The 144,179-nt window shown below is 42.9% G+C and overlaps 3 protein-coding genes across 7 annotated transcripts; 2 read left to right on the forward strand and 1 right to left on the reverse strand.

Annotated features, from left to right (window-relative positions):
* Positions 1-3,137: 3,137 nt before the first annotated feature.
* Positions 3,138-45,418, forward strand: MYOZ2 (myozenin 2). 2 transcript variants are annotated; one of them, XM_007672950.4, is made up of 6 exons: positions 3,138-3,285; positions 3,921-4,009; positions 23,421-23,590; positions 34,794-34,923; positions 36,841-37,024; positions 45,006-45,418. In XM_007672950.4, the coding sequence occupies exons 2-6, from the start codon at positions 3,934-3,936 to the stop codon at positions 45,238-45,240; spliced, it is 795 nt and encodes a 264-aa protein (XP_007671140.2). In that variant the 5' UTR covers positions 3,138-3,285; positions 3,921-3,933; the 3' UTR covers positions 45,241-45,418. The 2 variants fall into 2 exon arrangements, with proteins under 2 accessions (XP_007671140.2, XP_007671146.2); XM_007672956.3 differs by lacking the exon at positions 3,138-3,285 and adding an exon at positions 3,373-3,394.
* Positions 45,419-64,464: 19,046 nt separating this feature from the next.
* USP53 (ubiquitin specific peptidase 53) lies at positions 64,465-115,357 on the forward strand. Of its 4 annotated transcripts, none has more exons than XM_029076768.2 (16): positions 64,465-64,568; positions 71,893-72,617; positions 78,274-78,366; positions 82,536-82,670; positions 83,808-83,921; positions 84,019-84,101; positions 84,519-84,624; positions 85,842-85,988; positions 88,003-88,152; positions 89,596-89,758; positions 92,297-92,449; positions 93,586-93,732; positions 97,011-97,743; positions 100,015-100,091; positions 111,181-111,277; positions 112,098-115,357. In XM_029076768.2, exons 2-16 carry the CDS (start codon positions 72,474-72,476, stop codon positions 113,089-113,091), a joined length of 3,336 nt encoding a protein of 1,111 aa, XP_028932601.1. In that variant the 5' UTR covers positions 64,465-64,568; positions 71,893-72,473; the 3' UTR covers positions 113,092-115,357. The 4 variants fall into 4 exon arrangements, with proteins under 4 accessions (XP_028932601.1, XP_028932603.1, XP_028932604.1 ...); XM_029076770.2 differs by having other exon boundaries at positions 92,300-92,449; XM_029076769.2 differs by lacking the exon at positions 64,465-64,568 and adding an exon at positions 66,147-66,224.
* Positions 115,358-131,084: 15,727 nt separating this feature from the next.
* FABP2 (fatty acid binding protein 2) lies at positions 131,085-136,122 on the reverse strand. The gene is made up of 4 exons (XM_001512477.3): positions 136,033-136,122; positions 133,383-133,555; positions 131,906-132,013; positions 131,085-131,406 (listed from the first exon to the last, which is right to left on the reverse strand). Exons 1-4 carry the CDS (start codon positions 136,097-136,099, stop codon positions 131,356-131,358), a joined length of 399 nt encoding a protein of 132 aa, XP_001512527.1. The 5' UTR covers positions 136,100-136,122; the 3' UTR covers positions 131,085-131,355.
* Between the last annotated feature and the right edge of the window lie 8,057 nt (positions 136,123-144,179).

The following is a 144,179-nucleotide window of genomic DNA, read 5'->3' on the forward strand; positions in this document are numbered from 1 at the left end:
ATTATTATTATTACTACCACTACTATTAAGTGGCAGAGCCAAGATTAGAACCCAGGTCCTTCTGACTCCTAGGCCCGCGCTCTACCCATTAGGCCATGCTGCTTCTCCAGTTGTTAGCTTCCTTGTTTTTAGCTCACCTCCCCTACTGGGTGACAGAGCTAAGAATGTTTCCTGTCCAGAAGAGCACAGGTGGAAGCAGGGACATGCTCAGGTAGAAGGGTCCCAAAGTCTAGGGAATTGGCCACTGGCTAATGGCAACTGTGGTAATTGTTAAGTGCCACGTACTGTATTGAACAGTCAGTTACTTGGATTTATGGAGTGCTGCAAGTGCCAGAGCAGGAACAGAATCCAAGGCCTCTGAGTTCCAAGCCCGGGTCTAAGTGGAAGCACCATGACCTAGTGGGAAAGAAAATGGGGTTTGGAGTCAGAGGACCCGGAATCTAAACCTGACTCTGCCACTTGTCAGCTGTGTGACCTTAAGGAAGTCACTTCAATTCTCTGCACTTCGGTTACTTCATCTACAAAAATAGGAATTAAGACTGTGAGCCCCAGGTGGGTCATGGACTGTGGTCCAACCCGATAGGGACTGTGTCCAATCTGATTTGCTCTTATCCACCCCAGTATTTAGCACAGTGCATGGTGCATAGTAAGTGCTTAACAAATATTATTAAAAAAGAAAAGAGTGTGGTTTGGCTCACTTAACCCTGTAGCAGTGCATTTGGTATGAATCAACACAGAGACCAGCACAACTGAGAAGCAGCATGGCTTAGTGGAAAGAGCCCGGGCTTGGTAGTCGGAGGTTGTGGTTTCTAATTCCAGCTCCGCCACTTATCACTTCACTTCTCTGTGCCTCAGTTACGTCATCTGTAAAATGTGGATTAAGACTGTGAGCCCCAATGTGGGACAACTGGATTACCTCGTATCTACCCCAGCACTTAGAACAGTCCTTGGCACATAGTAAGAACTAGTCTCTAGTCTCTTCATCCCCTCTCAGGGTGGCACCTGGAGAGTTTCCAGTCCTCCACCAGTCTTGGATATAGGAGGGAGAGTTAATCAGAGGCCTGTCCATTCCGTACCTGGCTTAGGCAGTGGCTAGCAAGTGGAAAGCAATCTGCTACAAGTTAAAACTCACCAGTGCTGGGCAGCAGTGGCATGGGAGAGAGTTGAGGATGAAGTCGCAAGTTTACTGTGAGGAAAGAGGCGATGGTAAACCACTTCCGGATTTTGACCAAGAAAACTCTCTGGATCCTCTACCAGAACGACTGCAGATGGAGGTGCGGCGTTCTGGGAGAGATGTGTTCATGCAGTTACATTGCGTCGGAGACGACTCGACGGCATAAGACAAGTGCGCTGTGGCAGCAAAATGACTATCTCCTTATTTAATCTCTACTGTCATTAAGTAGAGCATGATAGAGCTGCCTCTCAGCACTTAGGTACCTATCTATACATTGGATATTATAAATTATTGATTTATATTTTTGTCTGTCTCCCCTTCTAGACTGTAGGCTCCCTGTGGGCAGGGAATGTGTCTACTATCCTCTCCCAAGTGCTTAGTGCCGTGGTCGGCACACATTAAGGGCTCAATAAATGCTACTGATGAGGATGATGATGACAAAGAGTTGAATGTGCATTTTAAGTGTCATCATAAACCTGACTTTGTCTTATACAGAAAGAATTGTGTTGGCCCCTTAAAAGACTGATATAATTGCTTCAATGTTCATTATTTGTGTCGGGAAGTTTGCAGATGAGAGTTGTGCTTACCATGTTTCTGACTCTCCTAGCAATCCTCTGGTTATCTTACTTTCTTCTTCAGCTTAAATAGTATCTGAAACCCAGAGATAGGAGCAGGGTCACCTGATAAAATATGGAAAGAATAATAAAGGCAACATGAATGCAAAGCCATTATAAGAGGAACAGCTTCGAACTGGGTTGTTAAAAACAGAAAGCATCCTCTTCATTTTAACTCCTCTTGATTTTGGAATCAAAGATGGCAAAAATATGATCAAATCAAGAGCAGTACACCGTAAGCTCCTTGTGGGCAAGGATCATGCCTACCAAAATTCTGTTGTATTGTGCTTTCCCAAGTGCTTAGAATAGAACTCTGCAACCAATAAATGCTCATTAAATGCCACTGATTGATTGACATGAATTAGGTAATTTTAAATACTGTGATGTGGAGGTCAAGAATGTATACCATTTTGAAGTGGGCATATGAGTCAATTTCAGGTGACTTTAAACCCGTCTAGCCTTAAGTTGTATGATATGGATAGTAATGTGTTGGAGGGTGAATAATAAAAACTTCAGTGCTACACTTTGTTTCTCAAGCCACTGGGAACAAAAATATCAATTGTGATCACTTGGAAGAATCAACTGATCAATCAGTGGTATTTTGGGGGCACCTCCTGGCAGTAAAGTGCTGTAGAGAGCTCTTGCGTGAGTTCAGCAGAAAGGAGCTTACAATTGAATGGGGGAGTCGGACCCAAATTACTTATCCGAAACAGGAGCAAGAGGACAAACAAGAATCTAGAAGGTAGTAGTATTCATTCATTCATTCAGCAGTATTTTTTGAGCACTTACTGTGTGCAAAGCACTGTACTAAGCACTTGGGAGGAGTACAATATACCAATAGACACAGTCCCTGCCCATGAGTAGAATAATATGTGATGATGAAATAGCTGAATCAATACTTTAATATAACCAAGCCATATGTATATGTTCATAAGTACTGAGGAAAGGAAAAACTCACTCCCGAGTTGACTGAGAGTTAACTCATCAGGATTCAAAGGTTGCTCTGAGATAAACTTAGTGGGCTAAATTAGTCTTGCCATTCACCACTTCAGTGGCAACTGAATCCTGAGCACCAAACTGGGACAAAATGATAAAGTCCAGTCCAGTCCATTTGACATAACCTCCCATTCCTGGGGTTCTTCCCTACACATCCACTGAACCCCGATTCACAAAGCGAAGCCAGGATGGTCCGACAGGACAGCGTTCCATTCGGTCACACACCGGGAGGCGAAAAGGAGACGGAGGCTGCAGCTGAATACCCCTTCTCCAGGAAGATATGAGTGGTTGAAGTGTGAGCTTCTATATATAGCTGGTTGATGTCAGCTGGATGCCAGGCTCTTCAGAAAGCCTCAGCCCTCAGTTTGTGTCGGTACTAGGTACCATGCAGACTCAGAAACAAGGATAGATAACTCATCACCCTCGCCCATAGCCCAGACTCCAGAACCTTCACCCCCAATAGGGATTCCTTTCCTACTGCACAATAGGGCTGAAAGCACGGTGAGTAATTTGTTTCCTAAAATGCTTTGTTGGTCTCGGTCCTGTGCGGAATTTCCCTCCTGGAGTCACTGAAATGGGCATTCTTTTCTCTGGACTGATTGTCCCCAAGGTACCACGGGGAGCAGCCTGATGGAAACGGGCGCCTTCCTAGTCCTGCACTGGGGTGGATTACTTGAACTGGCCCATTCTGGAATGCTGTTTTTTTCTCCCTTTCACTTTTGTGTTTCAATGAAGTACTGGAAAATCTGGGCAAGGGAGGACCAGCGGAAATGAACTGTGGGTTTATTGGTTTTATAAGAAGATCCAGAGAGTGGGTGGAAGAGGGTGACTACCCTGGAGTTGAGAGTGCCGGTCGGTGTGCAGTGAAGAACAGGATCGGAATTACCGAACGTCAATTGTTTTGTCAATGAGGCATCATATCCCTCTGTGTGTATGCATGTGTGGATGGTGGGGGGAGTGGGGGGATGCAGGGCATTTTATCAATTCCCAAATTAGCAATGATATAAAATAGAAAGTGTCTCTGATAGGGACTCTTGATGCTCTGGTATAATTGTTTTAAAGATGATGCTTAGGAAATAGCACTCTGCTTGGTTTTTTTCTCATGAGTTTGATATCTTTCTTCTTCTTATTAACAGCAAAGCAGTAACCATGTTATCACACAATGCCCTGGTGAAACAGAGAAAGCAGCAAGCATCTGCCATTATGAAGGAAATCCATGGAAATGGTACTGAATTAAAACTTTCTTATTGTCTAGCTCCCAACTTTTTAACTTTGGTTTGCTTTCCTTCTATTATCTTTCCTGGGTTGTTTCAGCATAAATAATCTACTGCTGGAGGGGGGAGGGGTGAATGGCTGCCTATGGTAACTAATCCTTTTGTAGTTGTCCTTTTTCATTCTAAAGCTATTTTCAGATGAACAACTGCTCTAAAGGAATGAAGCAATCGAACAGCTGATGTACATTCTGACTGGATTGCCTTTCAGAGTTCAATTTAGAGTTAATATACCCTCTGGACTCTATTTTGTGGGGCAAGTTTGAATGTTACCATCTCAGCCTCACTGAATGGTCTTTTGGCCCATCTTTTCTTTCTCTTATGTAAACCATTGAGAAAATACTCATATTTTCCTTTTGTTTCCCTTTCCACACATGCTGCTCACCGGGCAGGGCTCCTACTTGTCCTATTTCTCCTTGTCTCCTTCCATTTCTATTATTCTCCTATTCACTGACTTTGTACAATTTTCAATTTTCACATGTTGTTTGGCAAAATGGTATGAGCTCGATACTTGTTTCATCTCTGTGGCATTTAAAGAGCAACAGACAAGAAGGAGATCTGTCCCCAGAATTAGGTGAAATGTTCTTCAGAATTCTGCTCTCGTATTCTTTCTTTATGAAGCCCCCCAGCCCACATCTAACCCATACAGCTCAGCGGCCTAATAGAGCCTGACATTAGTTCTAAAAAAAATCAACCACTAAGTATACACCCAGCGGAATCATCAATATTACAAATTTCAGCCTCATAGAGTGTGCTTGCTCTTGGAGGGCAGGTGTGAGCTTTTCCAGATATCCAGTGGGAATGTTCGGGTAACTTCATAAGGAGCACAGACCTGAGTGTCACTCTTTGACTTTGGTGGCTCCAGAAGAATTATAGGCAATGAGGAGCTCTTTTCCGTCTCTGCATCTCCATATCTAAAAAGCAAGCTGACTGGAAGCCAATTGGAGATTTCTCAGATGTTCCTCATATGATGTAGCTGTGCCTGAAGTGTCCTAGTATTAGGGATTTGTTTCCTCTTCATTGGAATACAACTCAATAGAACATGTGCATCTGCTAATCGGATGGATCACCAATGTTCTGGTGAAGGAGTCCAGTTTTACCAAAGAACTTTAGAAAAAGACCATCCATTCTGGATAAAATAGGAATTGACCAGAACTTGTTCCTGAGCAACCTGTATCTAGAATGATAGTTGGATAAATAAGGAATGTGTCTCCCAACTCTGTATATTGTACTTTCCGAAGGGCTTAGTACAGTGCTCTGCACCTAGTAAGCACTCAATGAATTCTGTTGATTGACTGATTTCCCCCTTTTATTTACAATCTCCTCAGCATTCCCTGTTTCTGTTTATAAGGAAAATAGTCCTCGTTTGTTTTTTGTTTTTTCTTTCTCTGATGAGCAAGGCCAAAGGCAAGCGAATTCATTCATTCATTCATTCAATCATATTTATTGAGCATTTACTGTGTGCAAAACACTGTACTAAGCACTTGGGAGAGTACAATACAGTGATAAACAGGCACATTCTCTGCCCATAATGATTTTACAGACTAGGGGGAGCTTATAGTCTAGAGCTAACATCTTGAGACTTCCACCCATGGCTCCAGATTACAGAGAGCTGTAAAATTTTGTGCCCACAAAGACATCAATCAATCAACGGTACTTAGTGAGTGCTTAGTGTGTGCAGAACATTGTATGGAGAGTTTGGGAGACAATTCCAAAACATCATTCAGAATAATAACAATAATTATGGTATTTGTACTAAGTGCTGGGGTGGATACAAGCACTGTGCTGCATAGGGCTCACATCTCAATCCCCATTTTACAGAAAAGGTAACTGAGGCACAGAGAAGTGAAGTGACTTGCCCAAGGTGACACAGCAGACAAGTGGAGGGACTAGAATTAGAACCCAGGTTCTTCTGACACTCCCAAGACGATGCTTTTTCCACTTGGCTACACAGCTTTGCTATATCCTTGCTAATGCTCATATTCAAGCAAGAGGCATATGAAAAACATGGAGGGCAGAATAAATATTACAAGTAAGGCTAGGAGGCATAAAAATGCTTCTAATAGCCCACACCCTGGGTTCTGGCCATTTAAAGTTTGATTCACAGCTCCCAAACTCTTGGAGGGTTTCCAGTTATCTTAAGCAGAGTCACATGTTATGCTTTTGTTTTGGGTGTAAACTATTCCAGATAACAGCTTCAACAATCACAGACCTTTCTCCACTCCAGTAGATAAAATAGCTGTTGAAGCTTTGAAGGGGTTCAGAGTCCCTTTCTTTCTTTTTATTTTTTAATTTCCTCTTACACTTTATGAGCTCTTACATATGCCTGCTTGAGAAAAAGACTTCAGTATTTAAAAATCTAGGAGAAGTTGCATGGCCTAGCAGATAGAACATGGGCCTGGGAGTCAGAAGAAGCTGGGTTCTAATACCGGCTCTGCCATTTGTCTGCTGGGTGACCTTTGGCAAGTCACTTCACTTCTCTGTGCCTCAGTTACCTCATCTGTGAAATTGGGTTTAAGCACTTAGAACAGTGCCTGGCACATAATTTTGTTCAGAACCCTTCCTTGAGCAGATATAGATTTGCAGTCTGAAATAAGGTTGTGGTTTTAGGCCAATTCTTATGGGGTAGGATTTTTACCGCACAGAAGCTATACTACAGTTAGCAGGGTTTTTGTAGTCCAATAATCTAAGCAGTTAAGAATGCAGAAGCAAAGTTACAATTTCTTCCAAAGGGAGACCCTGATTCCTCCTTAACAGGAAGGTAGTTTCTCTGATAGGACTCGCACCAGAGTATTTGTTGGGAATGAGGAAAAAGGCTATGTAATGACCTGAAAACCTAAGATGCTGGTGTCTGCTTATCTCTCTGCCCCATTGCAGCTAATGGAACCACCAAAATTTGGTAGTAAAGGACCATGTGATAATAGACCATGTGACCTATGTGATAATTCCCCAAATGGTGGTCCCTGTTCCTGCGAGGACCCAAGTACGCAGCCAAGCCTAGGGTTGATGGGGGAGTGAGGAAAATAAGGGGAAAGTTTTGTTACCATCTCAACTTCAGTTACTGAAGCATCAAGGGGTAAGGAAGGTGGGGGGGATTCGTCACTGCAGGAATTCCACTCAAGGGGAACATCCCCTCTCTCTCTGTACCTGTTATTGAGCTTTGCTGAGCAGATGGAAAGAGCTAGAAACAGAGGTAGCAGGGAGTAGTAGTAATTATTTTTATTAATAATCAAAATTATGGTTTTATTAAGCACCTGCTATGTGCCAACTAAATGCTCAGATGAATGCAAGACAATCAGGTTGGCCAGAGTCTCTGTCCCAAAGAGGCCTCAAAGTCTGAGGAGGGAAAACAGGAAATCCTCATTTAACAGATGAGAAAACTGAGGCACAGAGAAGTTAAGTAACTTGCACAAGGTCACAAGACAGGTGAGAGGCAGAGCTGGGATTAGAACCCATGTTCTCCAACTCTCAGGCTCACACTCTTTCCCCTAGGTCACACTGCTTCTCTACTATTGATCACCTCTACTGAATGCAATGCACTGTACTAAACTCTTTGGAAATACAAGAGAAGCCCAAGATATTTTCCCTGTCACAAGAGGCTTATATTCTAATGAGAGAGGAGCCCCAGAGAGCACCAAGAATGGGCAAAATAGGCACTGATTATCCTGCTTTAAGGTGGAGCCATCTCTGGGTCACCAACTCCGGATTTTATTATCAAAAATTAGTGGCAAGAAGTTTTACAACCACTGCTTTTGAAACTTGGGAAATTAACTGAATGGTGAAAATACCCTCAGTTCAGAACCCTTCCTTGCTCTTTAAAGTGCAGACTATTAATAAATACAATTAAAAAAAACAGCATATAGCATCACCATTCATATTCTTCAAAAACAACATGATGTGGTACATCCCTTTTACTGTTTTAAACAAATAGTTCAAATAAATATTTTATTCTGTAATGAAAGGTAAATTTTATAGGAAAATTAAAAAGGGAAACAAAATTAGAGATCTCCGAAAATTGTAGGCCATTCTGCTGGCCACCCCACCATCTGATCCTGGTCAGGATTTAGTTGGGATATTATGTAAACTTGACTTAAATTCCTTCAGGGCAGGGATTGTATCTTCTAAATTTGCTGTCCTCTCCCTCCGGGCTTAGAATAGTCTGAAAGCAGACTATTCAGATGCTCTTTAAAAATAAAAATTTGATTTCTTTTTAATAAACTACTGCCTCCTGGAAAGCAAAGTCTAATGTCTATAATAAACCTAAGCAGATGATAGGTGGTTAAATTATTCAACATCTGTAAAGAAATCATTATCTTGTGATTAGGAGAGCTGTGACCCTGAGTTCTAATCCCAGCTCTGCCACTTGTCTGCTGTGTGACGCTGGGTGAGTCACTTTATTTTTCTGTGCCTCAGTTTCCTCATCTGCAAAATTCAGATTAAGACCCTGATCCCCATGTGGGACGTGGACTGTGTCCAACCTGATTAACTAGTATCTACCCCAGTGCTTAGTACAGTGTGTGGCATAGAGTATGCACTTAACAGATACTATTATTTTTTAAAAAGTGACAGTGGAATCTGAGAACTGTTCTAAATCAGTGTGAGTTCCAACCCGTACTGGCCCCAGGAATAAACTTCTACTTCAAACTCCCCTGTTTCTCAGTTTACCTATAGAATGAGAAGGATAATGTTGATTTAAATAATGGCACAGGTATTGTGAAAAATAATTGGGAAGCATTTGGAGATGAAAGATACTCCAGAGCCAGAGACTCTTATTCATTGCATGATAATCATATTATTAACTGTGATTAAGTGTGTAATCAGGATTAAGATGAACAGATAGCAAGATGCAGGGCAGGCTGGCTTGAATAAAGAAAGTCCGGTATTAAAGTTTAAGGGGGCAGCCCCAGGACTGTTTGGTTTCCATTAACCCTGTGTCTAAAAAAAGGGAACAAGGGCAGACTCACTATACATTAATGTGATCACATTTTAAATTACTGCCTCAGTGAATGGGCCTTCAAAGCACCCTAATTATTACCTTGGAGTGAAAATAGAACACAGCCCACCTTTATATTTGTATACATGGATCTGATGATTCATAAGTATCAAACACAAAAAGCTGTTTTATCATTAATGATCTGAATTGTCTTTCTTAACAGCATAACTGCTCATCCCCTACTTCCTGTGGTGTTTAGGAGGCCTAGCCTCAGTTCCTGAACAAAGAGAAGCAGCATGGAGTAGTGGATAGAGCACAGGCCTGGGAGTCAGAAAGTCATGGGTTCTAATCCTGGCTCTCCTGCTTGTCTGCTGCTTGACCTTGGGCAACTCACTTAACTTCTCTGTGCCTCCGTTCCCTCATCTCTAAAATGGGGATTAACACTGTGAACCCCAAGTGGGACAGGGGCTATGAGCAACTGATTTGGTTGTATCCACCCCAGCATTTAATACAGTGCCTGGCACATCCCCAAAAATAAAATTAAACAGCCATCACAGTTAGCATTTTCTTTCATTTCATTAATCCAGGGGTGCCAAAGGAATAGCAGGGAGCCAAAAGAGTAAAGAAAAGGATGGAGAGATAAAAGATGATGATGCAAAAATATGAGGACTAGACTGTAAGCTCACTGTGAGCAGGGACTATGTCTGTTTATTGTTATACTGTACTCTCCCAAGCATTTAGAGCAGTGCTTTGCACACAGTGAGCATTCAATAAATATGATTGATTGACTGACCAAAAAGATAGCAGAGGCAAAGAAATTAATCAGTAGAATTTATTGGGCACCAGCTGTGTGCAGAGCACTGTTCTAAACCCGGAGGGAGAGGAACAGCAAATTTAGAAGATACAATCCCTGCCCTGAAGGAACTTAAGTCAAGTTTACATAATATCCCAACTAAATCCTGACCAGGATCAGATGGTGGGGTGGCCAGCAGAATGGCCTACAATTTTCGGAGATCTCTAATTTTGTTTCCCTTTTTAATTTTCCTATAAAATTTACCTTTCATTACAGAATAAAATATTTATTTGAACTATTTGTTTAAAACAGTAAAAGGGATGTACCGCATCATGTTGTTTTTGAAGAATATGAATGGTGATGCTATATGCTGTTTTTTTTAATTGTATTTATTAAGTGCTTACTATGTGCCAAGAACTGTTCTAAGCCCCGAGGAAGTTGGACATAGTCCTGATCCCACATGGGGCTCACAGTCTATGCAGGAGGGAGAACAAGTATTTAATCCCCATTTTACAGCAGAGAAAACTGAGGCACAGAGAAGTTAAAGTGACTTACCTAAAATCACCTGGCAAGTAATTGACAGAACTGGAATTAAAACAGACAGGTATTATGAATCTCTAATCCATTTATTTATATTCATGTCTGGTGCTTTTTTTGATGCCTGTTTCCCCTCCTCTAGACTATAAGTCCATTGTGGGCAGGGATTGTCTCTCTTTATTGCTGAATTGTATTTTCCAAGAGCTTAGTACAGTGCTCTGCACACAGTAAGTGCTCATTAAATACGATTGAATGAATGACAATGAATGAATGAATGAACATATCCTCTGACTCCCAGGCCTGTGCTCTTTCCATTAGACCATGCTGCTTCTCTTTATAATGTCAGAAGACTGTCCTATTGTACTTTCCCAAGCTTCATACAGTTCTCGATTCCACTGACTGATTGATTGATTAATCAGAAGTAAGGGTAGGGCCCTCTGGCGACAAACTCTAAGTGCTCTGGATTTCTATATGAAATTCATCAAAGTCATCCCATTAGGATGCACACAAAAGATATTTCTGTTGCTTCCTGGTCATCCAATGGGCATCTGGTATTTGTGGCCACCCTTGCAGTCTTAATCCTCAATTGTCTCTTTAAACTTCTTAATTCCCAGTTTTTGATTAGCACCAGGCACCACTACCATCTTCTATCTGTGGCACACTGAAATCCTGATTACACACTGAGACAATTTATGATACGCTTGTCATGTCATGAGTAGAGTTCCTAGCTCAATGGCGACTTTCATCTCTAGGGCCCAGGACTGCACAAGCGTTCATTAATTTTCAAATGCCCTCGTAATTAAGGACTATTCATTCATTCATTCAATAGTATTTATTGAGCGATTACTATGTTCATTCAATAGTATTTATTGAGCGTTTACTATGTGCAGAGCACTACTAAGCGCTTGGAATGTACAATTCAGCAACAGATCATTTAGGGCTTTGTTCTTGCAGTGTATTAAAAAGAACCCCAGAGAGCCCCAATGAGTTAAATGTTCTTCCTTCAGTCAATCATTTATTGAGCACTTACTGTGTGCATGGAACTGTACTAAATGCTTGGGAAAGAACCATAGAGTTGGTAGCCCACAAGGAGCTTACAGTCTACAGGGAGAGACACATTAAATCAGGTAGGGACGGGGAAACAGAGTACTAGAATATTACCATAAGTATTATGAGGCTGGACTATCGAATAATAATTATTATGGTACTTGTTAAGCACTTAATGTGCTCCGAGCACTGTTCTAAGATAATCAGGTTGAACACAGTCTCTGTCCCACATGGCATTCACGGTCTAAGTAGGAGGGAGTAGGATTTAACCCCCATTTTACAGATGAGGAAACTGAGGCCCAGAGAAGTTAATTGATTTGCCCAAGGTCACACAGCAGATAAATGACAGAGCTGAGATTAGAACCCAGGCCCTCTGACTTCCAGGCCCAAGCTCTTCCCAGTACACCATGCTGCTTCCCAGGGGAAGTATTCGAGGGTGCTTAAGGGGTACACAGCCAAGTTAAATGTTGAGAGTCATAGAGACATACATGGTAGATCTGGGATTAGAAAAAGATTCCCTGATTCCCCAGTCTTTGCTCTTTTCACTAGGCAACCTAGTTTCAGAAGCTCTAATTATGACTACAAAATATAACTTAACCTTCCAGAAACCACACTTTCATTCATTCGATCAATCAACCATCAATCAAATGTATTATACTCTCCTAAATGCTTAGTACAGTGCTCTGCGTACACAGTTTACACTCAATAAGTACCACTGACTGATTTATTGAGCACTTACTGTGTGCAGAACACCTTACTAAGCACTAGGTAGAGTATTATCATTATTATTATTCTTATTGTATTTGTTAAGCACTTACTATGTGTCAGGCACTGCTCTAAATGCTGGGGTAGATTAAAAAATCAGATTGCACCCAGTCCCTGTCCCACATGGGGCTCACAGTCTAAGTAGGAGGGAGAACAGGTATTTAATCCTCATTTTTCAATTGAGGAAACTGAGGCACAGACCCATATGGTCCACTCACATGTCATCTCTGGTTTTGGTGGTTGCAGCAGGGCTGTCCCATGGGGCGATGAGGCCAAGTGAAATGAAGGGGAAGCAGAAGCACCTTGATGACTGTCAGTCTTTAGTTCTGCTTAGACATAGCAAATGTGTAAAATGGTCTGGGTCCTCTGATGTGTCAGACAAGCACTCCCTCTAATTATAATAATAATTATGGCATTTGTTAAGCACTTATTATGTGCCAGGCACTGTACTAAGTGCCGGGGTGGATACAAGCAAATCAGGTTGTACACAGTACGGTCGCACACGGGCTCACTGATCTCAATCCCCATTTCACAGTCTCAATCCCTCTGAGGCCCAGAGAAGTGAAATGACTTGCTGAAGGTCACACAGCAGGCAAGTGGCGGAACCAGGATTAGAACTCATGACCTTCTGACTCCCAGGCCTGTACTCTGTCCACTATGCCGTGTTGCTTCTCCGCTTCTCTGTTGCTTCTGTGGCCTCTGCCTCCCCTCCTCCCCGCCAACCACCAACCCTGGGCTGGAAAGGAAGAGGCATTCACACTTCTTCTATGGCTCTCGTGCCATTTTAGGAACTTGTCCCATGCCAGAAGCCAGAGCCCCTGGGCCTGAGGAACTTCACTTCACAGTCTTCCAAACGATCCTTTTGAAGACACAGCAGAACACTTCCCAGTTACATGCCAAGCACTGTCTGATTGGCTGACTGGGAGATGAGGCGGGCTGGTGTTTGGCCAGGTGAGGCTCTACTCATCCCTCTTAATTCCATCCAGGGACTTATACTTCTCCACCTCAAACACTCCATAATGTATGTGTCCACATAGTATGTACTCCATGGGTATACACATACTTGTCCCCCCTGTTTTCTCAAGTTAAAAAGTTTAGTGATTTGCTCTAATGAGTGCGGAGTCTCTCTCATCCCACTTTGACATTATAAAGAACATTCAGTTTCCCACAAAGCAGTGAGAAACTGAGGCCTCCTTCAATGAGCCATGCCCCACTGGCCATCTGAAAACCTCAGATGGATCCTGAATATCACAAGTTGGCAGGGGAAATAATTCATTTTGTTCAAGTTTTGGTCTCCATATATTTAGCTATAAAACTTTCATGGAGGACTGGAGGTTTAAAATTATATTTCTGAAGACTTTGAAATATGGAGTTCCTTTGAGCTCACATTCAGTAACAGATGACCGGTTTTGGTTTAAAGTGAGTTTCAGAGTTTAGTGGAACTAATTCAGCTGACTGTGAGTTACATACCTAAATCTGAGCACATGATGTTCACCAATGGCTTTTCCTAGGGGCACGTATTCTTCGAGTGGTCAGAAAGTATTAATTAATGATTAATTGATCACCCACGTAATTAATTTTCCTTGAAGTGAAATGGGACTTGTAGATTCCAAAAGCTATGCAGTGAACCCTTGTAAGAAAAAAGTTATGCAAATATTATTCCAAATAGAGGTTACTATTAAAGCCAAATTGATCAAAAGCCATGGCGGGGGGGTGGGGAGCAGTGTTCTGGGTCTTAAAAGCAAGTTTCATATGTAGGAATTTTTCAGTCATGGGAGGTATGTTAAAATTAAATTTAAATTCACTGGGGTTTAGAGTAGCAGCGTGGCCTAGCAGAAAGGGCACCTGCTTGGGAGTCAGAGGACCTGGGTTCTAATTCTACCTCTGCCACTTGCCTCTGCATGAACTTAGACAAGTCACTTCACTTCTCTGTGTCTCAGTTTCCTCTTCTGTAAAATGAGGATTAAATACCCATTCTCCTTCTTATTTAGTCTCTGAACCTCTGACTCTGAACCTCAACTGAAACAGGGACTCTGTCCAAACTGATTATCTTATATCTATCCCAGTGCCTAGAACAGTGCTTGGCATATAGAAAGTGCTTAACAAATACCATAATAATAATGGCTCTCATTATTATTACTATTGATAAAAGATTGGTGCATTATAAGATAGTGTGTGAGTAATAGTTAGCATGAACTTCCTAGCTGTAACTGAGTCACCAATTAGCACTGACGAACAAGTAATAATAATAATAATAATGGTATTTGTTAAGCCCTTACTATGTGCCAAGCACTGTTCTAAGCACTGGGATAGATATAAGGTTATTAGGTTGTCCCACATGAGGCTCACAGTCTTAACCCCGATTATACAGATAAGGTAACGGAAGCACAGAGAAGTGAAATGACTTGCCCAAAGTCACATAGCTGACAAGTGGCAGAGCTGGGATTAGAACCCACGACCTCTGACTCCCAAGCCCGTGCTCTTTCCACTAAGCCATGCTGCTGAAAATCAAGGAATACTTTTTTTCTGATCCGTTTAAAAAGAATATCATCTATGACCAGGAAAAAAAAATCCAGGAAATTTAATATGCTGATAAATCTACATTTCCCAAAGTCTAGGAGTAAGCATTCTATTCAAATCTGTAACCACTCATGCCATTCTCCTGGCAAATCGTCAAGTCCCATCAACATCACATAAGTCATGTAACTACTTCAATATGCAAGTGAAAAATTAAATAAAATCTGAAATCTATGAGATCTGAGCTATTTTCGTGTTCTTTATTATTTTAGTACTGTACATGTACTGAACTCAATATAGAGGTAGGTATATTCCAGATTTATTTCATTTCAGTGGGACTTTGGAAGAACCTTTCATTCTTTCAGGCATTGCAAAGCCTTCGGGTACATTACTGCTGCAGTATTCTCGTGCCCTGAAAAACTTCATGCTCCTCCTAATTTACCTTCTAATTTACTTTTCAGGAGTGACTCAGACTCAATCAATCAATCAATGGTACTTATTGAGGGCTTACTGTCAATAATATGTATTGAGCGCTTACTGGGTGCAGAGCACTGTGCTAAGCACTAGGAAGAGAACAATATAGAAAGTTGATAGATTTTCCCTGCTTTCAGGAGCATATAGTGTAGAGAGGCCAGGACCTAAGAATAGGGCAGGCGTACATATGGAGAGACAAAAGACAATTTCTCCAGAAGGTCATTTTATGGTTCTGGAGAAAGCCACAACAGATCCCCTAGGACTGGACTGAGGACATCATTTTCTCTTCCCCTCTCTCTTCTGGAAATAGACTTCTAGGTAGTGAGCCTCAGGGACCCATAGTGACTGTTGGGCATTGATGCAGAATGGTTCTGGGGCTGTATTAGCTACACCCTCCAACAACATTGTCAGGTTAAGCACCAGTATTTTTTTCCAGTTTGACTAAGTGCTTTCTCTGTGCCAAACACTGCTAACTGCCCTGTTAGGTACAAGATGAACATTTTTACCTACTGGTGCCTGCAGTCTAAGAAGGAAACAGAACTGGGGTCTTATACTCATTTTTCAAATGAGGAAACTGAGGCCCAGGGCAGTGACGCGACTTGACTAACGCTACGCAGCAGACCAGTGGCAGAGCTGGTAGTAGAATCTAGGTCTCCTGATTCTCCGTTCCAAGCTCTTTCCGCTAGGCTACTTGTGGTGGAACATAAAGCTGACTCATACAACTTGACATCCAAAGGTTGGGATGAGAAGCCTTTCTCCACTTAGGAAGCATCAAGCTCAACTAGTACTAACCAAAACATCATCATCTAGTGAGCACCCATAACCTCTGACTCGAAAGTCAAAAAGAAAAGGTTTATTGGTGTTCTGAGCAGTTGCACAATGGAGGGAGATATGCCCTTTGATTAGTTACCAGCTTGTTAGGAGCCACAGAAATCAATATCTGCTTGCATCTCTAAGTTAAAATTTTTCATAGTATTTGTTAAGTGCTTACTCTGTGCCATGGACTGTACTAAGTGCTGGGGTAGATATAAGGTAATCAGGTTGGACACAGTCCATGTCCCACATGGAGCTCACAGTCTTAATCCCCATTTTACAGATGAGGGAAGTGAGGCACAGAGAAGTTAGGTGACTTGCCCACGGTCACCAGCAGACAAGTGGCAGAGCTGGGATTAGAACCCAGATCCTTCTGACTCACAGGCCCATGCTCAACTCCTTAGGTCACGCTGCTTTTCACGCGGCCTGACAGTGTTATTTTCAAAGGGTGATCTAATCCAGCAAAGTCAACTGATACTAAATTGAATAGAAATAATGAGGCTACTTCCCTCACTTGTCCCAAAGGTTAGATTTACAGGGTTGTTGGAGCAAAAGTGTCACAGCGATAGGCGGGTTCTCCAAAACATTTATCCCAGGTAATGCCACAAAACCAAACTCAGAAGTCCTTCAAAATGCAGGAGACTCTAGCCCACTCACCAGTGACCTTGAACCAATGACGGCAAGTTATTCAAGAGTCTGTCTGAGAATTTTTATGGAGCGCTAACTCCATAAACACCCCAAAGAGTTTAATTTCACAATTAAATTTATGGCTCTAATTCACTAGAAATGACACTAGTAGGAAAGTATGCCTGATGATATTATTTTCAAAGGGTGACCTAATCCAGCAAAGCTACGAGTCGAAGAAAATGGAAAATGAATGGGGCATATCGCTTACCAAGCGTCAAGATCATACACGATGTTAAGGTCTACACCAGGGCCCTGATAACTGGCAGCGGACAGCTGAACCTGGCTTCAGTGTGGTCAGTTGCCAGCCTTCCACACTCCAGAAGTTTCAGTGATGAGAGGTTCATACAATGCAGTCCTAGCCCTGGCTGTTCCCATCATGCTCCATGAACTAGCCCAGACATTCCGGAATCCCGTGAGCCATGTCATCCCTGTCTTTTCCCCCACTGCCATCATCGCAGCTTAAGTTGCAGTGGCTCCAACGGACAAGAGGGCATTTCTATCCTAGTCTGATTTCTCAGCCTGAAACCTTTCTTGACCAGGATAGGGATGCCACAAGTATGAGAACAGGTGGTTTTTTGTTATTCAGGGTTGATGACCTAGGTTAAAAATGCCAGGCCCATTTTGAGGCTTCCCCTGAAGTTTCTCACACACTCAGACCTAACCTCCCTTCAGGCTGTGAGTCTACTCTATGGTCACTTCCACAGTTCCATGAGCCTTTCCACTAGGCAGAGTAAGGTAAAAGAGATGAAACTCCATCAAATCCAATTTTCTCCTTGTAAAAAGGTGTGGAGGGGTGACAGGAGGCTCACATGAGCTTCCAGGGCATCGTGCATTTTGATGTCTCAATTATCCTGGATACTTGAAAATAGACTGAGAACAGTGAGATTAACAGAGGTCACCGAGTAAAGTAGCTTCCCCAACTCCTACCCACCTCAGGAACTCTCTAGGTGTTATTTAGTAATCAGGGTACTTGTTGAGAGCCTATTGATGGATCAATCAACCAATCAATGGTATTTATTGAGCTCTTACTGTGTGCAGAGCACTGTACTAAGTGCTTGGGGAGTACAACACAACAGAACTGGAACACGTTCCCTGTTCACAAGGAGCTTGCAGTCTACTGGGGGAGGCAGACATTAAAATCAGTTATGGATATAATTGTAAGTGCTGTGGGACTGAACCAGGGGTGAATATTAGGTGCTTAAAGGTTACAGCTCCAAATGAATAGGTAATGCAGAAGGAAGAGGGAAAAGGGGAAATGAGGACTTGGTTGGGGAAGGTCTCTTGGAGGTGATGTGATTTTAACAAGGTGTTGAAGGTGGGGAGAGTGGTGGTCTGTCAGATATGAAATTGGAGGGAGTTCTGCATCAGAGGGAGGAAGACGGGGCAAGGGGTGGGCAGTGAGATAGATGGGAATGAAGTACAGTGTTGGCTTTACAGAAGCAACACATGCAGACCAGGTTGTAGGAGGAAATCATCATGGTACCGTGGAGGGGGTGAGCTGATTGAGTGCTTTAAAATCAACAGTATAGAGTTTCTGTTTGCTGGGGAGGTGGATGGGTAACCACTGGAGATTTTTGAGGAGTCAAGAGATGTGAACAGAGCTTTTCTGAGAAAACGATCTGGGCAGTAGAGTGAAGAATGGTCTTAAGTGGCAGGGAGGTCAAGGAAGAGGCTGATGTAGTACTTTCAACAGGATATAAGGGCTTGGATCAGCATTGTAGCAGTTTGCAAAGAAGCAGTGTGGCTTAGTGGATAGAGCATAGACTTGGGAGTCAGAGGATCTGGTTTCTAATGACACACATCTGCTCTGTGACCTTGGGCAAGGCACTCAACTTCTTTGCCTCAATTATCTCATCTATAAAATGGGGGCTAAAGCCATGAGCCCCGTGTGGGACATTGACTGTGTCCAACCGGACTAGCTTGTATCTACCCCAGCACTTAGTACAGTGCCTGGCACATGGTCAGTGCTTAACACATAACGTAAACAGCAAACTAGCACTAAAGTTTGGATGGAGGGGAGAGGGTGGATTTTAGTGATGTTGTGTGACACTCAGTGTACTGAACCCTTGAGAGAAAGTTCAACAGAAGCCAGCCCATGTTCCCTGCCTACAAGGAGTTTACTTTCCCTTAACGTTTGGAAGTTGGGCTAGATGTACGAGTCCCAAGTCCTCAGGACCAGGTGGGCCAGGCCAAAGCCAAACGTAATCCAGCTTGAACCAGGTTTCGAACATGTTTTAAGCAACCCCTAACTACCTGACAGGCCTTGTATTTCCCCCATCTATAATTTAGCTTAATGCATGCCTCCCCCTGCAGACTGTAAGCGCCTTATGGGTAGGGCTTGTGTCTACCAACTCTTGTTATACTATACTCTCCCAGGTCCTCAGTAAAGTGCTCTGCAAGGACTCTACCATACAGAATCACCCAGTTTCTGCTACTGCCTGTAAGTGGGCTTTCGCTGTGCAGCATCTGAGAGAGAGATTAGGGAGCCAAGGTAGTGAGTGCAGAGGGCTACTTCATTCTTCCCTTGCCCACATCCTATTGGCTTTCCCATAAGTGTCCGACTCGGCCAGACTGCTGCTGGCAATAACAGGAGTGAGAAGGGGTTAGGAATGAGACCTCCCTAGTTCAGAACCGGTTGGAGAATGGACAGGAGGAAGTTAAAACATTCAGTGAATTCTTCAGTTTGGTATTTACTGAGGAAAAATGTTAGAGAGGTTTACACCCCCGAGTTGTCTTAGTTCAGAGGAATTAGATCAGGTGTGGAAAACACACAGGGCCTTTTAGATTGGGTTTATAAATCAGGTGTAAACAAGACACCAAGACAGGGTGGCATCCACCCAAGAGGGCTGAAGGAACTCAGTAAGTAAGCTGCATAAGTTCTAGAAAGAATGGGTAACTTCTTATTACCAGAGGCCACTCTCCTGGACTAGTGAATTATACTTCTCCTGGCAAGAATGAATACTGGGAAAATAATCCCAAATCCCACTATGTGATGACAGGCTCTTGAGGTCTCAGTCATGATTTGTGAAAGAAAACTTGACATCATTGATGATCATTCCCTCAAAACATCATTGGTTCATTTTGTGGCAGCACCTAGAAATGTCAACAAAATCCTACACATTCACCAGAAGGGTAGAGAGACTAAGCAAAAAGCATAGTTTTGCCACTAAATAAAATCATGGTTATACCAGCAACTGGATTAGTATATCCAGTCCCAGCCTTCAAAACCCATCAACAACCACTCAGCTAAAACCAGGCACTTAGAACAACAGTTCAGCTCCGTTAATCACTTAATGTCCTCTTTGGTCAGGAAGTCTCTCATCCCGACCTGAGTCATAGAAACAAGTCCTGAAAGAACCCCAAGAAATAGCCACACAGTTTAAGAGAAAGAGCCCCACATATTAGAAAAGGAGATGAGAGAGAAGGAGGAAGCAGAGAGAAGGGTAGCCAAAATCATCAGTATAGGCCAGCTCACCAAAAGGGATAGACTGAAAAGATTAATTAATCAATCAATCAATCACATTTATTGAGCACTTACTATGTGCACAGCATGTACTAGGGCTTGGAAGAGTACAATATAACAGTAAACAAACATATTCCCTGCCTACAACGAGTTTATAATACAGAGGAGGAGACAGACATTAATATAAATAAATAAATTATGGATACATACACAGTGCTGTGGAGCTGGGAGGGGGGAATGACCAAATGTAGCAAGTCGGGGTAACACAGAAAGGAGTGGGATAAGAGGAAAGGAGGGCTTAGTCAGGGAAGACTTCTTGGAGGAGATGTAATAATAACAATAATAGTAATAATAATAATGTTGGTATTCGTTAAGCGCTTACTATGTAGTGCACTGTTCTAAGCTCTGGGGTGGATACAGGGTAATCAGATTGTCCCACATGAGGCTCACAGTGTTCATCCCCATTTTACAGATGAGGTAACTGAGGCATAGAGAAGTTAAGTGACTTGCCCACAGTCACACAGTTGACAAGTGGCAGAGTCGGGATTCGAACCCATGACCTCTGACTCCCAAGCCTGTGCTCGTTCCACTGAGCCACGCTGCTTCCCCTGATGTGCCTTCAATAAGGCTTTGAAGGGGGGAGAGTTATTGTCTGTCAAATAAGCTCTTGGAAGACTAAAATATAACAGTTGGTAGACATGTTCCTTGCCCACACTGACCTTACAGTCTAGAAGGGGAGACAGACATTAATATAAATAAATAAATAAATCATGGATATGTACATAAGTGTTATGGGAGGGGTGAAATAAAGGGTGCAAATCCAAATGTGAGGGTGAGGCAGAAGAGAGTGGGAGGAGAGGAAATGAGGGCATAGTCAGGGAAGGCCTCTTGGAGGAGATGTGCCTTCAGAAAGGGTTTTGAAGGTGGAAAGAGTGATCATCTGTCAAATATGAAGGTATTAGGACTAACAAAGGTGGAGCGAGAACTGATGTGTGGTTTACAAAATCATGAAGGATGTTAACAGGACAAATACTAGGGCACCTTCTAAAGCTTGAAAGTGTTAGGTTTCGTTTTGTTTTTTAATGGTATTTGTTCAGTGCTTACTATGTGCCAAGCACTGTCCTAAGTGCTGGGGTAGATACAAGATAATCAGGTTGGACACAATCCCTATCGCACGTAGGGCTCACGGTCTTAATCCCCATTTTAGAGATGAGGTAACTGAGGCACAGAAAAGTTAAATTACTTTGCCAAGGTCACACAGAAGACAACTGATGGAACAAGGATTAGAACCCAGGTCCTTCTGACTTCCAGGCCTGTGCTCTCTCCATTATGCCATGTTGCTTCTCAGCACAAACCTTAGAAACACCTTTTTCACACAGCACATGGTAAGCATTGTTCAATCCAAAAAAAACCAAAAACCCATCAGTTTCAAGACAGATGTGGGTAATGGTCTATTAGTGGGAAAGTTAGGAATGCTAGATGGTCTTTCCAAAGCCATTATGATGATTGTCAAGAAGCGCTTATGACTCCTCCATTGTCCTTTACTGCTATCCAAAGCAGACTACTAGATTGATCTGGCCAATATGGCATTGGTTATGGTGTGGTTTAAGAAAATAGCCTAAAGGAAATAAGCTGAAGTAAGGGGAGTCCATGGAAGCAGGAAAGTTGGATGGAACAGGGTTCAAGCAGCAGAGAGGGAAAGGAGCGATGGGAAGATGGGAGAGGGTGGAAGATTAATGTATGGCTGGGAATAAGAGAAGGAAGAGAAGAGAAGGAAGAAGAGAAGACAAGAGTGGAAAAGTCACAAGGAGATAAATCAAGACAATCTGATGAATTTTTCATATTATTGCTAGTCTCCATATTGTTCTTTTCAGATTTATAATTTGCCAAACTTTTTTTACACTCTTGCTTAATTACTATTTTTGACATGTAAGTCTGCAGCATGCAGAGATCTACTTTTAAATCCTAGTGGAACACAGGTATAGATCTCTGTTTTCACAAAAGGAATCTGAAAGTAGTCACTAAAATCTTTCAAAATGCATATGAGTTACTTGAGTAAGATCTTAAGCCAGTCATAGTGAGAGCAAGTGTGAGTTATTAATTATTAAAGATTCTCAGTTTCCTTAAACACAAATAGATTCATTTTGGGATTCTTATTTCAGCATGAATTTCAACTGGTGTTTTTAACATTCAGTGTTACATATACTCCTAATGATTTAGTATTTTCAAATGCTGATCTAATTGCCAAATAAATAATCTCCCAGGGTATAAATCACTAATCACAAAGCAGAAATGAAGACTCTAGAAGGAAATTAAATCAAACCAGATTTTACAAGCAAAAACACACTGCTGGTAAGCTGAGGAAACCTCATATTTCTAGGGCAAATTGTACATTATCACAAAAACTCATTTCGTCGGTATGATTTAGATATTGTGCTCTGAGAACATGTTTCTTACAATAAAAAAAGATTTACTTTGCTGTTGCTCTAAAATATGTTGCAATTGAATGAAGGCTCTTGAGAACTGATTTGTTGTGGTGTTGTGGTAACTGTGGCATTTGAGCACTTGCTATGTGCTAAGAACTGCACTAAATTCTAAGATAGATTCAAAATAATCAGCTTGGACACCATCCTTGTCCCATATGGGACTCACAGTCAAAGTGGGAGGGAGACAAGGAGTCATTTATCTCTCCGCTGACTCCTCACCCATGTCCTGTCTCTGGCCTGGAATGCCACCCCCCACCTAAAATTCAACAGACTCCACCCTCCACCCTCCTTCGAGATCTTATTGAAGGCACGCCTCCTCCAAGAGGCCTTCCCTGACTAAGCCCCCCTTTCCTCTTCTCCCACTCCCTTCTGCTTCACCCTGACTTGCTCCCTTTGTTTCCCCCCACCACCAGCCTCATAGCACTTATGTACATATCTCTCATTTATTTATGTTAATGTCTGTCTCCCCACTCTCTAGACTGTAAGCTTGTTGTGGGGAGGGAATGTGTCTGTTTATTGTTATATTGCACTCTCCCAAGGTTTTAGTAAAGTGCACTGCACACAGTAAACTCTCAATAAATACAATTGAATGAATTAAATGCCTGAAAGAACAGGTATGGAATCCCTATTTGACAGATGAGAAATCTGAAGCACAGATTTAATGACAGTTAAATGACTTTCCCAGGATCACACAGCAAGAAGGGAGTGGAGCTAGGATTAGAACCCACATTATCTGACTCTCTGGCCCGTGCTCTTTTCACTAGGCCACAATGCAATTAGCTCAGTAGCAAACTGTACCCTACATTTTGGAGTACAGGTAGATGTGATGTCATCTGTTCTGTGTTTACAGATGTAGATGGCCATTTTTTGGGCAAAAAGGTCAGCACACCGAGAGACATCATGCCTGAAGAACTATCACTCCTCTCAAATCGTGGCTCCAGGCTATTTAAGATGCGTCAAAGGAGATCAGACAAGTATACGTTTGAAAATTTCCAGTACGAAGCTAAAGCACAAATGAACGTGAGTACAGTAATCTGGCCCGTGGGCTTTTCTCAGCAGGTGTCACACTACTTCGAAGATACTTCTAGGTCAGCTTTCATTCTTTGGAAGTTCCAGAATCAGGAACTCTGGAAGTTTTGGAGAGGTTTATAGCTCATGCACTTAGAAGGAAGGTCACTGTGAGATAATAGGATGTGGAACGTGACTGTACTTTCTCGTTTCCTGCTTCTGCCCTTCTGTTTCTCCCTGCCTGTTCCACAGTCTTCTCCCACGTCGGTTGCCAAATTTCCCGATCGGGTTTCCCTCTCTATTTATGGCAATATTCTGAGTTTACTGTCTGAACCTTTGCCAACTTGTTGCTGTAAACTTACTTTTCTCTCTTGTTTGCCCCTCTTTAGGAGAATAAAGGCAGTTGGAATCCAGGGCATTTTCTTTTTTTGGTCCATACTATCTTTCAGCTGCTGGCTGCTCAGAGAGCTTTTTCAAATGAGTCTTTGGTCTCAGTCTCCTTTTCCAGGAAACAGTTAGTTCACCCAGAGCACAAGGTTACACTTGATTAGTCTTGAGCACTATTGGGAAATTAGGGATCATTCTTCTGACACTCGTCTGTCTGAAGAGATTGTGATGTAATTTTGGAAGATATGATTTTGTGCACATATGCGGCATCAATCAAGGTTTATACTACTACTAATAATAATGTTGGTATTTGTTAAGTGCTTACGATGTGCAGAGCACTGTTCTAAGCGCTGGGTTAGATACAGGGTAATCAGGTTGTCCCATGTGAAGCTCACAGGCTTCATCTCCATTTTACAGATGAGGTAACTGAGGCACAGAGAAGTTAAGTGACTTGCCCACAATCACACAACTGACAAGTAGCAGAGCTGGGATACGCACCCATGACCTCTGACTCCCAAGCCCATGCTCTTTCCACTGAGCCACGCTGCTTCTCTAATGTGACTTTTCCTTAACACTCTGTACTTTAAGAATGCAACCCTGTTTTATAAGAAAACTAAATGTATTTGAGACATTTCCCGAAACCTTAAAGTTATCAGGCTAGACAGTCTTACCAGACCTCTAACCCAGTGACATAACAAATACCCTAATTTCCATATTCAGAGCTCAGGGCATGAGTATTAGGAGCCCAAGTATCTCCTACTGTACACCAAACAATTAACTGTATTTATTGAGAACCTACTGTGTGAAGAACACAAAGTGCTTGGAAGAATAGAATAGAATTAGTAGACATGATCCCTGCCCTGCAGGAATTTACAATCTAGTGGAGCAAATATTAAAAAAAAAACACATAATAGGAAGCAATATAGTATCAAGGCATGTACATAAGTGTTATGGCAGAGTAGAGGGGAGTGTTTTGGGCAGTGAGTACCCAAGTGCTTAGGTAAAGCAGAATGCTGAAGTGGCAGTTGAGAGAGGGAGAATATAGAGTGGGGTGATGTATGGTTAATCAGGGAAGACGTCCTGAAGGAGATGGGATTTCAGAAAGACTTTGAAGATGGGGAGAGCGGTGGTCTACCAGGTGTGAAAAGGAAGGTTGACCAGGCAGAATATGAATAAGACACTGATAGGGGAAAGGCAAGAATGAGGCAGAGCAAGTAGATTGGTTTGAGAGTAATGCAGCATTCAAGCTAAAGTATAGTGAGAAAAGAGTGAGAAGCAGTGGCCTAGTGGAAAGAATTTGGGTCTGGAAGTCAAGGAATCTGGGTTTTAATCCCTGCTCCATCACTTGTCTGCTGTGTAACAAGTCTCCACAGTTACCTCAGTTACCTGATCTGTAAAATGGGGATTAAGACCGTGAGTCCCATGTGGGACAGGGATTGTGTTCAACCCAATTACCTTCTATCTACTGAGTGCTTAGTACAGTGGCTGGAATATAGTAAACACTGAACAAATACCACAATTCTTCTTATCATTATTATTACTATAAAGGATAAGTAGTGTGGAAAGATAGAAATGAATCAATGGTTCTGAGTGCTTACTATGTGCAAAGAGCTCCACTAAGAGCTTGGGAGAGTACAATATAACTGAGTGGGAAGATACATTCCCTGCCCAAAATGAGTGAGACGATTGCCTTCCTTCAAGCCAAGTGTTAGGAGTTTTCTGTTTGATTTGGAGAGGGGAAAATTAAAAATTGGAGGTTTCTAAGGAGGCTGGAAAAGAGTTTAAAATGACATATTCAAAAAATGATTCCGGTAGCAGGGTAAAGCTTGACCTGCAGAGGGGTGAGACTGGAGGAAAGGAGCTCAGCAAGGAGGTTGGTAGAGTAGTCAGTTTGAGATATGACAATTCCCTGGACCAGTGTGGTGGCAGTTGGGAGGGAGAGGAAAGGGCAGATGTTGGACCCTGGGTTCTTACCTCCTCTTTTCCCCACAGTCATGACACTGAGGCACAGTGGCCCGCTCAGTTCAAACTCTGATCCAGGGACCCGAGTCATTAGTCCACCACTGGCAGGTGCAGAGATACCCGCTGAGAGGTCAAATAATTCAGTCAAGCAACATACTTGCATGTGATTTCACCGGTGGCCTTGTGTCTTATTGATGAACACATACTTCAGGAAATCTAAATCCATGCCTGACTTGCTGTACTTCTGTAGAGGCCCAAGGAAAGCCGTCATTAAGCTGGTTGGGTCAACCAAGGACTTCTAGTGTGTGATTTCAATATCTGACCATCTGAAGCGAGAATTAGATGGCAGAGTCAGATAGGCTGTTTGGAGCCCCATCGCTAGCTGCCCAGGGGCACTATGGGAAGACAAGTAAGCTCATTATGCCTGAGTGATCAAGTCTGAGAAATACAGGTAATCATATTTACCATCTATCTCACACTAGAAAGATCCCACTTATGAAAAGCTTTCAAGTCCTCGAAATGAAGGTCCCGGGTTGAATCTTTCACCTTAAAAACTCAAATGACCTTCGTGTAATGTTTTCCATGCCAGTTTTCAGAGCACGCTGGCATATGTCATATATGCCAATGTACGACTTTTCAACATTTCTCTCTCTAAACTGAAAAGGAAATTTTTGTCATCTATTTCAATTCAACTTTCTGTGATGAGATGAGGGACGGTAATCGGTATGGTTAGTTTTGAAAAAGGGATTCTTATTTACGGAAGAGGGAGATTGTCCTGAGTTTAAGAGTATTTGCTGATTCTTTAGGCAGTTGTGCCCATGAAGCCTGAAACAGAGCCTATTTGGATAATTCAGAAGAATAAAAAGAATACTCTTTAATTCACCTGAATAACTCATTAAAATAAATGTGACTCCACAAATGCTGAAATTTATAACCAGGGAAGGAGTTAGCTGTGGAGAGACTGGATCCCTATAAAAGATCATATTTTTGAAACTGGAAATTTCTAGCTGTTCAGAACATGGCCCTAATTTAGAAAGAGCAGGGAAATGACTTCAGCAGCCAAAATGTTCAAAGAAATCTTAAGCTAGACCTTCCTGAGGAAAGTGTAGCCAAGGGTACTTTATTATTTGGCCAAAATAGACTTTCCCTGCTCCATCAGTTGTTTACAATGGTGCACTATAAAATGGACATCTAGAGACAGGGAGCAGAGAGCTGGTTGCTTTAGTGTGGTTATCTTGCCACCCAAATGGTTCCTTCATGTACACCCATCCTAGAATCTGGAATGTCACCAGGATCTGACAACTGCTGCCCTCTCGAGCAAGCTGGGAAATTTTTCAGTATACCTGAACCCGCAGGGAGGAGAACTTCCAGGGAATGAGACTTCAGTGGCTTTTATTCCCCAATATAAGATTACTGCAGTCTCTCTATCTCCCTCTTCTCGGTTCTCCTGCTTGACCTACTTCTGTCTCTCCTTGATCTTTTCATTCTCTCCTCTTCATGTCTCCTTCCTTCTCTCTCCCTGTGCCTCCCCTTCTCACTGTCCTCTCACTCTTCTTACACTGCTCACACATCTATTTGTCCTTCTCTTTCTATCATGTTTGCCTGTTCTTTTCTTCCTTGCTCTTTCTCTGCCCGCTGTTCTCTCCCCACCAAAGCTTGATCCCTCCTCTCCTCACCTACTAGGTGCTATGGTTCCATCCCTACCAGGTCATATTGGATTCTGCCACTTCCAGGCCTTGGAGACCATGCCCCCTCTAGCTCACATCAGCTTCTATGCCCTCCACCCAGCCAGAAACTCTGTCAGTTTGAAAGCGAAGGCCCTGGGGTTAGTCTTCCTTCCCACCAGCAAACAAATAACCAAACTTCTGCTGGGATAGTCCAACCCTGACATTACTAGGCATAACCTCTGACCAAATAGATCACAGGGCCTTCTGTGTTGGACTGGCAGTAGTCTCTACTGGTAAGCTTTAGTGAAACAGCAGCCGAAAAGACCAGCTTTGGCCCCCCTGCTCCAACAGTCAGGACTTGAGTCCTGCAGCAGGTTAATAGTTTTAAAATCCAAAGTGAGGAGTTCTTTCTCCCCCTCCTTCCTGGGCAATTCCTTCCACTGCCAATCCTATCCCAAGCATTTTTCTTCTAACCCTACAAAGGTATAACTGTAAAAATAGAGGTCAAAAACATATTTTCAATTAAAGGGGTTTCTTAGGGTTAATGAATGACTACCAGTTTCAGTGGGTTAAACCCACTCGTGATTTAACCCATGGAACCTAGTCATGGCTACAAAGTCGGTCAGTCATCCTGCAACAGCTAACTACTTATGAGAGATGATTTTTTACTTGAAGCTATGGATAAATATGAGATTTCATTACCCCATAATGATGGCCAGCATCCTCTCCCAGAATATGCCTGCTGCTAATACAGGAGCCTAAAATAATCCTTAAATCATCTGACTGAGCCTGATTATCTAATCAGACTATCTTTCAGCCACAACAGAAAAAAGGAAACTGGTAGACGTATAGGAGTAATATAAGGTGATGAGATGAATGTCTTTGAAGAGTCATAAGTAGCCTAGACTTCTGAAATAAATGAATAATGCTAGTAATGGACAGCCTGTGAACTATCTGGCCAGGTAGTTTTGCCTGATAATGTCAGGGTTGAAAGGAATTCTATTATTACACCTTTAAAGGGACATAAATTGGGCAGGACAGAGTGTCTGTGGAAACCTAAATGTATTTATGTTATCAGCACTAAACTCATTCAGCTTGGATGTCTCTCTAGCCATATCTTAATGATATAATAAAAGGTCTAGCTGCTCCACAAAGTATGGGCTTCAATTAATTAGACTCTCAAGGTCAAAAAAAGAGACCAAATAAAAGTCAACTAAAGGAAATATTTGAAAATGACTCAAAAGAATCAATGAAAATTTAGCCCTTCTTTGACTATAGGCAAAAATTACTTGTGCTTTATGGATAATTTCATGGATGAGACCACACAGCATTTTATAAACTGTCATGTCTCATTAATCTCCATAATATCTCCAGGGACTCTGCTGATAAGCCCTGCGCTCTCTGTTTTAAACAGGAGGGAACTGAGACTCAGAAAGCTTCAGTGATTGCCTTAAACCATACATCCCATGAGCTGGAAAGTCAGGGACCAAACCCAGAGGTTTGAATACAACCTAGTACCAAGCACCATGGCATCCTTCTTTCAGGCCTTACTTCCAAAAATACCCTGCCTATTCCAATCTTTAAAGAATCAGGGTGTCCATATTACTTAGAGTGCTGCCACACAGTAAATAAGATATTTGGAGAGGCACTAGCCAAATCGGATGAGGAGAAAGCCTTTCAGAAGTCAGTCAGTCAGTCAGTGAGATAAAACCAACTGTGCCCCTATGGACAATAGAGCACAGTATTAGTTTATGTGGATCTCTGGTCCAGGAGACAGAGAACTGGTCTGGGAATCAGACAATTACCCTTCCCATATTCAAAACCTTTTTGAAGGCATATCTCCTCCAAGGGGCCTTCCCTAAGTCCTCATTTCCTCTTCTCTTATGCCCTTGTGCATCGCCCTGATTTTCTTCCTTTATTGACCGCCCCCCACACACACACACACACACTCAGCCCCTCAGTACTTGGGTACATTTCCGTAATTTATTTATATTCATGTCTGTCTCCCTCTCTGGAATGTAAGCTCAGTCCTCTAGTCTCAAGCCTGAGGCTTATTCACTGGTCCTGACCCGAGACTCCATCACCACTGCAACAAATTCTAATTAAAGAATCCTGATTCTTCAAGACTTCTATTTGACCTGCACCCTCAGACAATCAACCTTCAACAATAACTGTTGGTTTATTTCTTTAGCGTTTAGATTTTTAATAGAGCTCTCTAATTGATTCACATGGTGATATGGTTTGGAAGATCAATATTATCCAGCTGGTGATTTTTGTCTCTTGTGGTCCAAAATAAGACATCTTGTTGAAGTCATGAAATATAACGTCCATTACTACACATACTAGATGTTATTACGATATATAATTACTGAATATTCAACATGTGCAAGACAAGACAAAGAGAAGCAGCGTGGCCTAGTAGATAAAGTATGGGTGAGGGAATCAGAAGGACCTGGGTCCTAATCCCACCTCTGCCACTTGTCTTCTGTGTGACCTAGGACAAGTCACTTAACTTCTCCTTACCTCCGTTATCTCATCTGTAAAATGGGAATTAAGATTGTGAGCACCATGTAGGACAGGGATTGTGACAACCTGATTAGCTTATATCTACCCCAGTGCTTAGTACAGTGCCTGGCACAGATTAAGCACTTAAGAAATACCATAAACATAAAAAATAAAATAAACAGTTTACAGGTCTGGAAAGCCCTCCCTTTTCAAATCTGACAGTTGCTCTCCCTCAAGTCAAAGCCTTATTTGAAGGCACATCTCCTCCTAGATGCCCTCTCTGACTTAGGTCCCCCTTTCCACCTCTCCCACTCCCTTCTGCATCGCCCTGACTTGCTCCTTTGGTTCTTCCCCGCTCCCAGCCCCACAGCATTTAAGTACATATCTGTAATTCATTTATTTAACGTCTGTCTTCCCCCCTCTAGACTGTTAGCTCATTGTGGACAGGGAATGTGTCTGTTTATTGTTGTATTGTACTCTCCCAAATGCTTAGTACAGTGCTCCACATATAGTAAGTCTTTGATAAACATGATTGAATAACTGAATGAATGAATTAGACCTGGTCCCTGATCTTCAGTCAGTTCACAATCTCAAAGCTAAGTGAGAGGGACTTGAAAGTGGATAAATAAATGATAAAAATGGTAAAGCAACATAAGACAACAAGGACAAGATTGAAATATTAAGAACAGAAGCTCCTCGGGTCTTGGTAGGCCAGCTTCTTTGTTTTTTGTTTTTTTAACAGCATTTGTTGAGCACTTACTATATGCCAGTCCCTGTGTGCAGTCCTCTAGACTGTGATCTCGTTGTGATGAGGGAATGTGTCTGTTTGCTGTTGTATTGTACTCTCCCAAGCACTTGGTACAGACCTTTGCACACAGTAAGTGCTCAATAAATATGAACTGAATGAACTGTACTAAGTGCTCGGCTAGATACCAGTTAATCAGGTTGGACACCGTCTGTGTCCTGCATGGGGTTAACACTCTTAAACTCCATTTTACAGATGAAGGAACTCAGGCAAGGAGAAGTGATGTGACTTGCCCAAAGGCACACAGCCTACAAGTGGAAAGACTGGAATTAGAACCCAACTTGTTTTGGCTTCTAGGCCCTTGCGTTAGCCACTAGGCCAAGCTGTTTTCAGCATGGATATGCTTCTTTTCCCAAAATACATTTTAAACAAGGAAATAAACAAAGCCAAATGACAAAACTTACACTTGGTTACAAGATTGGGTTTTTGTGAAGCCATTCCAAAGTTCCAAGAATAGTGCTGTGGCAAATAATCTTTTTTTAAAGAACTTAGTAAAATTCCAGTAAAATTAGATTCTCCTTTTCATTTTTTTCTATTTTACCTTTCTGCAGGGAATCTTATTGGAAATAAGGCTATAATTTTGGTTGTTTGCTTTAACTCAAATATATCACCACGTTTCCTTTTACTAGGCTTTGGTTCTATATTTAAACAACAACAATCAAGGCACTGGGCGTTTTCTGAAGATTAATGACTAACTAAAAGAGCTCAATGCCTCAGTCCGTCATTACTCCCCAGAAATGGTCTATGCCGAAGTCATTATTACTATTTTGAAACAAGAATGTAGGCAGCTGGATTTTACTTTAAGTGATGCAGATTCAACTGGCATACAAAAATTTCAAAAGAAAGAATTCCCCGTACATTGGCCAATGAGACTGTCTGAGTCATCTCTCACCAGTTTGCTTGGCCTATAATTAAAGTGGACGGGGAATGTATTTCCTGAATGAGAATGACTGGCTGTTGGAGTTTTAGGGTGAGAGGTGAAGTGGAGAGTCCTACACCAGCCAGCTATTAAGTTCTATGAAACACTGGACCTTGAGGTCATATAATTGCTGCATGACTAACTGCGGAAATAAAATATGGAAAAAGGTCAAATAAAATTATATTTTTTGTGTTCAGTTTGAGGCTCTTTTGGAGAAAGCAGTATTTTTCTTTCCAAATACACAGAAGACTTGCATTTTAACGATCGAATGTTTGTCAGGACCGACCCTAAAGACTGCTGTCTGTGTGTATTTGTTGAATATCCCAGACAAATGTTGTCTCCTCACTAAGTGGCATTCCCTGTACGTTCCTGGAACAGCCGACAATAAACAAACAATTCAGTTTGAATTTTCATTCGGCAATGTTCACTATTTTTAGATTTTACATTTCCTTGGGTGGCTCCAGGTTGAAATATCATTTTTAAACTTTTATAATTAAGAAATATCTGGAGCAAAGGGCCTGCTTTTATCCTAAGTGATTTTATAGCTTTCTCATCTAAAATGAGAACAGGGAACTTTATTATATCGGTAATGTGATGCACTGATACGTCTCTCTGCAGTTATAGCTATCCATTGCAGGATATCTACTCCAGGATTTGCCAGAGGGCAGATTGTCGTTTTATGAAAAACTGGCAGGCAAGCGTTTACTCTGGATTAAGAGAGCTGAAGAGGAAGGGAGGGGAAGGAAGTAGTTGCACTAGTGAAGAGTAGAGCTCCATATTTCTGGGGTACAAACACTTATGAGACCAAGTTGAAGGGTGACAGTAGCCTGCACACTTTCTCTGAGCCCTAAGTGGTTCAATAATAAATATGATAATGATGACAATATGAAGAACAACAATATTAATTAAATTCTTACTCTGTGCAGATACGATCTGATCCAATTCCCACAGGAGACTAACAATGTATGAAGAAGGGAGAACAGGGCTTTTTATCCCCACTTTACATGTGAGGGAACTGAGGGACAGAAAAGTCAAGTAACATTCCTAAGGTGACACAGCAAGCCTGTTGTATTGAAGGGACTAGAATCCAGATCTCCTAACTTCTAAGATGCCTTTTCCACTAGACCCCACTTCCTCCCACTATTTTCATATGATGAAAGGGCTTTATTTCAACACCTCCCCCTTCCCTGTCTCTCATCTTTCTTTCATCAGCTCTCCAAGTCTTTTGTCCTGCATAATCTTGGCAGTACTGATCTCTCTCTCTCTCTCTCTCTCTCTCTCTCTCTCTCTCCCTCCCTGTCTCTCTTTCACACACAAACACACACAGAAACTCATCCACAGATTCTCAGACAGACTCAAAGACTCTACAAGCAGAAACCCACATTCACAAACTCTCCGAGACTGGGCAACTTTGGTTCGTGGCAGAAAAAGGGACACTTACCCTTCTCAGTAACAGATTTCCAAGGATCTAGCATAGTGCTAGACACTCTGTGGAGGCTAAATATATGTGTGTGCTCTAAATGATTGAGAATAACAAGATTTTTGAATTTTCTTAAATAATCTTAGACCAATTACTGTTCCAATGTGGACTTTTAAAAGTTATACCACCTATCTTCAAAGCTCTCCTAATAGAAACCTCATCCAGGAAAACTTCCCTGATTAATTCCCAAACACTCAAGTCATATCATTCCAACAGCCGTCATTAGCACTTACTCATTTATGCCTATCGTCAGCAACTACATATATATAATATTTCAATTGTATATTCACTTACTCATATGATACACATAATTCTGTGCTTTCCCTGGGGTTTCAGCTAGAATGTTGTTAAGGATTTAGGGGGTCTTTGTTTGATAATGAGAACCTGTTTGGATACAGCACACTATGCAGTCAGAAGAAAACTGCGAATATTACAAACAAATCAATGGCATCTATTCATTCATTCAATCATATTTACTGAGCATTTACTGTGCAAAGCACTGTACTAAGCTCTTGAGAGAGTACATTATAACAATGAAAAGACACATTTCCTGCCCACAACGAGCTTTCACTGAGTGCTTATTGTGTGCAGAGTGCTGTACTAAGCACTTGGGAGAATACAAGAGAGTGGTAGACAGGTGCCTTGCCCACAAGGAGTCTAGAGCTACAATGTAAGTTTTCTTTAATGCAGGGTTCAGCAAGAATGCAACCCTCAATTTACTGGAGAACTGAGTGAATTCCATTCTGGTATATTTGCTCTGATACCTATTTTATCATTCTCCTGCCACCATCATTTGTAAATAATTCCTGTCTGCCCCCTTTAGATTGAAAAATCTCTGAGGGCACGGAATGTGTGTTTTCCTTCCACTGAAATCTCCCAAGCCCTTAGCACAAGTGCTCTGCACTAAGTAAAAACCAATGAATAAATGAAATATCAGCTCTATAACAGGATAGATGACCATCGAGACATGGTAAGTCAGATTCCAGTTGGCATATCAGGAAAGATTTAACATAACATCTGTGCCGATTTCACATTTACTCTACTAAATGCTGAAGTAATGTCACTAGTCAGCACCCACCAGCAAAACCAAGACCATGTTCGGTTCTGTAAAAGGGATTTCGGTTCTGTAGAAGCAGCGTGGCTCAGTGGAAAGAGCACGGGCTTTGGAGTCAGGGCTCATGAGTTCGAATCCCAGCTCTGCCACTTGTTGGCTGTGTGACTGTGGGCAAGTCACTTAACTTCTCTGTGCCTCAGTTCCCTCATCTGTAAAATGGGGATTAAGACTGTGAGCCCCACGTGGGACAACCTGATTCCTCTATGTCTACCCCAGCGCTTAGAACAGTGCTCGGCACATAGTAAGCGCTTAACAAATACCAACATTTATTTATTTTTTTATTCTGTAAAAGGGATTCACCGAATGTCGCATCACCTAAAGGAGCGGTGAATGATGGTGATGGATTTTCAGTGAGTTTGCTTTTGTTCCAATGCAGCACAGTGGGGCCCTGCTGAACGGGAAGTTGGAAAGTAGCAACTTGGAAGCTGGATCTCAGCATGCCCCTCTGACACCTCCTAATTCGCCTGACCCACGGAACCCTGCAAACCCAGACAGCATTGCGCCAGGTAAAATGAAAAAAATACTTGAGAATGGAACCACAGAGCTACTTAGACCGATACCCTAGTCTAATCCACCGACGCAGCCTCTCTCATCTGAGATGTTAGGCCGAGAAACAAAGATTCCTGCCTGGAACCGGGCCCAGGAGTTGCATATAAAGCATCTGATATTCATCGTGATGTTTCCTATATTTTTTCATTGTTAGTCTGTTCTTTCTAATTTTCTATACTTTTAAAACTCAGTTTCCCCTCTCCTCAAAAAATCTCCCAAAGTTATGACTAAAACAGCAAGAATAGATCATGGGAGTTGGAAGGATAAAACCTTAAAAATTAAAACTCCTCAGAGTTAGACTTTGCAAAATGAAGTCGCCTAAAACTAGTATCTAGGTCTATTCAGGAAGTTGACTGAGGGCATTCCAATATGCATATTTACTTAATCAATCAATTGATGGTATTTATTAAGCACTTTACAATGTGCATAGCACTATGTTAAATGCTTGGGAGAGCACAATCCAATATAAACACATTCCCTGCTCATAAGTGGGTGCCTGCACAGAATTGAGCTGATGCTTAAGAGTCATACTTTTAATTTAAATTTTACATTCACATCTGTGTGTTTATGTTTATAAGCAGTTAAAATGATATAGCAAAAATTGATTTACTAATGATATGCATTCTTTATGAGAATACTATCCTCAGTATTTGTATAATTTTAAATTCTCTCTTTAAAAGCTAAAGGAACATATATGCGAAAAATTCTGATGCTTTTTACTTCCTTCCAATGACAGAGATATTCTTGCAGTATCTAAGAGAGGAAATGTACTGGAGTGTCCAGGATTATTTGCTGTGAGAGGACAGTTGTGGAAAATTCAGTCTTTAATAGGGTTTGGCCCATTTTACATTGAGTATTCTGACAAATTTGGGAAATAGCAAATGCCATGGAACAGAGACAACTTTTTGAAAGGCATTCTTGAATGATGATGATGATGATGATGGTATTTGTTAAGCACTTACTATATGCGAAGCCTCAAACTTGACACCTGGACTTCAATTCCTTTGGAATCATTTTACCAACTTTTCTTTTCTGGTTTGTTTGTTTGTTTGGTAAGGAGAGGGAAAGTGTAGGGGAATTTGTCCAGTTGCAATTTACTAACTTTGTCCCTGAATGGACCATCGCAGTGTTCAAGCTGTTAATATTGTTTTTGCATCCAAATGTCCTCCTTAGTACCATCAAAGATCAAAGCTGTTTATAACAACAATAATAATAATAAGGGTATTTGTTAAGCACTTACTATATGTCAAGCACTGTATTAGATGCTGGGGTAAATACAAGGTCATCAGGTCCCGCATAGGGCTCACAGTCTAAATAGAAGGGAGAACAGGTACTAAACCCCCATTATGCAGATGAGGGAACTGAGGCATGGAGGAGGTAAGTGACTTGCCCCCCAACTTCAGAGACAAGAGGCAAATTCAGGATAAGAACGAAGGTCCTCTGACTCTCAGGCTCATGCTTTTCCCATTAGGCCATGCTGTTCTATATGGTTCCCAATTTTTGATGCCCAGGCTAACGAGGTACAATTACTTTAGGTGCAATTAACTCCACAAGCTGAAACAGGACAACCGATTTGTGATTCCTCTGTCTGTGATCTGGAGAAGGTCTTGTAGAAGCTTTCTTTAAACTAAAATATTTCTATTTTGTTTTCATTTTTAAGAGAATTCCTTCATGTTTGAAGAAACAGCTACTTCATCTTTTGCAATGATTTCTAATACTTCAAAAGAGTGGATTTCCCAGGGAACCATAAACAGAATGGATATCTCCCAAGTCTATTCTTGCATGAAAAATTGCCAGCACATAACAATTCTAGTTAAAGCTTAGCAACCCTCAGCCATTTCTGTGTTCCTTTCTCCTTGTTTTATTTTCCAAAGGCTATTCTGGACCGCTGAAGGAAATTCCTCCAGAGAGATTCAATACCACATCCGTACCTAAATACTATCAGTCTCCCTGGGAACAGGCCATTAGCGATGATCCAGAACTCTTGGAGGCTTTGTACCCTAAACTTTTTAAGCCTGAAGGCAAGGCAGACCTGCCAGACTACAGGAGCTTCAACAGGTAATTCCGCTTTCCTGGATGAAATGTTGGCTTGCAATGCAAATTCTTTTCATGACACTGGAGAGAATGGAATCCTTAACTGGAAAACACTTCTAAGGCTGAAATGACCTTAAGAGGCAACACAGTACCAAACTTTAGACAAAAAGGTATGAAGAGAGGGAATGATGTACTAAAAAGGGCATGAAAGGAGTTTACCTGGAGCTCTTCTATAAAATAGTGAGGGAAAGATTACAGTAGATATCATTCAGTACCACATTCCCCAGAATTTCACTCATGCACTAGATAATAATAATAATAATTATATTTATTAAATGCTTACTAGGTGCCAGGCACTGTACTAAGCACTGGGGAGATACAAGATAATCGGGTCCCACTTAGGGCTCACAGTCTAAGAAGGAGGGAGAACAGGTTTGAATCGCCATTTTGCAGACAAGGGAACCAAGGCACAAAGAAGGTAAGTGACTTGCCTAAGGTCACACAGCAGGTAAGCGGTGGCGCCGTGATTAGAACCCAGATCCTCTGACTCCCAGGCCTGTACTCTTTCTACTAGGTCATGCTTCTTCAGTCTATTAAGGAAAAGTAGTTACTGACCATCTATTGTGTGCAAAGCACTGTTCCAAGCACTTGGGAGAATACAATTGACTTAGAAGGCATGATCCCTGCTCTTGAAGAGCTGACATTCTAGCAGAGTGCCTTAAACAGACCTTCAAAGCCATTGGCTGAAATGGAAAAACTGGCATAAATGGTGCCATTACTCACCACTGACCTAGACCTAATACCATTCAAGGCAGCTGCTATTTGAAAGCTAATTTGGATGGAGTGTTCAAAAGAGTAATCCCAACTCACATCTAAACAGGCTATGGGCCAAACCCAACGTAACTTTCTGGAAAAGGGACACACCATCCAATGTTCCAGCACACGTAGGCACACAGAAAAAAATAAGTCTTCTAAAGGTACGGCCAAATTGACTTTACATAAGCAGTGCATACAATGGGCATGGATTTCCTCTAATTCTCCCTTTTAATTTCCTTGAGCGTTGATGCACATTTTCATTCTTTCCAAACTTCCCCATGATTTCCATCTACAATAACTCACTCCTTAATAGCTTGTGGAAATAAATAAGGCTCAACCCAGTCTTCCTACTTAAAAAAGTCTTCCCCATATGCAGTCTAGTGGAAACACGAACATACAACACAGTACTAGGAAAATTAGAAGAGAATCTTCTGGGTAGAAGAGTAGCTTCTTGTCAAAGGCGAGAGAACACTTTTTATGCTATTTGTTAAGCACTTATGATGTGATATGTCTAGAGGATGCATGCCCCACACGCCAGCCCCTGTCCCCAGTCTTTTATATCCTTGAAATGGCGGGGATATTCTGTGGAGATCTTTGACTCCTCTAGCTACACTCCAACACTGGCATCTAACAGGTGAGCAAATAAAAGATAGGCCTGGGTAGGGGTGCACATCTGCTTTCCTTTTTCTGTGCCAGGGCAAGGACAGGAGGCATGTGCAACTTTCCAGAGCCACACTGAGAAGCAGCATGGCCTAGTGGATAGGTCACTAGCAGCAGGCTTGGGAGCCAGAAGAACCTGGGTTCTAATCCCAGCTCCACCACTTTTCCGCTGTGTGACTTTAGGCAAGTCACTTCTCTGAGCCTCAGTTACCTCTTTGTAAAGTGGGGATTAAGACTTTGAGCCCTATGTGGGACAGGGACTGTGTCCAACCTGATTACCTTGTATCTACCCCACCACTTAGAATGGTGCTTGACACATAGTAAGTACCAGGTATGCTGGGTAAGAGAGCCAGACCTTTGACCTGGGACAACCACAGACAACTAGAGATTCCCAGCAGACTCGATGGACCCTCTAGAATGCAAGTTCATTATGGGCAGGGAACATGTCTGCTAATTCTGTTGCACTGTACTCTCCCCAGAGCTTAGTACAGTGCTCTGCATATAGTAAGTGCTCAATAAATACACTTAATTGATGGGCTGAATAAAGATTCAGTTTCCATAGCCCAATTTTCATAAATCCAGATCATTCCCAACACTGAACAATTTGAATATATTAGGCTCTTCTCCATATGAATTAGACTTTCATTGCACATAATAATAACAACAATTGTGGTATTTGTTAAGAGCTTCCTATGTGCCAGGCACCGTACTAAGTGCTGAGGTGAATAGAAGTAAATCAGGTTGCGCACAGTCCCTGTCCTATGTGGGGTTCGCAGACTTTAACCCCATTTTACAGATGAGGCAACCAAGGCCCAGAGAAGTTGAGTGACTTGTCCAAGGTCACACAGCAGACAAGTGGCAGAGCAGGGATTAGAAACCTGGACCTTCTGACCCCCAGGCCCATGCTTTACCCACTAGACTATGCTGCTCTAAAGGCCTCTTTAAAAGAAAATCCTCAAAATGTCTGTTAGGTAGGATGATTTATTTTCCCCATTTAGGAGAAGTATGTAATATAGCACAGAGAAGTTGAGAACTATCTCCAAGTCACCCAGCAATCGAGAGGTTCAGTTTACAAATACCACTCATGCAACCAGCCTAGCCCCTCATTAGCCTAATGCAGATTTATGTTTCTACTTTTTTCATTAGTCTAATAACTCATTACCAAATAATCTTCAAGTGGTTATTAAGGATTTAATTCAATAATATGCTTTGTATTTATTTATGCTTCTCTACTCAGCAACATAAAGATCTTTTCAATCACACTAACTTTTCAAGGATGGTTATCCCCAGTCGGTATGAGAAAAACATCTTGATTTTCAAAAGGTCAGATCACTTGTTTCAGTAGTCTGAAACTGCCCTTCAAATCAAAGCAGAAGAAAAATGACTTCAGTTCTCAAGAATAATAAATGTGTGGGAGGTGGAGAAGTATAAAGCTTTTGGCACATGGGCTAACATCCTGAAACTTTCACTGGAATTTCTTGCTCCATTAATTTGGGCTGAAACTTGGAACTACTTTGAAAAACTTTTGCAGTCAATCAAGGAGGGTCCCTCACTTGTATGTGTCTGTAACATTTCTGTTTGTTAAAGGTTTCATCGAGTCAGGCCACCAAACACTCCAAACAAACAAGTAAACAAGAAGCAATCTTCCTGGCAGGGGAAAAAGCAGCCAACTGGGCAATGGTAACTCCCACTGGTTTAAGGAAGGGAAAATGTGTCCACAGCCAAGGGAAATCACTGGCGTCAGTAAGGGAAAAGAGTAGCACTGGTGAAATGGGGGAAGACACTGACTCCAAACCAATGCAAACATGAAATTCAGGGTCAGGTGACAATCCTTCCACTGAATCCCAAAATAATTGTCAGGCTCTGTTCTGGGAATAATAAATCTCCAATATTCAATTCCTTCAAGGGTCTACTGGTTGTTGTTATTACTATTACACTTGTTAAACACTTACTCTGATGTGCCCAGCACTGTCCTGAGCACTGGGGTAGATACAATTTATTATTATTAAGGTATTTGTTAAGCGCGTACTATGTGGCAGGTGCCATTCGAAGCACTGGAGTAGATAGAAGGTAATGGGGTTGGACACAGTCCCTGTCCTACATGGGGATCACAGTCTAAATTCTCATTTTCCAGATGAGGGAACTGGGCCCAGAGAAGTGAAGTGACTTACCCAAAGTCACAGAGCAGATCTGTGGCAGAGTCGGAATTAGAACCCGTTTCCTTCTGACTCCCAAGCTAGTGCTCTATCCACAAAGCCATGCTGAGCCATTTTAAAAATAATAATAATAATAATGTTGGTATTTGTTAAGCGCTTACTATGTGCAGAGCACTGTTCTAAGCGCTGGGGTAAATACAGGGTAATCAGGTTGTCCCACGTGAGGCTCACAGTTAATCCCCATTTTACAGATGAGGGAACTGAGGCACAGAGAAGTGAAGTGACTTGCCCACAGTCACATAGCTGACAAGTGGCAGAGCAGGGAGTCAAACTCATGACCTCTGACTCTGAAGCCCAGGCTCTTTTCCAATCTTGCTCACCCCCTACTATCCAGCTAATTCTCTTAGCTCGTCCGGAGCCAAACTTCTATCTGTGCCTCCCAATTGACTGTCCTGCCTCTGCCCCTCACTTGCACTCTTCCATCAGCCTGGAACTCCCTCCCCTTACTTATCATGCAGACCGCAGCTCTTCACAGTGTTAAAGTGTTTCAAAAAATCCCATCACCTCAGTGTTCCATCCCCGATTAACTTTCAAAACCATGTTATATTAATACATTGGCCCCCTTAGCACTTACATATCTATTAATTCCATTAATTCATTCATTCAATCATATTTATTGAGCGCTTACTGTGTGCAGAGCACTGTACGAAGGTCTTGGGAGAGTACAATATAACAATTGACAGGTACACTCCCTACCCACAACTAGCTTACAGTCTACCCTTCCTTAGCTCTTGTATATATGATTAACCGTAGGTCTTGGGAGAGTAAAATATAACAATAAACCGACATACTCCCTGCCCAAAACGAGTTTACAGCCTACCCTTCTTAAGCTCTTGTGTATATATGGGTATGATTAACCATAAGGGCAATGTATTTGTCCTGATTAAATGAATATGTCTGCCTCCCCCCATAGATTACAATCTAATAAATCTCATGCATCTGTTGTACTCTCTCGAGCACTGTGAACAGTGTATTGCTCTGTGGGAGCTCAGCATCATCAGTCAGCATCAGTAGTATTAATGAGCACTTACTTTGTGCAGAGCACTGTACTAAATAACCCCTTGGGGGAGTACAATACAGTTGTCAGCAGGCACGTTCCTTGCCCAAAATGAGTTTACAGTTTAGAGTCTACAATCCAGCTCAATAAACATATTTACTATTAGTATTTCAACGACAACGACCGACTACCATTACTATTGTGATTCAGAAGCCAAACGCTGTCATCAGCTGAACACCTAAATGTTAATTGTTTGGAGTGGTATTTATGCCAGTGGGAATCAAATCCACAAGAATGGCATATTTCTAGGTTACCATATGGTACACTAAGGCAAAGAGAATTACACAAGCCATCAAGTTTTGAGCTATGAATTTAAAATTTGGGTCTTCTGGCAGCTCAGTAGAGAGAATAAAACAGTCACCATTAGTGTTCAACAACACTACCAGCCCACAAAAGTATTTTATCACCTGCAAAGTTTTCATTGTTCACGGGACATGTGATAACACTGAGCATCAGGGCCTTAAAGAAGCAGAGTAGCAACAAAGTTTTGAATCATATAATGAGCTTTGTCATACATTTGAAATTGAATTTCATTTAGTCCTAGTCTAATTTCTTCCAGGCCAGAGACCCATAAGTCTGTCCTAAATTAATTTGACTGTTCCCAACACCAGCCTGGAGGTGAATAAATATATAGTGATGAGCTGACCTGTTACATCATGCCAAAGATCATTTCTGGGCTTCCTCCGTCATTCTAGTAAGTCATCTCCTCAGCCGTCAATCATTCTGGAGCAATGAACTGTAAAAGATGAGACACAATGTTCTCTGAAATTCAGTGAGTGACCGGAAGAGTGGGTGGGAAATTCTAAGGAAAAAGTCCCATGGAGTTGAACCAGGAGTAAATCTCACCCTTTAGCCTCTTCATTATGCTTTTCAATTACAGGGTTTGTTGTTCTACATTCATTCAACCCAATCATTCATTCATGCATTCAGTGGTATTTTATTAAGCACTTAGTGTATGCAGGTGATAGCCATTAGAGAATATGTCCCATTTGTCAGGACAAATTTAAATAATATCCATGACCCAGGCTTTACCAGACCCTTAACTATCCTTTGCTTTTAAGTTAGGCACCTTTGGAAGCTGCATTAATTCTTTTAAACCACTAGACTTAAACCACCAGTGGTAAAGTTAATATTTCATTCTATTGAAGCTTCAAGAGTTAATGGAACTTTCAGAGGTGCTAAACTTGATTCAAGATTGAATTTAACTTCTAGAATCAGCTTTCTAAGATCTACTATGTCGATTACATTTTGGTGAACGAGAGTGAAGAATCAGAATTTGTTTGCCGTTCCTCATTGCACAACCAGTTGTTCAAGCACTCGTCATATCAGCATTGGGTGTATGACATTCAGAAGTTACTGAATAAATGCCATTACTATTAATACTGCTGCTAAAAAGTGACAGAATTGCTTTGGAAGTGTCTTCAAAGTATGATGGGACTGTGTTTAATAAGTTTGAGATTTCCTGGGACCGAATTTGAAGTAGTTTCCCCTTTCTTCCCAGATTGAAGAGTCCAGATCTTTGCACTCTTATCTTCACACAGACTCGGCTCACTGATCCTATGTTTTGATAATATATCTTACCAATTTTTCAGACATGCAGTGATTTTCAGGTTTCTATATCAATCACTCAGTGAACCAACAGTAGCAGTGTGGCCTAATGGAAACAGCGCAGGCCTGGAGGTCAGAGGGCTTGGGTTCTAATCCTGGTTCCCTTATTTGCCTGCTGTGTGACCTTGAGCAAGACACTTAACTTCTCTGTATCTCATTTTCCTCAACTGTAAAATGGAAATTCAATATTTATTCTCCCTCCTTCTCAGACTGTCAGTCTCATGTGGGGCAGGGACTGTGTCCAACCTAATTAATTCGTATTTACTCCAGTGCTTAACAATTACCAAAATAATACTGATAACACTGAGTCCTTACTCTGCAGAGATGCAGTGAGGCATACAGTGGAATTGAGTGCTTAGGACAGTACAGCAGAGGTAGCACAAGTGAACCCTGCCTAGAAGAATCTTACAAACACTAAAATATATTACAGATGGGGGGAAGCAACAGAGTTAAAAATAAGTATATAAGCACGAAGGGGAGTAGGAGAGAGAGGGTAGGGTAAGTATCCAAGTGTTTGGGGCAGGGGGGATTCTAGTGCATAGGTGTTGGGAGTTCCTAAGTTATCTCCTTTTAATTCCTTGAGTGGGTCACTTACATTAAATTCATTGAATGATCCCACTGATTCCCTAACTGGATTCCTCTTTTAGGGATCCCTCAGTGCTACAACCCCTAGTTTATTAATACAACCATTAGCACCCTTCTCTTGGCCCTGTATTCCTTTCAGCCCCCAAAATGACTCATTTTGGCACACTAGCATATCAGACTGACAAAATGGATCAGGGCTCAGATTGTATATCTACAACCATGACACACTTTGTCATGAGAGAGGAATGATTACTACTGTTGACATCATTAAGGATATTTCACAATTTATGAGCCGTCTCTGAAGTGATTGGTTTAGGTGTATTTGAAAGGTACGTTTATTTCAGATTTTAGGGAAAGACCGAATAAATACACCCAAGTAAATAGCAACAAAGAGTTAATGCCACTTCCAATTAATGTCGTTTCATTAACAACTGAGAACTAGGCACAAATGTCCAGGTAGCTGCCGTATAGCTAAGGATTATGGGTAGAAGGGGTTGAGGAAGGTTGGAGAACTTCAATCTTCCAAATCTTCTTCAAAATGTGAAAGTAGTACTGGCTGTTCAGCTACAACCCAGATGTCAACATGCAGATCATTCAGAAAAGGTGATTCTCAATGGAACAATCTCAGTAAAAATAAGACAGACCTAGAAAAGGGTGCTGACTTTTGCTGCAAGCAAATATCCTGCAAAAAGGGCAGTGCAATCTGAATCTGTGAAAAATGAATCTGATTTACTTATAAAAGGAGTGGGATGCTAGGCTTTGGAACAAACCCCTCCATTTGCCCAAGACATGTAAATGTGAATTTGGTGACAAAGATGTGCAAAATATGAGTAATCCTCAGCACCAGTAAAACACCATCCAACTCCTATTTTACCGTGGATTTTGGCCCTTTAAATGCAAGACTCTGGAGTTTCAGGCCGGAGGACATCAGCAAGTGAATAATATCAATGAGTTGAGAGAGGACAGAAACCTAAACCATAACAGATCTTTCTTTTTTCATTTCCTGAGACACAAATGATCAGTATTCATTTAACCCTTCTGTTTCTCTTCCCTATTTCTGCAGAGTGGCCACCCCATTTGGAGGTTTTGAGAAAGCATCTAAGCTGGTTAAATTCAAAGTTCCTGATTTTGATCTACTCCTGCTAACAGATCCCAGGTTCCTGGCCTTTGCTAACCCTCTTTCTTCCAGGCGTTCCTTTAATAGGACTCCTAAGGGATGGACATCTGAAAATATTCCCATAGTCATAACCACTGGGCCCGTGGAGGAAAAAGCCGCCCCAGAAACGGATGATCTGTAAAAAGAAAGTGGTGCAAACTCCTGAATGGAGCAATCATGATTTTAACATTCTATTTGTCAAGAGATGCTACTTTCACTGTCCTTCTCTAGTTGTTGGAATCTGATTCGTTAACTACCCAAGATGCAGTATTGAATTTCAATGACAGATTTACTAGAAATAAAATAATTTGGAAACCATTCATGGGAAATACTTTGATTTGTTTTTATTCTCTAAACTTTTCCCCTGGATTTGATATACAGTCAACTGTCTCATCTTTGCCATTTTTTTCTTAATGGAATTTTTTAAGTGCTTACTATGTGCCAGGCTACATATAGTATGGGGTAGATACAAGATAATCAGGTTGGACACAGTCCATGTCCCTCACAGGGCTCACAGCCTTAATCCCCATTTTACAGATGAGGCAGCTGAGACCCAGAGAAGTTGAGTGAATTGCCCAATGTCACACAGAAGACACATGGCAAAAATCAAGATTGCAACCCAGGTCCCTTGACTCCCAGACCCATGATCTTTCCACTAGGACAAACTGCTTCTCCAATTCCTCACATCAACTCTATCAAATTTCCTTCAAGTTCTGAGATAGACTAAGGAACATAAATTATCATCTGACTGAGGTGAGGCATATGCTACAAAATATTTTCTGTTTATAAATTTAAAAATACCATGTCTGCCTGTCAGGACTCCAGGTTTAGCTTAGTTACCAAGATGTGGGGTTTTTGCCTCTTACATCCTTCTTCGGGACAGGTCTGATGGCAATCAGTCAAACAGTGGTAATTATTAGGCACATAGTGGGAAAGGCACTTCTAATCAGTGACAAATTTAAGGGCCAAGGAGGGAATCTCCCTAGACCAATGTCACTTTGAGCTTGTAGGAATTTTAACCTTGCAATGCAGAAGGTCCTGCTAGCACAAAAATAGTCATTAAAGATTCCTTCCCAACAGACAGGTCCTGTACAGATCTATCATGCAAAACAAAGCAAAAGGAAACTAACTTTAAAGAGTTGCATATTATAAATTTGTATTATTGTAGGTCATCTAAAACTTTAGGAAAAAGCCCTGCGTATGTCAACCTTGATAACTTCACTGTGGAAACTGGCAAATTTGGCTCTCACTTGAAAATTCCAAGATTTGAATCTTTTCTAAACCCCTCGTTGTGGGCAGGGAATGTTTCTGTTATATTGTTATGTTGTACTCTTCCAGTGTAAGTACGGTGCTCTGCACAATCTAAGCGCTCAATAAATTCTGTTGATTGATTGGCTGATCAAATACATCCTTTTATTAAAATGTGAATTATTACAGGTTGATGTTAACCCAGGAAGAAAAATCCATATTGAAATCATCTGCTCTAACTTGTTAGAATCTGGAACAGGTTATTTCCTTGGGCAGACCTCTTTGTTCTGGAATTTTCTCCCTTTACTGAACTCAGACAATCCGAGTCTGAGATTTCCAAAATATACCAACATTCCTATCAACTCATCCTGACATAAGCAAGAGAAGGAGGCTGAAATGGATGAGTTAAGTCATGATTGTGGCTAATTCTTTAAGTCTGGTGACCTTGCTAATAAGGCATGCCTGAATCAAAATCTCTTCATTTGTAATTCTTCACATTTCTGAAGAGCTCTGTTCTGTTCAAGGAGTGCTACAATCATTACTTAGCTATCCTGCACAACATGCTTTGGATGTATATCAGGGCATTATTTAGTGGTCAAGGAAACTGAGAAAGAGAGAAAGAGTAAAAGACAGGCCTCAGGTCACATTGTGAGTCAGTGTCAAGGACAGAGAGCCACCATGAGAATCTTGGGACAACTGACTTCCTGGGCTGGGCTCAGAGCTCGGGGTTGCCGGCAACGAGGGACTACCTGGCAAGACTGTGGTGTGGCTTTAGAAGTGGAAAAACAAACTGGAAACAAAAAAAAATCATTCAAATGACAGATTAGCTAAATAATTCCAAAGTAGCATGGCCTAGTGGAAAGAGCACAGGACTGGATTCTAATCCTAGCTCTACCATTTGCCTGCTGAATGACCTTGGGCAAGTCCCTTAATTTCTCTGGGCCTATTTCCTAATCTGTACAATGGGGATTAAATCCTGGTTCTCCTTTCCCCTTAATAATAATAATAACTATGTGCCAAACATTGTTCTCAACTCTGGGGGAGGGGTGATTTAAGGTAATCAGGTTGTCCCACATGGAGCTCACAGTCTTAATCCCCATTTTCCAGATGTGGTAACTGAGGCCCAGAGAAGTTAAGTGACTTGCCCAAGGTCACATATCTAATAAGTGGCAGACCCAGGATTAGAACCCATGACCTTTGACTTCCAAGCCCATGTTCTTTCCACTGAGCCACGCTGCTTCTCAGGAGATTGTGAGTCCCAGATAGGACAGGAATTGTGTCTGATCTGATCGTGATGTAGCTAACCCACTTCTTAGCAAAGTACCTGGCACATAGTAAATGCTTAACCAATACCACAATTATCATAATGATGACGAGGAGGGTGCTGATTGGCAAAGAAATAGTTTTGTGTGGGTACCAAGAGAAGACACATACACAGTTCCAAAAAATACAACTAAATGAGAGGATCTGAAAATAACATAGTATGATTTAACCACAAGGCTAACAGATTCAATATAAGGGATATGGATTTCAATTCAGCCATGATGGAAAGGGTGCTTCATAAATAAGATTCCCAGCCTCCTCCCAGTTCCACCATTGAATTCAATGTGAGTTCTGTGAATGGAAGTAAAATAAAGGAAACAGGGGAAATGAATGTCTTGACTACAGGCAATGATTTACTACCAAAGGTTATTAAGCACATCATAAATAAGATAAGAAGACAGAAGAGTGAGGTTTAGTTGGTAAGAACAATGGAAATGCATGGGAGTAGCATTTAAGGTCTTTAAAAAGGAAACTGCCTGAGTGAAATTAGGGGGGGTAAAAAGGGGAGGGAAGAGGAGCCAAAGGACAGATGGCTCTTTCCGGCTCAAGCTAAAGAAGTGCAAAGTACATTGAGGAGAATTTGCAATTAGAAAGTAGAATTGTCTCCAGGAATTTGCTGCATTAACGAAATTAGGTTCTCATATTAGAATCTTTGTGAGAATTTCCTTATTGGCACATAGTTACTCTTTAAATATCCCGATAACATGATTGACTCTGTTTCTATTTAGTTATTAATACTTCTAGCAACTGTGGAAATAAGCCCAGGATATTCTGCCTGTAACTATGTTTTTTTCACTCATTTAAAAAAATTATATTCTAAGAAAATCTAAAGGGTAGATACTATTAAATTAGAAAACACTGCAAAAATAATTTGAGATATTGCAAAAATAATTTGAATCCCATACTGCAGAAAATAAAACATTTTTGGATATTTTGCCACTGAAGTGTGACTCCCTCTTTTATCAGTAATATTCAAGCCCCAGGAAAAATATATCAACCAGTTAACAACATTTACTACAACTCTGAATTAAATGCTGTAGAAAGTTATAAAAGATCTTGATCTCTGAATTCAAGGCATTTACGGTCAAAAACCAAGAGTATACATACCTACAAACATAGGAAATAAACTTGAAATGAATGAACAAATGATAGGAATACAGGTGTGTGTCGATTATGTTTATGCCTGCCTGTGAATACTCATATATACAGCATATAAAAAAGAACACTCATTTCTGTCAGAACACGTGTTTTCATTACACATTTTAGGTAGACGGCATGGCAGATTTGGGAATATTTTTCACACCGCACCTGTCTGGATAGAGCACAACATAATGTCTGAAGAAACGGTTTGTGCATGTGTTTGGAGTCAATTACATGGTGAGTACTATGAAGCGTGATTCCCTTAATGTGAGGCTCTTCTTGAGCACTTACTGTGTGCAGAGCACTAGCATGTGGAACAGAGGACAGAATAACAGAGTTGGTAAACACTATCTTTGTCCACAAGGATCTTACTGTATACAGGGGGAGGGAGATACTAAAATAAATTGTGGATACGTATGTAAGTGCTGTGCGGATGAGGTGAGTAAATGGTACACAAGGGGAAGTAGGTATATACACACACACATAATAATAATTGTGGTATTTAAAAGCTTATTATGTGTTAAGCACTCAGCGTGGCTCAGTGGAAAAAGCCGGGGCTTAGGAGTCAGAGGTCATGGGTTCTAATCCCGGCTCTGCCGCTTGTCAGCTGTGTGACTTTGGGTGAGTCACTTAACTTCTCTGTGCCTCAGTTACCTCATCTATAAAATGGGGATTAAGACTGTGAGCCCCACGTGGGACAATCTGATTACCTTGTAGCAACCCCAGCGCTTAGAACAGTGCTTGGCATATAGTACGCACTCAACAAATGCCATCATCATTATTATTATTATTACAAATTGGGTTGGACACAGGCACTGTCCCACATCGAGCACACAGTCTTAAATCTCAGTTTTACAAATGAGATAACTGAGGCACAGAGAAGTTAAGTGACTTGCCCAAGCTCTCACAACAGAGAAGTAGTAAAGCCGGAATTAGAACCCAGTTCCTTCTGACTCCCAAGCCCATGCTCTGACCGCTAGACTAATAGCACACCCATAATACAAGTGAAGGAGACATTAAGCCTCTGTAACCAATTACAGCTGTTTAGAAGATTTTCATTCAGCTAAGTGCTAAAGTTAGTCGATCAATCGGTTTTATTTACTAAGCACTTTCTGTGCAGGACAAGGTACTAATCACTTGGGAAAGTACAGTATAACAGCTGATAGACATGTTCCCTGTCTACAATGATCTTACAGTCTAGAGGGGGGAGAGAGACATTAATATAAATAAAATAATTATGGGTAGGTACATAAGTACTGTGGAGCTGAGGGAGGGGTGATGAGAGTTGAATCAGAATTGATTTGGAGAAGTGGGGATATATCAATCAGAGAACCGGTACCAGAGTGATTGGAGTGTTTGGCAATTGGTGGGGTTACTCTGGAAATGCTTCCTGGAAATAGTAAATTGAGCCCAGTTTTGAAAAGTGGGTGGGCCAAGGTTTCTTGAGAAAGGCATTAAAAGTAAGGAGAAGGGCACATGGCTCAGCCTGAAAGGGGAAGAGAGACAAAATGGAGGTTGATAGTTGCATATAAATTTCTCTGGTTGGAGCCACGAGAGCAAGCTGGGGTGAAGCAGATGACAGCGGGGAGGTGGGAAAAGAGAAAAGTGGAGGGCTTTCACTACCTTCAATAGAAATTTAAATTTAATAACCAAGCAATTACACCCCCTTCTTCCATACCACTTTTTTTTTACTATACCTTTTGAGTAGAACACTGTTAGGAAAACAGGGTCTGTTCTTCTGGGATCGCTGCCAGTCAGTTAGAATGCTAGGTGATGTGGAAAGAAATGATGTGTGGATACTCAGAGCATCAATCAATCAATCATATTTATTGAGTGCTTACTGTGTGCAGAGCACTGTACTAAGTGTTTGGGAGAATAAGACACAACAATATAAGAGACACGTTCCCAGTCTATCAAAGTGCACACACTATGAGAAGCAACTAGTGAATAAATGGTTGGAGCACAGGCCTGGGAATCAGAAGGACCAGTTTCTAATCCTGGCTCTGCCACTTGTCTATTGTGGACCTTGAGCAGGTTCTTCACTTCTCTGTGCCTCAGTTACCTCATCTCTAAAATGGAGATTAAGACCATGAGCTCCATGTGAGACAGGGACTGTGTCCAACCTGATTAACTTCTAACTACCTCAGTGCTTAGTACAGTGTCTGGCATACAGTGAGAGCTTAATAAATACCATTAAAAACTAAACCAAACCAAAGCAAAACACTATAACTTGAGTTTTCCCTATAGCAGGATCCATCAGGAGAACTGAGTGAATCTATACTATGAATGAAAGATGTTTCCCTCCCTGTTTTTATGTCCCTGTCTCTTAGGGCCAATTTTTCTCTTCCTAATACTGTCTGTGATTCTGTCTCTGGGTCTGTGAGTACACAGCCTTCTATGCACCTACATGCTTGTGGGTTTGGCTGGGTGTGGTTCTGTGAGTTTCCACGTGGGTGTCCCTATGGGATTTCCTATGTGTCACTGTACGTGGTGTTTCATATAGATGTCTATGTCACTACATTTCCGCAAGTCTGCATGTCAGAGTGTGTTTCTGTCAGCAGGGGTGGATTTGTCATTTTGCTGCCCTTGGGCATTAAGCTTATTACCACCCCTTGTTTTCCATCAGTGTTTGTTGTGTGTATATGTTGAACTAGGTGTTGCTGTGTTTGTGTATCCATATGGATGTGCATTTTCTGGGCCATGAAAGTCTGGGGGTTCTGAAGGGTGGAGGATAGGCTTGTGGCAGCTGGTGGGTTTGGAGTTTTTTTCTGATGTGAGCAGTGATGAGGTCTATGACTTTGCCTATTCCCTCCTTCCCTTCACTCTCAGGGGGCCTCAGGTTTCCCAGATCCTTGATGGGTCTATTTAACCTCTTGTGCAAACCCATCAGTTATGAGACGTTCTTCCCCTTGACTCTATTTATTGCCATTGTTCTTGTCTGTCTCCCCTGATTAGACTGTAAACCCGTCAAACAGCAGGGACTGTCTCTATCTGTTGCCGACTTGTTCATTCCAAGCGCTTAGTACAGTGCTCTGCACATAGTAAGCGTTCAAGAAATACTATTGAATGAATGAATTCTGGCTCTACCAGGTGTGGCTTTGCAGAAGTCCAGAGCTTATCCGGGTTAGGGTTTCATCTAAGAACTGGGAGGGTATGTGTGTGTTTGTGTGTATATATGAAAGGTGTGTGTGTGTGTGTGTTTGTCTGTGCTTCTCTTTGCAGACATCCACTTTCAGGAGGCTTAGCTGGATTGAGGTTGTTGTGGGAATGATGAGTGATCCTAGGATTCAGCTAGCCTCAGGATTTATCTAGTGTCTGGGTTTAGCCAGGACTGGGATTGCCATGGCCAGAATTTGGGATCTGGTTTTCACTGGTGTGGCCTTGTGGAAACCACATAGGATTGAGAATCAGGAGATCCGGGTCCTAACCCTGGCTCTGCCACTTGCCTGCTGGGTGACCTCGGTCAAGTCATCTTCCTGAAGCGTCACTTGACCCACATCTCTCTTCTCCTCAAACCCTCAAGTGGCTTCCTGTGTCTCTCCACATCAAACAAAACCTCCTCACAATTGGCTTCATGGCTCTCCACCATCTAGCCCCACCTTACCTATTAGCTTTCATCAGTTAACTTCTCTATACCTCAGCTTCCTCATCTGTAAAATGGGATACCTGTTCTCCTTCCTACTTAAACTATGAGCCCCATATGGTACAGGGAAGGTATCCAACCTGATTATCTTGTATCTAGCCCAGTGCTTAGCATAATCTCTGGCACATAGTAAGCACTTAATAGAGCAATTATTTATTAGTCCTTATATCCCCCAACTTCCTGTCTTCAGTCCTCCAAAACTAACCTTCTAGCTGCACTTTGCTCTCAACTCTTCCAGCTCCACTCCTCATACATTCTGTTCCCCCAATTTGGAATTTCCTTCCTCCCAACAATGGGCAAACCATAGCTCTCCCCATATTCAAAGCCTTCCTAAAATCCCAACACCTCCAAAAAGTTTTACACAATTGATTTCCCAGGACCCTGAGCCAGGTCAATCAGTCAGTGCTATTTACTGAGTGCTAACTGGGTACAGAGAGCTCTACTGAGCTCTTGGTAGTGATTGATTGTATTTACTGAATGCAGAGCACCGTACTAATCGTTTGGGAGAGTAAAATATAATAGACACTCCCTGTCCCAAAATGAGCTAAAGTCTAGAGGGGGAGACAGACATTAATATAAATAAGTAAATTATGGATTTGTACATAAATGATGTGGGGTTGCGAGGGGGGAATGAAGAAAGGGAGCAAGTCAGGGCGATGCAGAAGAGAGTGGAAAAAGAGAAAAAGAGGGCTTAGGGAAGACCTCTTGCAGAGGATTTGCTTTCAAAAAGGCTTTGAAATGGAGGAAAGTAATTGTCTGTTGCATATGAAGAGAGAGGGCATTACAGGCCAGATGCAGGACGTAGGCAAGAGGTCAGCAGCAGGATAGATGAGATTGAGGTACGGTGATTAGGTTGGCATTAGACAAGTGAAGTGTGCGGGTTGGGTTGTAGTAGGAATGCAGCAAGGTGAAGTAGGAGGGGCAAGGGGATTAAGTGTTTTAAAGTGTTTTAAACATGGACTGAATGTTTTTGTAGAAATATGATCTGGACTGCAGAGTGAAGTATGGACTGGAGTGGGGAGAGACAGGAGGCAGAGAGATCAGCAAGGAGGTTGATACAGGAATCAAGGCAGGGTAGGATAAGTGCTTGGATTAACATGGCAGCATTTTGGATGGAGAGGAATAGGCAGATTTTACCAATGTTGTAAAGGTTGAACTGACAGGATTTAGTGATAGATTTAATATGAGGGTTGAATGAGAGAGAGTACAAGGGTAATGCCAAGGTTATGGGCTTGTGAAACAGGAAGAAAGGTGGTGCTGTTTACAGTGATGAGAAAGTCAGGGGAAGGATAGGACTTGGGCAAGAAGATAGGAGTTCTCTTTATGATATGTTAAGTTTGAAGTTAAGGAAGAACATCCAAGTAGCAATGTCTTGAAAGCAGGGGGAGTTGTGAAACTCTAGAATGGGAGAGAAAGATCAAGGCTGGGGATGTAAATTTGGAAATCATCTGCGTAGAGGTGGTAGTTGAAGCCATAGTACAATACTGAACAGTATTGAAATACAATAGAGTTGACACACATATCCCTTCCCTCAAGGGACTTCAGCCAACTCTAGTAACTTTAAATTTGTTTACACCCTCCTGAGTACTCATGTAGGTATTACACCCATACACATGTAAAAATGTCTATATGCGTGCTTGTGTGTACTCAACGACTTATCTTGGCCACTCTCATTGTAAATATATTTGTCTCCCCCACCATCTTCCCACAAAAACCCTCATCTCCACTGACTTTCCCATCACTTTAGACAGCACCGCCACCTTTCCTATCTCACGAGCCTGTAACACTGGCATTATCTTTGATTCATTTCTCTCATTGAACTCATGTATTCAATCTATCACTAAATCCTGTTTGTTCAAACTTTACAACATCGCTAAAATCTGCCCTGTCCTCTCCATTTCCTCTCTGCTGCCACATTAATTCAAGCACTTACCCTAGTCTATCTTGATTGCTGTATCAGCCTCCATGCTGACCTCTCTGTCTCCTTTCTCTTCCAACTCCAGACCATTCATAAATATGATTGATTATTCAATTGACTGTGTAAACCCCATGTCGGCAAGTAACTTGTTACTTTTTCCCAAGTAAAATGAGCCACACCAAAGTGGCATTCAATCAATTCTACTATTTCTGTACCTCCTCTTTCTCAACTGCAGGAGAGTAAAATACCAGTGCTCCCTTCTTCTTAAATTGTGACTTCATATGGGATAGGGACTGAGTTCAATCTGGCTCTCTTGAATCTATTCCAGTGCTTAGCACAGTTTCTGGCACACAGCAAAAGCTTAATAAATACCAACATTATTATTATTTCTGTCTGAGTTTTCAGCAGGATCAGGTTTTTGGCAGATTTAGGATGGAGTTTAGGTCAGGCCTCGTCAAATTTTGGGGTTTGGCAGGGAATGCGGCTTAGCCATTCTGAGTCTGTTGATGTCTGGGCCCTCAGTCAGGGTTAGGGCGGTGGCTGGGAGGTTCTCCCAGTTGCTTACAAACATAAAGCCTCTTTGGGCCATTATAAAATGGATCAAAGAGAAGAAACCAACCCTCCTTCCTTGAGGTTAGGCTGGTGGGCTGGAGTGGCCACTTCAGGGTGCGGCCCTAGAGATTCCTTGCTGCCTGGGCTGGACTCATCCCCTTCTCTGAGCTCTTCTCAAGTAGTCTGGTCTCTTGAGACATATCCAAATTCCCCATTCTGTGGGTTCCCAAACAACAAATTCCAAGGAAAATCTGGGTTTGAATCAGACAGTATCCCACGTATCTGGAGAACATAAAAGGAACTGAGAAACCAACTGACATTTGTAGTTACACGTGCTTTACTCATCAAGGGGAAGCATAAGCTACTGTTCAAGCATGGTATCAGAAAGGCAACTGTGTATGAGGAAAAAACACTATTGACTTATTGGTTCTAATGCCTTACAAAAACATTTTATATCTCTAGCTGAAAATAATGCCAGTAGGGACACATTCACGTCTGATATCTCATGGTCCTATAGACTTGATAAACCAGGACCTAATTAACAATGCCCAAATGCCACAGAAAACACTAATTTGGTTTCATGATTTTGAAACCAAAATTAGACAGTGGAGCAGCATAGAGCATGGTCCAATTATCCAGATATTTCACAAGGAATAAAACAAAGACCTTATTTGCCTGTATTATAATCCCAATCCTGCCAATCCCCTGCTATGCGACCTTCGACAATTTACTTACCTCATCTGTAAAATGGGAATTTAATGCCTGTTCTCTTTTCCCCTTAGACTGTGAGACAAGGACTATGTCCTACCTACTTATCTTGTATTTACCTCGGCCCTTAGTTACAATGTAAATATAACCAAAATATCCATTTCATTTACATTATCTAATATTCCCCACCTTTACTTCGCAATTCCTACTTATAGAAAATGATGATATTTAGATTGAGTCATGAAATGGGAACCGATTTGAGTTTTAGAGTGATACTATCCTAGTATTTGTCCAAGACATAAAGTGGACTAAATTAATCTGCTAGCCACTGTAATAAACCTTTTTGAGAATACTCATGTGGTCTGGCAGTTTGGTTTTTTAGGAGGAATTTACGTAACCTGGAGTCAATGCTTTGGAGCAATCCCCACTCAGATATAGAGCAGATTAAACTCAATTGTAAATCAGATTAGCTCAAGGGTTTAAAAAATACCCTTGTAGCCTAGGGTCCCTTGCCTTACTTCATTTGCATATCAAGCCTCAAACATATCACCAATTTTGGAAGCTTGTTTGGTTCTCTCCTCAGTGTTTTTCCTTGTGCCTTTTTTCATAATCAATCAACATGTGCAGAGCACTGTACTAAGCACCTGGGAGAGTACACTTCAGCTATAACACTTCCTTGCCAAACTATATCTCCTAAGGTGGCCAGAGATCATTTGTTTGGAAATAGGATGGCTTTTTCAGGTCATCTGGATTAACAGTTTTCTTACCTAAATACCTGGCAGCTGTGGAGGAGAGGAGGGAGAAGTGCAAGACATGCAGAAAACTTGAAGCAACCAATGCACTACAGGCAAGCATTTTGGGGTTTGAGAGCTCCATTTGATATGGATCACGTTACTAATGGATGGTTCTTCAGTGCTTCCTGAAACACAGTGAAGGGAATCAACTAACTATCCCATTGGTGTCCCTCCCTCTTCCCGCTTAATAAGGATGATTACTGCATTTATCAAGTACTTTCTGACTACTAAACACTGGAGTAAATAGAAGGTTGTCTGATTGAACTGCCCTATCCAGGCTCACAGTCTTCTACTCCACTGAGGGAACTGAGGGTTGGAATGGAGAATATCTGCTGGGGTCATGTATACAATCAGGAAGGAAGGTTTCTGACCAAAAAAACACCTAGAGAGCTTCCTGAGGTGGGTAGATTCGGGAACAAATCTTGACAAAAAACTGGTTTAATAATAATAATGTTGGTATTTGTTAAGGGCTTACTATATGCAGAGCACTGTTCTAAGCGCTGGGGTAAATACAGGGTAATCAGGTTGTTCCATGTGAGGCTCACAGTTAATCCCCAATTTACAGATGAGGTAACTGAGGCCCAGAGAAGTGAAGTGACTTACCCACAGTCACACAGCTGACAAGTGGCAGAGGCAGGATTCGAACCCAGGACTGCTGACTCCCAAGCCCGGATTCTTTCCACTGAGCCATGCTGCTTGGGTGGTAGAGGTAGTGGCAGCTAGTGGGATCTATGGCACACTATCGACACCCTGCAAAGGTCAACTGGTTTGGTCCAAGCAGGAACCCAAATGGTGAGATGAGAGGGTGTGTCTGATGCTGACAAACCACTAGCTAATTGCTTCGCAGCTCAAGGCTCGATCCAGGGTGCTGATGAAAATCTCCACCCCTCCCTATCTGGATCCTTGGTTTCCTTTTGCTCCCACAGTTTGTAAATATTTTCTATGCTTGCCCCCCCATTAGATGGCATTCTCTCTGTGGTCAACGGGTGTTTCTTTTGTTTCCAAGCACTTAGTAATTTCCTTGGACTGAGCCGGTGCTCAATAAATCCCGTACTACTAAAACATATTCCCACACTGTTACAGATATGCTTTACTCAATCTCATTTCAGCTACTTTTAGGAGTGTTGTGGATCCAGTAAATGCTCTGCAAACATGACTGACTTAATGAATGAAATCCTAATTTTATGGCTCCAAATCCTATGACACCACCAACCCGATGCTGAGTAAGAAGCATGTGATTCATGTTCATGCACTAATGTCTGAGGGTACTCTATGTGTAATCTATTTACAAGATCAGAACTAAGAAAACCCTTCAGATTGAAACTTTCTCCTAGCTTCTGTCATACCAAGGGTCATCACCTTGATGCATTGGACCCCAGGGAGCCCCTGAAGGCTAATGAAACGTGAGTCTGGGTCCAAAGTTAGACTGAGGAATGACTTAGGTAATTGATAAACTTTCTTGTTTTGGGCCTGGGAGGAGATGCTGGAGACAAATACCCATTGTATCTGCTGTTCTCCCATTCTGACATCTTCTAGCTTCACAACACCGTCCCTGGAGCACTCTAGGACACACACGCTTCTCCATCTCTCCCCTCTCCTCTCATCCCTGGTGGAGAGGGACACCAGAGAGTGATGCTAAAATGAACCTTAATTGGAAAGAGCAGTTGACAAGAGAAGCAGCCTCAAAAGATTAGATTAGGTTAAAAGGTTAAGTGGACAAACTAGAAGCAGCATGAGCTTGGGGGTAAAGCCCGGGCCTGGAGTCAGAAGGCCCTGGGATCTAATCCCAGCTCCACTTTGTCTGCTTTGTGACCTCGGGCAAATCACTTCACTTTTCTGGGCCTCAGTTACCACATCTGCAAAATGGGGATTAAGACTGTGAGCCCCTTGTGGGCCATGGAGTGAGTTCAGTTGGATTACCTTGTACCTTGTGAGAAGCAGTGTGGCTCAGTGGAAAGAGACTGGGCTTGGGAGTCATAGGTCGTGGGTTCGAATCCTGGCTCTGCCACTTGTCAGCTGTGTGAATGTGGGCAAGTCACTTCACTTCTCTGGGCCTCAGTTACCTCATCTGTAAAATGGGGATTAAGAATGTGAGCCTCACGTGGAACAGCCTGATTACCTTGTATCTACCCCAGCACTTAGAACAGTGCTCTACACATAGTAAGCGCTTAACAAATACCAACGTTATTATTATTACCTATCCCAGGGCACAGTAGAGTGCCTGGCACAAAGTGCTTAACAAATACCATTAAAAAAAAACCCCAAACCAAAACAAAAAACCTTTGAACCAGTGCTAGAGTAGGAGATTTCAATTAAATTTTCACCTATCTGGGTTTTCAATTCAAAATTAATTATAGTACTTGTTAAACACTTACTCTGTGCTAAGCACTGGACTAAACACTGGGATAGATTACAAGATAATCAGATTGGACAGTCCCTGCCTCACAAAGGACTCCCAATCTCACTTTTTTCTTTTAAACCCATTTATTTTAGGCACCACTGAATTACAAGCAACAGTCCCTATGTCTTCACTCTCTCCACTTTACCTGATGGGCAGATTTAAGCAGCCAAAATCAAATGCCATAGCTCTAGAAATTAGTGAATTAGTGAAATTGGAGAAGCAGCATGGCTCAGTGGAAAGAGCACGGGCTTTGGAGTCAGGGCTCATGAGTTCGAATCCCAGCTCTGCCACTTGTCGGCTGTGTGACTGTGGGCAAGTCACTTAACTTCTCTGTGCCTCAGTTCCCTCATCTGTAAAATGGGGATTAAGACTGTGAGCCCCACGTGGGACAACCTGATTCCCCTATGTCTACCCCAGCGCTTAGAACAGTGCTCGGCACATAGTAAGCGCTTAACAAATACCAACATTATTATTATTAGTGTTGGGTTTTATAACTTCAACTCTTCTGACTATATTTTAAACAATGGGCCACTAGTCTTGATCAAATACCTACTGTTTAAATAAATGAATAAAAATCTCAATATTGTTTTTGTAAACTGTGTTTTCCCTCAGCCCTTTTTCTTTAATTTTCTTTTGACATATATTTAAATTTCTTTTGAAATTCAGCAGTGAATTTCAACAAGGAAGTTCAACTCAAAAGTACTGCTGACCTGAATATTTTTGTCATCGCTACAAAGAAATGTTCTCTCCAGGACAACTTCCTTTTGGTTCAGCTAGGCTGGCCAATATCCTATGAGAAAAAAACAAGACTGTGTTATTTTACTATTGTATTTCTGAAGAACCAATTTTACAAACAAGTCAAGCCAAGATAGGAAAGCTCTTTATTTGTGTTTGTTGCAAGATCTTGGGTGGGTTGGGGAGAAATATTCTTGCTAACTTCCAGGCTACATTTTCCTACAAAATCAGAGTACTGGCTTGGAAACCACTTCTCAGGAAGTAAAGCTTTCACTTGCAAAGTCCCCCTGACCTTACCGCCACACCACCCTTTCCCTTGTTTTGAAGAAGCACGGATAGCTAACGCACACAAAGACCTCATTGCAGAGTCATTATCACCATTAGGCAGTAAGTGAAGGAAAAACTAACTTTACCTCTCCAGGTGGTTCACAGTGCCTCTTTCCGTTCTTAAATTTTGACTGCTGGAAAGGAAGAAACTTGGCAGCTTTGAGGACTCAAAGTATGTTACAGGTAGCAATGTGGCTTAGTCGACAGACCACGGACCTGGGAGTCAGAAGAACCTGGATTCTAATCCCAGCTGCACTTGTCTGCTGTGTGACCTGGGGCAAATCATTTAGTTACACATCTGTGCCTCATTAACCTCAACTGTGAAGTGGGGATTAAGACTGTGAGCCCCACGTGGGACAAGCGACTATGCCCAACCTGGTTAGCTTGTATTCATTCAGTCAATCATTCAATCATATTTATTTAGTGTTTACTGTGTGCAGAGCACTGTACTAACTAGCAGACACATTCCCTGCCCATAATGAGCTTAGAGTCTAGAAGGGGAGACAGGCATGAATATAAATACATCATTTATAATATACAATTTAAAGATATATACATAAGGGCTATGGGGCTGGGGTGGGCAAATATCCAAAGGTCACAGACAGAAGTGCCCAGATGTTTCAGAAGGGAGAGCGAGCCTGGTAAAAGAAGGTTTGATGAGGGAAAACCTCTTGGAGAAGATGTCACCTCCAATTTTGATGGTGGAGAAAGTGGCAGTCTGGTGTATATGGAGGGGGAAGGCATTCCAGGCTAGGGAGAGGATGTGAGGAAGGAGTCAACAGTGAGATAGATGGGATTGGGGCATAGTATGCTGGCGCTAGAAGAGCAGAGTGGGTGGACTCTCTTGTGTGTCTTTGCTATATCCCTTTTCTTAATTCTCTCGTGTGCATCTCATTCAATCTTTCAACCAATAAATGGTATTTATTCAGCACTTGCTGTGCGCAGAGCACTGTACTAAGCGCTAGGGAGAGTACAGTATAACAGAACTGGTAGACCCCTTCCCACCTTTCATGAGTTGGAAAATTCCCACAGTGTCCACTCAGCCTTCATCTCTCCAGATTAGAATACACAGGCTAACCTCACACTGAGGCTGTTCCTTCTGCACGTTACTTTGCTTACCCCTTCTGTACTTTTCCAGCTCTATTATATCTTCCCTAAAACATGTCAGCCAACACTCCAAGTAGTAGTCTAGGAGTGGGAGAGCCACGGTTTTATAAAGTGGCACACTGTTTATTTGATTTTCCATGCCCTTCCTGATGATGTTTCTCTTTCTCATCTCTTTTATGGGAGTGTGTCTCACTTCCTGATAGGCTACCTTCCTGATGATAAATCTCTATTTTCACCTCTCCCGTGTTTCTCTGTGGATTCATCGTTTCAGGCCTTCCACCCACCTTCAAACATTCTCAGACTGTTGGCTCCATGCCCTGTAAGCAAAACCCCGTGGCCTAAGGGAATATTTGGCCAGAGGCTGGTTCTCTTCCTACCCCTCTGGCTGCTCCTTTTCAGTCTCTTTCACCAGTTCATCCTCTGCTTTCCACCCCCTACTTGGGGATCATTCAAGTCTTGCTTCTGGGTCCTGTTCTATTCTGCTACACCCCCTCCCTCGGGGAGTTCATTCATTCAATCGTATTTATTGAGCACTTACTGTATGCAAAGCACCATACTAAGCGCTTGGGAGAGTACAATATAACAAGAAACAGACATATTCCCTGCCCATAATGAGCTCACAGTCTAGTTTATCCACTTCCATGGCTTCAACTATCATCTCTATACTGATGATTCCCAAATCTACAGCTCCAGCCCTGATCTCTCCCCCTCTCTGCAATCTCCCATTTCTTCCTGACTGTAGGACATCTATACCTGAATGTTCCCATTGTTCAGCTCAAACTCGAAAAGTCCAGAACCGAACTTCTCAAATTCCCTCCCACACTCTGTCGTCCCACTGTCTTGTCCAAGCTGGCAAAACTGATATTATCCTTGACTCATTTCTCTCCTTCAACCCTCATATTCAGTCAATCGCTAAATCTTGTTGATTCTATCTCCACAACACCTCCAGAATTCCCTCCATCCTCTCCATCCAACCTGATACCAGGCTGATTCAACTATCTCCCATATTCCATCTCGATCTCTGCTTCAGGCTCTTCATTGATCTCCCTGCTTCCAGTCTCTCCCTTCTCCAGTCCAAACTTGAATCTGATGCCCTTTCTAAAAAAATCATTTTGCACCCACCTCCCCATTCCTCAGTGCCTCCAATGGCTGGTGGGACATTAATCAGAAACTCCTCACCATTGGATTCTAGCACTCAATCAGCTTTCTTCCCCTTACCTATCCTCGCTCTTATCCCAATATAAACCCAACCCTCACACTTTGCTCCTCTAACACCAACCTACCTACTGCACCTCGATCTCCAAACTCTCACTGTTGACCCCTTTTTTATGCTTCCCCCACTGCTTAGAATTCCCTCCCTCTTTTTCAACCAATCAGTGGTATTTATTGCGTGCTTACTGTGTGCAGGGCACTGTACTAAGTGCTTGGGAGAATACAACGGAATTGGTGGATACATTTCCTGCCCACAACAAGCTTACAATCTAGAGGGGGAAACAGACATTAATATAAATAATTTATAATTAACTTGCTGTGGGGTCAAGGATGAGGCAAATACCAAGGGTCTAAAGAGAAGAGACATATGTGTATAGATGATGCCGAAGGAAGACAGAGTTGGGGAAAAGAGAACTTAATTGGGGAAAGCCTCTTGGAGAAAATGTGACCTTAATAAAGGCCTTGAAGGTAGGGAAAGTGTGGTTTAGCATACAAGGAGGGGGAGGGAGTTCCAGGCTAGAGGGAGAATGTGGGAAAAGGACAGCAACAAGATAGATGATATCTATCAGATATAATAATAATAATGGTATTTGTTAAGTGCTTACTGTGTGCCAAGCACTGCTCTAAGCGCTGGGGTAGGTACAAGATAATCAGGTTGTCCCACATAGGGCTCACAGGCTTCATCCCCATTTTACAGATGAGGGAACTGAGGCACAGAGAAGTGAAGTGACTTGCCCAAAGTCACACAGCTGACAAGTGGCAGAGGCTGGATTAGAACCCACGACTTCTGACTCCCAAGCTCGTGTTCTTTCTACTAAGCAACACTGCTTCTCTATACATATATATATGGACCGAGAGACAGAGAGATATCAACATGTACAAATAGAGAACATAGCAGTGAGCCCCACATGGGACGACCTGTTTACCTCTTATCTACTTCAGCACTTAGAACAGTACTTGGCACCTAGTAAGCACTTAACAAATACCATAATTATTATTGTCATAGGTGAATAGCTGCTTCCCTGCTGGAACCTCACTGTGGTTGGTAGTAACAGTGAAGAGATTTCTATGATGTGAAGAGAATCATGGCAGGGGGGAGGTGCCTTTTTCCATGGGGTCTACCTGGGGAATCAAGCCAGCTTGGGGGGCCGCTTTTGGGGTTCTGAGCAGGAAATAGCGCAACTGTAAAGTGGAAACCCACAACACAGAGAAGCAGCATGACCCAGTGGATAGAGCTCACATCTGGGAGTCAGAAGGTCATAGGTTCTAATCCTGACTCTACCACTTGTCTGCTGTGTGACCTTGAGCAAGTCACTTGACTTTTCTGGCCTCAGTTTTCCCATCTGTAAAATGGGAATTGAGACCGTGAGCCCCACGTGGGACAGGGACTGCGTCCAACCTTATTACCTTGCATCTAACCAGCGCCTGGCACACAGCAAGCACTTGACAAATACCATAATTATTATTACTTTTATGGAATGTGTCTGTGTGTTACACTGTATGCGCCCAAGCGCAGTACAGTGCTTTGCTCACGGTAAGTGCTCAATACATACGATCGAACACGAGCCCATACAAAATGTGGTTTTGTAAGAAAGCAGATTTGGGGAATAGGTTAGGGCCAGGGTTTATAGAGAAGCAGAGGAAAAAGCCCCAGCTAGGGAGTCAGAGGTAGCGGGTTCTAATTCCACCTCTGCCACTTGTCAACTTTGGCGTGGCCTGTCCTGGACTGGGGCGTGGCCTGTTCTGAAAGGGGCGTGGTCTGTGTCGACGGGGGTGTGTGTTTTATGATGGAGGGGCGTGGTTTGGCGGTAGGGCGTGGTTTATGATGGAGGGGCGTGGCCTGTGCTGGATGGGCATGATCTGTCCTGGGCGGGGGGGGGGTGGTCTGTGCTGATGGGGGCGTGGTCTGTGTTGATGGGGGCGTGGTCGGCGCTGGAGGGGCGTGGCCTGTGTCGATGGGGGCGTGGCGTGTTCTTGATGAGGCGTGGCCTGTTCTGGAGGGGCGTGGCATGTGATGGAGGGGGCGTGGCCTGTGCTGGATGGGACGTGGTCTGTCCTGGCGGAGGCGTGGTCAGTTCTGGAGGGGCGTGGCCTGCCCTGGTCGGGGGCGTGGCCTGTGCTGGAGGGGGTGTGGTCTGTGTCGGTGGGGGCACGGTCTGTGCTGGAGGGGCGTGGTTTGTGCTGGAAAGGGGGTGGCCTGTGCCGGTGGGGGCGTGTCCTGGCAGAGCCGGCCTGCTCGGCGCCGCGCCGCCCCGGAAGGGAGGAAAGGACCCGTCTGTCCGTCCGTCCGTCCGTCGGCCAGTCGGTCTGTCCGTCTGTCGTCGGAGAGAAGCGGCAGGAGCGACGGCTTCCCGTCCAAAAGGTAAGTTCACCGTGGCCGGACCAGCCGGGAACCCTCCTCCAGAGGGACAGAGACCCCTCCTTGCCCTCCCCTTCCTTCTCGGCCAGTCCCTTGCCGGCTCCGGCCCCTCGGTTAACGTTTAGCTGGTGCGGGGCTATTTAGGGGACGCCTCCCCAGCTCATCCAAACGTTTGCTGGAGAGCAGGAAGTGCCGGTGCAGGTGCAGCCCCCGGGGGGAGGGTCTCGGGAACCCAGGAGACCCTGGCTCCAGCCGCCCCCGGCGGGCGACGTCCAGAGCCAGAGCCCTGGCAGGTGTTATGCTGGCCAAATCTGGAGAGAAAAACTGCCCTAAAGCCCCCGATGGTACTGGACAAATCTGGCGAGAAAAACTGCACTATAGCCCCCGATGGTGCTGGCTAAATCTGGCGAGAAAAACTGCCCTAAAGCCCCCGATGGTGCTGGACAAATCTGGCGAGAAAAACTGCACTACAGCCCCCAAAGGTGCTGGCCAAATCTAGCGAGAAAAACTCCCCTAAAGTCCCCGAAGTTGCTGGACAAATCTGGCAAGAAAAACCACACAAAAGACCCCAAAGGTGCTGGCCAAATCTGGCAAGATAAACTGCACGAAAGCTCCCAAAGGTGCTGGCCAAATCTGGCGAGAAAAATTGCCCTAAAGCCCCCGAAGTTGCTGGGCAAATCTGGCGAGAAAAACTGCACTATAACCTCCAAAGATACTGGCCAAATCTAGCGAGGAAAAACTGCCCCCAATCCCCAAAACACCTGGCCAAATCTGGCAAGATAAACTGCACGAAAGCTCCCAAAGGTGCTTGGCCAAATCTGGCGAGAAAAACTGCACAAAAGCCCCCAAAGTTGCTGGTCAGAAAAACTGCATAAAAGCCCCCAAATAATTTGGCCAAATCTAGCAAGAAAAACTTCCCTAAAGCCCCCAAAGTTTCTGGACAAATCTGGCGAGAAAAACTGCACAAAAGGCCCCAAAGATGCTGGCCAAATCTAGCGAGAAAAACTGCACTATAGCTTCCGAAGATGCTGGCCAAATATAGCGAGAAAAACTGCCCCCAAATCCCCAAAAGTCCTGGCCAAATCTGGCAAGATAAACTTGACGAAAGCTCCCAAAGGTGCTGGCCAAATTTGGCGAGAAAAATTTCACAAAATCCCCCAAAGATGCTGGCCAGATCTGTTAAGAAAAATTGCCCCCAAAGCCCCAAATAATTTGGCCAAATCTAGCGAGAAAAACTGCACAAAAGCCCCCAGAAGTCCTGCCCAAATCTGGCAAGAAAAACCGCACTAAAGCCCCCCAAAGTGCTGGCCAAATCTGGCAAGAAAAAACTGCACTAAAGCACCTGAAGGTGCTGGCCAAATCTGGCAAGAAAAATCGCACCGAAGCCCCCAAAGGTGCAGGCCATATCTGACAAGAAAAACTGCACAAAAGCCCCAAAGATCCCAGATTGCGCTGTTATCCTAATTGTCACCCCAGTTCTTCCCATCTCCTCCCAAATTCTGACTTCAAAATAATTAAGAAGGTGGAAAGCACTAGGGAAATTTAGGTTCCGTGTGGTTTAAAAACAAAAAATTGTTTTCCAGGCTAGTTAACTGGCAGATCAACTCACAGTTCTGATGGATGTGAACTGAAACACAGAAAGAGTTACTTTGATCAACAGTAAGTCACCTAAACCTTTTCACCAAAAGGACATTTTTTTAAAAGCTGTGGAAACTAAAGATACTATGTATCTTAAGATGCAAAACTTGGATACAGTTTTAAATAAGCAAGCGTTTTCTGGAAATGATTTAGGTGGCTCTTATTGTCCAAAGTAACTTTTTCTGAGTTTCCCTCCCCATCAGTCAGAATTGTGAGTTTTTGTGCTGTAACCCAACTGCTTAGTTCAATGCTGTGCACGACAGTAAGGGCTCAATAAATTCCACTGATTGATTGATTAAAGTACTCAGTATCAGTATTGTAATGGTAATACTGTATTAATATCTGCGGTATGTACCAAGACATTCCAAGGTACTGCTTGGAATTATTTATTGGGAAGAAGGTCATGTTTTAGGCCTATTACCTTCTTCCCTTGGAAAGTTCCTTTTGTTTTTCATTTTGATGTTTAAGCCTGAATAATAGCTAAAATAGCTAAAAATAGTATATTCAGAGTATATTTCAGTTTTCCTACAAGCCATTCTAAAGCCTACCAGCCTAATGTTTTCAGACAGTATTTTTGCACTGTAGAACAAAAAGTCCATTTTAAAGTCAAACAAATTACATTTTTATTTAGGCAAAAGAAAATGTTCCCAATTACTGGGATTCAACATGCTACTCAAGTTTTAGATAATTGAAGAGCTTTATTTGACTATTCAGGACCTTAAAGTAATTTTAGTCTGAAAAGCTTTTTATTGTACTTTTATTGCACTTGGGTCAAAATGCTATATGTGTATATGTATTTTTTAACCCATCACTGAGGTTTTAATTGTTCTTGAATAATAGTATTTAAGCACTTACTATGTGCCAAGCACTGTTCTAAGCACTGGGATAGATATGAGGTAATCGCGTTATTTAGAGGTCAAATTAGAAGTTTTTCTCTAATCTTCTAAATGAGGTGAAATCCACATTATCACTTAATTTTAAATAAGTGTTCAATCTAGAGAGTTATGTTACTCAGATAAGAAATTGCACTCAGCTAAGATCTTACCTGAGTATCTAAAAGACAGCCACCTTAGAATAGTAAGTTTTTTCAATAACTTGTCACTTCAGTAACCACTAATGACTTTTTTTAATGTAGACTACTATGCCAACCTTTATAAACTTTGCAGATTTTAGATTAGGGAAAAATAGAGCATCTGTTTGATTATAGATTATCAAATGGAAATATGCAGTATACAACTGTGTATCAGTTTCATAAAGACAAGCTATTGGAAGGGCATGGAATATAAAAATGAAGAATTCATTTGTAGGACTTTTAAAGCTATTTTAGACTAAAATGGTCTATGGTAAATTATGAGTTCTATGGTAAATGATGAGTTCTGTGACTGTACACACACACTACCTTAAAGCACTAGATAAAATAGCTCACATCAGATGGCCTATATTTTGATGTTTACAGTCCAGGTTTCTTTTGAAGCTGTGGGTTTCTAGAATTCAGGTTAAAAGCCACAGATTAAGCCTAATCACTGGTGATTTTTGAGTTACTGGTCTAAAAGTAGGCCCTAGGGTTTGGGAAGGAAACTAACCCGGTACCTGGACTGAAGCATAACAGAGCCGATGCTGGGGATTTGTCTCAATTACCGTATTAGACTTCTATTGTTAAATTTGCTTCAGGGTGACCACAGACTTGTTATTCACCAAAACCCACAATTCCAGGCCTGGGGGTACCAATCAAATTCTAAGGTGGCAGGTTCTCCCAAAATAAAAGGAATAAAACTTTTTCAAGCAAGTGGTAAGCAGCAAGATTCACCACAGAAAATTATGTAGGGACAAATATCGATAGATTCGAGGACAATTTAGGATAAATATGAAAGCTTGTGAGCAGGGAATGTGTCTGTCAGCTCAGTTGTGTTGTACTCTCCTAAGTGCTTAGTACACAGTAAGCACTTAATAAATACCATTGATTGAGTGATTGGCCAGTATGGACAAAGAGACCAAGAGTTAAGGGAGGTTAGAGGGAAATGCCTTGCTTTGAAGAAGCATATGAAGAAGGAATACCGGGCTGGTGGGCCATTGTTGCAATCCAGTTGGACACTTAATGTTCTAATGAACGTGATAGAAAAGGCTGCCTCTACCGTGCAAGCTCCTTGTGGGCAGAGATAGATGGTGAGTGCCAACTCTACCATATTGTACAGTACAATTCAGTGCTCTGAACACAGTGCACAGTAAATTCCATTGGTGGCCATTGCCTCTCATTGGGTGCAAGTCACTTTTGAAATCTTGAGACAAATCAGATCTATTTGTACTGGCCACCAAATGTTTTCCTGTAGCACACGCTCCAACACTTTGATCATTTTACATTACAGAATCTGCCTTGGGAGATTCCTATTTAGAGTTACATTTCCCAGACTTTCCCATATATATTCCTTATCTTTTAATGAGGCAGATTTCAACCTCTCTGGGAGCCCTGCCTTTTTCAGAAAGTTTAGACCTTTCTTTGTTTACAAGAGATCTCTTTAGTATTAATTGCAACTAAAGCTCGCTTGATTAGGTCCAGAGTTACTGGGTAGGTTTTTTTTACCCTCTCACTTTTCCTATGGATTTAGAAAATTAGACACTGATGAGGTGTCCAAACTGATCTACAACAGACTTTGGCACGTGTGCTAGCAGGTGGCTATGGCAGGCTGTTTAATCTGGCATCTTATCCTCTGATGTGAGTGCCAGGAATTTCTGTTTTTTCTCAGATTCTGAGTTCCCTGCAGCTTCTACTACTGCTACGTTTCGGTGCAGGAGACGTAGGGCCTAGGACCAGTGGGAGTGTGGGTAGGAGGTGGGCATTAGCCTAAAAGTTTTGGAGCCACAGGAGACGTGACAGCTTAATGGCAGCAAAAGCTGTTACTTTGGAAGAAACAAGCACTCCCGTGTGGTTTGAAATTGGTTTCTTTTTATTATTTGCCCTTGAAGTTTGTCCAGGCAGAATCTACAAACTGACAATAGTATAAGATCTCTGTTGCATTGAAAGTTTTATCCATTTTCAAATATTATGGAGAAACTTGGTCATTTGTGTATATTTTATAATGTCAGAGTGGTTGGTGATCAGTAGTGAAACAGTATTCCTGCGATGTGGAATTGATCAAGTACTTTGAACAAATAAAATGTAAAAATTGGTCTTTATAGTGAATAAGACTAACAAGAGGATGTCAGATCAGATCAATGTAGGATGTCAGATCAGTCTGCAGAGCACTGTACTCAACATTTGGGAGAGGGAAATACAACAGAATTAATGGACATGTTCTCTGTCCACAAAGATCTTACAGTCTAGCATGTAAAATAATCCTATTAATAATTAAGGTTTTACTCTCTATCCCAAACCATTGCTCATATTTTTTAATTTAAATCTCATAGTGTAAATTCCAGTTATCATTATGACTTTACTTCCGCTAAAGGAAAAAAAATCCCATTATTGTTACCTTAACCTTATCTTTGTCTCTCCTTTCAAGCATCTATCCTTCACTGTCTTCCTTTTAGATCTCTCCCACTCTTTGGTTTGTGTTGGTGACAGTGGTGTGCAGCAACCTGTATCTCTTGCTGCTATAAATTGTCCAGCTACCTATGTTGTATATGATAGCTGAAAAAATTAGTATCAATATAAGAATGTTCCCTATAAGTTACTCCAATGCAATGTGTGTGTATAAAGGTCATAAAGCAAAAGTTGTCATTCAGAATCTAAATATAGAATGAAACATTAAAGATTTTTCCGTAGCAAAATGCTGAAAGGCTGTGTTGTCATAAAATGTCTTCCATGTTCAATGAAAGAAACCCAGTGATTTGAAGATAAACAGGAAGGGAGAGAGAAATACATCCAATGTTAAAATAAAGTCTTAATTTTGACAGATCAGTCCTGGATAACCTTGGGCTCACCTTTACTGAACTAGAAAAGAGAATATTTTCACAGTATAACCTGTTGTACAAGAAGATTGGGTATACCAGTGAATAGAATGTCAAGTTTCTTGAAATGCTTTTGATGCATTTTATTAACAATTCATGACATGAATGGATAATTGAAATACCTTTTCCCTGAATTCTAATTAAGTGTAGAATACAATTAGTAAATATCCTCACCCCAGACTTTAAGGAAATTATTTTTAATACAAAAAAAGCTTCTGGGCATTTCAGTCTAGATTCACCCCCTAAAGGGGGACATTAGTTTCTCATAGTTCCAACTCCTATTTTAAGCAGCCAACTATTCAGTGGTAAAGGCCTCAAATTTTTTCTGAACTGTGAAATGGTGCACAAATGCCAGAATCTTAAGCACTTGGAATTGCAAGTTATCTCTAGTCATACCCAAATGGGGAAATATTTCAAATCCAAATTAATAATGTATTTTTCAAGTCACACAGTTCATCAACAGTGGTGGAAAAATTAGTCCCTATTAACTGAGCTATTCTTTAAAAACTTTAATGCTGTTAGTTCCCAGAGTTGGAAAACTGAAAACTCATACTCTAATTCCGTTCCCAACTTTTCAAAAGTTTTTACCGTACAGTCTTAGATACAAGCTCCATGAGAGCAAGGATCATGTCTTCTCAGTATTGTACTCTTCCAAACATTTAGTACAGTGCTCTGACTACAGAAAGTGCTCAATAAATACCATTGATTAATTGATATACTATATGCCTAGGTAATTTCTGGAGGCGAGGGCATGTGGTTTACCACAAAATGTGATTTTTGAAACTAGTAAAATAGGGTTGACTTGCTGTATAAACCTAACAAAAACTCCTCACTCTAGGCTTCAAGGCTCTTCATCACCTTGCCCCTTCCTACCTCTCTTCCCTTCTCTCTTTCTACTGCCCGCTCCGCTCCTCTGCCGCCCACCTCCTCACCATCCCTCGATCTCGCCTATCCCGCCGTCGACTCCTGGGCCACGTCCTCCCATGGTCCTGGAATGCCCTCTCTCCTCACCTCCGACAATTTAATTCTCTTCCCCTCTTCAAATCCCTACTTATAGCTCACCTCCTCCAAGAGGCCTTCCCAGACTGAGCTCCCCCCTTTTTCCCTCTGCTCCCTCTACCCCCCCTCACCTCTCCGCAGTTAAACCCTCTTCTCCCCCCTTTCCCTCTCCTTCTCCCCCTCTCCCGTCCCACCCCCTCAGCACTGTACTCATCTGCTCAACTGTATATGTGTCCTCATCACCCTATTTATTTTGTTTAATGAGATGTACATCACCCTGATTCTATTTATTTGCCATTGTTTTTATGAGATGTTCTTCCCTTTGACTGTATTTACTGCCATTGTTCTTGTCTGCCTGTCCCCCCCCCCATTAGACTGTAAACCTGCCAAAGGGCAGGGACTGTCTCTATCTGTTGCCGATTTGTACATTCCAAGCACTTAGTACAGTGCTCTGCACATAGTAAGCACTCAATAAATACTATTGAATGAATGAATGAATGTTGGTGTTGACAGATGTAGGCCAGCACCCTGAAATCTAATCTTGTTTGGGCTTCCTATTAGGCTGTATTTCCTTGGGAAACTGTGATTGGACTTATAAACTAGATAGTGATATGTTTCCTGTTAACTTTCATTTGCATTTCCAGATTTCCTTCCAACATCCAGTCTCTTCTCTGCATTATAATAGCAATTGCCTCCAGGTTAGCTTTCATTTAGTTTAATTTTTTTTTCTTCTTTGCTCTTTTAGGTAAACTTGGAACTATACCGATATGAAGGATGGAGTCTTCCCAGATGAATTTATCCGAGAAAGTGAAAACCTTTACAATTAAAAGAATACAAAGAAAATAGATGACCAAACAGATAATGCCTGATGAGAATGCACTATCTTTTTCTAACCTGTAAAGACAGAGGGCAGTCGTTAATGAAACATGCATTTCAGGAATGCTTTTCCGGACACTTCCCGTCTTAATCTACCTATCATTTTTTTTTATAGAATTGAGGTTTTTTTTTAAGCGTTTCAGTATGCAGAACTTTTTTTTAAGAGGACGTGTCTGTTCCTTTGACTTTCCACAGCTCCAAAGTGATGTAGGCTGTCCTTCTACTTGATATGCTGGTCTTAGTAGCCACCGTCTTTGAGAGAAGGCTCGACCATGAAAGCTTCTTTAACTCCTGAGGAGACTGTTGCTGTGCTGGGTCTGGACAGATTTCAGTGAATTTCAGTCGGCACTGGAATCTTCTTTTTCTGCCTAACGTCTCTTTTATTTTTCCTGCCAAATACTCCACGATTGCCAACCAGTCTGTTTTTGTGCTTCTGGATTGCTTGAAAAAATGGCCTGGGTCAAGTTTCTGCGAAAACCTGGTGGTAACCTCGGCAAAGTGTATCAGCCTGGAAGTATGTTGTCCCTCGCCCCTACTAAAGGTTTATTAAATGAACCGGGACAAAACAGTTGCTTTCTCAACAGTGCCGTACAGGTGAGTTCAGACTTGTTGGTTGCTTCTTTTTAAATGGATGCTTTCTCACTTTAAGGCAGTATTACGAAGTAAAAGGGCTTCCATTCCAAACTGACCTTCTGAAAAACAAATAGGGCTGACAACACTGAGGTTTTCTTAATGTGCACAGCTTCTGACTAATTCTTGATATTGGATTTGCCAGTTTTATAACTCTAATCCACCAAAGATAACGGTACCGTGTTAATGGGTAGTAAGAAATGGCAGTTATATGTTAAGTTTTTATGTCTTAAGTAAAGAGTTTAGTGTTCAGAATTGAAAGTCATTCTCTCATGTTAGTTTTCTGGCCTGAAAGCTTTTCAATTAAAATGTAGAATCGAGAATGATCAGAATTGCTTTATAAGCAATAAATGTTATGGGTGACAGCCTAAATTTTAGAGTGGTGTCCTTTTTGATAATACAGTAATTGCTTGGTTTTATCTAGTGCCTTCTGAGAATTTCAGAGCTCTTCAAACACTTTGTGACTTATCTTTGCAAATCCATTAAGATGGTTAAAGGTCATTGTACTCATTTTATAAATAAGGAAACCAAAATGGTCTCCCAGGCCAACACATCTATAAAATAGGAAGACTTTGATAAAGAACAAGGTTTCTGACATCTGGTCATCTTGGCCTCACTACTACTACTATTCCATGGATGTCTACAAATTTGGATAGAGCACAAGCCTGGGAGTTAGAAGGACCCGGGTTCTAATTTGTCTCTGCCACTTCTCTGCTATATGACCTTGGGCAAGCCACTTCGCTTCTCTGTGCCTCAATTATGTGATCTGTAAAATGAGAATTAAGAGTGTGAGCCCCGTATGGGACAGGGACTGAATCTAACCAGGTTTGCTGTATCTACCCCAGTATTTGGCACATAGTAAGCACTTAACAAATACTATGATTATTATCATTTTGTTGTGCAATCATATGTCCAAGCACATGGCTTGAAGATCTGGGTTTAAGATCCCAACCAAGCCTCCATTAGCCTTAGCCCTCGACTGGAAAATAAGCACGGGCTGTTTTTTAGCCCAGTTCCTCATGGAGAGTAAGGAAGGAGTAATTCTGGAGTAATTTGCTACCAACTTGTGATGAAAATACTGATGAAACTTTCCATTTCTTTTTTCTGTTGCCCTCCCAATTTATATCAAGGTATTATGTAAGCAATAAGGTAGCAGATATTGCATTTAAAAATTGGGGCTTGTTCAGATTCCTTTCCTGACAGGTTTTAGGATGAAGATGGGAATTTTCAAGTCACATCCCTGAATGTTAGACTTGCACTGTTGAGTTACTCAAAAACAAATTAAAGGCTAGGAAGGGGAAATGTTCACTTACTGCCAGTTAGAACTAAATTGGGTTAAAATGTTAAAAAGCAGTGAAAATGCAAGAAAAACGTAAAAAATTATGAAAGAATTAGGAAACTTTCAGGCTTAATAAATGGGCACGCGGTTAGAAACCAACCATATTTCTTACTTGACACCTCCTAAAGATGATGTAGAATAGAAAAACTACCAACATGCTGTAAGGTAAATCACTTATTTCATGCAGGCACTACAGCAGCGCCTTGAAATGGCATAACCGTCCACATCTGACCAAAGCTTGTCCTCAGACATTTGGAACAATGGTATCGATCAATTAGCGCTTAACAAATGTCATTTAAAAAAAAGAAAGAGGGGGGAGAAACTGACCTGCTGCAGCGGCTGTACCTGCGGTAGAGAACCGCCCAACTGCCACCCCCTCGTTCTGCTCCTCAAAACCTAGCTGCAGGTTTCCACACCAGGGTTATGCTCCTGGCTGGCTGAAAGATGGAGGAAGAAGGGGAAAGGGAAAGCTTTTATTGTCCCCTACCTTATCTCTCATCTCTCCCCTTTTCTTTCTCCCCATTCAGTCATATTTATTGAGCGCTTACTCTGTGCAGAGCACAGTATTGAGCATTTGGGAGAATACAATATAATAGACACATTCCCTGCCCACAACGAGCTTACAGTCTTCTCTTTATATCTCCCTTCCTTCTTTTCTTTTCGTCCTCTCTTCCCCTGTCGCTTTCTGCCAGCTCTTCTTTCTTGTTCCTCCTGTCTACTCCTTCCGGCTCCCTTCCTTCCTCTTTCTTCTCCTCTTCTGCCACCACTGGTCAGTTTGCCTGAAGGAGCCATCCCCTGGTCTGCCGGAGCTTGGCATCCCCTAGCTGTGGGTCAGCAGATGAAATCATTGCCAGAAGTTGGCCACCCGACGGCTGGGCTAAAGCAGTGGTGTGTACTAGATCGTTCTGCACAGTTATGCTCAGGGACTCTCTGCCGCCACTCTGGAGGATCCACAAAGGAAACTGGTCGCAAGCATTAGACACTGTTTTCATTCCTATGTGAAACTCTTCCCAACTCAACAGATGAGGAACATCCTCCAAAATCCTAGGGATCCCTTGTTAGTTGCTTACCATGCGCCAAGCCCTGGGATAGATAGAAGATAATCTGGTTGGACAAGGTCTATCTCCCACAAGGGGCTCACAGCTTTCACCCCCCATTTTACAGATGAGGTCACTGAGGCACAGAGAAGTAAAGTGATTTGTCCAAGGTTACACAGCAGACAAGTGGCGGGGTTGGGATTAGAACACAGATCCTTCTGATTCCCAGGGAACCAGGAGGAGAAGATGGGTGGGATATGGCAACTTTGTGTTCCTTCTGCTTATTAAGGGTAGGAGGTGGGGGTGGGGATTTGGGGGTGGTGAGTAGGAGGAATTGGGAAGACAACAGAGTAGCAAGAGCAGTACAAGATGAATATATCCTTAAGGAACTGAATGCAAAGGTCACCAAGGCAGACTTTAGTGTTTCCTAACTGTGCCCTTTCAGTATCTTTAGAATGGTTATTTTGGAGATAACAAAATTCAGTTTTGTCCAGTTCATGCATTTTTATATGTTAAAAGTCCAAAATCATACTCTGTAGTTTGAGCACATGCTGGGGATATCTCTAGGTTATATGACCCCCACTGACTCAATGCTAAATGCCAGTTGTAAAGGCATGCAAAAATCTGTCTCATTAGCCAATTGCAATGTATAAGTCCATAGCATTTCACTTAATGGGAAGCAGCATGGCATAGTGAATAGACCACAGACCTGGGAGTCAGAAGATCATGGGTTCTAATCCCGGCTCTGTCACTTGTCTGTAGTATGTGACCTTGGGCAAGTCACTTCACTTCTCTGGGCCTCAGTTACCTCATCTCTAAAATGTGAATTGAGACTGTGAGCCTCACGTGGGACAGGGACTGTTTCTAACCCGATTTGCTTGTATCCATCCCAGCGCTTAGTACAGTTCCTGGCACATAGTAAGTGCTTAACAAATACCATAGTAATAATAATAATTTAAAAAAGCCATTCATTTTGATGGCATAAACCCAATCTATTTTCATTTTGGTTTTGTTTTTTGTTTCCTTCAAGAAAATTCAAAGTTCTTTATAAACTGTTTTGCCACTCATTCATATCTGGTAGCCTATCCCTCTCCCCACCTTCAAAACCCTCTTAAAATCACATCTCCTCCAAGACCCCTTCCCTGACTAAGCCCTCTATTTCCCCTCAGCATCAACTATGCTCTTGGCCAGGTACCCCTTATGCACTTTAGTATTCGATGCAGCCAGACTATAACTATATACATGTTCTTATATTCTGCTTCCCCTATTGTTAATCTATAGTCCCGCTGTAGACACTATGCTCCTTTTTTATTTTAAATATGGTCTTTAAATGTTTACTGTGTGCACTAGTATACACTGTACTGAGTGCTAATCAGATTGAACACAGTCCCTGTTCCACATGGTTCTCCCAGTCTTATTTCTGATTTTACTGATAAGGTAATTGAGGCACAGAGAAGTGAAGTGACTGGCCCAAGGCCACACACAGCAGAAGAGTGGTGGAGCCAGGATTAGAACTCAGATCCTTTGACTCCCAGGCCCAGGCTCTAGCCGCTAGGCCACGCTTCTCCTCTGTCATCATAGAGGAACAGGGATCATGTCTACCAAGACTGTTGCATGGTACTCTCCCAAGAGTTTAGTCCAGTGCTGTGCACAAAGTAAGTGTTCAGTAAATGCCATCGATTGATTACTAGGAATTTTGTGTGTATCCAGTATTAACCTACAGAATGAGGGATGAAATCGACCTAATATTTATTGATCGGCTGCTCTGTGCACTGCACTGTAACTGTTTGAGAAGGTACAGTAGATAATTTTGAACTCTGCACCTTTGTTATACAGAATAATAATAATAGTGATATTTGTTAAGCACTTCCTCTTTGCCAGGCACTGTACTAAGCACTGGGGTAGGTACAAGATAATCGGATTGATCACGGCGTCCTGTCCCACAAAGAGCTCAAAGTCTCTATCCCCATTTTACAGATGAGGGAACTGAGGCAAAGAGCAGTGAAGTGACTTGCCCAAGGTCACACAGCAGGCATGTGGAGGAGCCTGGATTAGAACCCAGAATCCTTCTGATTCCCAGGCCTATGCTGTACCAACTAGGGTACTTTGCTACTGTTTAGGAGATATGGCAGCATTTTCAAAAAACTTTCTGTACAGATAAGTATTTAACTTATTGCTACTCATTTTTGAGATCATGTGTATTTTTAAGCAAAACTCCCCAATATGTCACAGGCTGATCACTGTGGAAAGAAATCAGATTATGTGCTAGCCTGCCTATTTAGTGAAACTTATTTGATAGTGTGATGTGAATTGCCATTGCCATATGTATTTTTTTTCTCAAATACCAGGGACTCTATGAAATCTATGCCACCAAGTTCTGAGTGTTTGGAACTACTCGTTCTAAGTAGAACATAGAGATAACTAATGTATAATCATAGTTTGCTTTGGGAAAGCTCCCTGCTGCATTGGTGATATTTCAGACCCTTCTGAACTTTGGTTCAGTTTTCCTATCTGCGAAAACAGGGGTCAAGATAGGAGTGAGCCTCAGTTTCACCCTCTTCTCTCAATAATTCTCCTACATCTCCAAAAGAATAGTGAACACCTTCTGGATATAATGCTCTGTACTAAAAGCTTGGGAAAGTGCACTAGAGTCAGTAGACATAATTCCCTGCTCCTAACTGGCAGTTATCCCCTTAAAGGTGGGGCTGGAAGTTGCTGTGCTGAAGATTTGGCTTTGGGTTTGTTACCAACTTCCTCTTGCTCTATTCTTTCCTCAAAATGCTCCAGACCCAGACAATGTGGGTTGTCGAGGAGGCCAGCGTTTAAAATTCTAGACTTTAATCCTTCCAAAACATTTCAAACCATTCGTTTCACAATATTTGTAATCACTTCCTTCGTTATGTCCCTGCCAAGTCCTGAACTTCCAGTACTGTTTCCTGTTCAGATGAGATACCCTAAGCTGAGAGCCAGCTTTTTTTTTCCCGACCCAATTTCTTACTTGGCTTGTTGGGGTTGGCGATGCTTTTAAAGAAGTCTTCCAAAGCTGGGAACCAATCCTGAGCATTTATACATTCCCTGGAGATGCTTTTCAGTGGTGCCCTACACACAGTTACATGCTGCTACATTTAAATGCAAAAGTTCTATTTGTTACTGACCGAGGTTCTTAAATACTTTTAAAGTGCCCAGATCCAAGCTTTGTCTTTCAATTATAAAATTTCACAATTTCCCATTTTCTCTCTTTTAGGTTTTATGGCAGTTGGACATATTCCGCCGGAGTTTAAGAGGTTTGACTGGCCATGTTTGTCAAGGAGAGGCCTGTATATTTTGTGCTTTAAAGGTAACCCCAAATCATGCTTTTGAAAGCTATATCCTTTACTAAATCAGTTACATCTTCATTTTGTTGCTTTTTTGTCCAGGATTCATGGTGCATTTGTTTAATGAGTTGGGTAGTTACTCTCTTAACACTAAACAGGAAGTGATAAGTTAGGAGTTGGTAATTGTTCAAATAACAGTGTGTGGCTTATCTAAGCCTTTTCACAGCTTAGTATTTTAATTCCTCTTGCAGTATCACAGAGGAGGTTGGATAGCAGTGAGAAAAATTACGGAAATAGTTATCTTGGTCTATGCCAGCTCGCAGTTGCTAAAAATTAGCTATCTGAAGTGAACGCTATCAGATTCCTTGAAAGTGTTCACTTAAGAGCATGGTCTGGGAAATAATTCTAAATCTGGGCTTTTCAAAATCCCTACTGGGCTAGGAGAGAGGAAAACCCCATATCTATGTGACTGCTGAAGATGGACAAAAGTCTTATTTCTGAGTTTTCTTGCAAATAAAAATAATATTCCAGACACAGAGTGTTTTACTAAGAGTGCAGCATGGCTTAGCAGAAAGAGCACAGGTCTGAGAGAAGATGAGGGTTCCTATACTGGCAGTGCCCCTTACCTACTGTGTGAATTTGGGCAGATCATTTAACTACTCTCTGCCTCAGTTTCCTCTCTCTGTAGAATGAGAATTCAATACCTGTTCTCCCAGTTAGACTGTGAGCCCCTTGTGGGATAGGGACTGTGCCCAACCTGATTAGCTTCTATCTATCCCAGTGCGTAGTGCAGTGTTTGGCAGATAATAAGCACTTAACATATACCATCTTATTATTACTATTGTGTTGCTGTCTGAAAGAGACATTATTTAATCAATCAATGGAATTTATTGAGCGCTTATTATGTGTAGAATACTGTACTCAGTGCTTGGAAGAATACAGAACAACATTGAGTTTTACCAAAAATGTGCTCATCACCAGATCTCTGCTTGGATGGTTTGTGTTCCCAGCTACCCAGGAGCAAAATCAGGTTATTACAGTTCCTGGATTTTTAGTGAACCGTAATTACAGTGGTGCTGGACTTCCATATCTGAAATTTTGAGGGTATCTTGAATTGTGTTTCCTCCATGTTTGTGCAAGGCCCCATTCGCTGGCCCTCCTTTGCCAAATAAGCTGTCTCTGTCACTGAGCCACACATTTACTCCGGTTCTCGATTTTTCACTCTGTCACAGCACTTTTTGCCATATTTAGTTATTTCATTGCATTAGAAGTGTAATGGATTGTCCTGTTCATGGAAACACAAGGCTGGATATAGCGTGAAATGCTATCTAACTTAGAAGTTGCCCAAATTTAAATAACTGCCTTTTAACAAGAGGCAAATAAATCCCATGTTAGGGCAAAGGAAGTACGTCCTATTTTGGCATTCCCTCTTACACTGCCTTTTCATTTTTCTTACCTTCTTAACCTCAGGATTTCCTGAATTGTGATGCTTAGGGAATCCTTAGTCCTTGAACTTGGCTAACTGATCATGGAATGCTTTTAAGGAAAAAGCCATTGCCCTTAACAAAACAGCCATTCCTTGACTCAACTATCATTAGCTGGCTGTTGGATATTTGGAAGGAGAGGTTTATGTGGGTAAAATGAACATTTTTTAAAACTCAATTTACAGAACTTCCCCCAAATTAACTACTTTTTGCTTTGAAGATGTATTTTCCCTTTCAATTGCATAATATTTTCCCCTGAGAATTCCAGATTCAATTCATTGTGTTAGGTCATGATGGCTATCAAATTCAAAATCCTGATAGCGCTCACTTTTTTTTCCCACTTTTTGAGATTAAAACTGCTGTGCTAATAGACTCTCAGATGTAGCCTGGAATTCTTATTCTACAGCTCAGTGTTTCGGCAAATGTCCCAATTTATTTGCTGGAGTTTTTCCTTTTGTCAGTGTGCCCAGTGATTTAGGGAAAGTAGTAGGGGTTTCTTACTGCAGCTTTTGGTAGCCTTGCCTTAAAGCATACAAGCTAATGCCATTTGGATACATAAAACAGGGAGGACAAATGATCTGCAGTCATTCTGGTAGTGTATCCATGGAGTTATTTCGGTCAAAATACAGAAGTGGTTTACCACTGCCTCCTTCCACGTAGTAACCTTGAGTCTCTGCCCTTGACTCTCTCCTGTGCCACTGCTGCCCAGCACAGGTGAGCTTTGACTTGTAAAGGATTGCCTTCCACTCGCTAGCCACTAGCCAAGCTAGGAATGGAATGGACAGGCCTCTGCCTCCGAGATTGACAAAGTACGGTAACTCTCCAGGTGCCACCCTGAGAAGGGATTATAGAGTAAGGGAGCTAAATGAAATGTGTGTCAGAAGGTGGTGTGATAAACATCTTATACTTTTTCTGGAATATTCCCTTCACAAAAAAATATTCTTATGATCTTTGATACCAGAAGCAGCTCAGGCCTGAATTTAAGGTCATTTTTAGATGAATTTATTTATGTATTTGCATATAAAAGCAGCAGTGTGTAAAATAGCTGGTACAGTTGTTTCCCTCCTGTAGTTGGCTACTCTAAAAAGGTGGTGGTGCTGATGGTAGTAGTCGTGATACCGGTTTTTGAGTGCCCATTTAGGGTGGTGCTCTGTACTTGGTGGACACTTGGCAAGGTTGCAACAGACCCTGAAGATCTGAGTCCTTGGGAAGAGAGTCTGGGGTATTAAAATTAATCTAGATTGGTTGCATGATTTTAGGTTTTCTTTAGGCCCTGGGCATTCAGGCCTATAGTCATTTACAGGCCTCCATGAATACTTTTGGGGAGTGAAAAATCAAGGGTAAGGGGCAAGTATTTTTATGTCACTAGCCAGAAGGCAACAAACCAAGTCAAAGAGAGATAAGCAAGAGAAACACATAGCAACGGTAAGGAGGAAAGGAGTGGCATATATGCAGCTTGGCTCAGTGGAAAGAGCCCGGGCTTGGGAGTCAGAGGTCATGGGTTCGAATCCCGGCTCTGCCACTTGTCAGCTGTGTGACTGTGGGCAAGTCACAACTTCTCTGTGCCTCAGTTACTTCATCTGTAAAATGGGCATTAACTGTGAGCCTCACGTGGGACAACCTGATGACCCTGTATTTACCCCAGCGCTTAGAACAGTGCTCTGCACATAGTAAGCACTTAACGAATACCAATATTATTATTATTATGAACTAAACCAACCTTGGATGATATTGGTAATTGTGATATTTCATTCATTCATTGATTCGTATTTTTTGAGCACTTACAGTGTGCTGAGCACTGTACGAAGCACTTGGGAGAGTACAATACAATAATTAACAGACACATCTAAGAGCTTACTGTGGGCCGAGCTCTGTTCTGTGCACTGGAGTGGATACCACATAGTCAGATCAGGCACAGTCCCTATTAGTAATAGCATTTATTAAGTGCTTTCTGTACTAATTGCTGGGAGAAAATATACAAATAGGAATTAGAATAGTCTCTGTCACTTGGGTTCACACCCTAAGAACCTAAGAGGGGAGAAGGGACTGGAGACAGACACATCAGGAGTGATGAAACAGTAAAAACAAACAGAGATGAATACAGAGTATAAAAACCAAATCAGCAGGGTGCTTTAGGTAGAGTGGAATTTCAGTGTGTTCAGGGTTCTCCTGCAGCTGCTAATCTTTCTTGGGGCTTTGGGAAGCCTTCCATTGGAGGGGGGTTTGGTGTTTAAGGGGGAGGGAGGACATTTTGCATTTTCATTTTACGTATGAAGAAACTGAGTTACAGAGAAATTGAAGTGACTTGCCCAAGATCTCCCAGCAGGCAAATGACAAAGTCATGATTAGAACACAAGTCCTCTAATTTCCAGGCCCATGCGCTTTCCTCTAGGCCATACTGCTTCCTGCTAACTTTTTAACTGTCTTTATTAATAATAATAATAATAATAATAATGGTATTTTTAAGCGTTTACTATGTACCAGACATTGTACTAAGCACTGGATCAACTCTTTTAGTGTTGACCTTCGTTAGGGTGGTTAATTTACTACTTTAGAGCTGAAAAACAAAGTCTGTGGATGTTTTTAATTCTGTAATCATGATTAAGGTGTGGGGCGGGAAGGGTGCTTTTTTGAATGCCATTAATGAACCAGTGAATATCATTTGGTTTATACAAACTGTATATATTCTTTTGCGTGTTGCTTCCCAGACAATATTTGCACAGTTTCAACACAGTCGAGAAAAAGCACTTCCATCTGATAACATAAGGCATGCCCTTGCTGAAAGCTTCAAGGATGAACAACGATTTCAGCTTGGCCTTATGGATGATGCTGCGGAGTGCTTTGTGAGTATATGAATTGGTGCTGAATCTTTATTCCCTCCCCCCAGATTATTGGTCATGGTTTTTTTTTCCTTATGCAGAAACTAAAGGAACTAAATTCCATTTTTCTACTGCAGTAATTATGGAAAGAGGAGGAAATTCAGGCAGTGAACCTGCAAACCTATAAAATAGTGTTTGTGACTGATCCATCAATCAGTAGTATTTACTGAGCACTAAACTGTGTGCAGAACACTGTACTAAGTGCTTGTAGGGTGCAATATAGTAGAGTTGGTAGACACTAACTTTCCCTGCAAGGAATTTACAGTGAATTTTATTTTAAATTTTGACTATGACATTTTTCCTGGCTATAACTTAGTGTCAAACAGACAAAAAAAAAATTAAATCACTCTTTAAAAACAGATAACTTGAACTTGAAGCCCCAGGGCTAGATGATGATCTTTAGGTTTGAGTTACCAAGTTAATAATTCCCCAGTTTTCCAAAATCTGCTTGTAAGCTTAAAAAATGAAAAAAGTATTTTATTGAGCTACTAGGTACTCCAGCAGCTTATCTGTAAACTCATATGTTAGTGTAAGAAAACCATAGTTGGAAGAGTAAATCAGTGTGTGTTTTAAATTTGTGATCTCTTTTAATTTACTGCTGTGTTCTTGAAATATTTAAACAAATAATACTTTAAACCTTATTATATAGCCCTGACCTTTGTAGACTTTCAAACTGTATTCCAACACAAGTTTCGCCACAGTTTCCTTTTGGAGTGCAAATCCTACAGAACATTTGATAAATTCATTAGACAGAATGATCCTCTTCAGTTTGAGCCACAGAATTTTTCTGGAAACAAAAGTCTTGTAATGGGACGTTTTAGTCTGTTCCTTTGAATACTGTAAAATATTGTTTAGTTGCAGTCAGGCTCAAAACTGCAGATGGAATTATTTTCTTCAGTGGACCCAGAAATGATTCCTGTATATGAATTACACACTGCAAGATGTGTATATGAAAGGGGAGAATTGCAAATATTTATAGAAAAACTCGCTTCTGGCAATTAAAGTAACACTTTGCCCAGGCATTAGCTAGTGGGAGTTTTATTCTGTGAAAGGGAAGGGACCCTTTCATACCGAGTAATTGGATTGTGTCCTTTTATTTAGGAAAATATACTTGAGAGGATCCATTTTCACATTGTGCCAAGCCCCGTTGCAGACATGTGCACATCCAAGTCTTGCATCACTCATCAGAAGTTTGCTATGACGCTGTACGAACAGGTTAGAGAGCTTTTTTGCCCTGCATTCTGTTTCAAGCTTCTGAGCTTGAAATAAAAGGGTGTGTTTGTTTTGGTTTTGGTTTTTTTTTTACCTGTAGTGTGTCTGTCGCAGTTGTGGAGCATCATCCGATCCTCTGCCTTTTACAGAATTCGTCCGCTACATTTCCACAACAGCTCTCTGGTAAGATCATCCCGAATCAGATATCTTTAAGGGGGCAATATCGGCTATGTTCACGTTAGAGAAGCAGAGTGGACTTGTGGATAGAGCCCGGGCCTGGGAGTCAGAGGACCTGGAATCTAATCCCGGCTTTCCCACTTATCTGCTGTGTCATCTTGGGCAAGTCACTTCACTTCTCTGGGTCTCAGTTCTCTCATCTGCAAAATGGAAATTCAGTATTTGTGCTCCCTCTTACTTAGACTGTGAGCCCCATGTGTGACCTGATTATGCTGTTATTTACCCCAGCGCTTAGTACAGTGCTTGGCACATAGCAAGCGCTTAACAAATACCACAATTATTATCTCAGATTTATTTGACGATCTACTACTTTAAGCTTACATGCCAGCATTGGAACGTGTCGTCTTATCTTTGTGTGTGCAGCAATGAAGTTGATAGAATGATGGAAAGGCATGAACGTCTTAAGCCTGAATTGTTCGCAGAATTGTTACAAGCAGCAAATACTTCTGATGACTTTAGGAAATGTCCTGTAAGTATAAATTGAAATATGCCTACATTTGTCCCTGACTCTGTTCTTTACCTATTTACTTTGAAGGCCCCAAATAGATTTTATGGTGTCCATAAAATGGTGTTCATTCATTCATTCACTCATTCGTATTTATTGAGTGCTTACTGTGTGCAGAGCATTGTATTAAGCACTTAAAAGAATATGATACAACAATAAACAGACACAGTCCCTATCCACAACAAGCTTCCAGTCTAGGAAGAGAAGATAGAAATCGATACAAATAAATTAAAGATATGTACATAATTCAATTTTAGCATGCCCTTTTAAATGGTGGGAATCTTTACAAAAAATCCAGCAGTAAATTTTGGTTTACGTGCATTAACTTACAGTTATGAGCTGGAAAAATATTGTGGCTTTTATGTTTTCTTTAAATAACTTATCCTGTGGTGTAAATGTATCCCAAGGTATATTACCGAAGGTGTAGTTTTTTTAAAAATCTTGAATGCATTGCTTTTTTGTTCAGAGAAGCAGCATGATGTAGTGGAAGGAGCATGGGCCTGGGAGTCAGAGGGCCTGGATTCTAATCCTGACTCTGTCTCTTGCCTTTATAACCTTGGGCCAGTCAGCTAACTTCTCTGTGCTTCATCTGTAAAATGGGGATCCAATACTTGTTTTCCCTCTTCTTTAGATCATAAGCCCCCTTTGGGACATGTTCTGCATCCAGCCTTCTTAACTTGTGCCATCCCCGGTGCTAGAACAGTGCTTGACATATAGTAAGCGCTGACCAAATACCGTTATAATTATTATTATGCACTGGGCCATTTGAACAAGGAGCAACCTTTACTTGCCCATTTAAATAACCCTGAGTGTCAACTGAAAAATTGCTCTTCTCTCATTGCTGAGTTGGGCTGCCTTTAGCACCTGGAATTTTTCAGACTTAAAAACAAATCATTTTGGCTTGGATGAACTAAAAAGTGAACAAAGGAAAGTCAGAGGGCACTACCACGTTTGAAGTCCTTCAGATGTTTGTCCGCTCAGTAAACTGGGAGGATGAAAGCCGTAAAGAGAAGTTCAACTCCAAGCATGTAAGAAGAATGGGCTTCCAGTGTAACGCAAACTTGTCAGACAATACAGCATTATGAATGCATAAGAACTGGTCCCTTTTCATCTTTATCGCTGGAAACTCATATCTGGTCATGTAATTTGTAATCCCTCTAGTTTTTATCTCTCTCTTCCAGAGCAACTGTGGTCAGAAAATAAAAATCCGGCGTGTTTTAATGAACTGCCCAGAAATCGTCACAATTGGTTTAGTGTGGGATTCAGAGCATTCTGACCTGACAGAAGATGTCATGCATCACTTAGCCACCCATCTGCACCTTCCTGGGGTGGGTACCTCACTTCTCTAACAGTTTGCTACTTCCTTTTGGTTCCTTCCCTTACTCCTCCCAAGGCCTTTTAACGTACTGATTTCTAAGGTGTATTTCCTATGTAGAGCAGCAGCGTGGCCTAGTGGATAGAGCACGGGCCAGGAATCAAAAGGACCTGGCTTCTAATTCTGGCTCCATCACTTGCCTGCTCTGTGACCTCAGGCAAGTCACGTCACTTCTCTGTGCCTCAGTTCCCTAATCTGGAAAATGGGGATTGAGACTCTGAGCCCCATGTAGGACAGGGACTGTGTCTAACCTGATTAGCTTGTATCTACTCCAGCACTTAGAACGGTGCTCAGCACATAGTAAGAATTTAACAAATGCCATCATCATTATTATTATAATATGTAGTAGTAACAGTACTTATTAAGCATTTATCAAGCGAAGAGCACTGTACTAAACGCTGGGAAAGAGTAAACAAGTGGGAATTAGACATGGACCTTGTCCCTCAAGAGACTTGTTTTATCAAATCGTGGCATTTATTGAGAGCACTTAATGTGCAGAGCACTGGACTAAACGAATGGGAAAGAACCACATGTAGAGAGAATAGGCACGATCCCTGCCCACAAGAAGATTACAATCTACAGGAGAAGGCAGACATTAAAATAAATTGTGGGTAGATGAAGTAGAGTATAGGAATATTTAAGTATTGTGGGGCTGGTTGAGTATCAAAGTGCATAAGTACATAGTTGAAACAGAGAGGAGGGCAGATGAGGAAATAAAAATTAGTCTGGGAAGGCCTCTTGGAGGAGGTGGGATTTGAGGACGATTTTGAAGATGGGGACTAAAAATCTGTTTTATCCTACTTACAAACCAATTTGAAGTGCCCATCTATTTGGTTGTATTGAGGGAGACCAGATGGAGTGGTCTAATACTGTCTAAATTTTCAAAAGTAGCTTTTCAAATGGCAGTTCTTAGGTTCTCCCTATCCTCTGCTCACCAAGGACGGGTCTCAAGGTTATGAGGGAAGCAGGGTCTTAGTAGAGCATATCTGCTGCTGGATGGGAGTACTGTGCTGAACCCTGCAGAGAGACCAGTGCAAATATTTTGAAATTAGTAGAGAAGTGTGCCAGGATTAGCCCAAGAATAATATTGTTTTTAAAAGCATCTTTATGGGTAGGTATGCCATTTCATCTTTTCATTATAGGTGAAAAGAACGTCTACCTGAGTCAGTAGAAAGTGGATGTGGTATTTTAGATATGGAATTAGGGCACCCTTGCTTCTCACTAGCATCTTCTGAAAAGTATTCATTCAGTCATATTTATTGAGGGCTTACTGTGTGCAGAGCATTGTACTAAGCACTTGGGAGAGTACAAATAAACAGTAAACTGACACATTCCCTGTCCAAAATGAGCTTACAGTCTAGAAAGAGGGAGACAGACATAAATACAAATAAATAAAGTGACAGATATGTACATGAGTGCTGTGGGGCTGGAAGCAGGGAAGAGGAAAGGGAAGGAGTCAGGGTGAAACAGAAGGAAGTGGAAGATGAAACAAAGTATAAAACTTGGATTCCCTGGAAGCATTGATTAATTATTAATTTGTTAATAGCAGTAGAATAGTTGTATCATTAACATTTGAGGGGCAGAAGCATGTGCTAGGTGCTCATGATGGGAAGACTATTCATAACTTGAGAGAGAGAGGTGTTTGAAGAAATTAGTCAGCTCTGTAAGCGTGGGTTTCATTGTGTTTTGGCTGTGTGGAACGCTAAAACATTTTGCCAAGGGGATTTGGGAATGTTCATCAGACATCGCAAGCCTGTTGAATACAGCATACCTCAATGTCAGAAAAAATGGCTTGTGGGGCCTTTCACACAGAATTGACTCAACTGAATGCTTCACTGTGAGTGTTCATTAAAGTGAGATATTACAAAAACACAACTCCCATGGCAAGACAAACTGGGTGTGTGCTCTAACTTTGTTGGAAATATTTATACTACATAATATTGATTTTGTGGGTTTTTTTAAATCAGCTGTTCTATAGGGTTACAGATGAACATGCCAAAAATAGTGAGCTTCATCTTGTTGCTCTGATTTGCTACACCAGCCGACATTATTGTGCCTTTGCCTTTCACACCAAGAGTTCCAAGTGGTTTTTTTTTGATGATGCTACTGTGAAAGAGGTAAGGGGGCTTTATACTGGCTGGATTTTACAATTTTAAGGTTTTGGTTTTCTCATTTATGTGGGGCCACATTGGTTGTAAACTAAGATATGGTCATGGTTATCTTCTTAGGTTCTGAAGCAGTGGGTTATTTTGAAATCAATGTTTAAAAAGCAAAGCCCTCTCTCAGTATTGTGATCTGCCTCTCACAACCTCTCCCCTACCCACTCTTACCCTGGGCCTTGCCTGTCCTCATGGACCATGCCTTTCCTGGGTCCTCCCCAGCCTTATAATGATTAAAATAATAATTCTGGTATTTAAGTGCTTGCTATGTGCAAAGCACTGTTCTAAGTGCTGGGATAGATACAAGGTAATCAGGTTGTCCCACGTGGGGCTCACAGTCTTAATCCCCATTTTTCAGGTGAGGTAACTGAGGCACAGAGAAGTGAAGTGACTTGCCCGAGTCACATTAGCAGATAAATGGTGAGCCGGGATTAGAACCCAACTTCTCTGTCTCCCAAGCCTGTGCTCTTTCCACTAAACCATGCTGCTTCTCCCTTAGTGACCAGGTTACCCCTGCTATCTTTAAGAGGAGGAGAACAAAAGATAAAGATGTTAGAGAGGGAGTGGGCAAAAGCGTGTGAGAGGTATGCACACTCAACGATTTGCTACCTAAGATTGTTTTTCCACATGAGATTGGTCACCTTAAAGCCAGCATTGTCACGAGGCAAGCACAGATTTTTTTTCCTTGGTGAATTTTAACCTGCAACCTTGAAATATCATTTTAAAAATAATTTGTGGAGAGGTTGGTACTGCCATCTGCTCTTCATTCTCTTGGTGGATTTGACCCAAATTGAGATTCTTCAGACTGGGAACTCACCCAGGGTCAGAGAGGTACCTCTGTCTGTCTAAAACTTTGGAATCTCCACCCCACCGGCCTCTAGAGGGGCCCTGCAATCTGGCATCTAAAGGGACAGGGACATGCTTCATCCCCTAGCGTTAGTTTAGAAGCAGTTGATGCCCCCCCAAACCCCTGTTGTCTCCAGTCTCTGCCCTTTTCTCATTATTTGCATACATTATTAATTTTCAGCCTGTGCATGTTTTCGTCTTCTAGCAAAAAAGCAGCTTGGCCTAGTGGATAGAGCACGGGCCTGGAGTCAGAAGGTCCTGGTTCTAGTCTCAGCCTTGCTACTTGCCTGCTGTGTTACCTTGGGCAAATCACTTCACTTCTCCAGGCCTCTGTTGTCTCATCTTTAAAATGGGCATTAGGACTTGAAGCCCCTTTGTGGGACAGGGACTATGTCCAACACGACTTGTTTGTATTCACCCCAGTGCTCAGTATGTGCCTGACACATAGTATGTGCTTAACAAATATTACAATTATTAATATTATAAGCAAATTTCTCACTGTGCTTAACGACTCAAATAGCGTTGTACTCAACAGAAAAACAATTTTGCTTTCAGGTTGGAACAAAATGGAAAGATGTGGTCTCTAAATGCATCCGATGTCACTTCCAGCCCCTGCTTCTGTTTTATGCCAACCCGGATGGTACAGCAGTAACAACAGAACATGCCCTCCAGCATATCATCCCCTGTTCTCATTATAAAACAGCTCCAGGGGACGTGGGTAATTCATTTTTATTTAACCAATGTACCACATTCTAAAACAAGAACCGTTAGATAGAAATTGCAGAAGTAGATCTAGTGGGTTGATTTATGGACTCCCGTTCATTATCTTATTATTGTAGAATAAAATAGAATTGAGTTTGCTACTTAACATAGAAAAGAAATGGCCAGTGGGTCCTTCTAAATATAGGTTAAAAGTAATTGATCCAAGAAATAGTAGAATTTGAAAGAGAATCAGGGAAACAGCATGGTCATTTAAGCCAAAAGCTGGGTTCCTGGATGAAAAATGTGTTTATTTTTCCAGAGGGGAGAAGGAAGTTCCTATTTATAGTGACAGGCCAAATTTGACTAGGTGTATGAACATCATTAATTTTAATATATGCATCCATATCACCAAGGACAGGTGGCAGGTGTTTGTGCCTGCTTGCAACAACAATTTAATAATATATTAATGGGAGAGATATACTGTATCATTTTACCTTTGTCCTTCCCACATTCTCCCTCTGAAAAATCCCACATCTTCCAGTAGGCTTTCCCTGATTAATTTCCAGCCATATCATCCCTTCAAACAACTCTAGCACTTATGACCTTATTTACATCCACCTTAGCGTTCATGTATGGATGTGTATTCAGTTATTTATTTTGACCAATCTAGTTAGAAACATAAATGAGTGAGGAGGTAGCTAGCATAGTCCATCTTCTCTTCCTGTTAAAGAGTAATAGTAGTGGTATTTGTTAAGCGCTTACTATGTGCCAGACACTGTACTAAGTCTGGGGGTGGATACAGGCAAATCAGGTTGGACCCAGTCCCTGTCCCAAGTGAGGCTCACAGTCTTAATTCCCATTTTGTAGATGAGGTACATGAAGCATAGAGAAATGAAGTGACTTGCCCAAGTTCACAGAGCAGACAAGTGGCAGAATTAGAACTCATGAACTTCTGACTCCCAGGCCTGTGCTCTACCCGCTACACTGTGCTGCTATTATAGTAGTAACAGTAGTTAGCATTACCGAGCACCTGTTTGGTGTGGTGTACTGTACTCCACACCCCCCCCCACACACACTTTTTTTCTTAATGGTATTTGTTAAGCGCTTACTGTCAGGCACCATTCTAAGCCTGAGCAAGTAGCCAAGTCGGGATTAGAACCCAGGTCCTTCTGACTCCCAGGCCCATGCTCTATCCATTAGGACACACTGCTTCTTTGCCCTTTTGGGCAGAGGACATGTTACTTCATTAATCCATACTTCCCAAGCACCTAGTACAGTGCACCACACCAGATAGGCGTTGGGAAAATGTTACTACTTTTCTTAAGAAGGAGTGTGGTGTAGAGGATAGAGCATAGGGCAGGGAATCAGAAAGTCATAGGTTCTAATCCCAGCTCCACCACTTGTCTGCTGTGACCTTGGGCAAGTCACTTAAATTTTTGGGCCTCAGTTACCTCATCTGTAAAATGAGGATTGAGACTGTGAGCCCCACGTGGGACAGGGACTGCATCCAATCTGATTTGCTTGTATCCACCCCAGCACTTAGTACAGTGCCCGGCACAAAGGAAGCACTTAACAAATACCATTATTATCATCATCATTACTAGAACAATTTAGCATGAAGAGAAGACGGGCTGGGCAACTTCCTCTCTCCCTACCCCCACATCCTACTTTAATATTCTCCCCTTCAGCCAAGTCTGGCCCTTTTTTGGAGGAAGGGCTATATCTTAACAGTGGAAGGAAGCTACCTGAATAGAAACAAATGCTGCTCCCAACTCATTCAAAGCAGAGACTTCTCTCTCCTTTTCAAGAGGAGCTGGCTTCGTATCCAGTCAAACTTAGAAAGCATAGGAGGTTAAGGTGGTTAATTCCACCGCGTTTGGGTGGAGGAATGTTTGCAAGGAGCTTTAAGTGTTGGGCTGGTACAGCTTGGAGGAGCCCCTTCCTCCTTTCTCCTGCCACCCCAATTTCGAGGTGAAGGAGAAGGCAGTGCAGAAAGCCGGATCAAGTGTATTGGGTCTGAATTCACTGCTGTGAGCACTGTGCCTACTTCTAAAGGCTATGATGGGAAATGTCAGAATTAATGTCATTTTTGTCAAGAGTGTTAAGTGCTGACTTTTAAAATGCAGGTCAGTCAATAACAACAGTAATAACTTGTGGTTTACTATGTGACATGCCCTCTACTAAGCGCTGGTGTAGATAATCAGGTTGGACACAGTCCCAGTCCCATATGGAACGCACAATGTGATGGGGGAGGGAAAACGTATTAAATTCCCATTTTGCAGATGAGGAAACTGAGGCACAGAAAAGTTAAGCAATATCCCATCATACAGCGGGCAAGTGGCAGGGCTGGGATGAGAACCCAAGTCCCCTGAGCCCCAGGCCTGGACTATTTCCTCTGGGCTACGCTGTTTCCCTTAATTCATATTATACCATTGACTAAATATGGCAAAAATTGGAATCAATATTTAGCCCTTACACCTAACATATATATCCAGGCTTTAAAGAGGAAAATTTCATCTTTAAGGAAAACTAAGTTTTTGCACGTTTGTTTTAGAAGGCCTTGATAGATCATCCATTCAGAAGGCCGATCATCTGAGAGAAAATGGGTTTGGCGATCACACCAAGCAGAAGAGCAATCTGAGATTCTCTGCGGATACTTTAGCATTCAGTCGAAGCCACGTTCAAGCCAGTGGTGGAAGAGGACCAGGTATGTGTGGATTGCGTGTGTGTCAATTTTCTTTAAAAAAAAAAAAAAAAAATCTCCTAAATTGCAGTGAAAGCTTTTGATCACTCAGCAGGGGTTGACAGGAGGTGTTTGCCAGGGAGCCACCAAGGGTCTTGGCAACTCAGGATCTGGGGTCTAGGCTGTAGCTGCCGAGGAAAAGAGATGCCCCTCCTAAATGCCTCCTTAGTCTCTTCACTCTGCCAGCAGTAGGGCTGTTGACAGTCCCCTCTCCTGCACCCCCAAAGGAGGGTAAAACTCATTCATTCATTCAATAGTATTTATTGAGTGCTTACTATGTGCAGAGCACTGTACTGAGCGCTTGGAATGAACAAGTCGGCAACAGATAGAGACAGTCCCTGCCGTTTGACGGGCTTACAGTCTGATCGGGGGAGACAGACAAGAACAATGGCAATAAATAGAGTCAAAGGGAAGAACATCTCGTAAAAACAATGACAACTAAATAGAATCAACTCCAGTGGCTGATACAGAGTTCTAAAGACTAATCACTCTGATCCTCCTGTCATGTCTGCTTTGCCTTTGGGTTCTATGTGAGAGCTGTGTTCTGCTCTTAACCTCATTTCTCTTATGATTAAATCCTGCTGTATCACTGTCAACCCTCACAGTGAATTTTAGTTTAGAGTAATGATTACTGTGATTTAGAGCCAAAACAAATTTGGTGTATATGTCATCGCTTTGAAATCCACAAATCCCAATTAAATTAATTTCCAGTGTTTGTTCAGTGGAAACTCTAACTGGGAAATGGAGGGTTCCTTGAACCCCTTTTGGTGAAAAATACAGCCAACATTAATGGTAATGATAATAATTAAGGACTTTCTAAGTGTCAGGCACTGAGGTAGGTAACAGATAATCATATCAGACCCAATCCCTGCCCCAGATGGGGCTCGAAATTTAAGAGGCTGGGAGAGATTCAGAATAAACTCCATAATTATACCAGACATTTTACATTTACAACTGAATTTCCTCTCCCCCTCCCCAACCTCACTCCATTGTCCCAGTCCTATAATAAACAATCTTAAAAGGTCGAAACCACTTTGCATTCCAACTTGTGGGGAATGTGCAAATGACCACTTTCAATACAAGAATGGTTCTTTTTACAGTGAAGCTAGGTCATAGCGATCAGAAGGACAAGATAAAGGACATTTCCAGAGAGTGTGCTCAGAAAGCCATTGAGCCAAAATACTTGCTCACCGCACAAAGAAAGGATGCGGAGAAGCGGCAGAGAAAAGACCTGGGGAGGCAGCGGGGTAAGTTTAAAACTTGATAGCTCCTGAGAAATCCTGGCCCTCAAAGTGCTCTTTAGGGAAACCAGCAATCACTTTGTCTTTTTATACTTCTCCTTTCTTTTCCTCCATAATCGAGGTGCTGAAATAACTTAAATTGTTTCAGGATTTTGTCCACAAGAATCTTCATGTCCGCATCAGAGTGAAAAGCAGGGCGTCTTCCAGCCTCTGTTCTATCTCCCTGTACAAAAGCCTTTCCAACTCTGAAGTTGGGTTAATGATACCAACAAGAGTTGTGTAATTGTTTATTTTAGCATGATACCTTTGTGCTTTTTTATGACTCCCAATAATCACTCTAACTAAACATTAAACCACAGAGGAAATGACAGTCACTCCCAAGGCTGTGAGAACAACGTGACTTAGTGGAAAAAGCTCGGCCTTGGGAGTCACAGGTCTTGGGTTCTAATCCCAGCTCTGCCACTAATCAGCTGTGTGACTTTGGGCAAGTCACTTCACTATGCCTCAGTTACCTCATCTGTAAAATGGGGATTAAGACTGAGAGCCCCATGTGGATCAACCCAATTACCTTGTATCTACCCTAGTGCTTAGAAGAGTGCCTGGCACATAGTAAGTGCTTAACAAATACCATCATCATCATCATCACCAATATACATATTGGTATATAGATATAAACCAGAATATAATATATAATATAAATCAGAAAATCCTTCAGCCTTTTTTCCCCTCAACCTCTCAACTGACTTCAGCACTGTGGGACCACCCCTTTCTGAAAACATTATCCGACCTTGGGAAGCAGCATAGCCTAGTGGATAGAACATGGGCCTGGGAGTCAGAAGGACCTGGGTTCTAATCTAATCTAGAGAAGCAGCGTGGCTCAGTGGAAAGAGCATGGGCTTTGGAGTCAGAGGTCATGAGTTCAAATCCCAGCTCTGCCACTTGTCAGCTGTGAGACTGTGGGCAAGTCACTTCACTTCTCTGGGCCTCAGTTACCTCATCTGTAAAATGAGGATTAAGACTGTGAGCCCCATGTGGGACAACCTGATTCCCCCGTATCTCCCCCAGCGCTTAGAGCAGTGCTCTGCAAATAGTAAGTGCTTAACAAATACCAACATTATTAATCTCGGCTCTGCCTCTTATCTGCTGTGTGACCTTGGGCAACAGTGCTAAGCGCTTAGAACAGTGCTTGGCACATAGTAAGTGCTTAACAAATCCCATAATTATTATTATGATTATTCAGTTCTCCGGACCTCAGTTCTGTCATCTGTAAAATGGGGATTGGATTAAGACTGTGAGCCCCATGAGGGATAGGGACTGTGTCCAACCCGATTTGCTTGTATCCACCTCAGGACTTAGTGCCTGGCACATAGTAAATGCTTAACAAATACCACAAATTATGATTATGATTATTCACCGACACTGTCCTCTCCTGGTTCTCCTTCTATCTGTCTGGCCACCCAGGCTCGGGCTCTTTCACTGGCTCCTCCTCTGCCTTCCACCCCTTAACTGTGGGAGTCCCTCAGGGCTCAGTTCTGGGTCCCCTTCTCTTCTCCATCTATACCCACTCCCTTGGAGAACTCATTTGCTCCCATGGCTTCAACTTCCATCTTTATGCAGCTGATTCCCAAATTTACATAACATATCCAGCCCTGATCTCCCTCCTCCTCTGCAGTTTTGTATTTCCTCTAGGCTTCAGGATTTCTCTATTTGGATATCCTCCTTATACCTCAAACTTAACATGCACAAACAGAACACCTCATATTCCCACCCAAATCCTCTCCTCTTACTGACTTTCCCATCCCTTTAAGACAGCATGACCATTCTTCCTGTCTCACAAGCCCAAAATTTTGGCATTTTCCTCGACTCATCTCTCTCATCAAACCCACTTATTAAATCTGTCATGAAATCCTGTCGGTTCAACCTTCACAACATCGCTAAACTCTGTTCTCTGCTCTCCATACAAACATTAATCCAAGCATTTATCCTATCCTGCCAGATAATTGCATCAGCTTTCTTGCTGACCTCCCTGCCTCCTGTGTCTCCCCACTTAGGCTATACTTCGCTCTGCTGCCCGATCATGTTTCTCCAAAACTGTTCAGTCCATGTTTCCCCATTTCTCAAGAACCTCCAGTGGGGTGCCCATCTTCCTCTACATCAAATAGAAATTCCTCACCATCAGCTTTAAAGCACTCAATCACCTTGCCTCTTCTTATTTTACCTCACTGACTTCATACTACAGCCCAGTCCATACACTTCGTTCTTCTAATGCCAGTGTTTCTCATGTACCTTGATCTCCTCTGTCTTGCCACCAATCCCTTGCCTATGCCCTGCCTTTGGCCTGGAAAGCCCTCCCCCAAATATGACAGACAGTTGCTCTTCCCACCTTCAAAGCCTTTTGAAGGCACAACTCCTCCAAAAGCCCTTCCCTGTCTAAGACCTCATTTCCTCTTCGCCCACTCCCTTCTGTGTAGCCCTTGCACTTGGTTTGCTCGCTTTAGACACCCCACCCTCAGTCTCACAGCACAGTAATATATTTATATTAATATCTGTGTCTCTTCCCTCTACAATGTAAGCTCCTAATGGGCAGGGAACATGTCTTCCAGTTCTGTTCTATTGTACTCTACCAAGCTCTTAGTACAATGCTCAGCACACAATAAGCACTTGATAAATATGACTGATTTTTTAAAAATGTGGTGGTAATGTTCATTGAGCATCCACTGTGTGCAGACCGCTTTAGTAGTACTTGGGAAAATAGACCAGAAGCATGAGACTCATTCCCTGACCTCATTGAGCGTATATACTCTCCTGGGAATAAGCCACTGACTGTACAGTTAATTATACATATATGCTGGGGAAGCATAGAGACAAATGTGCAAGTGTTAGAAGTGGGTGCAGAGTCGATGACTTGGGCTGTTGGGAGTTACAAAATAATAATTATGGCATTTGTTTGGCACTTACTATGTGCCAGGGACTGTACTAAGAGCTGGGGTGGAGACCAACAAATTGGGTTGGACAGTCCCTGTCCCACAGGGGGCTCACTGTCTGGGCTTTTACACATTTTACAGATGAGGCCCAGAGAAGTGAAGTGACTTGCCTAAGGTCACAGAGCAGACAAGCGGCGGAGCCAAGATTAGAACCCATGACCTTCTTACTCCCAGGCCCATGCTCTCTCCACTACGGGATTGGGAGTTACAAGTAGGACTTTGTTGGGGGAGGAAGAGTGGCTTTTGGGAGGGAAAACCATGCCTTTGTGGTTGAGTTGAATTCCTTTTTCCCTTTTAAAGATGTAGTCGACGAAGACTTGTTTCGTGTCAAGTCTGGGTCGCCCCCCTCTGGAAATGGATTCCGCCAGGGCACCAATCAGCGCCTTTACCACAGTGAAGGAAAAGGTCCATTCAAACATGAGCGGGTAAACCAGCAGGGCCGGCTGCCGGCCCAGGCGCCTGGTCCCGGTCCGCCACAGATGCTCCTGTCGGGGGAGAGGGCGGCCGTCAAGGTCAGGGCCGGGAACGCCACCGGCTACGATACCGACAGCAGCCAAGACTCGAGGGATAGAGGGAGCGGTGGCGGTGGCAGGAGTCGGAGCCGAGGCTGGAGACCTACGCGAGAGACGCTGAATGTCGACAGCGTCTTCAGCGAGAGTGAAAAGCGACAGCACAGCCCTAAACCCAGAGCGAATGCCAACGGCAAACCCAAATGTGGCAGAGAGCCCAACCCCCACAACTGGCCCAAAGAGACTGCCAAGCAGAAAAGTCTGATGACCATCTATGAAGATGAACTCCGACAGGAGACGGGAAGCCGGAGTTCCCTGGAATCTGAAGGGAGAGGCAATTCTGAGAAAGGGAAAAACCTCCCAGAAGCCAAAGTCCATGGCGAAATCTCCCAGATGCAGAGGACGGAGTCTGGGTATGAAAGTAGCGACCATGTCAGCAATGGCTCTGCCAATCCGGACTCACCTGTTACTGATGGAAGCAGCCCATTGGACGTCAAGTCTATTAAAGAAACGACATCTTGCAGGTAGGTGATTACATAGTGTTCACATTAGCCAGAGGCAAGCTTATCTTCCACCTTCTACCCTGTTTAGTGGAGAAATTGCTTTCTTGGTATTTTCAAAAAGTTGGCCCCAGGATTTTGCATCAAAGAATAATAATGATATGATGGTATTCATTAAGTGCTTACTGTGTAGTGTCCAGTGGAGAAAGTATGGGCTGGGAGTCCAAAGGACCTGGATTCTAACACCGGCTCCGCCACTTGTCTGCTGTGGGATATTGGTCAAGTCACTTAACTTCTCTGTGCTTTCTCTGTAAAATGGGGATTAAGACCACGAGCTCCATATGGGACAGGGGCTGGGTCCACCCCGATTTGCTTGTCCACCCCAGCACTTGGTACAGTTCCTGGCACATAGTAAGTGCTTAACAAATACAAAACCAAATACCGTGTGCCAAGCACTGTCTTAAGCCCAAGGGTAGATAAAGGATAATCAGCTCAGGCACCTTCCCTGTCTCCTATGGGACTCACAGTCTAAGAAGGAGGAAGTACTGGTATTTTATCCCTGTTTTACAAATGATGAAACTGAGGCACAGAGAGGTTAAATGACTTGTGTGACTTGTCTCAGATCACACAGCAGGCCAGTGGGATTAGCCCTATACCTTTTTCCTTTAGATCACACTACCTCCTTGTATTGTTAATTAATTTCTCCCCTGCACAGAGATGGCTAAAGCCTAAAGAAATAAATGAGTTAAACTTTTGGCAAGAGAGTAGCATTATTGTTTTGCCTTGGAAGCCACCTGATGACTTGGATCCTGGAGTCCTAGATTCCAGTCTCAGCTCTGTTCGCTTGCTTGCTCTGTGGCCTTGGACAAGTCACTTAATCTGTCTGTGCTTCAGTTTCCTCATCTGCAAAATGGGGATAAAATACCGGTTTGTCCTCCGTCTTAGATGGTGAGCCCTGTGTGAATCAGGGACTGGTGTCTGATCTGATTATTTTGTGTTTCAGGGACTGGCACATAGTAAGCCGGTAATAAATACCATCATCACTCTATGTTTGTATGTTGTTTTCCACTCTAGGCTCTAATTTTGTGACTCCCACAAATCAAAGGGTGTTTTTAGCTGAGACTGGACTGTAGAAGTGTGTTATCTTAAGTTTTACATTTCTGGAGAGTCCAGATGTCTTATTTTCACCCCGAGCTTCTGCTTTATACTGCCATTGATATTTTTACCAGAACAGATAACAGCTAAATGGATTCATGGAAGTTTTACCCTCTAACTGTGCCCCTGTCCACCTTTGGCAGAAGTTGGTCACGAGGTTCTAAAATGGTTACCAGCAGGCAGCAGAATGGCAGCCCAGAAGCCAGGAGCTTGGCAGGTCCCCTTAATGGATAATCGGCCCCTGTATGATTTAGAGCTGCTCTAGTGACTGGGTTGTCTTACTCTGGAATCACTGCCCGAAGAGCTTGCCATTAGCTTAGAGAAGGACTTGTCTCCTTGAGCTGGGTTCTGTCTCTGAGCCAGTGCTTTTGGACTCTTCTCCGGTCACTGAGTCCTCTGGCCATTGAGTCCACCTGCCGCTGGACCCTTAGCATCCCCAGAGACAGCACTGACCCAGAACTCGCTTCAGCCTTGAGCTTCAGTGCCTCCGACCTGTAACGCCTAAATCATCTGTTCTGAGACACACAGTGTGCTGGCCTCAAAGCAGATGATGATGTTTGTTCAGACCTGCACCCTGCTAAGTTAGTTTGGCAAAGCGAGTCGCTTGTATAGAAGGAAAAGACCTTTAAAGAGTGTCAGAGTGAATTTTCATCCTGAAAGCCTGCTTTTAAAAAAAAGGTTTTTAAAAAATTTTAATTTTTTATAGTTTAGAATGAAAGGAATAACACTTCTTGGGGGAAAAAAAAAGCATCAGGCCCAGGCTTGTGTTCTGGAGACATTTATGCTGGAAAAAATGTTGATATAAGAGCATGATTAATGAACATGATAAATAGCAGTGACACTTTATGTAGCTTCCCCCTCATCGTATTTGAAATATTATGCATGGCACTTTGTCATTTTGGGTTTGTTTATCTTTGGGGAATATGATTTTTCAAACATTTCAGGGCTGTATTAATCAGACTACCATGTGCTGGGCTAAACCTGACAATCTAATGGAACCAGTTTTATCCATATTGACTGTTGATATTACCAAGAAAGATATCTTGCGATGTCTGTAGTTCTTATCCAGAAGTAACCTAAATCATTTCATAATGCCTCTTAATGTGCTTTTTAAGCTAGATCGTTTATTTTACCTTGCAGTGACCAGATTCATCTGAGTAAACAAAACGCAGAGTGTGTGCACTATTCGTCCCAACAGACCAGAAGCCATCTGGATGGTTTGTATTTCACTTTTATGCAACCCGTCCGGTAGCAGTTTAATACAAAGTGTTTTCTCAGAGACTCTCCAGACAGAACTGGCAGAAAAGAGAACACTGAAGGATCATCCAAGTCATTTTCTCCCCACCCAGGGAGGACTGCATTTACAGAATTCCAGAGTTTTTTCCAAGTCCAACCTAAATTCCCTTGTTGTTGTCCCCAGTGTGTTTTCATTAACAAGCCAGGAAACAGCAGTCAGTTCTTCAGTGATATCTACTAAGTTTTTACTCTATGCGGAACCCTTTTACTTATCATTTGGGACTGTACAATTAGAGTTAGTAGACAAGGTGCCTGCCCTCAAGGAGGTGCTAAAATAAATTACAGGTAAGGGGAAGCAATAGAGTGTGACGCTGTGTACATAAGTGCTAGGTGTGAGGGTGGTGGTGGTGGCGAATTTCCAAGTCCCATTCACTGACTCACCATAGGGACTTGAAAATAGTTCCTGAGCAGAGTAGTTCCTGGTCCATAGGGCCTGGAAGAGCAGCTCTGACTGGAGAGTAGTAGACCACAAGTATCAGGTTTGTCACATTTTAGAAACAATTTCCAAGTTCAATTTAGAGCTGATCTGAGGGTCGGGCTCAAAAATTAGGCCTCAGTGATTATTAATGGGGCCTTCATTGTGGAACACGGTGATCTGATACTTTGGAAGTCTCTTCCATAACCCAGTCCTATTTTAAATTTTAACTGTCTCTTGGGTAATGAAGTCTTCTGAATCAATGCAGAAGGATATTGACTGGTTGTCAGACTGCTATGCGTGCTTCAGGAGTTTATCTCAATATCTGCCCTGTTCTCTCCAGTCTCCCTCCCACCCCCCAAGGCAGCTGTTTTCCCTCAGCTGTTTTCCTTCCCCCGCAAGGAGAGCCCACTGGAAGGCTATGGGGAAGGAGGGATACGGTACCAGAGGAGAAGTGAATTTCCGAGGCTCGGTCGGGCTGGGGGAAATGCCTGCTGAGCCGAGTGGCCCGTGGCCAGGTCTATCTCACTGGCCTTCCTGCTGCTCCTCCTCCTCACAGCCCCATCAACTCCCTTCCCACCTCCTTGCTGTTTTCCCATCTTTCCCCATGTGTAGTATATTACATCGGCTAGTGGATTGGGTTGATGAAGCGCTTTGGGAAATCGGATTCGTATTAGAAATGGCAGCAAGGGTAGCAGAAAGAAGGAACCAGAATTGAGTTGAATGAATATGGTGTGGGTAACTGTCACGTGCATTCAGCTGGTCCTTCCTCAACTGGAGTATAAGCATGGCAAGAGAAAAAAATTAAGTGGATCATAAGCAAGGCATTGGCAAGAGAGTGGGCATCATATTTTCCATCCCCTTCACATTCTTCTGTAGATCACCTATTTTCCACTCACATCTGCTGCTTACTTTCAGTAGGAATTTGGGAAGAGGCCAGATGACATTACAAAAACTCTAGCTCCTAAGGACCTCCCTGAAAAGAGCTCAAAGATTTCCAATGTGGAATGACCAAAACTCTCTACGTTGAACAGGGGAGTGTTTTTGCCCGTTTTCCAACGTTGAAACTGTGCATGATGCAATTGAATGCCTATTTATTGGCCACAGGATGCAGGGCACATTGATCAAAAACCATCCTTCCTCTTCTCCCTGAATCCTAGAAGTGGAAGGACCCCCTCCCCCCAGCCAAGTACTGTGATCCAGCCCGCCATTTCCACCCAGGAGATCGATCTGGTTATCTGTTTGTTCTCTGAAAATCTCCAAAGATGGGGACCCCCCAGCTTCCATTTAAAGATGGCCTAGTGTTTTATCACCCTGTTGGGCAATTGCTTGATAGTCAAATCATTTTCCACCAACCAAACTCTCTCCTCTTACCTTTGAAAGCTCCTTGCCAGTGGGAGTCACCTCTACCAACTCGTATTGTACTCACCCAAGCACTTAGTACGGTGCTCTGCCCACAGTGAGGCTCAATAAATACCACTGATTGAGTTAAACCTAATTTTCCCCCCCAAACCTCTGTGGACAAAGAAAACAACTGTTCAGCCGTCTCATAAGAGCCATTCATTCAGTTGTATTTATTGAGCACTAACTGTGTGCAGAACACTGTACTAAGTGCTTGGGAGAGAATACTATAACAATAAAGAGACACATTCGCTGCCCACGATGAGCTAACAGCCCTAAGGTAGACCCTCCTTGGCTTATTAGTAAATTGTATTAATAAGGATCTGGCCACTGCAGAGAACTCCATTAATCAATCAGCTGTATATATTGTGCACTTACTGTGCGGAGAGCTCTGTAATAAGCACTTGGGAGAATTGCATAGATTTTAATGTGGGAAAGGAAGTTAGTTTCCCTAATGTAAGGATTTCCTCTTGATGTTATATTAGGTATACAATAGATTAGGTAGACAGCTCCTTGCCCTCAGGGAGTTTACAATCCAGTGGGGAAAGGATTACTTGAATCCAGCTCTATGACTTGTCAGCTGTGTGACTGTGGGCAAGTCACTCACTTCTCGGTGCCTCAGTTCCCTCATCTGGAAAATGGGGATGAAGACTGTGAGCCCCACATGGGACAACCTGATTACCCTGTATCTACCCCAGCACTTAGAACAGTGCTCTGCACATAGTAAGCGCTTAACAAATACCAACATTATTGTTATTATTATTACTCCCTAGTGTTTGTCCTAGTCAGCAGTCCTAATGCAGTCAGTTCTCCAATAATAATAATTATGGTAATGATGATGATGATGATGGAGTCCCTGGGTCTCGATGAAGCGTGTGTTAAGGAAAATTTGCATTGCCATCTAGGACACTAGACCTCTGCTGGGTGCCTGTGCCTGATGGGTTGCTTCCATAATATCATGCCCTATCTAGACAGATGTGGGGTGCTATATCCCCCAAATCCCCAACAGTGTTCTATCCCAAACCCCTGGTTTGGGCTTCAACATCACCTCATTGCTAGCTCATTTTCATCTTAGGGTGGACTAGGGGATCTCTAGCCCTTCTCTTCTGTATTTGGCCAAGCCAACCTTTCCCCAATTGGTTTTTGTAGTTCTTGGTTTTGGGCCCTAAGCTTGTTCCTTTAAAAACGTCCCTCTACTGAATCACTTGCTTTTTCTGGAGGACCATTTCCCTAACTAGTCAGGGCCACTTTGATTTCTGTTCCTGCCCAGCCCCACCCAACTGCATATAATCTGCAGCTGCTCATAGGTGTCATGAAGAGGCTTGCGGCATTGCATTTCTTTCTCATTCTGAATACTGTTTTTATTCCTCAAAAGTCTCTTCCCCACCTTTCTGAAAGAGAATTGCCGGCAGTGTCTTTTGATGCAGATATCAGCGTGCTAGTCTGATCAGACCTTTGGCTATTTTGTTTTCAGAAAATATGGTAACATCAAGAGGAAACCCTTACATTAGGGAAACTAACTTCCTTTCCCACATTAAAATGTCTGGCGGATTCTTAAAAGGCTGATAACGGTCTCATAGTTTAGTATTACAGGAAACTGTAGTGGGTCAGCCAAAGATCACAACCAAATGTCAGTGAAATTGAACAATGACCACATATTCTATACTGCATACAAACTAATCTATGTCTCCTGGTGGAAACAGACTTAATGTACCTGCTAAGATATTTGGACAGTGCTATTAGGTCATTGCTGTGAAAGTAATATATTTCCCAATTCAGTTTTCTTCAGAGTAGACTGCAGGTCCTTGTACTCCGCTCACATTTAGCAGCATATTTTTATACAAACTGCAAAACCCCTCCTTGCCCTTCTGAGCTCACACAGTAGTGCCCAGTTTGGTAGTGGGGAGATGGGCCAGGGCCAGTTGGGCAGGACACCCGAGGGTAGGAAGGATAGGATAGGAAGAGACAGGAAATGGAAAGACAGTGGGAAAGAGACATGAAAAACCCATGAATATGTCAGCAACCGTTATTCTATTTTATTTTACAAATAGGAGTTACCCCTCCTCATGATCCCTTTCTTCCTGGAGAGAGAGGAAAGGGCTCAGATAATGCTGGTATCTACTAAGAGTCTTTCTGGTGCCTTCACAGCAGGCTGAGGCAGTGTTTTCAATTGTTTATATGATAGCTTTCTCTTTCCCTAAGGAGTGGGCTTGAAGGCAGACAGGAGCAGCATGGCCTAGTACAAAAGCAGCATGACCTAGTGAATGGAGGATGGGCCTGGGAGTCAGAAGGACCTGGGTTCTAATCCCAGCTCTGCCACTTATCTGCTGGGTGGCCTTAGGCAAATCACTTCACTTCTCTGGGCCTCAGTTACCTCATCTGTCAAATGAGGATTAAGACTGTCAGCTGTACGTGGGACATGGACACTGTCCAACTTGATTAGGTTGAATGTACTCCAGTACAGTGCCTGGCACATGGTTAGGACTTAAATACTATTTTTAAGTCTTTTATAAGTCTTATTTTGAGATCCAGTGGGACTCAAATCAAATGGGGAGGCCCAAGGGGGTTACTTTGACTTGAGAATTATTTTATTTGCTCTATTTGGATTCTTGCAGATTAAGTCCAGACCCTTCAAAGGCTCTCCAGGGACACTTAAATGGTAGAGAGGGATTGGGACCACCGCCCCCACCTCCCACCCCCTGTAAACAAAGACCTCTCAGAGGTCTAAATGGTTTAATTGGTTAATCTATTTTGAGATTCAAATTTTAAATGCTTATTAGCTCCACCAAGACTGGGAGCCCCTGGAGGGCGGGTATTGCTTCTATCACAGCTCTGTTGCAGAGACATGCCTACCAACTCTATTCTATTGTATTCTCTCACAAGTGCCTTGCCTAGTGTTCTGCATACAGTAAGTGCTCAATAAATATTGAACCCAAGTGCTTAATACAGTGCTCGCGGCACAGTCAGCACTCAGTAAATATCATTAATTGAGCCCAAATGCTTAATATGTAGCTACTGTTGATTGGTTACTAATGAATGGCTTGAACAAGTTCTGTTTTTCATCACAATAATTGGGTCAGGAAGGGCTTGTGAAATCTCTCTATGTCTTGGATCCTACCCCTGGGAGGGTATTTAGATCCTTTTTCTGTCAATCAGTGGTATCTGTTGAGTGCTTTCTGCATGCAGAACATTGTACTAAGCACTCTGGAGAGAACAGTACAATCAGATAGGGAGACCTAATCCCTACCCATAAAGTGCTTACAGTTTAGTGGAATTCCCTTCCTTTTTGGCATGGTAAAGCAAGCAATGGAGTGACTGCTTTTCTACTGGAGATTGTGATTTCCCAGGAAAGAAGTTCTTGGGGAGCATTTGAAAGGTCTAGACTTAGTCTGCAGGAGTACAAATAGAGCAAATAAAATCACTCACAAGCCATTTTATCAAAGGCCTGAATGTTGAGAAACACATTTTGTGGTGTGTGAATCCAGTTGCCTCAGCAAAAAAATACAAGTTCTTGTCACTGAGCTGTTATTGTGGTCACTTGGAGAGACGAGGAAAAATCCTAAAGCAGCAAGGTGGATTTAGTTAAAATCTGTAAGGACTCAGCTCATCTTTCTTCTGGTCCTCTCTTCCCCACCCCTCTGCAGAATGGAACATATGAAGTGTGAGGTAGAACATAGGGAGGTGGAGAGGTATGGATACAGCACAGGACCGTGGCAGACTGCTGCCATGCTGCTTTTGAGCTTTGAACAGGTGCAGAGGCTTCCCAAGACCACCACCACAGCATCCAGCATAAGGAGGGAGCTTCAGACAGATTGCACTTGCTTTTCAGTTGTCATAAACCACCCACAAAGATTTGGTAGCTTTTAGTCAATTAGTCCAAGGTCACATAGCAGACAAGTGGTGGAGCCAGGATTGAAACCCAGGTCCTTCTGACTCCCGGGCCTGAATCCACTAGGCCACGTTGCTTCTCTGCTTCTAAAAGATACTTTAAAGGCTCTTGTTGATTGAGTCTCATCCTGTTCCCAGAATGGGCCTATATAATAATAATAATGTTAGTATTTGTTAAGCGCTTACTATGTGCAGAGCACTGTTCTAAACACTGGGGGGATACAAGGTGATCAGGTTGTCCCTCATGGGGCTCACAGGCTTCATCCCCATTTTACAGATGAGGTAACTGAGGCCCAGAGAAGTGAAGTGACTTGTCCAAAGTCACACAGCTGACAAGTGGCGGAGGCGGGATTAGAATCCATGACCTCTGACTCCCAAGCCCGGGCTCTTTCCACTGAACCACGCTGCTTCTCTGTATCCACATGACTCTAGAAACCAAGGGCTTCTGAACTCCAGCGGATGCAGTTCCCAGACTTCGAGCTATCCAGTCCTCTTTGACCCCAATTCTGTCTCCAACAGGGGCCTGACTATTTCCACAGTTGAGTGTGAGGATAGACTAAGTGACTGTTAGGGCCTTTGATATGCAGACATTTGTTTTGTTTCTTTGGGACAGCTGTAAATATGAGGTTGTGTTAGGTCTTAGTGGCGGTGGCCTGCCCTCCTAGCCAGGAACCCTAAATGGAGAAATGGCATCCCAGAGACCCTTTGATTGGGTCGTTCACCAGGCAGCCTCCAGAAACAGTCTTTCAAAGTTTTCTGACTTGGTTCTTCTGGCAGTTTGGGACCAAGAGGAAAATACCATGAAAAGGTTTTTCTCCTATTTTTCCTTTACATTGTATCATTAGTGCTGTGGGGAATATTTGAAGGGAGAGGAAAAAGTGGAATGGTTTTTGCATTGTCCCTGCTGGAGAAACAAGAAAGTGGGTCAGTTTAGTGATGGCACAGATTTAACCCCTAAAAAAGAGACGTTTAAAGCCCTTGGGGGGCAGGTTGTTGGGGGGAGGCGGTTGGGGCAGGCTTGAAAAGAAGTGAGATGGATAAGCAACTTGTCTCATCAGACCGTACTGCAAGCCCTACCTATAAGAGGTTTTCACAAGATGTTGGCTCAGGTTGGGCAAAGGCTAAAATCTCAATCAAGTTGTATCTAAAATTTGATAGCAAGAGTATCAAGGACCCCACAAGTACCATATTAACTGGTCTTTTTGAAATAATGGAGTAATCATATCTTTAATACTAAAATCACTAAGATTTTACAAGTGAAAAGTATATCTTCGGTTTAGTCATCCCTACTGTGTTGTATAGAGCTCCAAAATGAAATGAAACTCTCCAGTAAGCCCTACAAAGCCTGTGGGTGAGTGCTATTTGACTCAATCCACATGTATATTAGTTCCCTAGAAAGTGTGTCATATTGTAAACAATTTATTGCGGCACAGACTTTAAACTAGACTACTCCTGATGCTTATCTGACCTGTTGTCTGTAAAATTAAGAATAGTTGTGTGCACACCTAGCATGTACATTTCAAATGATACATCCTTGTTACCTCAGTGTTTTCAGGAGGAAAGCTGTACCCATTTTGAATTACTCATATATCTATTCTCACTTAATCTTGACCCGAGTGAGGGTACAGTAGTCTATATTGTAATCTCTCTCCTCCCCCGTCCCTCCACCTCATGCCACTGGGGCATTCTTAGTAAAATCTGTATGTTAACCAATTTTTGCCAATTTTAGAATGATAAAACAGGATCTAGTTGAACAGGTACTTGACAAAATCGATGATATATGGGGCCCTTTGCAATCCACATCACTATTTTGTGAAAATAGCACTTAGCCCTGTTTTGATTTACTAATCTTGGCTTTATTCTGGTTAATATATATACATAAAAATTAAAACATAGAAAGCATAAAAATATAAAAATACATAAAACTTTCAGAAAGAATTCAAAAATTGAGGTGCGTTTGTGTGTATATATTTTTGCTTTTTGTTTTAAGTTTTATATGTTTATACTGAAAATGTATCATGCAATACAATTCTTTGGAATGGGGTTAACCTGGCCTGTACTCTGAAACCAGATCACTCATTGAGATGAAATGGATGCTCAGAGTGTTTGGGATATTTTCCTTCTTGTCCTTAGATTTAGCACTACCAAAATCATGAGTTTATTCTTGAAACTAAGCTCGTTATTCCCTGGCATGGAGGCTTCCACTGTGCCGTGTTAAAACCCGCCATACTTAGTTTTGCAAAGAACCTGGAGCCAAAATTCCCAGTACAGATTAGCTCTGCTTTTACCCATGCATGGATCTATGTCAGCCGAAGGGGAAAAATAGCCTGCCTATTTTTAGGTTAGTTGGAGCTCCGGAGACCAATTGGTGTCAGGGAGTTGTTCTGATTGAATTCCTGCCACTTAGACTCCAAATTCACCAACCTGTTCAAAAGTGCTCTGCTGCCTCCTGCTGTCCAGAAAGCATGATTCGGACCAAGGGGATAGAATACACTACCAAGTACTAGTGAGTGATCCGTCTTAGTAATAATAACAACGATGGTATTTGTTAAGCCCTTTGTTCGTGCCAGGCACTGTACTAAGCGCTAGGGTGGATGCAAGCAAATCGGGTTGGACACAAACCCTTTCCTATGTGGGGCTCAGGGTCTCAACCCCCATTTTACAGACGAGGTAACTGAGGCACAGAGAAGTGAAGCAGCTTGCCCACAGTATCATGGCAGGCAAGTGGTGGAGCCAGTATTAGAACCTATGACCTTTTACTCCCAGGCCCGTGCTCTCTCCACTACACCATGCTGTTTCCCTGGTGTTCATGGACGGTGGAGAGCTGCAATATGAGACATAATTTAGCTAAAATAACACTGTGGATAATTATGTCTTAGGGGTGGTTATTTGACTTTACTGGCAAGTTACTCATAAAGCCGAGCCCGTGGGCATATTTTAGAACCATGATGATTTGCTTAGGGGGAAAAAAACCCATCTAGATAAAACTTGTCACTTAAACCACGTTAATATTACCTTGTGTCCAGTGGCACAGCTTATTTTAGAAGACATGTTGGCACAATCCATTTTTAGGAATAGGTAGGAAGCATATCTTCTAGTATATAGCAATGATATTAAAGGCTTACTGTATGCAGAGCACTGTACTGAGCGCCTGGGAGAGTAGAATATACCAATAAACAGTATTTCTCTGCCCACAGTGAGCTTCCAGGCCAGGCACCTCAACGTTGGGCCACAGGTGGGCTGCTACCTAGTCATGGCTCTGTGATGCTGCGCTAGCAGGACTGCTGAGTGGAGGGAGAGGCCTGGTCACAGGCGTGAGATGGTGGAGTGGAGGCTACTGCTCCTGCTGCATTTGAGCCTTGATTCTTCCGGCTGTCCAGCACAAACTCCAGCCAAGTACCATTATGTGTTCCCTTATGTAAACAGGGACTTCAAAATAGTAATAATATCACTCTGGGTTTTGTACATTACTTTGATTCGCATTACTTATCTCATTTTTGCCCACCCAACAGCCCTGGTGAGATAGGCAGAGAAGCTGATGTGGTCCCCATTTTGCAGATCAATCCATTTTATTCATTGAGCACTTGATTTGTGTGATGATAATAATAATAATGATGGTATTCATTAAGCGCTTACTATGTGCCAGGCACTGTTCTAAGCGAGCACTGTACTAAGCGCTTGGGAGAGGACAGTATAACAGAGTTGGTAGACACATTCCCAGCCCAACATGAGCTCACAATCTAGAAGGGGAGACAGACTTTAATATAAAGAAATCAATTATGGATATGTACATCAGTGAGGTGGGACTGAGGGAGAGGTGAATTGGGTGCAAATCCAAGTGCAGGGGAGAAATGATGAGACGAGGAAACTGAGGTGCACAGAGGCTAAGGAACTTCCCTACAGTCACTCAACAGGCTGGTAGCAGAGTTCAGACTCAAAGGCTATTGGAGTCGTCTCAAGACTCATGAAACTGAAGTATTGGGAAATAATAGCATCATCGAAACAACTTACCCTGATGTGGCTGCTACTACCTATTTATCAGGTAGTGGAGTAAACCAAGAAAATGTACCATAATGACATGGGTTGCCAAAGCGAAGGATGCAAAGCAAAGGATCTGGTTCATGTATTTCCACAGTGAAACTCCCTTATGACAGTTATTTAATATTTATTGAATGTCTTTTGGGCATAAATTGCTATACAAGATCTGCTACCAAACTTGTCCTTGCTCTTTCAAGCATGCGGTGAGGAGTACAGTGTACATTCTGATTATATGTGCCTCGGAAAAGATAAATGTAAGAGGTAAGACTTGGGCAGGCCAGCATAGTCGTGAGACTGGATGGACGTTTTGCAAGGAGGACAGTTACCGTTTCCGCTGAGAGAAATAACGTGACCTAGTGGAAACAGTACCATGTCTGGGAATCAGAGGACCTGGACTCTAATCCAGGTGTCGCCACTTGCGAGAGATATGATCTTGGGTGAAGCACTTGACTTAAATGCCTCAGTTCTCTCATCTGCAAAATGGAGATTCAATATCTGTCCTCCCTCTTACTTAGACTGTGAGCCCCTTGTGGAACATGATTATCTCGTACCTACCTCAGTGCTCAGGACTGTACGTGGTGGGCAGGGAATGTGTCTGGTTTATTGTCATACTGTACTCTCCCTAGTGCTTAGTTCAATGCTCTGCACACAGTAAGCACTCAGTTAATCCACTGACTAGAATGCTTTACGCATAGTAAGCGCTTGATAAATTCCAGTTATTATTACTGTGTGAGAGAAGCTGATGAAGCTTTATCTGAATGATAACATGCAAACTTAGAATTGGGTGTGAATTTAGGATGTGCAAACATCTGTGTTGTCGGGACCCAGGCGAGCCGCGTCCTGCAGGCCCCATTCTGATGTGCCACCAGTGTGGCTCGGGGACTGACGGGCACTGACCAGTCAGACCTAGCCCAGCTCCACTTGTCTGGCGGCTACTAGCCCTACAACTCTGGACTGCAGTGAGGTCCACTCTGGAGGAGGGGGAAGGGCTCCCACATAGCCAATGTTGCCAGTGGAACCAGGTCGATGGCATTCTCTTGGTTAGGCCAAGGAGGATCAGGAGTATCTTTGTGGGATGCCTCTTCAGACACAGCTGACCCAAGCCCAGAGACCCCAATCTAAAAAACTAGCCTCTGGGCTTGCCACTGAGAAGACACCAGACCCCTAAATATAATGACTTTCTGAATGTGGCCCTTTAAGTGGAGTAAATTCTCAGGGCTGGTTTCAATTGTCTCCAAAAATGAATTTTGAGGTGTTTTTTCCTTCAGGCTTGAGAAGAGATCTCAAGAATGTGCAAGTGGCCAATCGACTGGATGATCTCTGTGCAGAATCACAGCTGCCACTGAACAGTCCTTTTGTGAAGAGGTGAGAATGGGGAATTTGGGAATAGATTTTTTTTTTAAAGGCTTCCACTTAATTTTTGTTGGTCCTGAGGTGAGTTTCCTTGTTTGAAAATTGCTGGCACTGCCCAGTCAATCAGTGAACGATCTTAATTGGGCCCTTGGCAACTAAAGTACTAAATCCACACTATGAATGTCTGTGCCTTGGAAAAAAGTGGGGTAGCTTTTGGTCTGTGTAATGGTCATTATGAACAGCTTGCAAAATATCAAAGTTACACTTAAAAATTCAAGCACAGATCTCATTGAGGTAAAAAGAAAGTAGATCAAGAATTCCCTTTCAAACAAAAAAAAGCTACATTTGTTTTACAGGTATGGAGGTGTAATTATTTTTGTAATAGCAAATTGCAATGGCAATCATTTCTGATAAATTCAAGGACAAATAGTTTGTTATGAGAGTAGAGGGAAAAATTAGTTGGCCCATCAATCAATCAGTCATATTTACTGAGTGCTTACTATGTGCAGAGCACTGTACCAAGCACGTGGGAGAGTACGATATCACAGAGTTGATGGACGCATTCCCTGCGGACGACGAGCTTACACTCTAGAGGAGGATGATAAATAACGGTTAGATGCGTATCAAGAAGGCAATCATCGCATAGTTCTGTTAGAGGCAGAATGCTGGACTGGAAAAGCCACTGATCTAACTCAGTAATGATAAAGAGGATGATTTTATGTTCTTTTAGCCATGATATTCTAATAAGTTCTGAAAATTGATACCAGCTTTCTGTTTGGAAGCCAAAGGATTTAGAAATTTTTCCAGCCTGAATCCTTATTCTGTGTTTTAGATTACATGTACCTGAAACAAACGGAAAATTCATCCCTTCATCAAGCTCACAGCCACTTAAAGACCACATCATGAGAGACCAGCTGCTCATACTGAAGGAACTGAAGATGGACAAATTAAATGAACAGCAATCTTCAGCCTGGCTTAATCCAGGAAAAACGGGTTTGTCCTTGCATTGTGCTGGGGGCTTAATTCCTTCAGCCAGCAGTGATCCTTTACTTTCTGGGAAGGTGCTGATCAAAGATGAGCTGCCATCTTCTCCAGCAAAAGCGACTGGTTCCAAACCAGTACAGACATCCGTGGTACAACCAGGTAGGATGGAACCATCAGCTTCTGAGCAGCCTCTATCCGGCGAGCAGAGAGCTGAGTTGTTTAGCAGCCCTGGGAACTCCTGGATACCAAAGGTTGCCTGCCAGAGCCTACCACCCCCTTTGCCTCCAAAGAAGAACGCTAAGACCATTGTGCCGGGTTCGCAAAGTCGTAAATCTTCCCCTGAAGAGAAATTGCAAGAGATCGTACAGACTCATCCCCTCAGCCTTCCGAAATACTCAAGTGCTCTTTCACAACCAGAATTAGAAGCAGGTGCCTGTACTAATGAAGAAAGACTTAAAGCAGTATTTCCAGGAAAGGATTTTCCCCATCAGAAACCAAGCTATCTGCTCAACTCTCCAGGCAGTGACTTTTGGGCAGCCTCAGAGGGGCTCAATAAGGGATTTCACCAAACCAAACCAAGTTCCAGCGCTGTGGGTGCAAACGAAGGCATATCTCTGACAACCTATTTTTCCGTAGACAGCTGCATGACCGACACCTACAGGTTGAAATACCACCAGAGACCAAAGCTATATTTTACAGATAAGGGTGGCCTCTGTGATGAGCCTCTTTTGCGAACTGAAGCAGGAGTGGAACCTGTCTACCCTATTAGTCTTGAAGCCAGCAGCGCTTCTTCGGAGCCAAGATATAAACCCAGCCTAGGTGGCGTACACTGTAATAAGTAAAACTGGGAGAGACAACAAATCAGGTTGGCAGTCTGTAATTGGTACTTCAACCATATCCACTTCACCAGGAATGTATCTGGTCAGTTTAGTAAAACTTGATGTCTGCATACATTTGGGGTAGAAACTTAAACTTGGGCTCTTTATAACAATGTTGCATCAGTCTCTTAGAAAGTGTGCCCCTCTCCCCACTCGTCCCCAACGCTGCAGTTTGTGAGCACTTTTATTTTCAAGTGGTCCTATCTGAACTAAGCCTTATGAAACCCAGTAAATGGGGGGCATGAAGGGGGATGAAGGGGAGCTACAGAATATCAGTCTGGCACCATGCTGCCGTTTCCCAAAGACTAATGTTCTCTTTATGGTGACTAAGCCACATGTATTGTGAATTAGCCGGTAACTGTGTGTAGGCCGATAAGATGCCCTGATGAATGATGCCATGTTTAACATGGGTAGAGTTGGAGCAGTATTTGCCTATGAGGAAGCACTTTCTGATGGGTAGGCTTCACCCATTTAAAAACAACTTTGACTTCTATGACAGTCTTCTTCCAGTGACTCCTATCACCCTTTAAAGTGTCTTAAAACTCATTTAGTTCCTAATTTTCTAGCATCTTTAAAAATGCCTTAATGCTAAATGATTTAAAATGAAACTTGCTAAGTCGGGAACACAAGAGACAATACTTAAGAACTACATTTTTGCTTTTTTTTTTTCCTTTTGTCAGCCTGAATTCAGAATGCCTCATCCATGACTTGTTTCATTCTAGGCATGTTCTGTTGTGTCATAAAACATTATTTCAGCCATGTAAGCTACTAAGGTAAAAATTAACTGCTAGTGCAGAGCTTTACCTTGCAATTTCCCCCTCCAATTTTAGGTGAAGTATTCTTTTCCTCCTAGGTTTTGGAGCTGGTAACCTGTAAACTATACCATTTCCTCATTACTGTGCGTTTCCATATTTTTTTGGTGGGGCTGAATTTCACAGAAAATTACCCCAAACCTTTTTCCTTTTTAAAACATTTGGAGAACCTGGACTGTGGTTTCAGTATCCGTTGACATATCCCTAATTGAAACTTTGAGGGGGAAACTTTCCTTCGTTTATTGAACAATTTCATTCTCGGTCACCATCCTGAATAAGTTTTACATCAGAATGATCTGCAGATTGGACCCCCGTACTTTAATGAGGAAGTTCGATTTTAATGAAATTAAACCAAATTTTAAGCACAATGCCAAACTGCTTAGAACAGCCTCCAGTGGAGGGCTTTTACAAACAGGTTCGGTTAGTAGGGTTGGTGGCTATTTTCTCAAATGCCATTTTTTGGGATATCAGAAATAGCCCTGTACCAAATCTCTGCAATAAGATCATTTTCCTTTCCGATTATGAATAAAGGGATTTGATTAGCTGAATCAAACATCTTACTCATATGAAATGTGCACCAGGCTCTGAAAAACTGGAGAAATATTTAATTCCCTTATGACCTTAATTCCTCATTTCAGTTTGCACTGAGCTAGTGCCCCCTGGGGGCCTAAGAAAAAACCTAAAATTTTTACTTAAACTTCACTTACCACTTGTTAGTCCTGCTTTATTATACTTTCTTATCCAATTTAGAAATACTTGAACACCAAGTAGGTTAAATTTTATCCTTTTTATAAAGCTAAACTTTTAGTACAGAAGCTTGTAAATGTGAATCGTTTGTATAGGTGTATTTGACATGACAATATATTTAACTCCTATGTTTGCCTAACATTACTTGTAAGGTAAATCAATGTCAGTTATTTTCAATAAATGCATAGCAGTGTTCAGAACCTACCTGTACAGAGAAATTATTTTTGCTTTATTATGTAAGCCAATGAATAAGGTTTCTGATCACATTTTTATTACTGGTATTTAAAGAAATTTCAGAGGATGTCTTCTCTGCTCACCAACAAGTTCCAAGAATAGACAGTGTACTTAGAATCCCGCCATAGCCTTTGATATTCAGGTCATTCTCTCTTAAACTGTGTAACAGTGAAACATTTATCAATATTTGTTTTTTGATTTGATCGTACACTCCATATACAAGCGGGATGCACACTAAACTATTGTTTTAATTCCTAGCATGTCTGTTTTTACATATATTCTCATTTGGGCAGATTTATATTATGGTAAAAAAAAATTATTTCATTTAACAATTCTTGCAATGAACAGTATTTTTTTCACTATAGTTGACTTATTTTCATGGAAAGTTGCAGTCCCTTCTAGATTAAAGCTGCTAATAATAAATTAGAGTTCTTTGACTCTTTTATACTGGAACTATTGTATGCTTTCTACATGATAAAGCATGGTTAAGATGCCAAATAGTTTTTGGTCAGGTTGCAGAGGAAAATAAGTAGAATCTAATTCAGGTAAATATCACTGCTCTTTTTTTTTTAAAAAAAGATGCCTTTAAAGCATTTTTCTGATGGGGCAGGAGCAAACATACACTACACGCGTCTGGTAAAATCCACGTTTCTTCTTGGCTCTCTGGACCCATCTGAAGAGGCTCTAGCAGCCACAGCCCCAGACTCAAAGGAATGTCCCATTAGAGTCTGAAAGGGGTGACCAGCTGAGTGAAGTAAATAAGGGATGCCTAAGGAGACTTCCCAAGATGAAAGCGGGCCACCATCACCAGTGAGTCACCTTTTGCCGAAACACTTCTCGAAAAGATTCTCCAGCACCCCTACTTTCCCAGTAAACCCAAAGTCCACCATGCTCTATCTGATGCCATATTGATGCTAAGACAATGAAGCTGGCAACCATCTGACCCTGGGAGAATGCAGGTTGGTAAAATGATGGCTTAAGAGTGGACAATAAGGTTACATTCCAAGCGAGTCCTTACCTCAAATGTATAACATTTTAATTTTTCCAAAGCACTTGTACATTCTCATTTTATCCTAGAAATCCTCTAAGAAAGGCAGAAGAACTGATTGCTTCAAGGAGCCAAATGGGAACTAGAACAGGGTCTTTTGTTTCCCAGATATTTCACCTTTTACTGTCTTCCCTCATCCCTGTCAACACCCTGAATTTTCCCACCTAAATTCCTCCTACCCCAAGAGGTCATGCTCTCTCCCCATTCAGTCATATTTACTGAGTTGCTTACTGGGTTCACAGCACTGTACTAAGTGCTGCAGTATGGCAGAGGGGATAGAGTGTGGGTCTGGGAGTCAGAAGGTCACAGGTTCTAACTCCCACTCTGCCACATGTCTGCTGTGACCTTGGGCAAGTTATTTCAATTCTCTGGGCCTCAGTTACCTCATCTGAGGGATTGAGACTGAGGCTTATATCTACCCCAGCACTTAGTACAGTGCCTGGCACATAGTAAGTACTTAAAAAATGCCAGAGTTATTATTACTACAATACAACAGAGGCGGTAGACACAGTCCCTGCCCATAATGAATTTACAGTAGTCTAAGGGGTGATCCTCCAGATAATCACCTCATCAAAATCCTAGAAGGGGCCAACAGGTTTCCATCAGCACAAAAGGAAGAGGAAAAAATGAGTGTGCAGATGTAAACTTTTTGGCATTTATAGTTTTTCAACAGTTAAAACCTTGTAGAAAGACGAGAGAGCCCGGTGACAGCTCTTCATGACCTCATTTTCCTCTGCTGTTTTAATAATTTTTAGGTAAAGGTGTTATCCTTTCATTCAAATGACATGTTGTCCAACTGAGGTAGGGTGAAGTAGTTATAGCAGACATCCTGCAATGGATGCAGTGAACCAATTTTGATCAGAAAGGCTTACCTCGCTAAAGGGATTTTTCTGATAAGAATATCTTTCCATCCTCGGAAGACAGAACTGATCAACTTTTGGCTCTAAACAATTAACATTTCAGGTAACTGAACAGTTACCTCAGTGTAGTGTGTTGTCCCCCAACTCCCACCCACCCCCAAAAGAGCCATAACCAAAGGCTGGGTTGCTCCAGTCATGTGACTCACTTTTACCCAAAGAGTAATGACTCTTGTCAACAGCAGCTTTAGGGGGTTGATGACAGCCCTTGCCCAGGGCACCGATGGTGAGAAATAAACCAATAAACATATATGGCTTGTGAAGATATTAATAAAAGCCCTGAGCCAACCAGTCATTGTGCTTCGATTTAGCAGCCAGTATGACCTCTACTAAGCCAATCAGAGGCTCTTCCTGATCAGATAATGAATGAGTATATTGTTCCAATTATTGGGCAACCTGAAGAGTGTTTGTTCTGGAGTGCCTTGTGAATGAAATTCAGCTATTGTAAGTCAAGAATTAAACACACTTTGATCTGAACTGAAGTAAATCAGAGTCCCTTGGCTTTTCTGAAACAATGACTGCTCCTTTTGCTAAAACGTTTGATAGCTTTTTCCTCTCCTTCCCATGGAAGTAAGTGTTGTAATAGGAAAAATGCCAAGATTTCAGCAAATACAAGTCTTAGATCTTCTTTCCAAACAGATCCAAGTCATCATACGTTCCTATTCAGATTTTACCTGATACAAGCAAGTATATGGAACTGAGTTACTAAAAGGTTTATTAAAAGTATATAAAAATTGGAAAACTTCACTCGAGTATTACAAAATTTAGTTTTCATTAGTATTTTAGTCACAGTTACCTGTAACTTCGCTCAAGGAATGATGCCTAAAGGTTTTTTGCAATTTAGGATTAATGTCCACTTTAATTTATCAAAACGGCACTCACTCAAGCCGATAGCTGGCCCTGCTCATAAAAAAGCACCTTCAGACAATCAAACCTCTGGCAAAAAAGATGACTATGAACCCTGGTAAGATTCAAAGCTTTAAGAAACAACCATTTCCCCTGGGTTAAAATAGAAAATATAAAAGTTCAGCTTTTACCTTTTTAGCTATTTTACATTTCTCCAGAAATATTCTTGCAAACCTCTGGTAGTAGGTTCTCATGTCAGATAAGAATCAAGCATAAAGGTCCCGAAACTAATATATCACATAACCAAACTTTCAAATTTATAAAAGAGTAGATAAGAATCATCTTTACTTTCAAATGTTTAATACTGTCCTCACAATGGCAAATTCAAAAATTCCATCACATGTTTATTGTTAACCCTACAGGTGTATTTAGAAAAGTTACTTGAAAATGAATCCAAATGTACATTTGCACTAATTGGGTAATGTATCGGACTGTATGGGGCAGGGGGCCTTCACCTACAAACTGTAGAAGATCCTTTGTAGCAAAACAAGCAGTCCTACAGCTGCAAAGAAGTCCTCTATTGCACATCCCATCTTTCTTCTCTTTGCACTTCTTGCTTAGAAGTTCAACATTCTTGGACGACACCAAAACAAAAAGCCAATTCCTTATTGCAGATTTCAGGGAATTCAGTCTGTAAAATACAGAGGCCAATATACTGAACAGGAGCAAGAAAAATTCCAGACTCAGAACATCAACATCCATCCCCTCTCCCCGCCCATCTCTTTAGCTTCTCGCTCTGGTTAGAGTTGCACTGCTCGCCAGGGTAGATATTCTCACAGCCTCAGTGCCAAGTTCTCACCTCTCTGAAAAGTGGCAGCTTTGCCCTGGTTGCCCCACAGGTATTCCCACCCTCCCCACTTCTGTTTAATTGGCAAATTCAATCTCAAAAAAAATTTGCTACTGTGAAATTATAACATCGGCCCCCTTAAAGGGTAGACAAAAAGAGCTTAAGAGAAACAACATGGCCTAGTAAAAAGAGCATAGGGCAGGAAGGCAAGAGACCTGGATTCTACTTTCAATGCCACTTTGCCTGCTGTGTGCCCTTAAGCAAGCCACGGAGCTTCTCTGGGCCTCGGTTACTTCACCTGTGAAACAAGGATGAGTCATCTGTGTCCTCTCACCCTTAGATGGAGAATTTTGTGTGGGGCAGGGCCAGGATCCGTCCTGATTGTCTTATAAGTACCCCTGAGGGCAGCACAGTGCTTGGCATATAATAAAGCTCCTTGAAGGCAGGGCTCATGTCTAGCAATTCTATTGTATTATCCTGAAAAAGTGAAAAACTTGGCTGCAGAATGTAAATAGTCTCATAGCTGCAAATTTGGATTGTAGCCTGGAAGGAGCAATGGTTGTAATCAAAACCACCACAGGCCTCCTGTTTTACTTTTGCATAGTGACAGCGGCTGGACCAGGCTGCTGTCAAATGCCCCTCCTTGAACTAACATCCAGAAATAATTTTCTTTCTACAAGAATGTGACACTGTTCCATATTTTATGTCACCTCAAGCAAAAATATGGTAAATGGTAGGCTCGCTGGCCACCTGTTAAGCTGTTTTTACCTGGAGCTTCAGTGCTAAGTATGACTGTGTTTTATCTATACCAGCATATACCACAGTGCTTGACACACAAACACCACAATTATAATTATTGTTATGAATTATAATTAAAATAGGTGGGCTTTTGTTAAGTGCTTACTATGTGTCAGATGCTCTGCTAAATGCTGGGGTAGATACAAGATCATCAGGTTGGACCCAGTCCCTATTCCATAAAGGGTTCACAGTCTTAATCCCCATTTTACAGATGAGGTAGTTCAAGCCCAGATAAACTAGTGACTTACCCAAGGTCCCAGAGCGGACAAGTGAAGAAGCCACTTGTATTCAATCCCCGCCTTATACAGGAGGAAACTGAGGCACAGAGGTCACACAGACCATCATTTGGCATAGGGAATGGGACAAATTCAAGTCCTCCCTATTTCCCTCCTCCTCTCAATCACCAAGCCAGTGGTGTGGGACGGAAGCAGTGTCGTCTAATGGAAAGAGCCCGGACCTGGGATTCAGAGGACCTGGATTCTTAATCCCGGACTCTGACAATTGCTTGGTACGAAACTTGGGCAAATCGCGTAACTTCTCTGTACCTCCCTTTCCTTAGCTGTTAAATGGGGACTAAATACCTGCTTACCCGCCTATTTAGACCATGAGCCCCATGCGGGACAATCAATGATATTACTGAGTGCTTACAGTGTGCAGACCACTGTACTGAGCACTTCATTCATTCATTCAATAGTATTTATTGAGCGCTTACTATGTGCAGAGCACTGTACTAAGCACTTGGGATGAACAAGTCGGCAACAGATAGAGACAGTCCCTGCCGTTTGACGGGCTTACAGTCTAATCGGGGAGACGGACAGACAAGAACAATGGCAATAAAAGAACAATGGCACTTGGGAGAGTACAACACAATAGAGTTACCTGCCAAGAACCATCTTACAGTCCAGCGGGGAAAGACAGGGCTAACTCTGATCCACTTATTCACTCAATCGTATTTATTAAATGCTTACTGTGTGCAGAACACTGTACTAAGTGTTTGTTAAAGTACAATGCAACAGTAAACAGTGACAACCCCTGCCCAGAACAAGCTCATGGTCTAGAGAATGAACTTGTATCTACTCCAGTGTTTAGAACAGTCCTTGATAAATAGTAAGCACATATTAACACCAATAATAATAATTATACAATCAGAGAGTATTCGAGGTCCAGCCTAGGTTAGGCCCGGAGACAAGCAGCCTGGACTACTGGGTAGAGCCCGGGCCTGAGAGGGTCATGGGTTCTAATTCCAGCTCTGCCACTTGCCTGCTGTGTGACCTTAGGCAAGTCACTTAACTTCTCTGTGCCTCAGTTCCCTCATCTATAAAACGGGGGTTAAGACTGTGAGCCCCACGTGGGACAACCTGATTACCTTATAACTATACCAGTGCTTAGAACAGTGCTTGGCACGTAGTAAGCGCTTAATAACAATTATGGCATTTATTAAGTGCTTACTATGGGCCATGAACTGTACTAAACGCTGGGGTGGCTACACGCAAACCAGGTTGGACACAGTCCCCGTCCCATGCGTTCACAATCTTAATCCCCATTTTACAGATGAGGGAACAGAGGCATAGCGAAGTAAAGCGCCTTGCCCAAGATCACATCCAGCAGAAAAGTGGCAGAGCCGGGATTAGAACCCACTACCTTCTGATCCCCAGGCCCGGGCTCTCTTTTTAGACCGTGAGCCTGTTGTTGGGCAGGGATTGTCTCTGTTGCCGAATTGTAATAATAATAATAATTATGGCATTGTTAAGCGCTTACTATGTACAAAGCACTGTTTTAAACGCTGGGGCGGGGGGGATACAAGGTGATCAGGTTGTCCTACGTGGACTTCACAGTCTTAATCCCCATTTTCCAGATGAGGGAACTGAGGCTCAGTGAAGTGACTTGCCCAAGGTCACACAGCTGACAAGCGGCTGAACCGGGATTTGAGCCCATGACATCTGACTCCCAAGCCGGTGCTCTTACACATTCCAGGCGCTTAGTATAGTGTTCTGCACATAGGAAGCGCTCAATAAATACAATTAAATGAATACGCCATGCTACTTAAAGCACTTATTATTATTATAGAACAGTACTCTGCACATAGTAAGCGCTTAACAAATACCAACATTATTACTATTATTATTTGGTTCCTTCCCTCGCGCCTGCGCAGTGCGTCCCGGAGTGGGCGTGGGAACAGCGCCACTTAGAGGCAGGGATCGGGTCTAACCCGATGATCTTGTAACCACCGCAGCGTTTAGACCAGTGCTTGGCACACAGTAAACCCTTCACAAATACCATCATTAGGCCTCCGTTGCCCCCTCCCCGGGCCGGATGGCGGCGGATGGGGCCGGATGGCGGCGGATGGAGGTGGATGGAATCGGATGGGGCGGCTGCTCACCAGGGCAACAGGTAGACGAACACGAAGAGCGCCAGGTCGAAGAGGAGGAAGAGCCACAGGTCGAACCAGTAGGAGTGTTTGGGCAGCTGCTGCGGCTCCTCAGGGGAGCCGGGGAGCAGGACCTTGTCGCGATCCTCGCCGACCCGGTCTCGCCCTCCCCTGCGCTCGTTGCGACTCTGCATCTTCGTCACCGCTGCCTCCATCGAGCCGCACTGCGTAGGCACCGAGGCTTCCGCGTTTCCCCAAGGCGCCTGCGCAGTGTGACTCCTCCTCGGCCCCGCCCCCGCGGGATTCCGGCCGCCGGGTCATTCATTCATTCATTCATTCATTCATTCTTTCTTTCTTTCTTTCTTTCTTTCTTTCTTTCTTTCTTTCTTTCTTTCTTTCTTTCTTTCTTTCTTTCTTTCTTTCTTTCTTTCTTTCTTTCTTTCTTTCTTTCTTTCCGCTTACTATGTGCAGAACACTGTGCTAAGAACTGGGGTAGATACAGGGTAATCAGATTGACCCACCTGAGGCTCACAGTCTTCGTCATGGGTTCAAATCCTGACTCTGCCACTTGTCAGCTGTATGACTGTTGGCAAGTCACTTTACTTCTCTGTGCCTCAGTTATCTCATCTGTAAAAAGGGGATTAATTGTGAGCCTCACGGGGATCAACCTGATTACCCTGTATCTACCCCAGCGTTTAGAACAGTGCTTTGCACATAGTAAGCGCTTAACAAATACCAACATTATTATTATTATTACAGATGAGGGAACTGAGGCCCAGCGAAGTGAAGTGACTTGCCCACAGTCACACAGCTGACAAGTGGCCGAGCCGGGATTCAAACCCATGACCTCTGACTCCCAAGCCCGCTCTTCCCACTGAGCCACGCTGCTTCTCTAATAAGAGTACCTATTGAGCACTTACTCTGTGCAGAGCACTGTACTAAACGCTTGGAATGTACAATTCAGCAACAGATAGAGAAAATCCCTGCCCCATTACGGGCTCACAGTCTAAACGGGGAAGACAGACAGCAGAGCAAAACAGAACAAAAGACAACAAAGAACAAGACAACATTATCAAGATAAATAGAATCAAGGGGATGTACACCTCATTAACAAAATAGAGTAATAAATAATATATACAAATGAGCACAGTGCTGAGGGGAGGGGAAGGGGGAGGAGCAGAGGGTGGGGGGAGGGAAGGGAAAGCAGAGGGAAAGAGGGGGCTCAGTCTGGGAAGGCCTCTTGGAGGAGGTGAGGAGGTCGACCAGACCGACTTTGCCCTTCCTGCCCCACCCCATTGTGTGAACCGGTCTGAGGCAGTTTGATCCAGTCTGATCCTGTTCAATGGTATTTATTGAGTGCTTACTATGTGCAGAGCACTGTACTAAGCACTTGGACTGTACAATTCGGCAACAGATAGAGACAATCCCTGCCCAATGACAGGCTCACCTAGTCCAGCCTGGTCCACCTACTAATGGCGGCCTGAGTTTCAGCCTTTCCCCGTCCCAATCCTAACGACTGTGGAGTTTTCTAAACACTTCCTCTGAGCCAAACGCTGTACCAAACGCTTAGAGAAGCAGCAAGGCCTAGTGGCTAGAGCACGGGCCTGGGAGGCAGAGGTCCTAGGTTCTAATACCACCTCCCCTACTTGACATTAATTCATTCAATCATATTTATTGAGCGCTTACTATGTGCAGAGCACTGGACTAAGCACTTGGAATGGACAATTCAGCAACAGATAGAGACCATCCCTGTCCAACAGCGGGTTCACAGACTTAAAAGGGGGAGGCATACAACAAAACAAGTAGTGTGGCATCAATATCATCAAGATAAATAGAATCGTAGATATAGACACATCATTAACAAAATAAATAGAGTAATAAATAATATATACAAATATGCACAAGTGCTGTGGGGAGGGGAAAGGGGAAGAGCAGAGGGAGGGAGTTCAGTCATGCTTATTGAGCACTTCCTGTGTGCAGAGCACTGTACTAAACGCTTGGAGTGTACAATTCGGCAACAGATAGAGACAATTCCTGCCCAACAATGGGCTCACAGTCTAAACAGGAGAGACAGACAGCAAAACAAACCAAAGTAGACAGGCATCACTACCATCAAAATAGATAAAATAGAATCATAGATATATACATATCATTAATAAAATAGAGTAATAAATAATATATACAAATCTATACAAGTGCTGTGGGGAGGGGAAGGGGGTAGTGCAGAGGGAGGGAGTAGGGGCGATGGGGAGGTGAGGAGGAACAGAGGGAAAGGGAAGGCTTAGTCTGGGAAGGCCTCCTGGAGGAGGTGAGCTCTCAGTAGGGCTTTGAAGAGGGGAAGAGAGTTAGGTTGGCAGATGTGAGGAGGGAGGGCATTGCAGATCAGTGGTAGGACGTAGGTCAGTGGTAGGACGTGGGCCAGTGGTCGAAGGCGGGACAGGCGCAAACGGGACTGTGAGGAGGTGAGTGGCAGAGGAGCGGAGTGTGCGGGCTGGGCAGTAGAAAGAGAGAAGGGAGGTGAGGTAGAAGGGGACAAGGGGATGGACAGTTTTAAAGCCAAAGCTGTCAACTTTGTGACTTCGGGGAGGTCACTTCACTTCTCTGGGCTTCAGTGACCTCATCTGTAAAATGGGGGTTAAGACTGTGAGCCCCACGTGAGACAACCTGATGATCTTGAATCTACCCCAACACTTAAAACAATGCTTGGCACATAGTAAGTGCTTAACAAATACCATTTTTATTATTATTCGTGGCTAGAGCGCAGGCTGGGACTCAGAGGGTCATGGATTCTAATCCCAGCTCTGCCAAATGTCTGCTGTGTGACCTTGGGCAACTCACTTCACTTCTCTGGGCCTCAGTTACCTCATCGGTAAAATGGGATTAAGAGGGTGAGCCCTGTGCGGTTGGGGACTGTGACCAACCTGACTAACTTGTACCTACCCCAGCACTTAGAGCAGTGCTTGGCACGTTAGTAAGCACTTAACAAATACCATTATTATTATTATTACAGTGCTCTGCACAAGTAAGCACTCAATAGATACGATTAAAATACAAGATAATCAGGTCAACACAGTTCCTGTATCAGATGGGCCTCACCGTCTAAATGGGAGGGTATTAAATCCCCCTCTTGCAGATGAGGAAACTGAGGCAAAAGGAAATGAAGTGACTTGCCTAAAGTCACGTAGCAGACAAGGAGCTGAGCACTCCCAGGCCCCGGGCTCTTTCCATTAGTACACACTCCTTACCATCATCTTTAAAGCAGTCAATCAGGTCACCCCACCTGACCTCACCTCACTGATCTCCTACTACAGCCTGACCTACACACTGCACTCCTCTAGCACTAGCCTAATCAGTGTGTCCCAATCTCATCTATTTGACCGCCAACGCCTTTTCCCATTTCATCCTCCTAGCCTGGCACTCCCTCTCCACCCACATATGCCAGACCACCATTCTCTCCACCTTCAAAACACAATTTAGGTCATACCTTCTCCATGAAGCCTTCCCTGATTAAATCCTCTTTCCCCCAGCTCACTCTCCTTTCTGCATCATCTATGCAATTGGATCTGTGACTTTTGGATAATTGATATTCACCCCAGCCCCACAGCACTTAAGTACATATCTTTAAATCATTTAGTATAAATTATTCATATTAATGTCTGCCCCTCTAGACTGTAAGCTCATTATGGTCAGGGAACGTGTCTGCACTCTCCCAAGCTCTTGGAACTGTGCACTGCAAATAGTAAGCGCTCAGTAAATAAGCAGTTCTAATCCTGGCTCCAACATTTGTTAGCTGTGTGATCTTGGACAAGTCACTTCTCTGGGCCTCAGGTCCCTCATCTGTAAAAGGGGATTGAGACTGTGAGCGCTAAGTGAGACAAGGACTGTGTCCAACCCGATTATCTTGAATCTACCCCAGTGCTTGAACACTGCCTGGCACATAGTAAGCGCTTAACAAATGCCATCATTATTATTATTATTGACAAAGCATGGATGAACTCCTGGGTCAGCCCTTTCCTCCAGTCCTTGCCCTAAGGACTAGTTCAACTCCAGCTTATTCTGGAGAACAAATTTTTGTTCTAAACATCATCCTAGAGCCCCATGATTCTACCTGAGAGATCTGCCTCTACCCTCATGCCTTCTCTCTGGATCTCTGATAAAATATCAAGGTATCTCAAACATGAAACTCATTTTTTAAATGGAATTCATTAAGCGCTTACTATAATAATGATGGTATTTGTTAAGTGCTTACTATGTGCAGAACACTGTTCTAAGCTCTGGGGAGGATACAAGGTGATCAGGTTGTCCTGCGTGAGGCTCACAGTCTTAATCCCCATTTTACAGATGAGGTCACTGAGGCACAGAGAAGTGAAGTGACTTGCCCAAAGTCACACAGCTGACAAGTGGCAGGGATGGGATTAGAACCCAGGACCTCTGACTCCCAAGCCCCTGCTCTTTCCACTGAGCCACACTGGTTCTCTACTATGTGCCTCCCTCAGCTCCGTTGCATTTAAGTACATGTCCGAAATTTAATTTATTGATTGATTATCAATGTCTGTCTCCCTTTTTAGACTGTAAGATCATCGTGAGAAGGGAACATGTCTACCAACTCTGGTGTACTATACTCTCCCAAGCACTTAGTACAATGTTCCGCACACAGTAAGTGCTCAGTTATGATTGATTGAAGAGGCAGAGCTGGTATTACACCCAGTTCCTCGGATTCCTGGGCCTTACTGCTTCTCCATATAGATTTCTTATGTAAAGGCTGAAGTTATTTCAAATAAAATAAAATAATGAAGTTTAGGAAAACAAATAATGGGTTTGATTGTCTAGCCAACACTTTTGTCCATAATCTAAATTAAAGTCAACTCAGATAAAGATTCATACAGAGATAGAGGTTAGAGGTAGCATATCCTACTGGCAAGAGCATGGCCGTGGACATCGAGAGACCTGGGTTCTAATACCAGCTCTGCCACTTGTGATCTCAGACAAGTTGCTTAACCCCTCTGTGCCTCAGTTTCTTCATCTGTGAAACGGAGAGAAGATGTCTGCTCTCTTTACCTCTTAGACTGTGAGCCCCATGTGGGGCAGAGACTGTGCCATTTGATTATCTTGTACCTACCCCATTGCTTAGCATAGTGCTTGCCACATTAATAAATGCCATGATTATTATGATTATTAAATACCATAATTATACTGTACAATCCTCTGATCTCCCTGTGTTTACTCAAAAGAAGCCACTAGATGGGGCTCCTAGCTTTGTGAACATGAGAGATTGATTGATCAACTGTGGGCCGAGGTGGGGGGCGGGAAAGCTGGGCATTGTTTCATCCCTGAGTCCCCTTTTCTTTGTATTTGAAACTTGTCATGTTGGGGATGATCCTTTTCTTTGGCAACAACAAGGGGTAACAGAGAAAAAAAGCTGAGACCTACAAGTTATGCCAGGTTTGAGAGGGAGGAAGGGTGGCCTATTGGAAAGAGCCATCTATGGGACCATGGGAGCCATCTCCAAGAGGGTGATGGGGGCAATAGCCCCCACCATTTTGTGAGCACCCCTGAACCGAACTAGTTTGGGCCTGCTGCCTGCTGTCTCTACTGCTCTTCCTAAATGATTTTGTCCCTATAATTTCTCCATTTAACCTTTCACATAATTCATTTCCAGGATTAAAAACCCTGAGGCCTGAACTATTGCTTGCCTCTTTCAACCCGGGAGAAGAGAAGCAAGGAACTCAATCTTGATGTCAGATCAAGGAAAACCCAAAAGCCTTTTCAGATAATAGTGCTCTCTGGAAAGCTTGACTTGTGTTGTCTTCTAAATATTGGGCTTTTCATCCAACTGGAGTAAGCCTCCTCTTCCTTTAACCTCCCCCAGCAGCTCCTTACCATCCTGCTGCCTTGGCTTGGGATCCTCCTTTACCCCATCCGGTGCTTCAGCTGGTCCTTTCTTCGCTTTTGTGGTCACTTCATCTCCCTTCAGCCCTTCTGTTCAGCTCCTGCCGCCTCTCCAGGCTCTATCATTGCCTGCTGGCTGGTCTTTGCTAGAAGATGGTTTGCAGCTCTGCAGTGGACTTAAGGGAGTCGCTTAGGGGCTAGCAATGACATCCTGGATTGCTCCTCACAGAAAGTGATGGAACCTCAGGAGGAGCAACAGGGGGCCAAAAATGGGGAATAATAATAATGTTGGTATTTGTTAAGCGCTTACTATGTGCAGAGCACTGTTCTAAGCTCTGGGGAGGATACAAGGTGATCAGGTTGTCCCACGTGAGGCTCACAGTCTTAATCCCCATTTTACAGATGAGGTCACTGAGGTACAGAGACGTGAAGTGACTTGCCCACAGTCACACAGCTGACAAGTGGCGGAGCCTGAATTCGAACCCATGACCTCTGACTCCCAAGCCCGGGCTCTTGCCACTGAGCCACGCTGCTTCTCAAGAGGAGGAGGAGAAGACTAGGTTGCAGCTGAAAAATGGTGGAGTGGGAGAGAGCCGAGAAGAAGAGTCAAGGTCCCCGGGAAAGGAGAGGAGAGATGGAGAAAGGATCAAAAAGTAGGAATCCAGTAATATATGGTATTTAATGAGTGTTTACTCTGTGCAGAGCTCTGTACTAAGCGTTTGGAAGAGTACAATACAACAGAGCTGATAGACACATTTCCTGAATAAGAAGGTGCAAGAAGTTAATGGGAAGAGAGAATTTAGGAGGTGATAGGAGATGTTGGTCAAAGCTAGAGGGATTTGGTGGGAGGTTGGGAAAGTGAGTCACAGTGGGAGTGTTTTTTTGAAGTAGGAGAGGCAGCTCTATTTCCAAAGGCAGGCTATGTCTAAGCTGACATCCACCAGTCAGGAACCAGTCATAACCTGTCCACACCAGTCAGTGATTCAGAGCTATTGAATTGGTTTTCTGAGAAACTGACCCCTTGTGGCAATGTTTTTTTAATGCTCTAATTGTGTTAAATTTGATGATTTGTCACCTTCTCGTGTCTGTGTATGTGAGTGTGTTTCAGAGGGTGCATGGATATTTGAAAACAGTACTTCCTCCATTGAGAGACTACCCATGTGTGTGGGTGACAATACGCATGGGAGGCTGACAATCCTTCTTCACTGAGCACAGACCTTGCCACCCTGATATTTACTATTCCCTCCGGATGTTTTTAAATCTGCCCTTTAGAAGCTATATAACCTTCCCCAAATATCTGCTTGAAGAGAGCAACACCCTGCTCTGGATTGCCCGATCTTCCTGTTTGCGTTTGCCCTATTCGAGCGAGACATACCCTTCAGGACATTCTGAGTTAGATATCTTGCTAGCATCCAGTCTCCTCACATATTCCACCCTTGAAAGTTCAGCTGCAGTGAACAGCATCGCCTCACTGTCGGTGGATCACGTGGTTGGTGATTCTTGCTTGCTATCTGATGTTTAAGTGTTTCCCTCCCAACTCCCATCATCCTCCACAAAGGATGCTAGACAGATGTGTTGTTCAGCTTCTTTCACAAAGTGCAGGAGGTTGGGACTTCCTTTCCTTGTTTTTTCGAGGGTAGAAAGTTTACAATAACATTTTCAATTCCTGCTAAGCCTCTCCTGTGAGTTGTTCAATTCTCAGTTCATCAAATCTAGAACTTCACACTTCCTTTCAGCAGGTTAAATTGCTTTTGCACTTCCACATCAAATTATTAATTGGAACATTGCAGTGTTTTCCCTTCCAAACACTAAAATAAATACATTATGGTTAAATTGGGAAACCCACATTCTCTGGCCCTGCCTGCTGGATCCGAGATCTCTTCCAGACTGTAAGCTCCTTGAGGATGGGAATTATGTCTACTACCTGTTGTAGTGAATGCTAACAAACACTTAGAACAGTGCTCTATACACAGTGAGCACTCACTCAATACTGTTGATTGATGGGTTGATTCTGCTTCTAAATGTCCTAACTGTAATTCTTGCTTTCTCTTCAACTTCTCAAGTTTCTCAGTTCCAGAAAATCAGCTTTAACAAGAGTAATCTTTCTAGTGGGACTTTCCAAATCACCATCGCTTCTTCTACCTGAGTTTCCTTACCTTTCCAGTTTCTGGTCCTCAACTATCATTTGTCTCTACTTTTTCTTTCCCTTTCACTGCTCACTAGCCAGGGCTGGACAGAGCTAGAGGGTATTTGAATATTTGCAGAGACTTCTCTGGGGAGATGGCAACCAGTTTGTCTGTGTGCCTGCTCTTTGTAAACCAATGACCCTGAAAATATCAAGCACCTGTCACAGTGCCATTCCTAAAAATCACTTCCCTAGAAGGCCTACCCAGTCATTTGGCATCATGGAAAATTGTCTCGATTGCTCTTTGGAGGTATCAATTGCTGTGTCCAACACAGATATTCAAAGTCCCGTTCTCCAGGAATTTTGGGTTTTCCCTAGTGATTAAAATAGATATATTGATAAAACACTGGGATGACCTCAAAATTATGTAGCTTAATCTTATTATTTTACTAGGATGTGAACCACTGAACCTGCCCTACCAAGACTTTCACAAACCCAAAATTGAGTTCAACATATCTTCCAGCACAAAAACTAAAAGGCACAGGTTCAAAATAAAGAAAAGGAAAAACGATTTAAAGCACTCATTCACCTTGCCCCCTCATACCTCACCCTGCTACTCTCCTACTAAAACCCAGCCCCCACACTTCATTCCTCTAATACCAACCTACTCACTGTACCTCAATCCCTCCTCTCTCACTGCTGACCTCTTGCCCACGTCCTGCCTCTGGCCTAGAACACCCTCCATCTTCATATCTGACAGACAATTATTCTTCCCCCCTTTAAAACCTTATTGAAAGCCCATCTCCTTCAAGAGGCCTTCCTCGACTAAGCCCTCTTTTCCTTTTCTTCCACTCCGTTTTGCACTGCCCTGACTTGTTCCCTTTATTCATCCCCCGTCCCAGCCCCACAGCACTAATATGCTGCATATCTGTAATTTATTTATATTACGGTCTCCCCCCTAAACTGTAACAGTTGACAAATATTTAAAAAGTACACAGACTCCTTCTGCACGTATATAGAAATGTTAACTTTCATTCCCTGCTATAAGGCTGGCAGCCTCACTGCATCATCTTTGTGCTTTACTGCAAACTCTCCACTGAACACATCCTTCAGACTTCTAAAATTCTCAGGCAGTTTTGGAAAGTGATCTCTGGGAGCAGGAAGCTCTCTTGAAAGATAGAGAAGAACACAACCAGAACACCTGGATAGAAGGAAATCACGGGGGCCTCAGAGGTCTCGTGTTGGTTGATTCCAAAATCCATGGACTCAAATCAATGTCAAAACATTGTACAGCCCAGATGTTAAAAAAGGCAAATTGAAACTATATTTAGGAAGAAACTTTTTATTTCCCATTTTTAAAAAAATGGCAAAAGTTTTAGTTTCCTCGTAAGGCCACATCTAAATGAATTTGGGCAGGCAAAACATGTTAGTCCGAATCTGACTATTGCTTCTTTTGACTTGGTGAGGCCGGAAATCTAAACAGTTGACTAGTGGTTGCACAAGTGCTGATCATTTCCTAGCTTTGTAGTTGGTGGAAAACATGAAAATGGCAGCCGTTTATCCTGGGTTTTTGGTTCCTATCTAGGGAGTGATGTATTCAAGCCCTTTTGAAGATCCTCTTGGCTTCCACTCCTTCGTATAAGTAAGTCTGAAAGAAAGTAACAAAAAAGGACAAGATTTTCATCATTAACTTGTCTTAGTAAAATTTCATCCAGCCTTCACAAGGAACAGATGCCATTTTCACAATAAGTTTTTGATACGTTTTCTTTGAATCTGTTGGTAGCAGTTCACCTGGGAAATCTGGGCACAATGAGCTTTGATTTGCATTTGGTAGTTTATTCTGCTAATTTTGAGGAAGTTGAAACACGAGGCGGTTCCCATAATGAAAAATGGGACCCCAAAAGGTGTTTGTCCACCTAAGTCCGCAAGAGTCAAAGGGGAGGACAGCCGGAGTTAACATTCAGGCACAGTTCAGTGAAGAAATAAAATGGATAGCTCTCTATTTCTCACTTTGAGTACTTTGCCATGCCTATGTACCCTATTGGACTCTCCCAGGAACATAGTACAGTGCTCTGCACAGAGTAAGTGCTCAGTAAATACCACTGATTGATAGGCTCTCTAGGTGGTAGGCAATGAATATAACTCACCTGAACCAGTTCATCGCCTACGATTTCTCTGTAAGCCTTCAGCGTGTTTCCATTGTCAACCCTTTTGAATGTTCCTACAAGCTTGTTGCCTTCCATGTTCCAAGATCCCTACAAGCAGAACAAAATGGATATTGAACATTAGATCCATGAAGCAGTGAAGACCAAGCTTTCTATCAGAAGAGGGTCCTGATCTCTTGTCTATCCTAGAAGAGATGAAACAACACTCAGAGCAGCTATTCAGCGCATCTCACCAGTCATAGCAGGAGAACAAAGCACTTGGCCTAGGAGAAGGTAGGTGGGTTTATAGAAAGAAACCTGCTCCAGCTCTCAACTGACAGTTGAGCAGAATCCCCTCGCTCTATTTTTCATCAACTAGCCATGTTTTGAGGGAGTCTTAACCTTCCTCCCACTTCCCAGGTAGTCTCAAGAATTGGATTCAGCCCCACAGCACAAAGTCCGTATCTGCTGTTTATTTATTTATATTAATGTTTGTCTCCCCTTCTAGACTCTAAGCTCATTGTGGGCAGGGAACGTGTCTACCCATTCTGTTGTAGCGTACTGTCCCAAGAGCTTAGTACAGTGCTCTCCACAGAGTAAGCACTCAAGGAATGATCGATCGACTGACTGATTGGACCTGTTTGGGGTTTACTACCCATTTTTTCTTTTTTTCTGAAGATAATTGTGTGCTTCTAGCAGGGAAACAGCATGACCTAGCGGATAGGGAGTCACAAGGACCTGCATTCTAAACCTGGCTCTGCCACTTGTCTGCTTTGTGACTTTGGGCAAGCCACTTCACTTCTCTGTGCCTCAGTTATCTCATCTGCAAAATGGGGATTAAGACTGTGAATCCTACATGAGACAGGGACTGTGTCCAACCTGATTAGTTTGTATCTATCCCAGTGCTTAGTAGCAGACCGGCCTAGTGGGTAGAGCATGGGCCTGGGAGTCAGAAGGAGCTGATTCTGTTCCCAGGTCTCAGGTGAGCCCCTTGTGGGACAGGGACTGTGTCCAACCCAATTTGCTTGCATCCACCCCAGCGCTTAGTACAATGCCTGACACATCATTATAAATGCTTAAAAATACCACTATTTTTATTAGTAGTAGTACAGTGCCCGGCACATAGTAGCACTCAATAAATACCATAAAAAGTGGCAGAGTTCCAGGATTAGAACCTAGGTGCTCAGCCTCTCAGGCTTCAGCTCTTTCCACGAAGCCACGCTGCTTCTGTACTCTATACGTCATCATCATCAGTGGCATTTATTGAGCACTGTGTGCAGAGCACTGTACTAAGCACTTGGGAAAGTACAGTAAACAGAGTTGGTAAACAGAAGACTCTTGATACATTCTACTGCTTGATGGTTTCTCACTTAGTGGGTCTGTAGCACTGCTATTGATTACACAATCAAACACCCACAGCAGATTTAGGTCACTTAAAGAAACAGAAAGACCAGATAGGAGCAGGTCAGAGGCCTCTTACACTGAGCTCAGTTCCATCAGCCAGGCTGTAGTTGAAATCGACACCCAGATCGAACTTGATTTCTATTGTGCGGAAAGTGCTGGACTCTTTGATGGAGAGGTGATTTCCCTCTTGTTTAATTGTTATCTTCAAATTGTCATGGGCGGCCAACTTCCTTTTCACGACATTAACCCCTGCAAAAGGAAAAGAAAGAAAAAAAAAGTGAATTAGGAGACTAGGGTCTTCCAAACCAGCAGAAGAAACGGACTTATTTTCTGCCAGAGGCAAGCAGCCGTTCTTCCAGCTGGTGGACAACTGGGGCTGTAGCACCGGGCTCATCACCCTTTGTGGGAAGGTCACCTTGGCCTCATCCACAGTGGCACAAAGTGCCCACCCCTACTTTGGCTGCCCCAGTGACCTCAGCTGGCTGGACTGGGGAGGGGCACACATTCAAACAAGGGGACGGTGTGGGGGAAGAAGAGCTGAAAAGGATGACCTTTGACCTGTGGAGCCATTAGGATCTCACTCATCCAACCAATCAGAGCCTTCATCAGCCCCCTGGGTAAACAAACCAACCAGGCCCAGGTCCTAATCTCCTAATCAAATCAGTTCCTCAACTTCCAAGTCTCCACGATTTAATAATGGTATTTGCTAAGTGCTTACTATGTGCCAACCACCACTTGTCAGCTGTGTGACCTTGGGCAAGTCACTTAACTTCTCTGTGCCTCAGTTACCTCATCTTTAAAATGGGGATGAAGACTGTGAGCCCTAGCTGGGACAACCTGATTACCTTTTATCTACCCCAGTGCTTAGAACAGTGCTTGGCACATAATATGCGCTTAACAAATACCAACATTATTATACTAAGCGCTGGGGTGGATGCAAGCAAATCAGGTTGGACACAGTCCCTGTCCCATGTGGAGCCCACAGTATTAATCCTCATTTTACAGATGAGGTAACTGAAGCACAGAGAAGTGAAGTGACTTGCCCAAGGTCACACAGCAGACTTGTGCCAGAGCCGGAATTAAAACTCATGATCCTCTGACTCCCAGGCCCCTGCACTTTCAACTACGGCATTATGTTCTTTTATTTCCATGCCCTTTTCCTTTCTGGTTTCTGGACTGTGGTCAATTTGCAGATCCAGTCAGAAGTTGAAATATCATTAACAGATCTCACAACAAAAGTACTTCTAGTGAGACCGTGGTGCTTTCATGCAGAGCATAATTTCAAAATTTGAACCAACAAATAAAGAAAATGATCTCTAGTAAGCACACAAGCTGGCCAAGAAACAGAGCAAGCATTCTCGGGGTCAGAGGGAAAGCAAACTTTCTGAGGCGCTCACACAAACTCTGACCTTAAATAGAAGTCTCTGGCTTTAGTTTCATTACACTGCAATTGGCTAACTTGGAGCATTTAGCGTTTTACATTTCAGCACATCTACTGTCTTATCTTTTCGTGGTTGAATCCGTGAGTTTAAAATGCCCAGGGGCAGTTTCTAGGGAAGAACCAGGAGTTAAATAGTTCATGAAATATACCTGGCCTCTTCTCTGCTTTTGGGTGACAGTGTCCAAATAAGAAGCCACTGTGGATCCTATTTCCCCAAGCCTAATTTCAAAAGGTAACTAAGGTTAACCTCTAAACCAACATTCTCACGCTCTTGGAAGGAGATAGTCCTGGCTGGGTAGTGATGGGCTGAAACCGCAAGCCCGAGGCAACTTCCTCTCCCTCCTTCAGCCCCATTCATCTGATATAAGACCTCCTGTCCAGTCCCGTCTCTTTCCCTGCAGTGACCCCTTACCCCAGACTCAACCTTCCCGCCCTCCCCTAGCCCAGCGGGGCCAGCCAGCAACACTGGGGAGAAGATTTGAGAAAGGACAACTGCAACACAGCATACGCACTTCGCTCCTCTAATGCTAACCTTCTCACTATGCCTTGATCTCATCTATCTCACCGCCAAACCCTGCTTCTAGCCTGGAATGTCCTCCCTTCTCAAATCTGACAGACAGTTACTCTCCCCCCGGGCCCTTTCAAAGTCTTATTGAGGGCACATCTCCTCCAAGAGGCCTTCCCTGACTAAGGCCCCCTTTCCTCTTCTTCCACTCTCTTCTGCATTGCCCTTACTTGCTTCTGTTGTTCATCCCTCCTCCCAGCCCCACAGCACTTATGTACACATCTGTAATTTATTTATGTATATCAATGTCACTTTCCCCCCCTCTGGACAGTACATTTGGTTGTGAGTAGGGAATGGGAATGTGTCCGTTTATTGTTATATTGTACTTCCCCAAGCACTTATTACAGTGCTTTGCACACAATAAGTGCTCAATAAATATGACTGAATGGATGAATGACAGGAAAGAGACTCCCTTCCAAGTCCCCACTACCTGTTTTCTCTGGGAAATGCTCAAGTTCCTGGAACGAGCTTGTTGTCCCAGAGAAACCAAAGGACATTTTGCAAGTCAGTCCCAGGCTACCGTCAGGTCAACCTTGGGCAAGACAACAGCACCTGGTCTGGTCAGTCCTTGTTCTGACCATCTAGGATGACCCAGATAAGGCCCGGAGAGCCAGATGAACAGAACCACAGAGCTGCATCTGCAAGAAAGCAAGAAGACCTCGGAGCCAAGGCTAGAATGGGCCGGTCCCCAGAGAAGACCAGCAGTGAAAGAGAACTTACCCATAACTTCCATGAACTTGTCATAGTTCTCACTGCGGTCTACCTTCCAGTTGCCGTCAAACGCCATGGTGCTGGGTGTCTTGGTTCAGTTTTCACTCCACCTGAGATTCAGCTCCAGTTTGTGGAGGGAATTTATCCCATTGCTTATCTTGGAAGCAATTTGTCCACTGATGTGGCTGACTAAAGTTCAGTGATCTCACCTGCCTACTCTAGGTAAGAGATTAGTCTCCTCCCTCTTGACTACTAACTATGCTCCCTCTTCACTATTCCACCCTAGGAAAACATTGCTGCCATTACAGCGTCTTTACATTGCACTCCAAGGCACAATTCAAAGCAAGGGCTATTTTAGGCCTGTTCTTTTCTATGTACAGGTCAAAGCTGCCCTTCAGCTGATGAGTCTTAACTCTGTGACACACATCTAACAAACTTCAAGAAAATGAGTCAGTCACTGGCTTCTTTGTCCTCTGTGATAGCAGTTATTTTGCACAAATAAAAGTCAGTTGGGGGAGAAAGGTGAGCAAAGATAAGGAATATCAGGAACATAAAGACAACCTGCATCTTAGGTTGATCTGAGGAAGATTTGACTTATATTACCCTTGCTAAGATAGTAATAATAATTATGCTATTTGTTAAGTGCCTACTAGGTGCCAAGCACTGTACTAAGTGCTGGGGTAGATAGAAGCTAATAGATACAAGATAATCAGGTTGGACAGAGTCCCTGTGCCTCATGGGATATACAGTCTCAATAGGAGGGAGTAGGATTTAATCCCCATTTTACAGATGAGGAAACTGAGGCCCAGAGAAATGAAGTGACCCCAAGGTTACGCAGCAGAGAAGTGGCAGAGCAGGGACTAAAACCCAGGTCCTCTGATTCCCAGACCCGTGCTCTGTCTACTAGGTCACACTACTTTCCATTTAAACTGAGCACCTTGGTTCCCCAGGGCTGGGTCATTATGGAAGCAGGGAATTTAACCTACAAAAGTCACTCAGTGGTTTGAAGGAGCTCATCCTAAACTTCACACGGCTCCCAGAGGTGTCTAAGTAGCTCCGAAAAGACAGGCCAGTGACTGGGAGTAGGTGGCTTGAGGAACTTGGACAGTACTAAGAACAGGTGTAACTGAGATGCAGCATGGCCTAGTCAATAGAACCTGGAAATCAGAAGGACTAGGATTCTAATTCAGGCTCCTCCACTTGTCTGCTGTGTGTCCTTGGACAAGTCACTTCACTTCTCGGTGCCCATTTCCTCTTCGGTAAAATGGGGATTGAGGCCATGAGCTCCATGTGGGACAGGAACTGTGTCCAACCTGATTAACTTGTATCTTCCCCAGTGCTCAGCATTTTTATCCCCTGTGGCATCCCCGGCTCCAACTGGGCGATGGCCTTCTCAGAGCAGGCTGGGCAGTGTCACTGCTGTCAGAAACCTCCAACCCTGACCATTGTCCCTGCCCCGAGTTCTGCCCAGCTCAACAGGGCAGCAATAACATAGAAAGGGGCCAGCATTCGAGAGAGGACAGAAAGTCTAGTGGAAGCAGGGCTGGTGATGCAGAGCTACCACTGGGGTAATGGGGTGGCTGCTTTGGGGTCCTGGTAGGGAGATGCCATTGAGTCCAGGGCAATACCCTGCCCCTCCTCAGAGCTCTCCAGCTCTGCTCGGACAGCACCAAGTGGTCAGTCTGGGACTGGGAAGAGACAGCTTGAGAGTGGTGGCAGCAGTCAGGAGTGAGAGCAACTCCCCGTGTCTCGCCCCAAGTACCACTGGGAGTCACGTGGAGAAGAGACTCACTTTCGGAGAGGCCGACAAGTCGAACCCTGGAACTGCTCGCAGAGGGGCCAAAATGGAATGTGGGCCAAATGAAGATTTTAAGAAGAGGCTGAGCTCTTCTAGACCCTTTCCCAGCTGCCTGTTAGGATGGGGGTAGAGGGTGGGGGTCAGGGTGGTGGTCCACTGAGCTGTCCAGAGTCATGCCACCAATCATGGAATTCCCCCGGCCCCTGACTTCCAATGGGAGGTGCCATTTTTGACCTTCCGGTTGTTCCTGGAAGTGGCAGAAGGTGCTGGAGGTGTGGGGGGGGGGGGGGGTGGGGGTAAAGGCGGCGACAGGTCGGTTGTTCCTGAGGCTCTGTCCAGCCTCAGTCCCAATGACTGCACCCACTTGGGATGGCCCTTGTTCTCCCCACAGCCTTATCAGGCTCCACCTATCTAGTGGCTCAAAGGCTGTTGGGCTCCACGGGATTCAGTTGCTGATCGTTGGCTCCGGACTGGTTTTGCTGGCAAGGCCTCGGGCTGGACTTTGGCCAGCTCCTTGAATAATGGGTAGATATCCAAACATGGAAGTGCAGTGGTTCCCACGAGCGCCGGGCCCTGGCTCAGGGTAGGGTGGAACTACAGGCCCTGGCTGCGGGTCCCTAAGGAAAAGTGCCAATCAGCTCTGTTCTTCACACTCTGGAGGGGGTTTCCCTCACTGACCTGTTCCCCCCCACCACAAGCTCCAGCTGGGCAGTATCAGAGCAATCTCAAAATCTGAGCAGCAGCTTGGCCTAGTGGACAGAGCATGGGCCTGGGGGTCAGGAAGGACCCGGATTCTAATCCCGCCTCCGTTTGTCTGCTGTGTGACTTTGGACAAGTCACTTCATTTCTCTGGGCCTCAGTTCCCTCATCTGTAAAATGGGGATTAAGACTGAGCCCCACATGCGATATGGACAGTATCCAACCTGATTAGCCTGTATCTACCCCAGAACTTAATGAAGTGGCTGGCACATAGTAAGTGCTTAACAAATACCATTAAAAAAAAATCTCAAAAGCTGGCCTTTGCTGTCTCAGTTTTTGGGTGAGGGGGAGGAAGCTGATGCTCCCTGAAATAGCAGAGTTTCCTTTCTGAGAATCTAAGAAGGTTGCTGAGCTGGGGAGTCGCCCCAGCTTGGCGGTGACCAGCCTCCTTCTCCCAGATATCCTCAGACCACATCCTTCCCAAGGCAAGGCAACGTGGTCTAGCGGAAATAGCAAGGAGAGCCAGGAGTTCTAATCCCAGCTCTGCCAGCTGTGTGCCCTTGGTCAAGTCACAACTGCTCTGGTCCTGTTTCCAAACCAGCTCTCCCTGTCTCTTAGACTGTGAGCCCTTTGGGTCTGACCTGATCATCTTATATCTATGCCAGTGCTCATCACAGTGCCTGGTGCATAGTCAGTGCTTGATAAAAAACCATCATTAGTAGGGTACTGCACATCCCTCTTCATAGTTGTGCAACTGAGCCTGCATCTGGGGGAAAAATTATTCCTACAGTCCTTCTCTCCTCACATCAGGAAGACTACTTTACCCTTTCAAACACCATCCCTCTAGACCGTAAACTCATCATGGGCAGGGGATGAGTCTAGTTCTGTGGTATTGTACTGTCCCAAGCATTTAGTACTAGGTTCTGCACATAGTAAGCGCTCAGTAAATACCATTGATTGATCATCGCCATTGCTATTTACTGAGAATCTGTCTCCAGAGCAAGCAATCAATGGTATGTATTGAGAGCTTACTCTGTGCAGAGCACTGCACTAAGCACTCGGGAGGGTACAAGACAATGGAATTGGTAGACATATTTGCTGCCCACAAGCTGACAGTCATTGTACTAAGCACTCAGGAAACAAGCAACAGAAATAAACTGGTCCCTGCCCATAAGAGGTTTAGGATACAACTGGGGAGACAACAAACACAAATTGCAAACATAATAGGAATGACAGTAAGAAAATATGCAGATGATAAAAACAAAAGTAGGCCAGCAAATAAGCCAGACAGGAATATCCATGCATTTCATGACTATTCATTCATTCACTCAATAGTATTTATTGAGCGCTTACTATGTGCAGAGCACTGTACTAAGCGCTTGGGAAGACTAGAGAGGTAGAATTGTATATACCTGTTTTTTAGACTGTAAGCCCGTCACTGAGCAGGGATCGTCTCTATCTGTTGCCAAATTGTACATTCCAAGCACTTAGTACAGTGCTCTGCATATAGTAAGTGCTCAATAAATACTATTGAATAATTTATGTATGTATATATGTATTTATTTATTTATATTAATGTCTGTCTCTGACTCTTGACCATGAACTTGTTTTGAGCAGGAATGTGTCTGTTGTTACCTTGTACTTTCCCAAGTGCTTAGTATAGTGCTTTGTACCCAGTAGCACTCAATAAATACTACTGAATGAATGAATGAGTTGAACCCCGGAGAGCCTTTTGAAAGAAGTGGTATTTTAAGAGGGCTTTGAAGTGGGGAAAGACCTGGTTTGGTGGATCTGTGGAGGTGTCTTACTGGAGAGAAGGGAGTCACTTTATTTTTAGGGTTTTTATTGTTTTGGAGGTGAGTCACTGCTCATTTTCTCAGCCACTGCAAAGATATACCTCTCGGGGAAAATCACGCATATTGGATAGAGCATAAAGACCGGCTCAGTTAAAACGGCTACAACTGGTGCCTGAACACATCTCTTCCCGGCGTCGGCAGAACCCGACCCCGAACAGAGAAGCCCCAAGCAGGGTCTTGCCAAGCCACAAGGCTTGTGGTTAGAGAAACAAACATTGCAGCTGCTGAGCCTTCTTCCCCTGCTCCCCATCTGTAAGAGGGCCAACCTACCAGTTACGGCATGTCAGGGAAGACAATCCACAGCCTTGTCATACCAAGTTGTATCAGGGGGTGGAACACTAACACACGGACAGCTTTCTGGTGGTGGTGGTGGTGGTCGGGGCTTGGGGGGAGAATGGGGACACTGCCCCTCCTCTGGCCCAAAGGTTTCGCTCTCCAGATGCCTGTTTTATGGCTGCCAACCTTTGAAATGGAATTAAACTCAAGCAAAGTCCCTCTGCAGATATGGGTCCCTGACCATGTCAGTTAGAAGAAGTTCATCTCCACTGACCTTTGTCCCATGGCAAAGTGCTGCATCTCACAGGCTGGTCTTGGCCAGGGAGATGACGCTGGGATGCACTCAAGAAGGAGTAGTTCCATCCCTCCTCATGCTCTGGTTTGGCCTGAAGCTGTTTTAGAAATATCCCATCCTTTAGTTCTTGGACAGTAACAAGGAACTACCTTCATTCTCTTTGCAGGCCCTAGAAGTGAGTTATTGGTCTACTACAGACTTACCTTAGAAAGAACTGGGCCTTGATGGTAGCAAATTCCTACTTGTAAACTTTTTGAGGTCAGGATTCTAACTCTATTGTATTTTCCCAACCACTTAGTACGGTGCTCAACAAATACAATTCATCATTAATGCTACGACTATGAGCCAGGCTGTTTGATAATAATGACAATAAAAGTATTTAAGTGCCTGCTAGGTGTTATGCACTCTACTAAGGGCTGGGATAAACACAACACGATCAGACCAGAGTCACAACTCAATCAGACCAGAGTCACAACACAATCAGACCAGAGTAATTGAGGCCAGCAGTGACCCAGAATCAGCAGCCCTGGAATGACAGCTCATCAACCCTGTCATCCCAAGGTCTGACCAATGGTCCATCCAGTCCAGTCCAACAGGTGCCAGGGAAGGCATAGAGGAAGGGTGTAATGGGGACTGCCAAGAGATGCTAACAATAATAATAATGATAATTATATTTGTGAAGCATTTACTATGTGTCAAACACTGTTCTAAGCACTAGGGTAGATACAAGGAAATCAGGTTGGACACAGTTCCTGTCCCACGAGGGGCTTACGGTCTTAATCCCCATTTTACAGATGAGGGAACTGAGGAGGCTCAGAGAAGTTAAGTGACTTGCCCGAGGTCACGCAGCAGACAAGTGGCAGAGCCGGGAGTAGAACCCATATCCTCTGACTCCCAAGCCTGTGCTCTAGCCACTAGACCACACTCTAATGTTTAGGGATGTGAAATTCAACATCCCTAACTTGCCTCACTTCTCTAGTGACTGATAATGGTAATAATAATAATAATTGTGGTATTTGTTAAGTACTGACTATGTGCAAGGCATCACACTAAGCCTCGGCGTGAATACATGCAAATCTTTTATAGGTCTCAAAGCAGGCAAGTGGCGGATCCGGGATTAGAATCCAGGACCTTCTGAATCCCAGACCCGGGCTCTATCCACTAGGCGTCACTGTTTCTAGTGCATCTCATCATGGGACCCGCACCCACTCCCACCCCAGAAGATACATCCAAATGAGACAGCTCCTGTGTACCAACAGATAGATTCAGTAGGTGTGTGCAAGGACTAGGAGTCAGAGGACCTGGGTTCTAAACCTGTTTCTGCCACTTGTCTCCTGTGACCTTGCGCAAGTCACTGTGCCTCTGTTACCTCATCAGCAAAATGGGGATTAAAGCTATGAGCCCCATGGGGGACATGGACTCTGTCCAACTTGATTAGCTTGCCTCTACCCCAATGCTTAGTATAGTGCCTAGCACATAACAAGTGCTTAACAAATGTCATAATAAAAGAATAATTTGTGAAAGGTGAAGGGGGTGTCAACAGTTCCCCCTTTCCCTTTCCAGTTGCTGCCCAAACTGGCAAAATCCATTGGCCAGAAAAGCATCAAGGATGAAGAGTGAAGGAGAGGGGAAGGAGTACTTAAATGCATTGGTGAGGTAGTGAGGAAGAGTTGTGTCTTGGGAACCAGAGTGACCAGGTACAATCTTGATCCAATCTTCCCGACTGTCTGTCTCAAGGAGAACATCACCTGCTTTGGAAAAATGACCCTTCAACAAGCGCCTTAGTCATTTCCTCTCAACTCTTAAAAATCCTTGCAGCTGCCCTTCCTCCCTCCTCTCAATCAATGGGATTTAGGGAATGCTTACTTTGTGCTGAGCACTGTACTAAGCTCTTGGGAGAATACAAAAGGGTTGGCAGATGTTATCCCTGCCTCAAGAAGCTTACAATCTCACTGCTATCTCACTATTGAAAAGCTTCCCCTCTCCTGCTCAATCATATTTACTGAGCACTTTACTGTATGCAGAGCACTGTACTAAGTGCTTGGGAGAGGCTATGGTTCCTTCTCCTGCTGTCTTTAAGCATGCAAGTTTCCTCTATTTAAAAAAAATTCATGTTTTTCTCCCTCTCTTTTCTACCCTCATCAATATTTAATGAAATGTTGACACTCATCATTTCCATCTAACCAGCAGAGTCACTCGAAGGATTTGTCCATCTCTTCTCTGACCTTATCTTCATCTACCTCTGAGGACCCATCATGCTCAGATACCCCGCTGCTTCCTCACTGGTCTTCTGGTCTCCTATTGGGAGTTAGAGGTCATGGGTTCTAATCCCGGCACCACCACTTGTCAGCTGTGTGACTTTGGGCACTTGACTTCTCTGTGTTTCAGTTGCCTCATCTGTGGAATGGGGATTGGGACTGTAAACCCCACCTGGGACAACCTGATGGCCTTGTATCTATTCCAGAACTTAAAGCAGTGCTTGACACAAAGTGAGCACTTCACAAATACCATCATTATTATTATTCCAGCGATTAGAACAGTGCTTGGCACATAGTAAGTGCTTAACAAATACACCCATGGGTTCTAATCCTGGCTCCACCACTTATCAGCTGTGTGACTTTGGACAAGTCATTTAATTTCCCTGTGCCTCAGTTACCTCATCTGTAAAATGGGGATTAAGACTATGAGCCCCATGTGGGGCAACCTGATTCCCTCATATCTACCCCAGTGCTTAGAACAGTGCTTGGCACACAGTAAGTGTTTAACAAATACCATCATCATCATCATCAATGAGCTTTTCAAGCTTTTCACTGGCCAACAAATAGTCCAGTGGAAAGAGAGCCGAGATTCAGAAGATTTGGGTTCTAGTCCTGATCCTTCCTGTTGAGGGCTAAGGGATCAGTGGTGAAGGTTTTTGACCAAAAAACCACCCAAGGAATTTTCCAAAGAGGACAAGTCCAGTAAGAAATGATGGCATTTGTTCAGTGCTTACTATGTGCCAAGCACTGCTCTAAGATCTGGGGTAGATACAGATGATCAGGTCCCACATGGGACTCACAATCTAAGTAGCAACGAGGACAGGTAATTGATCCCCATTTTGCAGATAAGGGAAATGAGGCACAGAGAAATGAAATGACTTGCGCAAGGTCTCACAGATTGATAAAGAAAGGCGGTTAGTGTGGATGATAAAGATGGCAGTGGCCCGCAAGGCAACTGCCTGCTGAGTTTTGGT

This window comes from Ornithorhynchus anatinus, chromosome 12 (genome assembly GCF_004115215.2).
Source record: "Ornithorhynchus anatinus isolate Pmale09 chromosome 12, mOrnAna1.pri.v4, whole genome shotgun sequence".
Classification (NCBI taxonomy): Eukaryota; Metazoa; Chordata; class Mammalia; order Monotremata; family Ornithorhynchidae; genus Ornithorhynchus; species Ornithorhynchus anatinus.

What these genes read in the sequence shown, in the direction of transcription:
- FABP2 (XM_001512477.3), bottom strand. Translation starts at nt 136,099, where the DNA reads ATGGCGTTTGACGGCAACTGGAAGGTAGACCGCAGTGAGAACTATGAC. An exon ending in CTGATGGAACTGAGCTCAGT is followed by an intron (nt 132,014 to 133,382) that starts GTAAGAGGCCTC and finishes TTCTGCTTGTAG; the next exon opens with GGATCTTGGAACATGGAAGG. An exon ending in TAGGCGATGAACTGGTTCAG is followed by an intron (nt 131,407 to 131,905) that starts GTGAGTTATATT and finishes ACTTTCTTTCAG; the next exon opens with ACTTACTTATACGAAGGAGT.
- MYOZ2 (XM_007672950.4), top strand. Translation starts at nt 3,934, where the DNA reads ATGTTATCACACAATGCCCTGGTGAAACAGAGAAAGCAGCAAGCATCT. An exon ending in AAGCTAAAGCACAAATGAAC is followed by an intron (nt 23,591 to 34,793) that starts GTGAGTACAGTA and finishes GTTCCAATGCAG; the next exon opens with CACAGTGGGGCCCTGCTGAA. An exon ending in GACTACAGGAGCTTCAACAG is followed by an intron (nt 37,025 to 45,005) that starts GTAATTCCGCTT and finishes CTATTTCTGCAG; the next exon opens with AGTGGCCACCCCATTTGGAG.
- USP53 (XM_029076768.2), top strand. Translation starts at nt 72,474, where the DNA reads ATGGCCTGGGTCAAGTTTCTGCGAAAACCTGGTGGTAACCTCGGCAAA. An exon ending in TTCTCAACAGTGCCGTACAG is followed by an intron (nt 72,618 to 78,273) that starts GTGAGTTCAGAC and finishes TCTCTCTTTTAG; the next exon opens with GTTTTATGGCAGTTGGACAT. An exon ending in AACAGCTCCAGGGGACGTGG is followed by an intron (nt 89,759 to 92,296) that starts GTAATTCATTTT and finishes CGTTTGTTTTAG; the next exon opens with AAGGCCTTGATAGATCATCC.